This window comes from Ceratotherium simum, chromosome 35 (assembly GCF_057802395.1).
Source record: "Ceratotherium simum simum isolate JZ-2026a chromosome 35, ASM5780239v1, whole genome shotgun sequence".
Lineage (NCBI taxonomy): Eukaryota > Metazoa > Chordata > Mammalia > Perissodactyla > Rhinocerotidae > Ceratotherium > Ceratotherium simum.
This window is the reverse complement of record NC_141934.1, coordinates 26,384,467-26,511,659: the sequence shown is the minus strand read 5'-3', so window position 1 is coordinate 26,511,659 and position 127,193 is coordinate 26,384,467. Positions and strand designations below refer to the sequence as shown.

The following is a 127,193-nucleotide window of genomic DNA, read 5'->3' as shown; positions in this document are numbered from 1 at the left end:
TTTCCCCTCAATTAAAAACAAAAATAGGGGCGGGCTCAGTGGCGGAGCGGTTAGGTTCATGCTTTCCGCCTCTGCGGCCCTGGGGGTGGGCCTGCGCACCGCTCATCAAGCCATGCTGAGGTGGCATCCCACATAGAAGAACTAGAATGATCTACAACTAGGATATACAACTATGTACTGGGGCTTTGGGAGAAAATAGAAAAAGAGGAAGATTGGCAACAGATGTTAGCTCAGGGCCCGTCTTCCTCAAAATAAATAAATAAATGAGCCAGTCACCAAAAGACAAACACCGTATGATTCCACTTATATGAGGTATCTAAAGAAGTGAAATTCATTGAAACAGAAAGTAGAATGGTGAGTGCCAGGGGCTGAGGGGCAGGAGGAAGCGGGGAGATGTTATTTATCAGGGACAGAGTTTCACTTTTACAAGATGCAAAAGTTCCAAGGGTGTGTGGCACAACAGCGTGAACGTACTCGACACTGCTGAACTGTGCACTTAAAAAGGGCTAAGATGGTGCATTTTATGTGATATGCATTTTACCACAATTAAAAATGTTTAAAAAGTATTTTCAAAAACATATCATATTCGTCACAATATTAAGGTTTGTCACAGCTGATGCTAGGTGCACGGTGTTCATTACGCTATTCTCCATCCCTTCACGAATGTGTAAAATACTCCACAATCAGGAAAAGATTCTGAAAGTAATTCCTTAGGCTACATGGGCAAAAAACTATGATCTAGAACTTTTTTAGCTTTTATGCAAATCTTTAGACTTTAACAGCAGCAGTAAGGCTTTAATTATCTTTTTATTTATTTATTTATTTATTTTTCCCCCAAAGCCCCAGTAGATAGTTGTATGTCACAGCTGCACACCCTTCTAGCTGCTGTATGTGGGACGCGGCCTCAGCATGGCCAGAGAAGCGGTGCGTCCGTGCGCCCAGGATCTGAACCCGGGCTGCCAGCAGCGGAGCACACGCACTTAACTGCTAAGCCACGGGGCCGGCCCTAATTATCTTTTTAAAATTAAAAGCGTATCTAATGCATATACACGATTAAAAAAATTCAACAGTATAGGTCAGCCCAGGTGGCCTAGTGGTTAAGTTTGGTGCGCTCCACTTTGTGGCCCGGGTTTGGTTCCTGGCACGGACCTACACCCCTCGTCAGTAGCCATGCTGTGGTGGCAGCTCACACACGAAAAGAGGAGGATTGGCAACAGACGTTGGCTCAGGACCGATCTTCCTCAGCAAAAAATAAAATAAAATAAAATAAAAATTCAACAGTATTGTTTTGGTTACGTATGGCTGCTTAAGAAACAATTCCAAACTTAACGGTGGCAAACAACCAGGATCTATCATGATTATCTCGCACGGTTCTGGGGGTGACGGCTCAGCAAGGCAGTTAGTCCTTGGATCTCATGAGCTTGGGGTCAGAAATGGCTGGGGAATCAAGAAGGCTTCCTCACTCACACGTCCAGCAGTTGGAGCTGGTTTTTGGCTGGAACCTCAGTGGAGGTTGTTGCCGGAAAACTACCCAGGGCGTCTTCACGTGGTCTAGGCTTCCTCCCTGCCTGGTGGCTGGCTCCAAGAGCAAGCAGCCTGGAGAGCCAGGCGAACAGCGCACCCTTCCATCACGTTCTGTGCAGTAGAAGCAAGTACAGCTAGAAGGTGCAGCTCCAAGGGCGCGTTACTAAGAAGGAACCCAGTGTCCTCCACCCTCTCTCTCCCTCTCGCCTTGGGCTGGCATGTGGACAGGGTGCTGGGGAGCCACCTCTGACCCTGGGAGGTGAGGGGGCACCACGACAGCTGCCCACCTTCAGGGGGAAGAGAATCAACTTCCCCCTTTAGTTTGGGTTTTTGCTTGTTTTTTTTTTTTCTTATGTGGAACAAAAAAAATAGCATAAAATTTACCATCTTAACCATTTTAAGTGTACAGTTCAGTAGTGTCAAGTATAGGCACATTGTTGTACAACAGACCTCCAGAATGTTCGCATCTTGCAAAACGAAAACTCATTAAACAACTCCCCTCCCCCCGGCCCCCAGCCCCTGGCACCCACCAGTCTACTCTCCGCCTCTGTGAGTTGACTCCTCTAGGGCCCTCTATAAGTGGCATCCTACAGTATTTGTGCTTTTGTGACTGGCTTATTTTACTTCACATAATGTCCTCCAGGTTCATCATGTTGTAGCATGAGACAGAATTTCTTCCTAACTTTTAAGGCTGAATAATCTTCCACTGTACGTATACACCACGTTTTGTTTTCCCATTCTTCCGTCAATGGACATATGAGTTGCTTCCACCTCTTGGCCATTACGAATAATGCTGCTATGAACATGGGTGTGCAAATATCTCTTTGAGATCCTGCTTTGAATTCTTTCGGGTATATACTCCGAAGTGGGATTGCTGGAATATATGGTAGCACTGTATTTTTTTTTTGGTGAGGAAGATCAGCCCTGAGCTAACATCTGTTGCCAATCCTCCTCTTTTTGCTGAGGAAGACCGGCCCTGGGCTAACATCCACGCCCATCTTCCTCTACTTTATATGGGACGCCGCCACAGCATGGCTTGATTAGTGGTGTGTAGGTCTGCGCCCGGGCTCTGAACCTGCAAATGCTGGGCTGCTGAAGTGGACTGCATGAACTTAACTACTACGCCACTGGGCCGGCCCCTGGTGGTAATATTTTTAATTTTTTGTGGAGCTGCCGTCCTGTCTTCCCTAATGGCTGCACCACTTTACATTCCCACCAACGGTGCACAAGGGTTCCAATTTCTCCACATCCCTGCCAACACTGTTGTTTTCTGTTTTTCGGATAATAGCCATCCCAATGGGTTTGAGGTGATATCTCACTGTGATTTTGATTTGCATTTTTCTGATGGTTAGTGATGCTGAGAATCTTTTCACATGCTTGTTGGCCATCTGTACCTCACCTGTGGAGAAGTTTCTAATCAAGTCCTTCCTCCATTGTTTAATCGGGTTATTTGATGTTTTTTGTTGTGGGGTTGTAGGAGCTTTTTATATATTCTGGCTGTTAACCCCTTATCAGGTATATGATTTGCAAAGCTTTTCTCCCATTCTGTGGGCTGCCTTTGCACTCGTAGGTTGTGTCCTTTGATGCACAATAGGCTCCACCTTTTTATGGAGAAATGTCAAAGAATTCTGATATGTTTTCAAAGCCACCACAAGTATAATAAGGATTTTCGGCAAAAGTGAAGTCTCGCCCTGCTCTGCTGGCTCTCCCCAGAGATGACTTCCATTACCAGTGTCTTGTGTTTCCTGAGGTTTCCTGAGGTTTCCTTTGGGGCTTTGTGCTGTAAAGTTTCCATACAAATTGTGCAGAGTGTGTATTTACGCAACGTGGCCTGCAAAGCGGGCATGTGACAGGTCTCTCGGGGCCTCATAATCCCCGTTTGTAACATAAGGGAGTTGGGGCAGGACCCTGCTTTCTAACTCTATCTGGAGCTGGGGAGGTACTTCCCACACCCTGCGGGGCCTCCTTCCACACGGTTGACGGAGGTTCGGTTTTGACTGGAAAGGTAATTTCTTAAAGGAGAAAGCGTTTGCTCTGCGCGGTGTCTGAGTTGCTGTTCTGCAGGAATATGCGAGTTTGTGTTTTGACTCACTAAAATAAGAACTGAGTTCCTCTCGTCAGCTCTGTGTTTGGTGGAACTCTGATTTCAGTTCTTCATTTCTCAGAAATCCCAAAGAACGTGAAATGTGACAACAGGGAGAAAACAGAACTGCGGTCCCGTGCTCATTCCGCTTCAGTCTGAAATTCCTGTGCACAGGCTCTCAGCCGTCGGTGGAGCGAGGCTGCAGGTGGGAGAGTGCGGGGAGGTTTTTAATTGTTCCCCCCGATTACCGTTTGTCCCCTTTTCCTTTTAGTGTTGGAGCCCCCAGAGTTTCAGCGGGCATATGGCCACCCAGCTAGAGACGATGCTGCCCAGCCTCTAATAAAGCCAGTGTGACCTCGAGGTTATGTTCTGGACTATAAGATACAGATGGAGGTGAGGGGTCCGCTTCTAGGCCACGTTGTTGAAAAGGAAGCTGGCTGTCTACTCTCTTTGTCCTGCTTCCTTTGAGCTGGAATGTGGACAGGGTGCTGCTGAGCCAGCTCCGAGCCTGGGCGGTGGCGGAGCATGGAGACAGCAGGCGGCTGGTCCCTGGGTGACTGCGTGCAGCAGGCTTTCCTACCTGTCTTGCACCACCAGCCACCTCTGGACTGGTAAGTCCAGAGAAATAAAGTTTTTTGTTTTTTGTTTTTTTTTGGTGAGGAAGATCAGCCCTGAGCTAACATCTGTGCCCATCTTCTTCTATTTTGTGTATGGGACGCCACCACAGCATGGCCTGATGAGTGGTGCATAGGTCCGTGCCCGGGATCCAAACCTACGAACCCCAGGCCACTGAAGCAGAGTGTGCCAACTTAACCACTATGCCACCAGGCCTGCCCCAAAATAAATTTTTTTTTAAAGATTTTATTTATTTTTTATTTTTTCCCTCCAAAGCCCCAGCAGATCGCTGCATGCCATAGCTGCACATCCCTCTAGCCGCTGCACGTGGGACGCCGCCCCAGCATGGCCAGAGAAGCGGCGCGTCCGCACATGCCCGGGATCCAAACCCGGGCCGCCAGCAGCGGAGCGCACGCACTCAACCGCCACGCCACGGGGCCGGCCCCAAAATAAATTTTTTAAGACCCTATTTTCCCTTAAAATTGAAGAGAAATAAATTTCTAATTTGTTAGAGCCACTGTATTTTTGGGTCTCTTCGTGATAGAAGCTTAACTTACACCCTAAGGTAGGGGGCTTTCTCCTTTCTGTACAACTTTAGCTTTTATGTTTTTGAACAATGATTTTTACTGAAACGGGGGTTCTGTGAGAACAGGAATTGTGCCTCCTGTTCTCCATTACCTTCCAGCGCCTGCCAGGCACTAGTAGTTGAATGAAAGTGGTTCTCAGACTTCAGCGTGCATCGTGATGAGCTGGGTCGCGGATCAGCAATGCAGAGTTCTTGGGGTCTCAACCCAAACCTACTGAAGCAGTCTTTGGACCTGGCTGTAAATATGCAACTTGACTTTTAATGGAAGAAAAGATCCAACTTACAATAAGCAACCATAATGATAAAATATTTAGCAGCAAATGTCCCAAGAAATGTGGAGGATATAAATGTAAAAAGTATTTAAATTCTACTATGAAATGGAAAAGGAAGCTTGGAGGAGTGGCAAGAAGGTCTTTGTTCTTAGAGAGGAAGAATCCGTTTAGGAAAGATGTCAGAATTCCCTAAATTTAGCCAGCAATCAGTGCAATCTCAGTTAACATGCCAACAGGAAATTTGGGGGAATTTGAGAAAATGATGGCTGAAGTACATCCAGAAAAATCTATGCATGAGAAGTTCAAGGAAAATTCTGGAAGTGAAGAATAATGAGAAAAGACTAGCTTTACCAAATATTATATTGAATTACAAAGGTGGAGTATTAGATACAGTTGGTCCTAGAGAAGGAATGGGCAGATTGAGCAATGTCACAGGAGAGAAAAATCCAGAAAGAGACCCAAGTATACAGAAAAACTGGTGGGTGACAGATGGTCACTCCATTCAGGGGGGAAAGTACTGGAAATACTCTGGGTTGGAATAACGGGATCCCTTTCTTATTCCATAGCTGAAAACAAATTAATTCCAAATAGAGCAGAGATTTAAAAATAAAAACACCTAGAAAACACTAGAAGAGAATGTAGATTAAAAAAAATTTTTGGTCTGGAAGCCTTTTCTGAATATAACATCATACTAAGAAGTTGAAGAAAAAGTAAATCTGACCAGGAGAAAACAAAAGTTCATCTTTTGCAAAATATCAAAAGTGAAACCAAATTGGAAAATATATTGGCAGCTCTTATGTCAGGCAAAGAATTGATGTCCTTCATATACAAAGAGTGTTAAGAAACCAGCCCATTGAAGAGATGGTCCCAAGAGGTCAAAGGCAAGTTCACAGAAGAAAAAATGCAAATGGCCAATAAATAAATGAAAACATGTTCAGCCTCATTGATAATGGCGGTAAGTAATTATTCACCTATCCAGTTTACAAAAATTAAGAGTTTGATAACACCCAACTGCTGTGGATGCAGCAAAAGGTCCTTGCATATACTGTTGTTGGGAGTATAAGTGGAGATGCTCTCTTTGGAGAGTGGCTTGGAAAAGCCTTTCAAAATGAAAAAGGGACATACTTTGGGTCCAGCAGACCCACAGCAGGGGGTTTAAGCCAATAGAAATGCAGTTGGTGTTGGTGGTTGCCCACCCAGCGTCTTTCTCCCCCTTCCTCCTCCCGAGCAGAACCCTCTCTCCTCTTCAGTACAGGTGTCATGGATGCTGATGGGGCCCACACAGTAGGATGGTGGAGGGGCCCTCCAACAAGGCCCTAAAACAAGACCTTCTGGTGACTTCTAAACAGAGACCGAAGGATGAGCAGAAATTAGTCAAAAGGAGGCAGAAGCAAAAGGTGGTTGGAGAGTCTTTCCAGGCAGGTGGAATAGCATGTGCAAAGGCCCTTTGCTGGAAGGAGTAGCAGCAATGGTGTGTGTGTGTGTGTGTGTCAGGGTTATATCAGGTTGAGTGATCTTGGTGGCAAGTAAGTAAAAACACAATCAAAAGCGACTCTAACGGAGCCGGCCCTGTGGTGTAGTGGTTAAGTGCACGTGCTCTGCTGCTGGCAGCCCAGGTTTGGATCCCGGGCGCGCACCGACGCACCGCTTGTCAGGCCATGCTATGGCGGCGTCCCATATAAAGTGGAGGAAGACGGGCACGGATGTTAGCCCAGGGCCAGTCTTCCTCAGCAAAAAAGAGGAGGATTGGCATGGATGTTAGCTCAGGGCTGATCTTCCTCACACACAAAAAAACAAAAGTGACTCTAACGATGGAGACCTTTGTTATCCTGCATAACAAGAAACTAGAAATAAGGCTGCTCCAGCGCTGGTTAATCGAGCATCTGAACATCACTACAAGGATCCAGGTTCTGGTTTTTTCCGTTGGCCCTCAGAGGCACAGAATTGAATTAACCAAAATCCTTGGTTCACACCGTAATCTCATCATTTGGTCCATGCACAGCCCGCTTCTATTTATTTCTTTAAGATTTAATTAGATTCCATCTATTTGAGATGTCCAGAATAAGCAAATCCATAGAGACAGAAAGTAACTTGTTAGTTGCCAGGGGCTGGGGGTGGGGAGTGACTGCTAAAGGGGATGGGGTTTCTTTATGGGGTGATGAGAACGTTCTGGAATTAGATGGTGGTAATGGTTGTACAACATCATGAAAGTACTAAAAACCAGTCAATTGTATACCTTAAAAGCCTGAATTTTATGATGTGTGACTTATAGCTCAATAAAATTGTTTTTTTAAAGAGTTAATTGGTTATTTTTATTTATTCATTCATTTATTTATTTACTTTTAATTTTTATTTATTTGTTTTTTTTTGGGAGGAAGACCAGCTCTGAGCTAACATCTATTGCCAGTCCTCCTCCTTTTTTTCCCCAAAGCCCCAGTAGATAGTTGTATGTCATAGCCGCACATCCTTCTAGTTGCTGTATGTGGGACGCGGCCTCAGCATGGCCGGAGAAGCGGTGCGTCGGTGCGCGCCCGGGATCCGAACCCCAGGCCACCAGTAGCGGAGCGTGCGCACCCAACCGCTAAGCCACGGGGCCGGCCCCTTAATTGGTTATTTTTAAATAACCCATTATACTAAACAAAAACTGAATCTTTGACAATGACTTATATCAGACCATATATGGTCCCCCCATCCATCTTATTTTTCCTCACCTGAGCCCACTATCCTCCTAAATCTGTGTCCAGATTGCTTTTAGAAAAATATACATAATTTGATTGCATCTCTATATTTTTATGGTGCTCTCTCCCAAAGAAGTAATTCAAAATAACCCCACGGCCCAGCAGTAAAGGCAGGTCTAATGCCTTCTGATGACATTCTCGTGCTGACTCCTTGGTTGTGGATTTTTTTTTTTTTTGGTGAGGAAGATTAGCCCTGAGCTAACATCTGTTGCCAATCCTCCTGTTTTTGCTGAGGAAGATTGGCCCTGGGCTAACATCCACGCCCATCTTCCTCTACTTTATATGGGACGCCACCACAGCATGGCTTGACAAGCAGTACATAAGTTCATGCCCGGGACCCGACCCTGTGAACCCCGGGCTGCCGAAGTGGAGTGCGCGAACTTAACCACTAAACCACCGGCCCGGCCCCTGGATGCGTTTTTAAGACATTAGATACCAAAGCCTTTCCAGAATTCGTAAGAGTGGAACCCATGGCTGGAGACAGGTGAGGGAGGGGACTGACTTTTCGTCAAATATGCCTCTGTTTCTCTTGAATATTGTAGAGCCCAGGCTCTGAGATCTGAAGGCACCGGTTCAAATCCGGGCTCAGTCACTGCCTGGCTGTGTGACCTTGGGCGAGTCACTTCCCTGCTCTGTGCCTCAGTTTCCTCATCTGAAAAGTCAAGATGATACCAGTTCTGACTTCAGAGGGTCATGTGGGGAGTCAGTGAGCTAGGATGTAAAGCCTTTAGAGCAGTGCCCGGCAGGGTCAGGGCTCAATAAACATGAGCTGTGCTTATGAGAGATATCTGCTCGGCTGAACCGTGTCCTCCAGAAGGCTGTGTGGGCCCCCACCCCCAGCACCTCGGCGCGTGACCCCATCTGGAAACAGGGTCGTGGCAGGTTAGTGAAGATGGGGTCACGCTGGGGCAGGCTGGGCCCCTGATCCAATGGGACCGGTGTCCTTACAAGAGACAGGCCACCTTCCGCAGCGCCTGCAGTCAGGGGTCTGGGTGCAGCGCCGCTGGGTGCCCTGCTCAGGGCCTGTGATGACACGGGGAAGACGGCCCTGGGACTGGAGACGTGTCTACAAGCCGTGAACCGCCGAGGACGGCTGGCCCCCGCGGGAGCTGGAGGAGGCAGGAGGGACCCCGGAGAGCCTGCAGGGAGCGCGGCCCTGCCCACCCGCGTGTCAGACCGTCAGCCTCCAGAGCTGTCAGAGGGACGTTTCTGCTGTTTCCAGTTGCCCGGTTTGTGGTACTTCGTTCCGGCCGCCCCAGGAAACTCCTACAATATCTTTCAGAATCATTCGATAAATTAAACAAAAGCGCTTCTCCAGAGGGTCTCTTCCTCCTTTCCTTCCTGCGTCCGGGGGCGAGGTGGGGGTGTCTGTGCCGAGACCAGAGGCTGCGGGAGGTTTTAAGCTGGGGAGGCCGGTTTCCCGGGGGAAAGCTCCGTCTGCCCGCAGGTGGAGGGTGGAGGAGACGGTGTAGGCCCGGTAGGGGCCTGCCATCCAGGCAAGGTGACAGCGCCTCTGTGGTTCCCGAAGTGTGGTCCCCAGACCAGCAGCAGCAGCGTGCCGGGGAACTTGCTAGAAACGTAAAATGAGGAGCCCACCCAGACCTACTGGATTGGGCACTGGGCGGGGGACAGGGGGACGCAGCACTGTGATTTCACAAACCCCCCAGGCGATACTGACGAGCCCTCACGTGTGAGAACCCAGGGTCCAATCCAAGGTGGCGGAAATGGTGCATTCGTTTCCTGGGGCGGCCGTAACCAAACACCACAAACTGGGGGGCTTAGAACTACAGAGATGCATTTCTCACAGCTCGGGAGGCCAGAAGGTGGACATCAAGGCGTCGGGAGGGCCAGGCCTCCTCCGCAGGCTCTAGCGGAGGGTCCTTCCTGCCTCCCCCAGCTCCTGGGCCTCCAGTGCCCGGCTCGGAGCTGCAGCTCTCCCGTCTCGGCCTCTGTCTCCACAGGGCCCCTTCCCTCTGTGTCCCTTTGTCCTCTCCTCTTCTAGGACACCAGGCCTATCGGACCAGTGTCCACCCCAATCCCGGATGACCTCGTCTTCACCGATCACATCTGCAGAGACTCTAATTCCAAGCACGCTCAGACTCGCGGGTCTCGGGGCTCAGGACTTGGACGTGTCTTTAGAGGGGACACCGTTCTACCCACGGCAGATGCAGCGACATGAAGGATTCGAGAAAGATCCACACAAGAGAAATCTTAGCGATGAGATGGGGGAGGAGGGTGCGGAAGCAGAATGGAGAGAACAATCCCTCAAGAGCCTGCTATTACCTAAATAACAGGGCTGGGAGTGACGCCGGTGTCCTGTTCCCCTCGGAATGAGCGCCTCAGAGTCGCGTTTCAGGAGCCGGATTCGAATGTCTCGGGAGCAGTAAACAGGGCTGGCGGGAGAGGAGAGCGAAGAGAAGGCGCTGTCTCCCCACGGAGCCCGCAGGCCGCCGCATCGACCCCAGTTCAGGTGACACTTTAGAGCCCAAATCAAGTTCAAGGTCCAGGGGCCAGGGGACCTCTGAAGGGGCTCCAGACGTCAGCCGTCTCAAGGGAGTGGCGGGGCCGGTCGGCCTGGGGCCTCTCTCACTGAGCAGGGGCTAGCGGCCCGTCAGCGTGGGAGTCCTCCCTCCCACCCCAGGCCTGGCTCAGAGCACTTATTCTGGAAGATTCTTCTCCTCCGTCCTCCCATCCCCCACCTGAGCTGGCACCAGAATCCCCTGGAGGGCTTGTGGAAACAGATCACTGGGCCTCACCGGAGTGTGTGCTTGGCAGGGCTGGGATGAGGATGAGAATTTGCATTTCTATCACTTTCCCAGGCGGCTGGCTAAGGAGATGAACTGCTCTCAGCTCTGGCGCACGTGATGATCTCACCGGGAGTTGAAAACGGCACCAACGCCATGCCGGCCCCCTGACCCCAGACTCTCCGAGGATTGGGCCCAAGTGCTGCCATGCGTTACAGCCCCCCTGATTCTAATGGTCTGCCAGGTCTCAGGTCAACAGCCCAATTCCTCCTTGTCCATCAGATGTCACTTCAGAAAGCCTTCCCCGGCTGCCCCCAATGCGGTCAGGTCCCTCATTCGTTCCTTCATTCATTCACACCACAAACCATCATCCCCCTTGCATGCATTGGGCCCTGCTCTGAGGACAGGCAAGGTCTTTGCCCTCATGATGCTTTCATACCAGTGGAGGAGACAGACACACAGTCAGGCTGGACAGCGTCAGGATGCCATGAAAATAAAACAGGACCACGTGATAAGGAGCGTTACTTTAGATGGGCTGGCCAGGAGAGGCCTCTCTGAGGAGGTGACATTGAAGCCAGATGGCGAGGGAGCTGCCGTGGAGACCTATGAAGAGTGTTCAAAGCTGTGAACACAGCACGTGCCAAGGTCCTGCGGCGGGCACAGCTGAACACCTTGGAAGATCCACAGAGGCTCAGGGGGCTGCATCTCAGGGAGTGGGCGGGGGAGGGAGGGGAGGTGGCCCAGGGCCAGGGCTGCAGGGCCTTGGGGACCCCGGGGAGGGGTCTGGGCTTTCTGTCTGTGCAACGGGAAGCCAGCGCAGGGTTGAAGCAGGAAGTAACATGATCCAGTTTGCTTTGAAAAGGTCCACTCTGTGATCTCTGTAACACACTCTTGCTGAAGCCGGTTCTCTTCCCTGAGAGCAGTCTTCTCAGGTGTCAGTACAGCCTCACTGGTGGGAAGGAATATCTCCGTCCCTGCTGGCCCGGGGCCTGTACGAGGCCGTGGCTAACGCACCCCGTGCCCCCTTGCCCATAGGAAAGGCCCAGTAAACAGAGTTTAACAAACGACCCTGTGAGCGAGGGCCCCATCCCCGCCCAAACGGGAGTTTCGGCTGCTGGCGGCTGCGTCCCGAATGGTGTTGCCATCCATTGCTTGACAAAGAATATTTCTGGAACTTGCTTCTTCCTGGGTTCCAGCCACCCCTGGCATCAGCGTCAGCCTGGTGCCCAGAAACAATCTCCATCTCGGGGAAGAAACCGGAAACTTGACTTTTCTGCAGTTGAGGGAATTTTTAAAAGGGCAAAGACCTCTTCCATCCCAAAGGGTTCTTCGTACCAATGCTGGCCGTGAGCACGCTCCTGCCTGGCTGCACGGCGGCCGTCCTCTGGCTCTGATGCTGTGGACTGTGTGCCCAGGCCTCCGGGCCCAGGCAGAGGGGGTGGGTGTGGGAGAGGAGAGGGCGTGACAGGAGCCCAAGTTGTCCGGGCAGGACAGAGGATGTTGCTCTGGCAGGAGAAATAGCAAAACAGATGGGACTTGCCACAAAGGGATCTGTTTCCTTGGGCTGAAACACAAAAACTTGGCTTCCCTTTAAAAAGCCAGTGTGCGTCACGCCCCCACACAGTGAGAGGTTAAGTGGTTCTCTTGAGTTAGGAAGAGAAGCCTGGAAACTCAGCCCAGATTTCAACAAAGCAGAGCTCACACACTTTGGGCCTGGAAACAAAAGCCCCAAGGAAGAGACAGAGAGAGAGAGAGAGAGAGAGAGAGAAATTGGACTGTGGGCCTTTGTATACTTTTAGATACTTCCCTGAAAGTTGCTGACATAGTCATGCCACCCTCCCATTCCACATTTCAGCTCCCAGTTCACTCCCACCTCCCACCTCAGGGCCTTTGCACTTGCTGTGCCTTCTGCCTGGAATCCTTTCCCTGGGTCTTCACATGGTTGACTCTTCTTCAATCAGTTCTCTGCTCAAATGTCACCTTCCCAGAGAAGCCGCCCCCTCGCTCACTCTTGATCACACCACTCTATTTTCTTTCTTTCTCGGCATTTAACATTATCTGAAATTGTTCTGTTTGCTTATTCCTGGACTTGCATTTGTGTCTGTCTCCACCCACTGGAATGCACCTCTACACAGAAGGGACCTCTCTCATGATGCCGGGTGCCCAGAGCTGTCCTGACACACAGAAGCACTCAGTAAACATTCACTGAGTGAATAAGTCAGTGAAGCTTTGATTGTGGCTGCTGGCTACTTGCCAGAGGGCTTCATCTCTGTATCCATTGAGATGCTTTTGGCTGAAAGTGCTAGAAAGCACCAACCTGTGAGGTTGAACAATGAAGATATTTATTATTTCCACATGGGGGGACGTCCTGAGACGGGCGGCTTCAGGGTTCTCAGCTTCAGCAGCTAAGGATGGACATCACTGGGGACCCGGGGTCTTTCCATCTCCCTGCTCCAGCACTTTCTGCCCTGCACGATGGCTGCCATCCACGCAGACATCTCATCCAGTGGGATAACACCCAGCAGAAGTGCAGGGAGCATCTCCTCCTGGCCTCCCCTTTTATCAGTCAGACACTTCCCAGAAGTCCCCCAGCACACCACCCCCATGTCGCATTGGCCAGAATTTGGTCACATGTCCATCTCTAAGCCAATCACAGTGTAGGGACTAGTGTTACCAAGACTGGCTCCTGCCTGCTGGGGGCAGAGGGTCCCCTTTTCTGAGCATGTACGGCTGCTTGGAGGAAGGTCGACACTCTGGCGTCAGAAAGGAAGGGGGTGGAGAGAATAAATTTTGGGAAGGCGCTAACGGTCTCTATCATCGCACAAGTCTAATGATTAATTTCAGCCTCATGAAAACCCTGTCAGCAGTGTACCTAATATTGGACCCCGAGTGGATCATTTTTTGACACCCCCCTTTAAACAATAATTATTTTCGGTAAGAATCATTATTTTCTGGACTCCTCCTTTAGTTTTAAAATGAACAAAAAGAGGAGTACATTTCTGTTTTAGAGATATTTATTAAACTATTTCCTGTGTGTGCCTGAGTTTGTGTGTGTGGGGGGTCTGGAGCTCCCTGAACTAAACTCCGTGTAGAATACAGCGTTATCAAAGGGTAAGGAATACAAATGGGCTCATTCGAAGCTTACGTACATATTGTTGACACTCAACAGTAACCACAGCAATTGTCTAGTACAGGGATTGGCAAGCTGTTTCTGTAAATGGCCCGATAATAAATATTTTAGGCTTTTTGGCCCATAGGGTCTCTATTACAACTACTCAACTCTGCCGATGAAGTAGCCAAGCACCCATAGAGGAAAGCTAATGAATGGGCGTGGCCGTGTTCCAATAAAACTTTATTTACAAAAACAGGCTGGGGGCCAGATTTGGCCTGTGGGGTGTAGTTTGCCAACTCTTGGTTTAGAACTTAGACCCGTAGAGGATTTTTTCCGGGGGACTATTTTGTCACTGACATATTTTGGTGCCTGGGGATAATAAAAAGCAGACTGACTTTGAGTGGGTTTTAAATTGTCTACAGACAATGCCTTGGGGGGCACTGCAACCAATGTCTGGCCCTTGGTACACCTCTGATTCCTGTTTGACAGAGGGGGCGCCTGGGCTCAGAGGGGATGCCTGGAGCCCAGAAGGGAGACCTGGGGCTCAAAGGGGTGCCTGGGACCATGAGGGGCACCTGGGGCTCAGAAGAGATGAGCAACTTGTCCAGAATCCAGGCGGGTTGCCCCGTGCCCTTTCCTGTGGCCTGGAAACCAGAAAGCCCCCGTGGCTGGCTGGCGTGTCTCCCCTCCCTGCCTCCCTGTCAGGAGGGGCCTCTCTTGGGGACAGATCCACTATCGGGGTCTGTGTTGCTCTGGGAAGCCAGCTGGCTCCTCCCTCACACTTGGCAGGACTTTCCCTTCTGGTCAAGGACGGGGAGGGGAGGGAAGAAGGCCCTGGGGTGGGCTTGGTGACATTTTGGAGGCCCACAGCCTCCATCGAGGCCTTTATCAGCCCCTCACTTCCCTTTTCCCAAGGCTGCAGAGAACTCTCCAGAGGGCCTGCTGGGACCCGGACCTGCTTTTCTCCCTAGGCCCTCCCCGCCACTTATCTGCTGCCTCCCCAGTTCTTGTTCAAAGACCAGCTCGTAAGTCTGCTTCCTCATAGTTCAGTTTCCCTCAAGTCTCCTGAGAGGTTTCTCGAAGCTCTGGCCACAATACCTGCACTTTGGGGGGGACTCCTCTTCTATCCTCTGTCTGCTTCCGGCTTTTCTTGTTGTATGGATGTCTTTCTTTTTTTAAAACCATTTTTAAGTGTACGGTTCGATGGCATTAAGTGCATTCACACTGTTGTACAACCATCACCACCATCCATCCCCAGATCTTTATCATCTTCCCAAACTGAGACTCTGTCCCACCAAAGAGTAACTCCCCACCCCTCCCCCAGCCCTTGGCCCCCCACCATTCTACTTCCCTTCTCTGTGAATGTGACTCTTCTGGGCACCTCATACAATTGGATTCATACAGTATTTGTCCTTTTGTGACTGGCTTATTTCACTTAAAATTATGTCCTTAAGCGCCACCCGTGTTGTAGCCTGTGTCAGAATTTCCTTCGTTTCTAAGGCGGAATCATATTCCACTGTCTGGATGGCCCACATTTTGCTTATCCGTTCATCCGTGGAGGGACACTTGGGCTGTTTCCACCTTTTGGCTGTCGTGAATAATGCCGCTGTGACCAGGTGTGTACAAATATCTGTTTGAGTCCCTGCTTTCAACTCTTTTGGGTATGTACCCAGAGGTGGGATCTCTGGATCATATGGTAGTTCTGTGTTTAATTTTCTGAGGCATTCTGCCCACTGTTTTCCATTGCGGCTGCACTATTTTATGTTCCCGTCAGCAGTGCACAAGGATTCTATTTTTTCCACATCCTCACCAATACTTGTTATTTTCTGTTTTTCTACCAGCAGCCATCCTGATGGGTGTGAAGTGGTACCTCATTGTGGTTTTGACTTCTACTTCCCTAACAGCTAGTGATGTTGGGGCTCGGCCTTACACAGCCGTCCCGTACCTCATACCCCCACTGGGAAGGGCCCCACAGTGGGTGGGGTGTCTGTTCTTACAGCATGGAGGAAGTGGCTGCTCTCTCTGGGCAGCAGTTTTCCCATCTGTGCAATGGGAACAGGGATGGCAGCACACGCCTCCCAGTGACGTGAGGATTCGGTGAGCTGACACCTCTAAGCCCTCAGGATGGTGCCTGGCACATAGTAAGTGCTCCAAAAATAGTAGCTATTTTTTTAAAAATTATTATTACTGTGGTTACAGTCCAGAATGGAAGAAATGGGACAGATGTGCCCAGGATAAGGGCTCTAGGGGGTAGAAGGGCGTGGTTAGAGTTGGTCTCCTGACTCGTCTGCAGATCCTGAGAGCCCCCATCTGCTCGAGGAGTTTGGGGGCTCATGAGCCCTCCAGGCCCCGCCCTTGCTTACTTTTCAGCCTCACATCTCACGTTCTCATCTCTCCCTGTCACCAGTTTGTTTGTTTTCTTTAACAAGCACTGTTCTAAGGGCTCCACAGGTAGGAACTCACTTCATGCACACCATGACCCTCCGAGACAGATATTACTAGGTCCATTTCACAGATGGGGAATCGGGGTCCAGAGAAGTATCACGCCCACGGGAGAGCGGAGACTTGAACCTGGTCGTCTGGGGCCAGACCTGCTGTTTTGATGACTACCCATTCTGACCTCCGGGCTTTTGCCCCCCTGTTCCCCCTGCACGGGACACTGCCACAAGGTCTCCCTTCCTCTTCTCTGATTAATTCCTTTTTCACCGAGGAATCACTTCCTGTACCAGGGTCTGCACAGGAAGCGGCCAGCTCACTCAAAATAGGAGACTTTGTGGGGGCTTTAACAGAGGGGCTCTTTACAAAGGTGCAGGGAAAACAAAAGGGGACGGGGGTGAGGGGAGGGTGAGGCTGGAGGGGAGGGAAGGACGATGGGAACCTGGGAGGAGGGGGACTGCCATGCCAGGGAAGGGCCCCGGCCGGCTGAGTGTTGCAGTTGTCTGAGCTGCGTGACGAATGGCTCCAAAGTGTAGTGACTTAAAACTACACTTTGGGTATTTCTCTCGATATTGTGGGATGAGTAGGCAGTTCTGGGGTGCTGGATGCCTGGCAGGTCCCGAGTGGCCTCCCTCAGGTGCTGGTGCCAGCCGGGAGCTCAGCTGGGCTGTTGGCTGTGGACTTGGTTCTCCTTCTCATGGCTTCTCCACACAGCCATGGGGCTTCCTCCCAACGTGGCAGCCGAGTTCAAGAAGGAGTGTTCCAGGAGGCAGAGACAGAAGCTACTGAGCTCTTAAGACCCACTCTTGGAGGCTACGCGGTGTCACTTCTGCCACCTTCTAGTGGCTGAAAGGTCACAGTGTCAGTCCAGATTCTGGGGAAGGGGGAATCGATTCTTTTTTTTTTTTTGTGAGGAAGATCAGCCCTGAGCTAACATCGGTGCTAATCCTCCTCTTTTTGCCGAGGAAGACCGGCTCTGAGCTAACAACTATAGCCAATCTTCCTCCTTTTCCTTCCCTCAAAGCCGCAGTAGATAGTTGTACGTCATAGTTGCACATCCTTCTAGTTGCTGTATGTGGGATGCGACCTCAGCATGGCCAGAGAAGAGGTGCGTCAGTGCACGGCCAGGATCCAAACCCAGGCGGGAGCAGCGGAGCATGCGCACTTAACCAATAAGCCATGGGCCGGCCTGAAATGGATTCTTAATAAGAGGAGCAGCAAAGGAAAATTAGCAGGCGTCTTTAGCCTCCCGCGCTAAGAGCACAGCGCAGGGGAAGCTGGGGGCTATCTCATTTTCTCTCACTCTCCTTCCTCAGATCTCCTGCCTCCCGTTGAACAGGGCCAGCTGGAGACCAGAGGAGAAGGGACCTGCTGACCTGGTCCCTGAGGGTCACCTTCTCAGGGAAGACGTTAAGGTGAAGAAGCAGGAGGTGATTCTGGAGGGAGAGGACGCTATCCTGGTATAGGACCTCCCACTCTCAAGCACTTCCAGAACTCTCTATTTTTCCTTTCTCGTGCAATCTGTAATTATAGACCTCTGTGATAATTGTCCGTCTCTCCTTCAAGATCGTGAGCTCCAAGGCGGCTGAGACCACGGCTGCTTTGCCCTCATTGGATCCCCAGGCCCAGCACTGTGCCTGGCACAGGGTAGGTGCCCCATAAATACTTGCTGAATGAGTGAGTCCTTCCTGACACGACCTTCCCTGGATGTCTTCCCCCCTTTACCCCCCACTCCCCATCCGTCTGCTGGGGCTGTGGCTTCTGTGTCCCAAATGTACCTCAAATTAGTCCAGCTCTCCCTGGCCCCCCAGCTCAGGTCACCACAACCCAGGCCGCTCAGGACAACTGCATCTCGTCATAGCGAAGCCTCGCTTTACTCTTGACGCCCAAGCAGCCGCTGGGGAGATGCATTTTTATTCTAAAAAGGAAAGGAGATTGTCTTAGTCCGTTCGGGCCGCTATAACAGAATACCACAGATACTGGGGGCTTACAAACAACAGACATTTATTTCTCACAGCTCTGGAGGCTGGAAGTCCGAGATCAAGACGCCAGCAGATTCCGTGTCTGGTGAGAGCGCCCGTCCTGGTCCATAGGTGGTTCCTGCGTCCTCGCATGGTGGAGGGGCGGGGGAGCTCTCTGGGGTCTCTTCATAAGGGCACTAATCCCGTCATGAGGCTCCACCTCACGACCTAATCACCTCCCAGAGGCCCCACCTCCTACACCATCACACTGGGGGTTAGGATTTCACATCTGAATTTTGGGGGACACAGACATTCAGCCTACAGCAGAAACAGACACAAAAGTAGAGAAAATCATACCATGAGCCCTCATACATCCGCTTTTCAGATTCAACAATTATGCTTCATTCCTCTTTTCTCTTTCTTTCTTAGTGAATCATTTTGAAGCCAGTCTCAGTCATGGGGGGCTTTCTCCCCTACATCTTGCAGAATGCACCTCTAAAAAGTCTGGACATCGTCTCGTATCACCACAAGACCATTATCTCCCCTTCAAAATTAGCAATCATTGGAAAATATTTTGTTTTAATTTATTTTATTTTATTTTTTGCTGGGAAAGATTAGCTCTGAGCTAACATCTGTTGCCAATTTTCCTTTTTTTCTCCTCTCCCCAAAGCCCCAGTACATGGCTGCATACTCTAGTTGTAGGTCCTTCTAGTTCTTGTATGTGAGCCGCCAGCACAGCATGGCTACTGACAGACCAGTGGTGTGGTTCTGTGCCCGGGAACAGAACCCGGGCCGCTGAAGCAGAGCTTGCCGAACTTTAACCACTAGGCCATCAGGGCTGGCTCCGGAAGATATTTTAAAACCTCAATCAGATCAAGTTGCTCTTCTGCTGCAAGACCTCCACGGTTAAATTAGAATTCTTTAACATGGCTTAAGGAAAAGGGGGCAGTATAATTTATTGTACAAACTTTGAGAGTAGACAGGGGTGCTATCAGTAATAATGTTGGGACAAGAGGTATAAACTGGGGTGGTCCTGCTATCTAAGGGGCCCTCATGGCCCATCTCTGCTTATCTGTTCCTTGAACAAACCAGACACCTCCCTGCCACAGGGCCTTTGCACTCACTGAGTATTTTGCCAGAAATGCCCCACCTGGCTCTCACCCTTCAGGGCTCACCCTCCACCCCCTTGTTTCTCTGTGGCATTACCTCGTTTGTTTCTCCCATTAGCACTTAGCATCACCTAAAATCCTTATTTATTTGCTTATGTGTTTTTTGGTTTGTTTTGTATTTAAATCTCTCTCCCCCACTAAAAAGCAAGGCCAGAACAGAGGGAACCTGCCTGTCTTGTTCGTCATTCTGTCCCCAGCCCCTAGCACACAGTAGGCCTGGCACAGAGTGGGTGCTCGGCAGATAGTTGCTACACGAATGAATGAATGAATGAATGTGTACACCCCTTCTCTGGGCAGGTAGGGCAGGGCCAGGTGACCCCAGAGGAGCCTTCTGGGTCCTAGGACAGGAACCGTCCTCATGTCTCTGGCGGCTGTGGGCTGTGGGAGCGGATGGAAGCTGTTCTCATGACTCCGCAGAAACGGAGCAGAGTTCATTGCTCCCGGCTGCTGGCTGGGTGCCTCCCGCACGCTCGCACCTTTGTCCTGGAAAGTGGTTCTGTGTTGGAGGCTTTGCTCTCGCAGAGAGGCGACATCTCAAGTCCTGAGAGCCGGGGGCAAAGGTGACGATCAGCTGCCAGCTCTAGAGGAGGAAGATGGCTGGAGATGCACAAGGCGGTGGGTGATTTTGCAGGAAGCTGGGGTTTGTGGGGGCTCGGCTGAGTCTCCTAGGGCACGTTTGGGGGTCCGGAGACCTCCATTAATATTCACAGTACCGTCGGGGGCATTGTCGCCTACAGAAGAAAAACAGCTCCTAAGAAGTCATTTGCATCAACATAAGAAACTAGCATCTTAATTAAAATCTATCCAGGCACACTCCTGCCTCAGGAACTCTGCGTCGGCTGTTCCCTCTGCCTCGAACTCTCCCCAGATATCTGCATGGCTCATTCCTGCACTTCCTTTAGGTCTTTGCTCAAAAGTCATCTTCTCAGAGAGGCCTTCCCCAACCACTCCATTTAAATCACAGCCCTGTCCCCACAGGTGGCACTTACCCTGTTCTCTTATTTTTCCCCTAAAGCAGGCATCGTCCTCTAACACGGCGCCGTCCAACGGAAATGCAATGGGAGACACACACGCAAATAAGATTTTTTTTTTAATAGCCGCATTTTAAAAAGTAAAAAGAAACAGGCGTAATTAATTTCAATAGTATATTTCATTTAACCCAACATATCCGAATGTTGTCATTTCAACGTGTAATCAATATAAAAATATTCAGATATTGCGTGTTCTTTCTTTCACGCTAAGCCTCTGAAACCCGGCGTGTGTATGACACAGAACCTCTCAGCTGGGACGAGCACCGTTTCGAGGGCCCAGCAGCCACTCGTGGCCAGTGGCTACCGTATTGGACAGCACAGCCCTGAGCTGCTGTGAAATTTACCAGTGACTGCGTCCAGCGCTGATTCGTCCCGCTCCTCTGCTGGACGTAAGATCCACAGGGCCAGGGAGCTTCGTCCCGTTCACGGCGGAGTCCCCAGCACCTAACAGGGGGCGCGGCACACAGTAGGTACTCAGCCCACATTGGCAGAAGGAACAAAACGAGGGACCGTGAGCTCTGCTTCCGGCCTCACCCGAGCCGTGGTCCAGGTGGCCGATGTGGCCAGACTGGATTGTTTCCTCTTCCTCCTCGGCTTTCCCTCTGTTCCCGCGCTTTCTCTCACCGTCGCTGCCCTCCACTCCGCTCACTTCCCCTTTCCCCTCTCCCCTCTTGCCCCTTTTCCTCAGCAGAGAGTCGTGATTCACGTCCAGGCTCTGGAGCTGAGTGATGGTGAAGTCCCTGCTCTGCCGCTAACCAGCGATGGCTCTTTTTAGTCAAGTCATTTAGCTTCCATGCAATACACCACGCGCCTTGCCCCTGGGGGTCATAATAATTCTCCCCGGGCTGGCGTGGGGCAGACAGTGTGTGGCTGCCTGCACGGAGTGGTGATCCCGTCTAACGTTGGCACCTTGCTAAGTGTGTAACCAGGATTAACTCATTTAGTGCTCATGACCACCCCGGGAGGGGGGCACGTTGGGGTCATCTCTCTGCATAGATAAGGACGCCGGGGCACAGAGAGGTTAAGCAACTTGCCCAAGGCCACCCAGCTATGTCGCCTGGCTGGAGAGGCAGGTTCTTAGCCACTGGGCTCTGGTAGCTATCGTTCAACCACACATATGGGTTAAGCACCTACTGTGTGCTGGGCACTGTCCTAGGAGTTGGGGACACAGCAATGGACCACAGAGACAGACTCCTGCTTTTGTGGAGCTTCCTTCATTCTGGAGGGGGAGAGAGCCAATAAAATAAACAAATACATGTATGATGTGGTGTGTTGGACGGTGATAAGCGCTCTGGAGAAAAATAATCGGGGAAGGGAGATAGCGATATTGTGGGTGTGGCTGTAATTTAAAAAAGGGATAGGAAGGAAGTCCTTGCTGAGAAGATGACATTTGAGAAGGACCTGAAGGAAGGGAGGGTGAGCCGCATGGGAGTTGAGAGAAGAGAGGTCCAATAGAGGGACCAGTAAGTGCAAAGGCCCTGAGGCAGAAGCAAGGCTTGAGGAACACCCAGGAGGTGGAGCCAGGAGGGAGAGGGGAGCTCGAGGTCAGGGAGATGGTGGTGACCTCATGGGCTGTGGTGAGGACTTTGGCTTTTACTCTGAGTGAGGTGGGAGCCGTAGGAAAATTTTGTTTCTTCTTACACCAGCTTTATTGACATATAATTCATGCAGCATACAATTCACTCATTTAAAGTGCACAATGCGAGGGATTTTAGTATATCCACAGAGTTGTGCAACCACCACAATAATCAATTTTAGGACATTTTCATCACCCCAAAAAGAAGCCTGGCACCCCTCAGCAGTCACTCCCCATTCTGCCTCCTCCGCAAACACGCATCTGCTCTCTGCCTCCGTGGATTCGCCTGTTCTGGACACTTCACATCAATGGAATCCTACAACACGTGGTCCTTTGTGACCGGGTTCTTTCACTCAGGGTAATTTTCAAGGTTCCTCCATGCTGTAGCAGGCGACAGTACGTCATTCCTTTTCATGGCGAATACTCCTCCACTGTGTGGTATCCCTTACGTTATTTACCTGCTCGTCAGCGGGGGGACATCTGGGCTGTCTCCACCTTTGGCTGTTGTGACTGGTGCTGTAATGAACACGGGTGTGCAAGTGTGTGTGTGCACAGTTTTCACTTCTCTAGGAGCGTGTACCCAGGAGCGGACCGGCTGTTTCCAGAGCGGCTGCACCGCGTCACAGCCCCACAGCAGCGAGCGAGGGCAGCAATTTCCCCATGCCCCTGCCGACACTCGGGGGCTGTCTGTGACCGTGGGCGGGTTAGAGCTGGGGAGGAACGTCACGTGACCGGGTTTTTACAGGATCCCTCCGACCTCCACGTGGGTCATATCTCACCATCTTTCATCTTTCTCTTCCTCTGCCTCCTTGTCATTCCTCATCCTGGCAAGGCCTCTCTCCAAATCATGACGAAGTCTTTTCTCCCACTTCTCAGGTCGCCCCCCCCCCCCCACCATCGGAAGTGACTCCTCTCAGCGAGGTCACAGCTGGTCACATGTGTCAAACATCCTTTCATCTCCGCCCGTCTCTCTTGTCAAGTGATGGCACTGTGTGACACGAGGTCCCTCCCGCCGTGGCCTTGGGGCTCTCTCGGGTAAGCACCACGTACATTCAGACCTTGAAGACTTGGTAATAAACACTAGTTAGATTGGATGAGATGATCAAGGCGAGTTGGTCCTTGCCAAGGGAGGCCAGGTTTCAAGGATGGGGAGGGGTGTCAGGGCCGGGGCAGACCCCAGATTTTAGTTAATTGGTTAATTCCCAAGAACTACAAAAGGGATTATAAATAAAACAATCCCCACACTGATGGCTGTTGAAAGCTTTAAGGAATTCAATGAAATATATTAATTAATTAATCAAAGAGTTACTTGATGATTAATGCATGAATGAATTAGCTAATTCATGTACTAGGTGCTAGGTATTGTTCCAGGGGCTGGGGATACATCCATTAGCAAAAACAGAGTAGTTTCTCTCTCTTGGGAGGAGACGAAGAAGTAAACACATCAATGAATAACACAATTTCAGGAAAAATAGGGTGGTGTCAGGGAGAGTGACTGGTGGATGGGGACTCCTATTTTGGACAGATTGAACAGTGAAAGCTTCTCTGACGAGTAGGTTTGGAGCTGATACCTAGGGGAGGAGAAGGAATCAGGCCTGGAAGGATCTGGGGGAAGAAAATTCGAGGCAGAGGGAACAGCACGTGCAAAGGCCCAGTGGCATGGAAAAGCTGGGGCTCTTCAAGGAATAGAGAGAGGCTGAGAGTAGAGCAAACAGAGGGAGAGATTGGGGGATGGGGGCAGAAAGGTGGGCAGGAGCCAGCTCATGTACAGCGTTGGGACAACACTACCACCACCAACCAGCTTGTGCTCACACATGCTGGGCACTGCCCTAAGCACTGTCACACTTTCCCGGCTCATTTAATCCTCACAATGGCCCTTGGAGAAAGGGTCTTACCCCCATTGTTTTTTTTTTTTTTTTTTTTTTTAAATTTTATTTATTTATGTTTCCCCCAAAGCCCCAGTAGATAGTTGTATGTCATAGTTGCACATCCTTCTAGTTGCTGTATGTGGGACGCGGCCTCAACATGGCGGGAGAAGCGGTGCGTCGGTGCACGCCCGGGATCCGAACCCGGGCTGCCAGCAGCGGAGCACGCGCACTTAACCTCTAAGCCACGGGGCTGGCCCTTACCCCCATTGTTTTTAAAAAATTATTTATTTATTTATTTTTGTGAGGAGATCAGCCCTAAGCTAACATCCGATGCCAATCCTCCTCTTTTTTTGCTGAGGAAGACTGGCCCTGAGCTAACATCCGTGCCCATCTTCCTCCACTCTATATGTGATGCTGCCACAGTATGGCTTGCCAAGCAGTGCGTCGGTGCGCGGCCGGGATCTGAACCTGTGAACCCCGGGCTGCGGAAGCAGAGCACGCGCACTTAACCACTTGCACCACCTGGCCGGCCCCTCTTATCCCCTTGACAGAGGAGGAAACTGAGGCACAGAGAGGGCTAAGCTATTTGCCCCAGGACTCTGGGGTGGGAAACCCCAGAGTATGAATTTCTTGGACACTGTTCCCATCTGACACCACAGCTGTGCCCTAGCCACCCCGATCTAGGTCAGGGGTTGGGCCCCTGCTCTGGGGCCCTGGACAAGGCTGGGTCTCCCGAGGGGAAGACAGTGCCAGTCCAGGCTTTCTGGCCAGTACACAGGTGGTGTTCAGTAAATGCTGACTCCAGCCAGGCCGTGCTGCTTAAGGACCAGCCTGGGAGAGGGCTGCTGCCTTCCAGGGTTGAGCGACAGTTTCCGAAGGTGCAGCCCTCAGGGGCTGGCCTCCATACCCAGGCGTTGGGGACACTGCCCTCCCATCCTGTGTAACCCTGGGAGAGACCCTTTGCATGCTCCCTAACCCCACCCAGAGAATGAGGGAACTGGCCTACACTGGGGGTCCAGAATTCCGTGTGTGGGGGCGCTGCAGGCTCCGGGAACCAGGCCAGGTGGGGCTGTGGAGGGTTGCAGGGGAGTACATGTCCACCTCTCTTATTTCCTTGAAGCACTTGTGGTCTGCAGCTATCCATCCTTCATTGGCTCACTTGCTCGCCATCTGTCTCCCTCTTCATTAGAAAGCAGAAACTTAGTTCTGGTGACTTAACCTCTGTGTGTCTGTTTCCTTGTCTGCAAAATGGGGCGACTGTGCGCGAGGCCCTCAGGCGGGGCCCAGCATCTAGAAGGCTCCTCATCGGTCCATTCTACTGTTTCCTGTGAGCAAGCATTCCCCCTGAGACAGTGTTCTCGCTGCCGCGCACAGGGCAGGGGGCCAGAGGCGCAGCTTCCTGATTCTGGCTGGGGCGACGGTCAGAACGCAGCCAACAAACGAATGTGTGCCATGCCAGGTGGTGCGCGTGATAAGGTGAGGGGCGCACAGGGAGGGCTGGCGCTCTCGTATTTCAGGCAGGGTGGCGGGGAAGGCCCATCTTATAAGGTGGCGGAGCAGGCCTGCAGGAAGGAGCCAGGCAGACACCGGGGGAACAGAATTCCAAGCCCAGGGTGTACAATAGGCGGGTTTCGGGGAGAACGAGGCTGGAATGGAGAGTGTGTGTGTGTGGTTGGGGGGGTGGGGGGAACGAGGTCGCGGCGGGGGGGGCGCGGGCTCCGGCGCTCCTGAGAGTTGGGGAGCTCCCACTGAACGTGAACGAAGATGGTGGTGACACAGGAAGGGGGGCGGAGCGGCAGGGGCGCAGAAGCGGGAAAGGAGGAGGGGTGAGCAGGCAAAGCCGGTGCGGGTGAGGAGGGGGAGCCGGGGAAGGAGAAGGGGCCAGGCCCAGCCGGCGCGCTGGGACGTGCAGGCGCGCGGGCCGCGAGGCTCCCTCCCGCCGAAACGGAAGCGCGCGCGGGCCCGCGACAGCTCCGGGGGCGTGTCCCGGCGGCCTGGCCCCGCCCCTCCGACCGTCCGACCAGCGCCCCGCCCCCGAGCCCGCCCCCATACCGGCCCAGGCCCCGCCCCTCCCGCTCAGGGCCCGCCCCCTCAGGCCCCGCCCCCGTCCGCTGGCGAGCGCCCGAATCCCGGTGCCCAGGGCGTCCCGGGGGCGGGTCCGCCGCGCGGGCGATGGCGCATAAGAACCCTGGCCGCCTCCCGGGCCGCTTCTCCGTGCACTGCGGTCCGGGGCTCGCCGTGCCGCTGCGGCCCGCGTCTCCGGAGTCGCCGTCTCTGTCGCCGCCGTCCCGGTCCCCGTTCCCCCCGGGCGCGGAGCCTCGCGAGCGCCGGGCGGGCGCCAGGGCGCGCAGACATGGCCAGCCGCACCAGAGCGCGCCGGGCGGCCGCGGCGCTGGGCTGCACCGGGCTGCTGTGCGCCGTGCTGGGCGCCGTGATGCTGGTGATGGTGCCCTCGATCATGAAGCAGCAGGTGCTCAAGGTGGGTGACGGCGCCGGCCGGGGGCGCGCGCGGCCGGGGCTGGAGGGCTCTGGGCGCCGAGGAGGGCCGGCGCGCAGCTGGTGGGCCGGCGACTCGGAGCCGGGATCGCGCCCTGGGCCGGGCCCCTGAGCGCTGGGGAGACCAGAGCGCTTCGGGAGGGGCAGCTGCCCACCTCCGCAGGACCTCGCCGACCAGGCTGAGGTTGGGCGCGAAGGGGGTACCTAGAGGTTTTGCTGGAGGCGCAGGCCGGGGTTGAGGAGGCCTGAAAGAGAGACCAGCCGGGAGCCTGACCTCACCCTAGGGGAATTGGGGCCCAGGACGGGCCCGGAGTGTGGCCACTTTGTGGTGCTGCCCTGGGGAGCCCTGTTGCCTCTTTTCTACAGCAGCCTGCTGCAGTGTCTGCTAAAATTAGGGCTGCACTTTACCTGTTTTTGTGAGCCCAGGACAGGAACCTTCCATTCTGTGCGTCTGTGAGACTCACACGGGCGCCCAGGCCGTAGCAGGTGCTCAGGAGAGCACACTCCGCTGTCCGGAATCTCCCCAGAGAAACCCCTTCCAGAGGCAGAACGCCTGCTGCGTCCTCCCCACACCGCCTTCCCGAGGCCGGCTGGACACATAAGCTGCTTTTCTCCCCAGATTGAGGCAGAGGCAGGCAGGAGCCCAGGGTTGCAAAAGCAGGGTCCACTGAGAGCCCCCAGCCCTAGGGCCTTCCTCTGATGCTCACCTTACACACCACTGCCCTTTAAACCTGGGAGACAGATTAAGGCGGTCAGCTAGCCTTCAGACCAGCAGACTCTGCCCTGGGTATGTGGGCGGCTCGTTTGAATGAGCCTGGAGTTACAGAAGGATGGAGATTGCAGAGTATCAAACTCCAGCTAAGAGCGTGTCAGAGCTTTAAAGTCACTGAATCACCACCTGCAGTGCCGGGAGGGGAAACTGAGGCTCACCTTTGCCCAAGATCCAGCCAGATACGGAGCTGGGATAAAGACGTGGATGTTGTCACTTGCTAGTTGACTTCTCTTTCCCTAGCTCACTTCTTTACGCTGAGTTTCTTAAGAATGCCACTTGCCCACATTTCATGTCTGTGCCCCATGTCCAGCACAGGGTGCTTGGGAAATGAATGAATGAATGAGTGGAGGAATGAAGGCTCCATCTGCTTAGACCCGGCTGCCACTTCAGGGTCCCTGGTGAGCAGTTGTCTGAGTCCTCGTGGCTGTGCCGTGCCTCTTTTTGTTTTGGTTCTCAAATGTTGTCCTGTTAAGTCCTGTAATCTGATTGCAAGGAGATCCTGGCCGACGGTGACACTGAACACTGGGTTCCTCTTCGTGGTTTTTGTTTTTTGCCTCTGGGGATGGCAGGAAAAACTTGTCTGGGGAACCTTTGGCAGAACGGCTCCTTTCTCTCCCAGGGCAGCCAAGGGGTGCATCTCTGTTGCATTTTTCCAAGCAGCTGCTAGAGCTTATCTCGGGGGAAGCTTTCTGTCAGCTGACTGTGGTCTCGGTACCGTGTGCACCCTGGAGAGACTGTCACTCCGGGGGTGTCAGCTCGGTGAGCCACCCTGACCCTGTGCAAAGGGCCTCTTGCTTTGGGGGTGTAGGAGTGGGTGGGATTTATAGCCGATGAAGAATCTTGTCAGCCCAGTCGTTCTTGGATTTATTCCAGGGTGTTTTGTTTCTCAGGCTTTTTGATCAGGTTAAGGATGTCAGTTCTGTGTATGTGTGTGTGTGTGTGTGTGCGCGTGTGTGCGTGCATGCACCCCCTAATGTCCCCCCCCCCTCTGGGCTTCCACAGAGAAAAACGCCCTCGTCCTCAGTTGTCCCGGAGCTAAGATTTCCGGGCTTAAAGCTGAGTGAGAGCCACCCAGCATCCTACGAGAATATCCCAAAGGCGATTGGTTTGGGGCCGAGTGGCGTGAAGGCAAGCCCGGCCCGGGACGGTCGCTTCTTGGACAGCCCCTGCTGGGCCGGGCCAAGCGCCTTCCCCGGGAAGAAGGCCGCCTGTGTTCAGGGGACCGAGTGGGTGGGACTCCAGGAGAGGGAGCGACGGCCGGCTCGTGTTTTCTTTGGCTGCATGGGTCCATGCGCAGCTTGAGTGGGAGGACTTGTGCTTCGGTTTCTATTTTTTTAAATACTTTTTGGTTAATTAAAAAGGTCCATATATAAAAGACGTGAATTCTTGCTTGTAAAAAATATTCAAGTGGAAGAAAAACCAGAAAGTTGCCCCCGTTTTGTTCCCGTCCTCAGACAGCACCACCACTCTCGGTGTGTATCTTTCTAGACCTTTACCAACAGGTACACCTCAAGCACATATTTATACATGTTAATATATATCGTTTACATAAGTTGAATTGTACTACGTATAAACAACCTGCAGTTTGCTTTTCAGTTCACTGATATCGCTTGAAGAGTTTTTCACATCAGAACATATAAATCTATCACATTTTTTTCACTACTTCATGCACTTACTTCTTTACCTGTTTCCCTATCGACTGGTAATTTTCTCTGTCAGACGCAGCCGTACATACCTCTCTGTGTACGTGTATGAACACTTCCAGAGGGTAGATTTCCGGAAGAGAAGCCTCTGGAGCGGCAGGTGTGCCCGGTTTGGATTTTTGTAGTTGTGGCCACATTGCCCTCCTGAGAAGGTCTAGCATTTGTCCTTCTGCCGCCAGAGTAGGGAAATCCCCACTTCCCCCTGCTCTGCCATCGTTGGAGGTTACCGATTTATTGTTGTAATTTGGGGCATTAAGCTGATGGGTTTGATTTAATTTTCAGGTTGCTGATGAAGTTGAGTGGGGATGTAAGGCATTTTGAAACCCGTGCCAGTTTCCGGAGCCCGGGTCGCAGACCTGGCTGTGCTGTGTGGCAGCAGGGACCTCGGGCTGCTGACTTCACCTCGGAGCCAGGGCTGCTTCCTTCAGCTCTGTGACGGGGTCAGATCTCGTGTGCCTCCCGGAGAGGTTATTAAGTGGCAAAGGCGATCATATGCACGCGTGTGGACATGCTCTGCATGCTCTGCATTCAAGTTTCTCGCTTGAATCCTACCGCTGCCTTGTGAAAGAGGCCCAGGCGGGGGTGTTTTTCCTTCCTGCGGAGAAGGAGACTGAGGCACAGCCGGGGTCAGCCATGTGCCGGCGTTTACACAGCTTGTGAGTGGTGGGCAGGAATCCTGATCACCGAATCTGGGGCTGCCCTTCAGTGGGGACATGGGAAACGAAGTGGGAGCCCTTCAGCCAATGGATTTGTAGGCAAAAATTAGAAAGAAGGAACTGGATATATATGTTTTAGCATGAATAGGTCACAGAAACACATTACTAATTGGAAAAAGCTCTGGTGCTATTTATGTTTTTAAAAAAACTCCACCAAACGGTATTTTGTATTTTCAATAGGTTACCATTCGTGCATGTAAGAGCACAGAAAAACGTGTGAAAGGGTGTGCACCAGACTGACAAAAGCCGTTACCCTCGGGGGGTGGGGGGAAGGGAGGGCACTGGGGGTGTGGCCGAGGGAAATAGGCTTTGTCTGTCAGGCTCTTACTTTTTTTTTTTACAAAGAGAATGTATTCATGTATTATGTATTTAATTAAAAATTAATAGTGAATCCATAGCTTTCCCCAAAGAATGGCCAAATGAATTAGACACCCAAACACGGGAGCACTCAGCGAGGGAGCCCTGCGGATTGAGGTCGCTGGGAGAGGCCTTGGGGAAGAGGTGAGACTCATTTCCTCTCCTTTCCCCCATGGGTAGGATTGGACGAGAGGTGTTCGCTCAGGAGCGTAATCGTGAATTACCGTGTGCCAGGCAGGGTTGGAGCATCTTTATAAATGTCATCTCGTTTAGTCCTGAGAATTCTGTGACAGGTCTCACTGTCGTCATCGACAGTTAGGGAAACAGAGCTTGAGAGTAATTTGCCCCAAGTGACCTTCCTGGGGGGGGGGGTGTGTGTGTGTGAGAGAGAGATGTCCGGGAGGACGGGGACTGGTTTATCCACTGCCTGGACCTGAGCCTGGCACGCATGGCCGTCTGTGTTTGAATGGATAACGAAGGCACGGTCCAGGTCCCTGGGGTACGTTTCCAAGTTGCAGTGTGTCTCTGGTCCCCAGGGAAGCCCCGGGGGAGAAGATCCCCTCACTGCAGCTGGGTCACAGGAGAAGGGGCTCGTCTGCGGGGCCACCATGTGGGAAGATGGGCCTCGTGGCCCTTTCCACATCCAGGAGGACGCCGAGTCCCCTCTGCTGTCTTTAAGTGGGTTTTCTCGTTGGATCAGCCTTGAGTGCATTATCCACTAGTTTTGCCAGCTGCTGAAGGCTTCCCCTACCTGTGTCCCGATCTCAATCAGTGACACCTCCATGTGTTCCCCCAGGTGTAGAGGTGAAAACCTTGGGTCATCCTTGACTGCACACTTTTTTCTGATACCTCTGTATCTGGTGTCTCAGCAAATCGTGTCGGCTTTGCCTTCAGAACATATCTGGATTCCCACTCCTTCTCAGTGTCTCCACTACAGCCTCCTTATCCTCTGCTTGGACTGGTGCAGTAGTCTCATGCCTGGTCTCCATAGACAGCCAGAGAGATCCTTTGAAAACACTTGGCAGATCATGTGCCCTCTCTACTCACACCTCTTCGAGTTTCCCTGTCTCACTCTGAGTGAATACCAAGGTCCTTTCAGTGGCCTGAAGGCCCCCCACGATCTGGCCCTCTTCCCTCTCTCATTCCCCTCCCCTTGGCCCCCCTGCTCACCTGCCACATTCATCTCTTTGATGTCCTTGAGCCCACCAAGGCTGTTCCCACCTCAGAGTATCTGGCTTGCTTTCCCCCGTGCTCAGAAGGCTCATCCCCCAGATATCTGCACAGCTTGCCCCTCACACCCCTAAAAACTGCCCCCAGGATGTTATAGGTTTATGTGTGTGTTCTCTTTCTCTCTCACGAGTGTGGAGGTCTGCTGGGGCAGGGGCTGTGCTGTCACTGCAGTGTCCCCGGGGGCCAGAGCAGTGCCTGGGCTCATGGTAGGACGGCGGAATGCAGAGATGGGAGGCGCTCTGAGGTTGTTTCCTTAGCCTCTCTGCACCCCCACACCCAGCCTCTGACTCTGGTTGATCCCCTCGTCCCTCAGCGAGAGCCACCAGGAACGAGAGCCTTCGGAAGGTCGTGCCCTGCCCCTGAATTGCTCTGTGCCTTTTGCAAGTCTCCTTGGCCCACCTGTTACAAGGTGGGCTTGATGATGGATGCAGTTAATGCCAGACGCCGTTCTGAGGGTTTTGCATGTATTAACTCATTTCGTTTAGTGTCTAAATGGCTACCGTTGCCTCTTTTATTGAGGGAAATGGAAGCAGAGTCGTCAAGTCACTTGCCCCAGGTCACACAGGCAGAACCAGGGTTTCACTGAGCCTGTAGCCCCATAGGCCCCGCGCTCCCCGCTCTCCCCCGTCCTCCCCGCTCTCCCCCGTCCTCCCCGCTCTCCCCCGCGCTCCCCCGTCCTCCCCGCTCTCCCCCGTCCTCCCCGCTCTCCCCCGTCCTCCCCGCTCTCCCCTGCTCCCGCTCTCCCCGCGCTCCCCGTCCTCCCGCTCTCCCCGTCCTCCCGCTCTCCCCCGTGCTCCCCGCTCCCCCCCGTCCTCCCTGCTTTCCGAATTTCCGAGCAGCTCAACTGGGCGTTTGGAGGCAGGGCCCTCCTGTATTCTCTGCTTGGGTCGCCCTTCCCGTGTCCTTCTCCTGCACGGCCAGTGGGCTGCAGGGTCCACTCCGGGCCTTTCTCCGCCTGATCGCCTCCCTCAGAGCTGCTGGTACAGAGAGCCTCCCGACATCTCCCTTCCGGGCAGTCTGAGAGGCCCTGGCGTGTTCTGGAATCGCAGGTGCCGAGGGAGGCTGCGGAGGGCGGCCTCTCCCTCGCCCGTGGTCCCAGCGACCCTCGGGCCGCTCCTGCGCGTCCTGTAGGGTTTGCTTGGCCGGCTCTGTGCCTCTGCCAGCCGTCCGTCCCCTCACCACCCCTCCCGCCCCGTTCGGGGCTCCAGAAGCCCCCGGGTCAAATCTCGGAGGGCGTCTCGGTGTCAGGGACTGACCGCTCCTGCGCCCGCACAGCTGGGTGCTCCGCAGGCCCCGCATCTGGCCCGGTGGGCAAAGCCGTGGCATTGCCCGTGGCGGCGGGTGGGGGCGCTCCCTTCTCAGCGGGCAGTGGGCATGGCAGTGTGGCCAGTCTGTTTTGTTTGTCGTCGTCTTTCCTGCCGTGGAGCTTCCTGTTCCTCCCGTGCACGAGAGGGCGACTTCACCGCCCTCCACTGCCGTAGCTGGAAACAGGCTATTTTTAGTTTCCCTGAGTCTGGTCTATTTTTGTTTCCCTCTTTGCTTGCAGTGGATTTGCTTCTCTTTGCTTTACAAGTATGTGTATGTGTGTGCACACGAGTGTTGATGTGTGGACACGTGTGCCAACTGTGTAGGCATGACTGGTGACACGTGAGCCGGTGTGGGCACGTGCACGTGCATGTGTATACGTGACCACATGCCAAAGCATGCACACACACGTTGACATGTGTCAGCACGTGCTGGTGCAGAACACACGTCTCCGTGTTGGTGTATATGTGGACACGTGTGGACACGTGCACGTGTTGACATGTGCCCACACGTGGAGACATGACACACGAGTCCATGTGTGTTGTGGTGTGTGTGTACACACCGGGGCACACATACACGTGTCAGTGTGCACCCACATGTGTTGGCATGCACACACACAGGTGTGACTCAGCACACACGTGTTGACACGTGCTTGCACGTTCACATGCGTGGACACGTGCACACATGTTGATGTGTCGTGTGTGTTGGGGTGTGTGCACACCTGTGGCCGTGTGTCCCACCCTGGTCTGGCCTTCCTGCGGCTGGCCCCAGGGGAGTGTTCAGTGCACCTGGCTCTTCACACCCCATGAACTGGTCCCCGTCCCTTCCTGGAATGACGCATACTTGCTGTGCCTCTGCTGAGCCGCTCGATGTGATTAACTAGAACTTGGTTAAGCTCAGCTACCCGGAACCATCTCATTTGGCTGTCAGCTCCCAGCAGAGCAGACAGAGGTGGGTCGGTGTTGAGGACTCTTCATTGACGAGTCTCCCTTGGGCATGTCTGGGTCCTGGTGGAGACCTGGCACGGGCATGTCTGCTCCGTTGATGTCTGTGGGTCCTGATAATGGTCATTCGGTCATTAGTACCCAGAAGGGTGATCCCATGTGCTTGGTCAGCATAAGAGAGGCCCCAGGGGTCATAAGCCATCCCCCAAGGCTCGGGGCGCTGGGATATTTTGAACGGTTTCAGCCACAAGGCTGACGCCGACAGACTTTTCTGGTTCATCATCTTAGAACTAGAGGATTCGGTTAAGGAGTGTTCTGCCCCCAGCCTTCTGTGCCATGAAGATCCAGCAGCTTCCGCCCCATAAACACATTTATTGTGCCGAGAATTCAACTATAGAGCTTGGCCAAAAATAAAAAAACAAAACAAAAGGAGAAGTCCTTTCCTGTACTCCCCGCCCCCCCCGCCCCTTGTTCAGGCCGACCTTGGCCCCCGACCTTGGCCCCCACTGGCCTGTGGCCGCCGGCCGGAGCTGAAATGCAAAGAGAAACAAAAACAACACAGAAAAGTGCATTTTTGGCTTTAGGGCCTTACAGGACCCAGGAGCTGGTGATTTACAGGTTGTCCGGGGTGATGTGATCCTGATTTGAAGCCGCCCAGTCTGCTCAGAACCTCCCGGAACCCAGAGCCCTGGGACCTCGTGGCCCAAGGCACGCCACCTTCACTTCCTTGCTTCCTTCTCCCGCCCTCCACCCCCGTTTCTTCCTGGTCACCGGTGGCCTCGTGCGGGGAAGGGGGAAGGAACAGGAGCGGCCTGACCCCTGTTCGCTTCCTAACATTCTGGGTGAAGTTCCTTCCACCTTTTCTGGAAGCTTCTAGAAGGACTTTTGAGACACTTTAAATGTCCATTCTCTTGGTTTCCCTCCTGCCTCGCTGGCTGGCTGCTCTTGGTCTCACTTGCCTCCTTCTCTCCCTGACCTCTCGCCACTGGCGTGTCCCAGAGCTTGGAATCTTCCTCGCTCCCGCATTCCCTGGGTGAGCCATCCAGTCTCACTCATTAAACACCGTCTTTGTCCTGGCCACTCCCACCTTGGTCTCCTGGGCCCAGATGTTTCCCCTAAATTCCAGCCTCGAGCATCCAGGGCCAACTCCGTATCTCCAGTTGGGTCAACGCCCAACTCCTCATCGCTCCCCTGCAAGCGCATTCCTCCGGCCATATTCCCACCGAGGTGTGGCTCCTCCGTCCTCCAGCTGCCCAGGCCAGGAGCCTTGGCGTCAGCCTTGACTCTCCTCTCTGTCACTTCATCCATTGAAACGTCGGGAAGTTTTATGGCTTCACCTTCAAAGTATATCCAGAATCCAGCCACTTGTCTCCAGCCACTTGTCTCCACACCTCAGGCACCTCCCTGGTCCAGGGCGCCATCACTCTCCCCTGGGTTCCGGCGTCCACCTTTGCTCCCTGGCCAGGCTCTCTCAGCACAGCAGCCAAGGAGATCCTATTAACACTGCGGTCAGATCTCCCTCTTCCTCTCTTCACACCCCGCAGTGGGCCCGCCCCACGCCCGCCGAGTCCTCACGTTGGCCCTCGAGGCCTGCGCCGTCGCCCCTGACCCTCTCTGTCCTCCCTTCACCTCCACTTGCACACTGGCCTTCTGCCCACTCCTCAGACATCTGGCACCTTCTGCTTCAGCTCCTCCCTCTGCCCACAACTCTTCCTCCTGACATGTTTGTGACTCGCTCCCCCGCCTCCTGTGGACCTCACTTGCTCTCGGATGTCCCTTTGTCATATTTCAGGCTCCCTCCTCCTTCCCCCGTGCTCCGAACCCCCCTGACCCTGCCGCTTTTCTGTAGCCCGTCACCCGCTGAGACACCAGGTAATTTACCTGTGCACCATGTTTACTGTTTATTGTCCGTTTCTCCCCGTGAGAATGTGGGGCCCACGACGGCAGAGACCTCGGTTTTTGTTCATTGCTGGGTCTCAAGCACGTGGAGCCGTGCCTAGCACATAGTCGCAGGTTCTCAAATATTTATTGAATGGATGTTTAGAAGACAAGGCTGGTTTCCCAGGGAGGTTTGTGACTAGTGGCAGGTTGTGGTCCTGTGCAGGGATGTAGGGCCTGCTTCCCTCCTCTGCGCGGCCCCCACTCCAGGCTGAGGGTGCAGGGGCTTCCTCACAGGGCTGTCTGCTCCTGTCTGTTCAAGCCACTCTGCTGTGCATTTTCCCTGCTTCAGCCAGAATGTTCTTTAAAAAATGCAAACTGGATTGTTTGACAGCCCTGAATAAAGCCTTCTTGCATGTAGTATAAAACCCGTTTGCCCCCAGGGCCTGTAAGTCCCTTCTTCATGGGCCCCTATCTGCCTCAACCCTCAGCACTCTCACCCTGCTCCAGCCTCACAGCCTTTCTTTTCCTCCAACACACCGTGTTCTTTCCTGCCTCAGGGCCTTTGCACGTGCTGTTCCTTCTTTTGGAATGCTTTCCCCCTGGCTCTTATGCTTGGTTCTCCTTTTATGTTTCAGCTCAAATGTGACCTCTTGAAGAAGACGCCTGACCACCAACCCCCCCAATGAACGCCACCCCCACTGTCACCCCATCTGTGTTATAACTACTCCATGTTATTCCCTTCCAAGCCCTCACCATTCCCTGAAATTATATTGTTCACTGGCTTGAGGTTCCATGAGGCAGGGACCTTGTCTGACTTGTTGATGACTGTATTCCATGGTTGGGGACCCTGGTCGGGGCAGAGACCTGGCTGGGGTGGGGCCTTGGCTGAGGCAGGGAGAGAATCCCGGTGGAGATCCTCAAAGCCGTGGACTTTGGAGCCAGACTCTCAGGTGCTGGTACTGGCTCTTCCACTCTGTCTGTGCGCCTAGCACAAGGAGCCCCCGGGAGCCTGGTCTCCAGGATGGGTTCGTGGATTCAGGGTCTGCATCTGAACCAGCCCCGTCTGGATGCCGGTGACTTCTCTGACTCCAGTGACCGGGGGCTTCCCCGGGCTGAGTGTTGGTGTCTCTGACGGACCCCTTCTCCGTCCAGGAGGAAGGGACACAGGTTTACAAAGATGTCATCAGGGCCGTCTGTGGGCGGTGGGTAAAGAAACAGCACCTGTCCTGGCTGAGGGGCCCAGGGAGGCCTGGAGGCTGTTCTGGGCCACGTCCGTCTGCCCCCGGGGAGAGCAGGGGTCCTCACGCTGGATCGCGGCCCCCGCGGGCGGCCTGGATTGGGGCGGGGTGCTGTTCCCCTGCAAGCGCGTTGCAGCCTAAGTCCAGCGGGACCTTTATGCTTCCCTCTCTTGTCCTCGCCCGCAGAAACGGGGGGGCTGGAGTGGGGGCCCCGGGTCCGCTCTGCTGGTGGGTTTCCTCGGTCTGGCATCTCGGGCCCGCAAGCCCCTCCGCCTGCGCTCAGTGACCACAGGTGGGCTGGCTCAGCGTGGCCCGAGGGCGCAGGGGGAGCGCGGGGGGCTCTTGCGGCCCCGCTCTTCCTCCGCGGGTCCCGGAACGGAGCGTCTGGCGGGCTGCAGCCCGGAGGTGAAGATGCATGTTTTGTGTGCGCGCTGCCGTGTCACTCGCCCGCCGCTTTGTTAACCTGGGGCTCGGACAACAAACGGCCACCTGCACCACGTGGCGGAGAAACTGGCCGCTGCGCACTCCGCGGCCGCAGCCAAAGGGAGCCTCGTGGGGGGCCTTGGAGGGTAATTAGAGAATTTTCCCATTGGCTGCGAAAAGCCTGGTGTGAACGCCCCCTCGGCTCTGATTGGCTGGGCCTGTGTCACGTGCTCATCCCGGAGCCAATCACTGTGGCTCAGGAAATGGACTACTCTGATTGGTCAGGCTTGGATCACATGCTCATCCCTGGAGCTGGGGCGGGGGTCTTTTTTCCCCCAAGCCACCGGGTGGGAGGTGGGATGGGGTGGTTCCCTCAAGGAAAAGGGATGAGCTGTTAGAGGAGGAGGAAAGGGTGACAGGCAGCAAAGATGGTCAGTGGGCCCTTTGCCCCGAAATAGCTTCCCCACTTGGTCTCATTGCCTCTCACTGACTCTTTTTTTTTAAATTTCTTTTATTTATTTATTTATTTTTCCCCCCAAAGCCCCAGTAGATAGTTGTATGTCATAGCTGCACATCCTTCTAGTTGCTGTACGTGGGACGCGGCCTCAGCATGGCTGGAGAAGCGGTGTGTCGGTGCGCGTCCGGGATCCGAACCCGGGCCGCCAGCAGCGGCGCACGAGCACTTAACCGCTAAGCCCCGGGCCGGCCTGCCTCTCACTGACTCTTGATGTCACAGCATTAGAGATTACTTTGTTTGGCTCTATTCAGGACCTTTCCAGGAGGTGGTAGCTTATCAGCTAATTGTGCTATCAGGGAAAGTTTATAAACTCTCCGATCGTTAGATCTGGAACTTGGGTTTTACTCAGTTCCATCATTTGTTTTTCATTTGGGGAAACCAAGACCCAGAGGAAGCAGGGATTCGAGTAGGCCGCAGGGCAGATGAGCGGGAGCGCCGGCGGCCGGGTGTCTCGGCGAGCGGGGGGAGTGCGATGCTGGGTGCAGCCGGGAGGGTGGGCGCAGCGGGGCCTGGAGGAGGCCGAGCAGTGGCCGGAGGAAGATGTTAATTAGCGTCCTTCAGGCAGAAGGTCCCTGGGGTCCCGCGTCTGCACCCCTCCCTGCCCACGTCCCGGTGGCAGGATTGGGAGGAGGTGTTTGTTATAAACTGGGCGAGATGCCGGGGCTGGGTGTGCAAAAGTTCAGGCTTTGTCTGCCCGGGGTGGGAGGCTCCCGGTGTGTGCGGGGTGGGGGGAAGGGACGGGACGGGGGGGATGGGGAGACGGGGGGATGGGAGGATGGGGGGGATGGGCCTGAGACTGGGGCCTGTGTCAGAATCTGCCCCTTCAGATGCGCAGGGGTTGATCTGGAAGCGTCGCAGGTGGCGGGTGTATTCTGCTGCGGAACCCAGCACACCTGTCAGCAACAGTCCCTGGGCAAGTGGTCGCCAGCCTGCTGGCCCTTTTGCGCCGGGAGGTGGGGTACACCCTTTACCTAGGACAGTGCGGAGGTGTGTGGGGGAGGGCCCACCCGGACAGTCCGCCCGGGGCCTCTGGGGGCATCTTCTGTGTGCTGGGAGAGGGCCCCGGTGCCCTCATGAGCACCGTCCACCTGGGTGAGAGGCGGGGGGCAGAGTGGCACATGGGGAGCTGGAAGGTGGTGTTGAAGGAGGTGTCTCTGGCATGTCACCGTCAAGGTCAGGCATGAGTTCTCAAATCCCCAGGCTTCTCTCCAGCCCTTGGCCAGGGTTTCGGCATCCAGGAGCTTAGGTGGACCCAAGAGCGTGGACTTTGGAGCCAGACAGTCTGGGTTCAAATCCTGGCTCTGCCACTTCCCGGCTGTGTGCCTTCGGGTAAGTGACTTAACCTCTCTGTTTTTGTTTCCTCCTCTGTAAAATGGAGTTAATAGAGGTATCTCCTGTATAGGGCTCTAGTGGAGGGAGAGCAGTTGGCACATACAAAGCCCTGGGAATAACAGCTTGGCAGGTGTCCCATTAGTGTCTGCTGTTGTCATCATCTTGACCTTATAGACACATAGGCATAGGAGGATTCGTCTGTCATCGTGTCACCCAGAGGGGACCACACGGAGCCCACTTCCTGCACCTTGCTTCTCTCGCTCCCTTGTCTCTTCTCTCAATCTTCCTGGTCACCTGGGCACCTCCAGCTGGTTGTCTAGATGACCAAATATTCCACGGTCCCAGCCGTTTCCACGAGGGAGCCTTCAAACTCGTGAAACAATCCGGAGAGCAGAGGATGTGCTCTTTCCCCCCCTGAGGTTTTAGTTTTAAAAATTCTGTTTTGGAGAAATCGCAAGAACGGTGCGTCTCACCCCGGGACCCTGCAGTGCGTGTCTTAGGGACAAGGAGGTTCTTCTCCGTAACCACAGGCCGTGGTCACACTCAGGAAAGCTCGTAATGACTCACTTCTCTGGTCCACCACTCCGTGTCCCTTCAGATTCCCTTACTGTCCCCCCGGCATCCTTTAAGCAGTTTTTGGGTTTTGTTTTTAAGTCCAGGATCTCGTCCGGTGTCTGGTTGCCTCGTCTCCTTCTCCGCCTTTCATGGAGACAAGCGCCCAGCTCTGTTCTTTTTACTGGGTCTTTCGCGACGTTGGCATTTACGAGGGGACCGGGCCAGGTTTTGGCAGAATGCCCCTCGATGTGGATTTGTTTCCTCGTGAGCGCCCGTTTTCTTCCGACAGATCTCTGCACACAGGTCTCCTTGTGTGAGTGAGATGGGAGTGGAGCGCTCCTGGCTGAGCAGTGGGCGTCTGGACTCGCCCCAGCTTGGCAGCCCCACCCCACAGCGGGCCGGGCCCCCGGCTTCCTGATTTCCTAGCTCTGATTCCTGGCCCTCACGCCCAGGTGTGCAGATCCTTCCAGTGGCCCTCGGCCCCCTGCATCCTCCCCTCCCGTCTGGGGATTAGTCCCAGCGCCACGGGGCTCGTGATGATCTGCAGGCTGGGTCGGATGCCCGTCTCATCCCCTGGTCTGGAAAGGTGCCGGGGCCCCGGGTGCCAGGGCCTGCGCGTTGGAGATGGAAGCCTGAGCACAGATGGGAGCCTCTCCTGTTTTGCCTCGCGCCGCCCACCCGCTGAGCCCTGCAGGAATTCTTGTGCCTGTCACCTGGCCCCATCTGGCCTCTTGACTGGCAGGTGGAGGTCACGCTGGCCTTACTGGGCTGAGAGCCGACTGCAGTCACAATCCCTTGGCAGCTTCGAAAGCCTCTCTGAGTTCTCGGGACTTCCTTCCCCCGCCTGTTCCCAGGCTCCCCAGATTCCCCCCTCCGCAGCCTCCCGCGTCGCGCTTTCAACTCCGAGTCTTTGATTTCTTTTTATGGTGAAATAGTGCACACTTCTAGGAAAGTGCCTGAGACTCGTGCAGTTAAATAAATAACTAAAATGAACCCGAGATGAAATGCGATCGCCCCCAGATGAGAAAGCAGAACCTCGTCCGCCCTCCGGAACCCCCTGCAGAGGAAACAATGCTCTGCTTTTTATAGTGTCACCCCATCTAGGTCCCTAAACACTGGGTTTAATTTGGGCTGATTTTGAACTTTACTTGAGTGAATCATATTGCAGTGATCTGACTGTCTGTCTCCCCTCAAAATCCGTATGTTGAAGGCCTGGTGTCCAAGTGATGGGCTAGGAGGCGGGGCCTTTGGGAGGTGATTCGTCAGGAGGGCAGGACCCTTATGATGGGATTGGTGCCCTATATAAGAGACCCCAGAGAGCTCCCTCCCCCTTCCGCCATGTGTGAAGTCTGCACCCGGGGAGAGGGCCGTCACCCACTGTGCTGACACCCTGATCTCAGACTTCCAGCTTCTCAACCGTGAGAAATAGATGCCTGCTGTTTACAGTCCCCCCAGCCTGTGGTATTTGTTATAGGAGCCCAGCCCGGACGGACAAAGACATATATTCTATATTTTTTGTCTTGCTGTTCTTGCTTCCCTGTATGTTTGTGAGATCCGTCCATGTCGTTGCAATAAGCCGCACCTCATCTTCATGGCTGTGTAATGTTCCACAAGGCTATCGAAGTTTATCCGTCCTGCTCCTGGTGGCTGCGAGGATCTCTGGGTTGTGGACACTCTCAGCCCTGCCCCCAGCGTTGCACACACCTGAGTCCGCTGGTCCGTAAGTGGGGCTGCTGGTCCCGGCGTCTGCGTCTGCAGCTTCGCCCGCAAGTGCCAGACTGCTTTCCAAAGCGGTTACACCAGTTTTGACTCCATCATTTGTTTTTTATTTAATAATTTATGGAGGTGAAATTCATATAACATAAAATTAACCTTTTTAAAATGATCAGTTCTATAAACCAATGTTACTGCAATAAAAAAAATAAATAAGAGTAAAGTCAGAAAAAAAAAAAAATGATCAGTTCAGTGGCATTTAGTCCATTCGCAGTGTTGTGCCACAGTCACCTCTGTCTACTTCTAGAACATTTCCACCATTCCAAAAGGAAACTCCCTACCCCTTAGCAGTCTCTCCCTGTCCTCCCTTCCAGCTCCCCCAGTCCTTGGCAACCAGTAAAAAGGCTTTCTCTCTCTGTGGATTTGCCTATTCTGGAAGTTTCATATAAATGGAATCATTCGAGATGTGACCTATTGTGTCTGTCTTCTCTCACTCAGCATCTTGTTTTCGAGGTTCCTCCAGGTTGTAGCAGGTGTCAGTCCTTCATTCCTTTTCATGGCTGTATAATATTCCTGTGTGCGGATCTACACCTTTGTGTGTTCACCATCCGTTGAGGGACACTCGGTCTGTTTGCGTCTCTTGGCTGCTGTGACTAGAGCTGCCGTGTGCGTCCGTGTGCATGGGCCTCTTTGAGCATCTGCTTTCCGTTCTCTCCTTTGACTTCCTCTTCTTCCCCTCATCTCTCTCGTGCCCCACCCCTCCTTGCCCAAGCCCCCCTCCCCTGGGTGGGCACGGCTTTCAGTAGGACGTGCGTGTCCCTTTGTGCCACATGGAGTGCTGTGGTCTGCACACAGAACCCTGGGCTAGGGCACAGTTCTGGACCCAGGCGGGCGTGGGGTCAAGTCCTGGCTCTGCCTCCTGCCCACTGTGTGACCTAGGGCCGGTTCTTCAGGTCTCTGGGCTCTGTGGGCTCCTGTGAGATGGGATACACCACACTTCCACAGGTTGAGGTGAGGATCCAGTGGGCTGGTGGGCGGTAAGTGCGTCGACCTGGGCATGGCCGGGCAGGCCCCTGTGCGTTGGCTGCCCCAGCCTGGGAGAGGGCTGACCCCCGCGCATGGCACGTGACTCCTGCTCTGCGCCCTGTGTGTCTCTCCTCCCAGTCTCTGGAATCCGTCCACGTTGCTGTCTGCGGACCTGGCTCATGGCTTCCGAGTTAACATTCCTCACGTTTTATTTATTCTCTCTGTGACGGGCACCCGGGTCCATCCACTCCTGTCTCCACACACAGCAAACATCCCGGAACCCTCCACCTTACAATTCTCGAGAATGCCCTGGGCTGGCAGTGGGCTTGCTGGGTCGTGGGCACCGGGGGGCCAGTTTCCCTCCGTGTCCCGGCCCCGAGGCCTGTGGCTCCTCCCTCCCGCGTCTGCTCCGCTGCCCGATCCCAGCTGGCTTCCAGAGCGTCTGTGCTTACGAGGGGCGCCGTCTGGGGGTTGTGTGAATTTGCGTCTCTGAGTTGTGAGTCCGAGCCTTCTTCCTTTTGTGAGTTAGTGGAGGGAGGAGTCCACGGCTCAGAGAGTTTGAGGGCTTGGGGGGGATCACACCGCAAACGGGCCTCGGGCTTGGTTTTGTCAGAAGCCTTTGGCCCCTGATGGCCGAGGTCGTCTTCAGGGAGTGGACGGAGGCCGTGAGGTTCCTCTCTTCAGCTGCAAGGGCTCGGAGCCAGAGGCCAGTGCTTGTCAAGGACGGGGGAGAACGTGCCTGCTGCTCAAAACCAGCCTAAGCAGCCCCTCCTGCGACGGTGAGCCTGTGGCTGCCTTGGTGTGTCACTGTGTGTGCACACTGACTTCCTGGGGCCATTGTCCTCACATGGCCGTCCCCTCTGTGTCCTTCTGTGTCCCCTCCTCTTCTTGTAAGGGCACCTGTCATTGGATTTAGGGCCCGCGCTAATCCAGGATGACCTCGTCTCGAGATCCTTCGCTTGGTGACATCTGTGAAGACACTATTGCCAAGTAAGGTCACATTCCGAGGTTCCATCTGGACATGAATTCTGGGGACACTGTTCAACCCACTGTAACGTGTGTGCCCGGCCCTCAGACCTGCAGAACAGCAGGTTCAAGTGCGGGCGCTCGTTCTTGGGTCGTCTGGGACCTTGGTTTCCTGCTGGCGGTGCTGCCTCTCCTGCAGGTGGGCCGCCTGTGTCAGCTCTCACTAGCTGGAGGTCAGGCGGCGCGCCGCTGGTGGTCTCGGCACTCGTGATGGCTGGCCTGGATGTGCTCCCCGGGGCCAGCTCGTGCCCGGACAGCCCCTGCTGCCGTCAAAAATAAGACAAGGAAAGTAAAATACGGGTAGGATTAAAAGAAAATGGAAAGCATACAAAAAAAGCCAACGTGCAAAGCCACTGCTCCCTTGCCCCACGGCGGGTCCTGGCTCTGAAGGTGACTTGGGTTAACGGTTCCTTCCTGAAAAACAACGTCTGTGTCCTCAGGCCCCGGGACGCCCCCTCCAGGCTCACAGCCCATGGCTCCGAGGGTCTTTCTCCGCCTTGGGTTTGGCTCCTCGGGGGGCGTCTTGGAGTCTTTGTTCTGGCACAAAACTCACCCCCGTGGGCGGCTGGAGGGGCTCCCGAGGGCGTTGCAGGCAGAACACGGAGGAGGACAGAGCTGAGCAGCGAAGAACAGCGTGTGAGGGAGGGAGGCCTCGTTCCCCGGCCCTGACACAGGAAGCCCGCAGGGTGGGATCCGTTGTAGAAGAACTTTCCTGCTGGAAATACCTGTGCGTCTTCTGGAGCTTTCTCGGGACGCGTGCTCCTTCCCTGGGGTGGCCATAACAAAGGATCGCAGGCTCCGTGGTTTCAACAACAGAAATGTCTTCTCCCGCGGCCCTGGGGACAGAGGTCGGGCATCCAGGTGTGGGCAGGGCCGAGCTTCCTCCGCAGGCTCGGGTGGGGGGGGGTGCCCTGCCTTGTCTCTTCCGGCTGCGGGGGCTCCCGGCGTCCCTGGGCTGTGGCCGCATCCCTCCCATCTCTGCCTCGTCTCCACCTGGCCTCTCCTCTGAGTCTTCTCTCTCTTATAAGGACACTGTCATTGGATTTAGGCCCCCCCCACGCATAATCCAGGATGATCCTGTTTTAAGTTCCTTAATTACATCTGCAAAGACCCTTTTTCCAAAGAAGTTCGCATTCACAGGTTCCAGGTGGACATATCTTTTGAGGGGCCACCCTTCAACCCCTGCAGGAAGGACGATGTTAACAACAATAGCCCGTGTTGACTGTGCGCTGTGTGCCAGGTGCCAAGCTGCGTGGTCCAGGCGTTAGCTCGTTGGATCCGGTTGTGCTTGTTTTCCAGGTGGAGGCACGGAGGCTCAGTGAGGCTGAGCCAGCTGCCTGAGGTCACACAGCTGTTGGTAGATTCGGAGTCTGGACCAGGCCTGTGCTGCCCACTCTTGTCCTGAGGTTGCAGCCCAGCCACTCACAGACCCAGACCTGGCTGGAGAGGTGTTTTGTGTGGCCCTCGCTGCTATTAAAAAAAAAATTAAATCGGTAGCCAGCATTTAAAGATGGGCAGATTTACATCCCATCTAGGTTCCTGGGCACTCGTGACAGTTTGGAAGCCCCCATCGGCCGGGAGCTGCCCGTTAGGTGAGGTCTGTTCTTCAGCAGGCCTCGTTCCCACCGGGGCGATGCTCTCCAGCTGCGCAGCCGTTGGCAAGTGGGTTGGCTTCTCCAGGCCTCAGTTTCCTCATCTGTAAAATGGGGATAATAACAGCCCTGGCCTCGCAGCTGTGGCTGTGAGGGGAAAACAGTTGGTAGACGGGAGGTGAGTGGGCGCTGGCTGCGGCTGTGGGCCGCGAGGGGGCTGCGCCAGGCTGGCGTGGGTGCTGTCGATACCCAGTCTGTTTTCGGAATAAGTTCAGTTAGTCCATGGAGGCCGTCTGGGGTGCGGGTGGTGGAAAGGCTCTCGGAGGAGATGTGGGCCGTCGGGAGCCCCTCGGGGTTCTGATGTGGCTTAAGGCCCACCATAAGCTTCCTGCCTCGGTTTCTTCATCTGGGATAGCGTCTGTTCTTTCTACCTGGCCGAATGAGGGAATAACGAGAATAAAAATATCATTTATTACTATAATTATTGACTTAATCTAGGTGGTAGTGTAGGGTGGGGATTAAGAAAATGGCCCAAATTCGAGCCATACTTGGGCAGTGACCTAACCTCCCCGAGCCTCAGTTTCCCCATCTGGAAGGCGGGATGATGTTACGTCCACTTCCTAGAGCTGTGGTGAGGATTCAGCGAGCCCCGAGGTTTGAGCCGTGGGGATGGTGATGGCGGGGGAGGCGAGGAAGGCTGGGGGGGACCTGGAACAGCACGGCCGCAAACCCAGGGGGGCCCGGGAGGTGGGGGCAGAGGCGGCTGGGGCCGGGGCGGGGAGGCTGTCGTTGGAGGGGCGGCCCAGCCCTCGCTGTCCTCTCCTGCGAGTGGCAAGGACTGACTGGCCGTGACCTGTGGCTGCGAGCTCAGATAAGAAGCTGTCAGCAGCCACGGCCACCTGTGTCCTTGGGGGAGGGAGAAAGGCCGGGGGCTGGGACGGATCCAGTGGAGATCTGAGATAGCCTTCAACCCTGGGGGTGTGGGGAGGGGGTCCTTGAACCCTGTCGGTGGTTTTGGATGTGATAACAGGCAGCCTTGCATTCTCTGGAGTTTCTCTGGAGCTCTCACAGCTGTGGTCTGCTTGACCCGCAGCGGGCAGGGCCGGGAAGCTCAGGGGTCCGTGTCACGTGGACTGGAGCTCGCACCAGCAGAGAGCCCCCGGCTCCGGGCCGGGAGTGACACCTTGCGTTCTCCCCCCGCTTTCTCCGTAGACGCTCCCAAGGGGTCGGGATACTTACAGTCCTCACGGGTGAAGGGGACAAACCCCGGTGGAGCATCAGCTCGGGTCAGCCCTGTTGACGACACAGCTGAGGGGTGCATGGGGAGGGGGCCGGGTGCCATGCGAAGGAGGGACCCTCGGGTGATGGGGAAGGTCGCTCGTTCCTTCAGCACGGGTTCCTGAGCGCCTGCTCTGTGTGGGGCGCTGTGCCAGGTGGGGAGCGCCCATCGTGGGCAAACCAGACCAGGTCCTCCTGTGGGCTGTGACGTTCCAGCGGGAGGGACAGCCCGTGGACCAGCACGCTCCAGGGTCTCTGAGGACTTGCTTACGTGCAGTAGGCGCTCTGACGGGAACAAGGCAGGCGGGCTGACATCAGTGACTGGTGGGGAGGGTCTCTTTGGGTGGTTGGTCGGGAGGGCCTCTCTGAGGGGGAGTCAGGCATAGGAACGGCATGCCAGGCAGAGGGCACAGCAGGTGCAAAGGCCTGGAGATGGGAAGTGGGTGACTGCCTTGGAGGAGAGGAAACAGGCCGTGGGGTGGCAGAAGTGACAGGGAGGGGCGGTGAGAGGAGAGAGGCGAGCTGGGGGCCTTGTCGGATGCGGTGAGGAGTTTAGATTTGGTTTTCAATGCCTTGGGACGCCATTGGAGGGTTCTAAGCGGGGAGAAGCATGATCTGATCCATGTCTTACAGAGCCCTCCCCCTGCTGGGGGGAGAGAGGAGTGTTGGGGGGTCGGGGGGGAGGCGAGGAGACCAGCGAGGAGGCAGAGAGGATGGTGGCTCGGGCCAGGGTGGAGGCAGTGACATTGGAAGGAGGGAAGAGATTGGAGATTTCTTTTGCAGGGATAGTCAAGAAGACGTGCCGAGGGACTGGCCTTGGCGTGTGAGGGAAGGCGGGGAGTAAGGGTCACACAGACTTCTGTGTGAGGGACTTGGTGGATGGGGGATCTGTTTTCCAAGGTGGGAAGATTAGGGAGGGCCGTCACGAGCGGGTGCAGAGTGTGGCCTCAGTCTGTCCTTAAATTCTTGGTAGAACAACTCAACACAAAAACGAAATAACCCGATTAAAAAATGGGCCAAGGACTTAATAGAGGTGCCTCCAAAGGAGACATACAGACGACCAACAGGCACGTGAAACGACGCTCAACGTCTCTAGTCATCAGGGAAACGCAAATGAAAACCACAGTGAGATGGCACCTCACGCCCATCAGGATGGCCGCTGTCGGAAAAGTAACAAATGCCGGTGAGGGCGTGGAGAAACTGGGATCTTGTCACTGTTGGTGGGGACATAAAATGGTGCAGCTGCTGTGGGAGACAGTCTGGCAGTTCCTCAAAGAATTAAACAGAATCACCGTATGACCCAGCGACGCCCCTTCTGGGTACCTGTCCAAAAGAGCAGCAGGCAGGGCCTTGAGGAGAGGTTTGTGCAGCAACGTCCCTGGCAGCGCCATTCACAAAAGCCGCACCCGGCCCTGGGTGTGGAAGCAACCCAAGTGTCCATCCGCGGATGAATGGAGAAACCAAATGCGGTCTCTCCAGATACTGGAATATGATTCATCCTGAAACAGGAAGACAATTCTGACACAGGCTGCAACGTGGATGAACCTTGAGGCCGTTATGCTGAGTGAAATAAGCCAGTCACAAACGGACAAACACCGTATGAGTCCACTCATTTAAGGTCCCTCTCGGGGGACTTACATTCATAGAGACAGAAAGTAGAATGGTGGCGGCCGGGGGCTGGGGAGGGGGGTGGGGAGTTAGTGCTTAATGGGGAGAGAGTTTCTGTTTTGCAAGATGAAAACGTTCTGGAGACGGATGGTGGTGAGGGTTGCGCCACGATGTGAATGTACGTAATGCCACTGAACTGTACGCTCACCAGTGGTAAAGATGGTGAATTTTAGGTTATGTATATTACACCACAATTAAACAAAATCGCGGTGGGGTTTAATTTGCGGAGGAGCGGGTGCCGGCCTCGCAGTGGCGGTGGCGGGTTTGTGGATGGCGGGTGCGGTGGCCCAGCGCGCTGGCCGTGGTGAGATGACACCACGCCCAGCTTCTTGCAGACCAGGCTGGAGGAGGCGGCTCCCCCCGCGCCGCGCGTCTCCGCGCCTGGCGGGCTCCAGGGGTGATCCTGACCCGGGCCGGGGGCCGTCCTCAGAGCCGCGGCCGGGTCGCTACCCCCTGCCCGCTCTGCCCCTGGGGAGGAGCAGGCCCCCGCGTCTCCGCGTGGTGGATCAGGGGCCAGGGGAGGCTGGGGTGTGTAAAGGGCCGGGTGGTAGATGGTTTGGCTCTGCAGGCTGCGCAGGTCCCGTCGGAGCCGCTCACGCCCGCCGAGAGCACGAGCCGCCACGGGCGTGTGGCCGTGCGAGGCCAGGCTGTGCCTGGCAGCCCGATTGTGGACCTGAGCCGTGGCTCTCACTAATTCTCACGTGTCGTGAAACGGTGTTCTTTTGGCTTTTTCCAAACATTTTAAAATGTAAAACCATCCTTAGCTTCTGGGGGGAGGAGAGGCAGGCGTCAGGCCGGGTGTGGCCCATGGGCTGGCGTGTGCCGGACCCTTTCTTGCCTGAGAGCAACCAGCTTTGTTACTGGAGTGAAACTAAGGTGTTGGAAGGAGGAGTTAGCCTCTGCCTGGCTTCTGTGGGGAAAGTGGGGCTAGACTCAGCCCTGGGGGAGACCATGTCCACGCCTGTGGCCGCCTTTACTGGGGCAGGAGAATGCAGTGGTGAGAGCCCAGACCTTGGGGAAGACCGGAGTTCCTGACCCTCTGCTGGGTTTGTGCCCATGGGCAGTAAGTGGTTTAATCTCACTGTGACGCAGTTTCCTCATCTATAAAACACAGTGAATAATGGTACCTAACTCACAGACAATTGTCAGGTTTAAATGAAAGAAAACATTGCTTCAGATGGGATGTTTTGGGCTGCAAGCAACAGAAAACCTGCTTCCGAGTGGCTGGTATAATAAAGGTGTTTATTGTCGTGTTTCCTAAGAGACTGGAGATGACAGTTGTTTCCAGATTTGTGCAGCAGTTCAATGACTTCAGGGCACTGGGTCAGTGTCTATGTGACTCTCTTAGCCTTGCCCTCATGGTCTCATGATGGCTGCCCCAGCACCAGACGTCATGCTGTCACACACATCATTCAAAGCCAGAAGGAAGGTGCAATGGGAGAGCTCTGTTCAGGTCCTCCTCTTATTGGAAGAGGAATTTTTCCCCAGAAGTCCCCAACAGACTTCCCTTTCCTTTTCATTGGTTAGAACAGAGTCAGGGGCCTGGACTTGAGTCTGGCCCCATCTTCCCTGAGATGTAGGGCTTTCTACCCAATACTAGAAGCAAGTCGGGGTTCTCTTAGCGGAGGGAGGGGATAGAGCTGGCCTTTCGGGGGGTAGCAGCACTGTCTGCCACCGGGCCTGGCACCCAGCCACTGCTGGCCGTCCTCGTCAACATCAGCCTCCTACGTGTTGGGCACCCGGAACTTCACAACCGAACATACCCAAGTTAGCAGCACCCGGATCAGCACCCCGGAACCTCCTTGCGTTCCCCTCCAGGGGCCGTCCCCCCTTGAGGGTGCCTGCTCCCCCGACCTCTCCCAGCGGAGCGGAATCGCACAGCACATCCTCCTAGGGTCGGGCTCCTCTCGCTCGACGATAGGTTTGAGATCTGCCCGCACTGCACGTGGCTGCGCCTTCTCACGCCGTGTGAGTGCCACGGCACGTGGACTGGGCGTATTCGGGTTGTTTCCGGGTCGGGGCTGTCGGGAGTGAAGCTGCCAGGAACGTTTGTGCGCAGGGCTCGGAGTGCATGTATGTTTTCATTTCTCCTGGCTGACACCAGGGACTGACTGCTGGGTGTAGGGCTCTGCGGTAGTAGGTCCTGCCCAAGAACATCCCCAAATGCTTGTACCAATTGGCTCTCCTGCCGATGGTGCGTGAGTGTCTGTGCTCGCCAACACACGTCAGTAAATACGTGTGATGCCCTGAGCTCTTTCTGTTGTGTGTCTGAGTCATTTGTGGGTAACACGTCCTCGTCCCCACTTCCTGCTCAGCTCCTGTTTAATTGACTGCCCCCCATAGCACTAAGCACCAGCTTGGAGCATATTAGATGCTCAGGTGGGGTTGGTATGAATGAATGAATGAATGAATGCATGTATGCATGCATGCTGTGCTCTCATCCTGTGTTACTGTAGGACAGGGATCGCAAACCCAGATACCTGTAAGGGCCATGCAGGCAACACACATGAGTGAAGCAGTCTGGTGTGAGGCGATAGGGAGTGGTGGGGCCTGTGGCAACCTGGAGAGCAAACCCTCTCTAAGGAGCAGCTGTGGCTCAGGCATGTGGGGGTGCAGGCCCCCACATCTCCCAGTTTTTCAAAAGAAGCCAGAAATCTGGAATTTTATCTGCTGTTTTTAAGATATTGTCAACAAATTCAAATATATTGAAATACCACGTGATCCGCTGGCAAATCTGGCTCACGGGCTGACAGTTTGTGGAATTGGCTTCGGGAAGACACAAGACCCATCTGTGTTTCTCTGTGTGTGTGGAGGGGTTTAAGAAATTTTAAGTGATTTAAAAAAACTTGTTATGAAAATTTTCAAACATTCGTAAAGGTAGAGAGAGCAGTATGCCTGCCGTGTGCCCCTCCCCTGCTCTAACAGACGTGGTCGTGTGCCCCCCAGGCTCATCCGTACCCCCGTCCGTTTCCCCTTCCCTCGTTATCCCGAAGCACACGTCTGACGTGGTTCATCTGTGTCTGTGACACAGTGATTCTGACTGTGGTACAGCAGAGTCCCCTGGAGGCTTGTTCAGACGCACGTGGCCGGGCCCCAGCCCCGTTTCTGAGTCGGCAGTGCTGACACGGGGCCTGAGAACCTGCATTTCCGTCAAGGTCCAGGTGACGCAGATGCTGCTGGCCCGGGGACCACACCTGGAGGGCCACTGCTCTGGCAGGTACCTGGCAAACAGCAGTGACACAAAGCACCAGACCCCCTGTCCCCCGACACTGTGCCAGACTGTTACCCCACCGGAGCGGATTCCCGGGTGTGTGGTGAGGCTTTGAAACGAGGAGCCTGCTAACCTCCGCCCCCAGGGCCTCTGCCTGGGCCCTCTGTCCCTTGTGGTCGGGCCCCTTTTGGGGGCTGAGGAAGTGTGGCTCAGTGGTTTGGTCCCTACCCAGCCAGGAAGTTGCCCGGGCCCCCTAGGACCCGCAGGGCGCCCTGACCTAGGGCCGTTGCCCTCCCCATCTGCCCCGTGCGGCCCTGTTGGCTTTCTGAGGCCTGCTGTGGCGCGACTCCCCCTGATTCTGCTGTCGCCCCAGGATGGGGGAGGCTGGCCCTCCGGGACCCCTCAGCCCCCTGGCGTTCCCGGCTGAGGATGCAGCTGGCCGAGGTCTTTCTGGGGCTGCCTCTGTTCGTGTGCCGGCCCCTGTGTGACTGTCAAGCCAGGCTGTGCTTTGTTCTCAGAAGTCGGGGGAGGCGGTGGCAGGTGCGCAGCCGGAAGGGGCCTGCTCCGTGATCCCAGTTTCGAGAACAAAGGCCCCCGCAGTGCCACTTGAAAGAAACCCCCGGAGTGTGTCCTGCCCCCGCCCCCCGTGTTTCTTTCAAGGCGGCTCAGGCTGCAAATACAGTGGGGGTTCAAAAGAGGTGAGGGTGGGCCGAGCGTCCTGGGCGTGGGGCTTCACTGTGGGAGGACCGTGGGCCTCCCGGGGGGGGACCTGGGCCGCCTCGTCCGGCCGGGGCCCTGCCTGCTGGCTGCAGAGCGGCGCGCTCAGGAGAGGAGGGGGCGCACGGGGGCAGAGGTCACCCTGCCCCGCCGCTGGGGCGTTCTGGCCGTGGAGGGGGCTATGTGGCAGGAAGCCCCAAATCTCTGAGTGGGTGTGGGAGGCGGGACAGGGGGCCCCCCAAAGACGTCCATGTCCTAACCCCGGGACCTGTGGATGTGTTACCTCACACGACAAGAGAGATTTTGCAGATGTGGTTAAATTAAGGATCTTGAGATGGGGACATTGTCCTGGGTTATCTGGGACCCTGACATCTCAAGGGTCCTTATAAGAGGAAGGCGGGGGGTCAGAGAGGATGTGATGATGAGAGCAGGGGTTGGAGTGACGAGGGGCCAGGAGCCAGGAGCAGGCGGCTTCTGGAAGCTGGAAAAGGCGGGAAATGGGTTCTCCCCGAGGGCCTCCGGAAGGAACCAGACCTGCCCATACCTCGATTTTAGCTCCATTTTGGACTTCTGACCCCCCCAAACTGTAAGATACTAAATTTGTGATATTTTAAGCCACTAAGTTTTTGATAATTCGTTACAGTGTCGATAGGAAACAAGCACAATGAGTTTTCTTCCATTAAAGCCAGGGAAGTAAAGTTATAATAGATTCTGGTTTTGGTTTAAGTAAAATATTTCAACTTAATATTGTACATTGTAATATACCCACTTTTAAAAATTGTCAGTATTTTTTCAATGACTTTAATGTTCTGGAAAAAATATGAGGGCGCATGTTTTCCTTTTGCCTCAGGCTCTAGTGTGACTAGACACGGATTTCATCCTCTCAGTCGCCCTACGGGATAGGTCCTATTTGTTTTAAATAACTTTCTATTTTAGAACAGTTTTAGATTTACAGACAAATTGGGAAGCTATTACAGAGAGTTCTCCTGTACCCCACACCTGGCTTCCCCTGTTGTTAACACATTTAATTAGTGTGGGCTGTTGGTTCCAGTGAATGAAACAATGTTAATCTGTTAGTATTAACCAAATTCCACACATTGTTCAGACTTCCTTCTTCCTTTTTTTTTTTTTTTTTGTGAGGAAGACTGGCTCTGAGCTAACATCCATGCCCATCTTCCTCCACTTTGTATGTGGGATGCTGCCACAGCGTGGCTTGATGAGCGTTGTGTAGGTCCGCGCCAGGATCCGAACCTGCAAACCCCAGGCTGCCACAGTAGAGTGTGCGAACTGCACCACTGGGCCGGCCCCCTGGGTTTGCTTAGTTTTGACTCGACATGCTTTGTCTGTCCCGGGCCCCTGTCCAGGACCCCACATCACATGTACTCGTCACGCCTCCTGAGGCTCCTCTGGCTGTGACGGTTTCTCAGACTTGCCTTGGTTTGGGGACCTGATGTTCTGAGGAGCCCTGATGAGGGATTCTGTAGGATGCCCCTCGATTGGGGTGGTCTGACGGTTTTCTCATGATTAGGGTTCTGGGCTTGGGAGGAAGAACGCAGAGGCCAAGGGCCGCTCTCGTCACGTTATGTCAACATGCCATCACTGTTGAGGTCGGCCCTGTTTCTGATCCCTCTTTATGGATGAGGAAATCAAGGCACAGAAGTTGTGTCAGGCCCCTGCTAGTAGGAGGAGAAGGGCCGGAAGTCAGGGGGCGGGGAGTCAGGGCCATAGGGTCGAGATCCCTCTGCTTGTAGGGGCCCCAGCCTTGTCCTCGCTGGTCTCCCAGGGGGGAGGTGGAGAGCTTTAGAAATCAGAAAAAAAAATTAAAGCAAAAAAATTTTACTATGGAGGTGGGTGCTTTAATTTTTTTTCTTTTTAAAAACTGAAATTTCACACCCACTCAGGAAAGTGCCCGACCTTAGGTGTAGAGGTCTGTGACTTTCTGCGTGGGCGTGCACGCCGGCCCTGATCGCCTGGATCGTGTGCAGAAGGCTCTCCTGCCCCCACAGATCGGTGCCCCCCTGCGGTCCCACCTCTGTCACCGGAGATTAGCTCTGCCCGTTCCCTGGACCGCCCCATAAATGACTCCCCAGCGGGCTCCCCTGCCTGTCGAGCTGCTTTGCTCAGCACTGTGCTCGTCAGGTCCGTCCCTGTCATCGTGGGTGTCCGTCGTCCGTTCCCTTTCTTGGCTGGTGGCGTCCCACTGTAGGAACGTGCCACCGTGTGTCATCCACTTGCTTGCTCGTGGACCTTTGTGTTGTTTCCAGTTTGGGGCTATGACGGGTGAAGCTGCTGTGAGCAGTCGTGGGCCATCTTTGTGTGATGTATGTTTTCATTTCTCTGGGATAAACACGAGGAGTGGGATTGGAGGGTAGAAGTATGTTCAGCTTTAGCAGATAACGCCAAAATGTTTCCATCGTGATTGCACCAAATTACACTCCCCTCCAGCAGTGTGTGCGCGCGAGCGTTCTGGTTGCTCCGCCTCCTTGCCAACGTTTGTTATTGTCAGTCTTTTTCATGTCAACCATTCTGGTATATGGTGTAGGAGCTCATTTTGGGTTTAATGGACATTTCTCTGATGACCAGGCTGCCCAGCACTGGTGGGGTGGCTCCATGAAGTCACCGGGATCTAGTCTCCTATCTTTCTGCTCCACCATCCTTTGTGTGTGGCTTCCATTTTCAAGGCTGCCTCGTGATCCAAAGTGGCTGCTCTAGCTCCATCCATCATGACTGCAGTCCAGGCAGCAGGGAGGGGGGCTTGTCAACAAAGACATGGGAATTTCTGATGTTCATAGCGGCAGGAAGATAAACAGGGTGATGGATAGAATGTGGTGGGGGAAGGGCCACGTTAGAGAGGATGCTCTTTTTGTCCGTCTTGTTCACTGTTCTCGTCCCCAGACCTAGAACAGAGCTGACGTGAAGCGGGAACTCAGTAAGTATCGTTGAGGGAATGAAGGATGTTCGGGGCAGGTCGCACAGAGAAGGTGACCTTAGACTTGAGCGGTGAGGCGTGGGGGGCAGGGTGGCCGTGGAGGAAGGAGCAGTGCAGAGGCCCTGTGACCGAAACTTGCCTGGTGGCCTCAGGAACAGCGAGGCCAGGGCAGCTGGAGCGTGGTGTTAGCAGGGGTCGTGGACTCCCTGGCCCTGGAGACCTGGGGACCCGGCGAGAGATGCTCTTCTGGCCTCAGTGCGCTGAGGTCCTCTGCTCTGGCTGCTGGTGGCTGAGGGGGTGGGGTAACGGCCGGGGGAGTCGTGGGGACCCCCTCTCAGCCTCTGCCTGCTCCTCTGCTCCGGGCTTATCTCAGGCACGGCTGGAGGCCTGGCTGGCTGGCCTGCGTTCCCGGGAAGGACAGCCACGTGAGGCCTGGGCCCCTCCCCTGCCTCCTGCCGACCCCTCTGTGAGGCACGGGGCTGGCCTGGGGTCCCCCCCGGGTCTCTCTGTGAGGCACGGGGCTGGCCTGGGGTCCCCCTCAGTTCTCACTGTGAGGCACGGGGCTGGCCCCGGTCCTCCGGGCCACAGGATGCCGCTCCGCCGTTCCCTGGGCAGTGTCTGGGGCTCTTTGCCTCCCTGCCTGGAAAGGAGATCGGGGCTGGCAGAGGAGGCTGTTGAGACCACCGTCGGAGGGGAGGGTGGCCTGAGCCTTGGCGTCCATTTACCTCGGTCCTGAGGCTGCAGCTCACTAAGCCAGACAGTTTTATTAAAATTGTAAATTTTAATTTTTACTTAATTGAAACATAGGCTAATAGCTAAAGATGAATGTATATGGAATGTTCATTTTTGCCATCGCACGTCCGCTGAGCTCCTGCCCCAGCCCAAGCTGGGCCAGACGGGCCAGGCTCTCTGTGTGGTTATAATTTTATTTATTTATTTATTAATTTTTCCCCCCAAAGCCCCAGTAGATAGTTGTATGTCATAGCTGCACATCCTTCTAGTTGCTGTATGTGGGACGCGGCCTCAACATGGTCGGAGAAGTGGTGCGTTGGTGCGCGCCTGGGATCTGAACCCGGGCCGCCAGCAGCGGAGCGCACGCACTTAACCGCTAAGCCACGGGGTCGGCCCTCTCTGTGTGGTTAAAGAAAACTCACTCTTAAGGATGAGCTATTTAAAACATACACCAAGGAGAAAGCAGATGATCACTCTTTGGACGTTTCCGTGTTGATTATGTTTGTTCCAGAGCTCACGGTGCTCATTCACGCAGGAAGTGTTTGCTGAGCGCCTGCTGGGCACCAAGCCTTGAGAATACATCAACAAACAAAGCAGATAAGGATCCTGTCCTTGTGGGTTTGTGATCCAGCAGGGGAGACAGGTGAAGAACAATAGACATAATAAATTGATTGTAATATATGCTGGAAGGCGACAAGGACTATGGAAAAAACAGAGCAGGTTAAGGGAGCTCAGGAATTTGGGAGTGGATAGGGTGGGTCTTCCTGAGAAGGGGGCACAGGAGCAAAGGTTAGAAGGGGTGAGAGATTTGACCATGTGGCTACCTTGGGAAGAACACTGAAGGCAGAAAGAACAGCCTGTGCAAAGGCCCTGGGGCAGGAGTGTGCCTGCATACGCAAAGGCCAGCATGGCTGGGCTGAGTGAGTGTCAGGGAAAATGACAGGACATGGGGCCTGGAGAGGCCACGGGCCAGACCAGGTGGAGGGACTTGCAGTCCAATGTGGAGATGGCAGCTTTTGTGTTAATTTTATTTTCAAGAAGTAAAATGTTAGACATTATTTTGTGTGTTTGGAAAGTTCAGGTGAAGAGGCCAGCATGGACTGCATCTTTCTGCAGCTTACCTTTTTCCACTCAAGATTCTGTTTTCAGACGTATCCATGTAGGTCTGGTCCGTTCACACCTGCCTGCTGTGGTGTGTGCGAAGCCCCGTGTATCTTTGGCTGAGGACCTGCTGGACTGCCTGTTCTTCTTCGAGATTCAGCAGTTCTTTTGCAGCCCTCTTGCACGCACGGGGAGTATCCCTAGGGCAGAGTTTTCAGACTGGGAGGTGTGATCCGATAGTGGTTGTGAAATGATGGGGGTGAGGGGAGACCAGCGTTTGAAAGCAGAGCGGAGTAGGATAGGGCATCAGAGCAGGAAATAGGCTAGTTGGAGCGTAGGTAACAGCGTGCCGCCAAGATGAGTATTCTTTCCTGAAGCTTCTGTTCCCTGCGCTCCAGGTGTGCAGGTGGTGGTCCTCCTGGAGTCGGCAGCATCGAAAGCCAGTGCGCTGCGCCCTGTGCCGAGCAGGGGCCCGCGGAGTCGTCGGCCGAGCTCCCGTTCTCCACCCATTAGGGAGCGCCTACCGCTCTCGGGGGGGGGGGGTTGTGTGCGTGCGTGTGCGCGCGTGTGTGCACGCTTATCCGAGCCGCAAACGGGCGTCTCCGTTTCCCCGCGCCTTTGCCCACACTTGGCTTTCTCTGGTGACTTAACTTGTGTCCATCCTTTGGGCAATATCTCGCTTTAATTTGCAGTTAAGCTTTTTTTAAAAATTGTGGTAAGATTTGCCTCACATACAACTCACCATTTAAACCGTTTCAAAGTGTGCAGTTCAGTGGCCTTTAGTCCATTCACCATGTTGTGCAGACACCACCACTGTCTAGTTCCAGATCATCTTCATCACCCCAGAAGGAAACCCAGGACCTGCTAAGCAGTCACTCCCCATCTCCCCTGCTGCCACCAGTCTGCTCTCTGTCTGTGGATTTGCCTGTTCTGGACACTTCACTTGAGTGAGTCCTACAACGTGTGGCCTTCTGTGTCGGCATCTCTCAGCATCGTGTTGTCAAGGTGCGTCCATGTTGTAGGAGGTGTCGGTGCTTCGTTCCTTTTATGGCCGAGTCATGTTCCGCTGTGTGGATCCCCCACGTCTTATTTATCCATCGCCTTTGATGGACATGTGGGTTGGCTGTCGTGAATAGTGTGCTGTGTACATTCTGGGACACGTTTTTGTTGGAACCCCTGTTTTCAGTTCCTTTAGGCAGATCCTGGGAGTGGAATTGCTGGGTCAAACGGTGATTCTATGTTTCAGAATTGCCAGACTGTTTCCCACAGCGGCTGCACCATTTTCCATTCCCACCAGCAGCGTATGAGGGTTCCAGCGTCTCCCCATCGTCGCCAGCACTTATTTTCCTTTTTTTTTTTTTTTGCTGAGGAAGATTGGCCCTGAGCTAACATCTGTGCCCATCTTCCTCTATTTTGTATGTGAGCTGCCACCACAGCATGGCCGCTGACGAGTGGTGTAGGTCCGCACCTGGGAACCGAACCCAGACCGCTGAAGCGGAGCATGCCGAGCTTAACTGCTAGGCCAGGGGGCCGGCCCCTCTCATTTTGCATTTTTGGTTGTAGCCGTCCTCAGGTGTGGCGCGGTATCTCGCTGTGATTCTGAGCTGCGCTACCGACATGGAGCGTGTCTTCGTGATCTCGTTGGCCATCTGTACAGGTCCTGTGGGGAAATGTCTGTTCAAGTCCTTGGCCCATTTGCAGTTCATCTTTGGTTTTTAAAACTTTCCATTTTAGTTCCAAAAATGTTTTGCTGAAGTGTAGTGTACACATACAAAGGCGCACTTCTCGTAAGGGGAGAGCACTGTGAATTTTCACAGAGTGAACACAGCCCCGAGCAACTGCAGCCCCCCAAGAAACCTCCTTGTGCCCCTCCCCCCACCGAGGGGGATCCCGACTCTGCCCTCTGTCTCTGCATGTCTCACCTGTTCTAGAACTTCACGTAAATACACCCTACGGTCTGTGTTCTTTTGTGTTTGCCTCCTTTCGCTCAATGTGATTACATCATATTTTAAAGGTGGTAATAATACCTATTCTTTGCTTTTTTTTAACCCAAAATATTCTAGAGGTTGTTCCGTAAATAGAGCATGTCCTGGGTGTTTTATTGGTTTTTTTAGTCCCTTTATTGACAATACAGTGCACTCATTTTAAGTGTGCAATTTCATGAGTTCTTAGCAGCTTTATTCAGAATAGAAGCATCCGTGTCCATCGACAGGTGGATGGATGAACTAACCGGGCGCATTTATTCAGTGGAGCACGGTCATCAGCAAGAAAGGGACATGTTTCAGAAACATCCAGTTGAGCCAAAGAAGCCAGACAGAAAATGGAGCGTGCCGTAAAGGAGCCCAAGTAGCACTCTGAGGGCGCTGGGAATGTTCTGGACCATGGGTTTATTTACGTACAATGACTAACACAATAACACGCATCGCTGTTTCAAACTGTTTTATTGAGATATAATTCACGTACATAGTTCTTTCCCCCCAGTTTTTAAAATTGTGGTCAAATACACATAACATAACATTTACCACTTGAACCATTTGTAAGTGTACAGTTCAGGGACATTAAGTACATTCACACTGTTGTGCAGCCATCACCACCATCCATCTCCAGAGCTCTTCTCATCTTCCCAAACTGAGACTCTGTCCCCATTAAACACCAACTCCCCATCCCCCTCGCTGCCCCTGGCCCCACCACTCCACTCTCCGTCTCTGTGAAGGTGACTCCTTTAGGGACCTCATATGAGTGGACTCCTACAGTGCTTGTCCTTTTGTGTCTGGCTTATTTCACGCAGCGTAATGTCCTCGGGTTCATCCATGTCGTAGCAGGTGCCAGAATTCCCTTGATTTAAGGCTGAATCACACTCCGTGGAGTGGACAGACCGCATCGTGTCCGTCCAGTCCTCCATCGCGGGACACCGTGGCTGTGGTGCGTGGTGCTGTAATGAGCGCGTAGGCGTCCCTGTTTAACAGACGTGATGAGAATGTTCCATCTCTTGACTTTGGTTGTCATACAGGCGAGGTGTATACATTTGATAAAACTCAACAAACTACACTTGAAAAGGGCGAATGTTATGTATGAACCTTGAAAGCATGACGCTAGGACCGGCCCTGTGGCTTAGCGGTTAAGTGCGCGCGCTCCGCTGCTGGCGGCCCGGGTTTGGATCCCGGGTGCGCACCGATGCACCGCTTCTCCGGCCATGCTGAGGCCACGTCCCACATACAGCAACTAGAAGGATGTGCAGCTATGACATACAACTATCTACTGGGGCTTTGGGGGAAAAAAAATAAATAAATAAAAATTAAAAAAAAAAAGAAAACATTACGCTAATGTGTGGCCTTTTGTATCCGCTTGTTTTTAAGAAATGAGTATTATGGACACATTTGGAGACTCGTACTGTATCATTCTGCTTATCCCAAAAGAGGCAAATCCATAGAGACAGGAAGGAGATCAGTGGTTGCCGGGGGCTGGGGGAGGGGAGTGACGGAGGGGTACGAGGTTTTGTTTTGGGTGATGAGAATGTTCTGGAACTAGATAGTGGTGACGGCTGCACAACTCTGTGAATGTACTAGAAACCATTGAACTGTACACTTAAATGGGTGAATTGTGTGGTATATGAATCAGATCTCAATTAAACTGTCAAAAATGTTAGCGTAATGTTTTCAAGGTTCATTCATAACATTCATCCTTCGTAAGTGTCCCGCTGATGAGTTTTAACAGATGTTTACACCTCAGCTGTTTGGCAACCAAAATCAAGTTATGGGACATTTTAATCCCCCAAGGCGTTTCCTGATGCTTCTCTGCAGGCAGTGCCCCCTCCGCCCCCAGCCCCTCCACCCCTGGCTGGTTTCTGTCCCTGTAGCTTCCGTTTTCCCCAGGGTCGCGTAGACGAAATCACGGCGTGTGGAGGCTTTTGTATCTGGCTTCTTACGCTTAACAAGTGCTGTTGAGGGTTGCCGTGCTCTGGCGTCATCAGGAGTCGGCTCCTTCCTGTCACTGAGCAGTTTTCCAGTGTCTGATACACGCGGCTCATTTGTCAGTCGGTGGACATGGGGGTTGTTTGAAGAGCGTATTTGTTATCGATGGGCGTTTAGGTCAGTCACGGTCCTAGAGGCTTCCTAGCCTTTGCACAGGCGTGTCCTCTGCCGGGAGCGCCCTCCCGTCTTCCTTTCCCGGGAAGCCCAACTCATTTGTTCAGTACCCAGCCACACGTCGCCTCTTCTGGGCAGCCTTCCTGACCGTCCAGGAACGGGCTCGGAGGGCCTGGTTGAGTAAGAGGGAGTGAGGTCCAACGAGGGATTGCCTTGGTCCTCTCTCTCACTCTCTGTGTTCCGGCTGTGATCCTTGACCCCATGGGAGGGGGTGGGGATGGAATCAGCAAAAGGCCGAGCTTGGCCAGGGCCGCTGTCTAATCAGCTGCCTGGTCCAGATGGCTCTGGTCTGGCGTGACCGAAAGGGTGCTGTCCCGCTGATTATACGCAGTGCAAAGTCCGTCCCCACCTGAGCTCGGTCCCTTCATGCCAGGTGACTGCACGGCTGACCTTCTGGGTGCCCTGGCCCTGCCAGGCTCTGTTCTAAGCACTTTCCCTCTGCAAACTCGTCTAAACCTCACCAGCCCTGTGAGGTGGGCGCTGTCATCACGCCTGTTTCACGGATGAGGAAACCAAGGTGCAGAGGGGCCCAGTGACTTGACACCATACCAGGCAGAGGGCAGAGCTGGGTCACTGGAGATGCCCTGTGAGCAAGTCCCCGATGCAGGGGTGTCACCCCAGGGCCCCGAAGCCCCTTCTGTCAGAGAGAGACAGACATGTGGCTTTATCTGGTGACGCATCGGTTTGGCCCTGATTCATCCCCACACCAGGGTGAGCAGGCCAGTGGATGAGGAAAGCACAAGGGGCTTCTGGGATTCTGGAGGCTTCTCTGGGCCCAGCTGCCTTTGCCAGGAAACAGGGCTGGGGGAGGGACGCAGGAACCGGAAACCGGTTTTTTTGATCACTTTATTGAGGTATGATTGACATAAAAAAGCTGTACATATTTGATGTCTGCAACTTGATGAGTTTGGAGATAAGTGCACACCCCTGGAACCATCACCATCGTCTATGCACAGACATATCCATTGCCTCCAAGCGTTTCCTTCCATCCTCTTTATGATTGCTGTTACTATTATTTGTTTTGCTGTGCAAGATGAATAAGTCCTGGAGATCTCCTGTGCCCCATAGTGCCCGTACTTAACAACTCTGTGCTGTGTACCTAAACGTTTGCTAAGAGGGTAGATCTGACGTGTGTGTTTATTACACACACACAAAGAAGGAAACTGGGATCGATGGTGCATTTTCTCCTGGCGGCGTGTGCCAGCGGAAGCCAGGATCGTGGGGACCCCTGGTTAGAGCCCCATGAGTATCTTTCCTGTGGGTGAGGGGATGGCGGAGGGGGCGTGGCGGGACGGCCCCCTCTGTCGCTGCTTCCCGTGGGCCTCTCTTGGTTAAAATCTGAGGATTTCCATCCTGGATGACCCCCCCTCCCACAGCAGCCTCCAGGCTGAGGTGTGAGTTCCACTCGCAGAGCCTGTGCCGAAGGGGTCCGGGGGATCACCTCTGGTGTCAGACCTGCTGCGGGGCCTGGGGAGAGCCACCCAACCTTGGTGGGCCTCAGTTTCCCCATCTGTAACACAGGAGGTCACCCCCTCCGGAGCTGACGGTGGTGAAGTGCTCCAGCAGGCCTGGCAGAGGGGCGGCCTGCGGGCCGGCTGTGGCCTGGGATGTGCCATTTGACTCCTGGGTGTGTCTGATTTTGAAAAACAAGTTGATATAGAAACAATCGAGAGATTCCGTAGAAAGATCTGGATTTCTGGCAGCCCATGAAACATGGGAGGATCTGGAGCAACTGAGCCCTGGGGACCCCAGAGGGGACCCCAGAGAGGACCCCGCAGAGGAGTAGCGGTGGCTGCCTTCGGTTGGGGGTGACCGCGTCGGATCACCACGCCCCCCACCCCGGTGCTCCCCGAATTGCCCGGATGCGTGGGACGTGTCAGGATGGAGTGGGGGCCGGGCCCTCCCCCGCGGCTGTACTTGGGGACACGGCTTCCGTTCCTCGCCCGCTTCCCCGGCCGGCCCCAGGGCCGTGGCCGCGCTGCCCCTGCCTTCCAGAGTGGGGCTGAGGCTGGACACTGACTTCCCTCCCTGCCCGGGCCTGGGGAGCGGAGCACTCGGGCCGGCCCCCACCGGGTCTTGTGGCCCCTTTCCTCACGCGGAGGGGTCAGCGGCAATCTGTCCCCTGCCCCTCTCCCCCAGCCCCACTGAAGGGGAGCCTCTCGACACAGGTCAGGCGGCGGGCGGGGGGCAGCCCCTGGAGGCTGCTCGCTCACTCGTGTCTTTGTTACAAGCGGCAGAGGAAACAAAAAACTAAGGCTAAGAGCGGCTGCCTCGAAGGGCCAAGGGCCGTGGTGCTGGTCAGGAGGTGATAATTCAGGAAAGATCTAGAACAGCCTGGCACGCAGCCACACCTGGGAGGTGCTTGCTTTTGTTGCTGTGCTCGTATCCTGTTTATTCGTCGCTTTATTTGCACGTGTTGGATGCTGAGGTTGTGCAAATGGTCCTCGTGGCCCCGCAGCTGGCAGGAGGATGTGCTCATGGATAAACATTGTTACACCTGAAGCCAGGTCTCAGATTTTATATTAAATCTCCCGGTTTTCATTCTTGGCAGTGAGTCCTACTTTTCCTCTTGTAAATGCGTGTAGGCCAAAGGAGACACGGCTGAGGCCACAGAGTCGCTGGCCCCTTCTACAGACGGGAGGACTGGGGTTCAGAGGTGACCAACTCGCCCGGGTGGCCCTGGGGTTGGCTGCCTCTGTGTCCACCCCTTCCCGGGGTCTCCGGCCGGGGGCGTGGGGCCGGCTGCCGCCCTCTGCCTCCTCCAGGCCTCTGCCTGCTGGTCATGGCTGTCTGGACAGCGGGGTGGCTGTCCGTGTCCCAGAAGGCCACGGTCAGGGGAAGGTGGATGGTGACACAAGTGCCCGGCCGCCTAGCTCTGCGTCATCGGCGCCTATCTGATGGGCTGGCCACTCAGCCGGGCCGGCTCTGAGGGGACGTGAGCCTTGAGGGGGCCGCTGGTGTGGCCAGGCCAGGTAGGGGATTGGGTGGCACTGGGGGGACCTCCTGTGGCTCCGGGGCAGGGAACTGCAGAGCTGAGGAGCGAAGCCAGGATTAGAGGCCACCGTATCTGACAGACAGCTGCCCGCTGGGCTTCGGGCCTGTTTCCTTCGGCCCTTTAAGAAAATCAGGTTTTTGCCAAGCTTCGTACATCAGATCTCATATAAATTTGTGTATTTCTGGCTTTTCTTGGAAAACTGCTCATCCTCATCTCCTTCTGGTCTCTCCCTCACAGCTCTGCTCCTTGCTGTCCCTCAACTCTCTGTCTCGGCACCTCCCTGCCTCAGGGCCTTTGCACTGGCTGTTGCTTCCACGTGGACTTGCCCCCCACCAAATCCGTGTGGTCCCTCACTGCTCACTGCCTGTGGTTTCTGGCTTGGTTTGTTTTTTGCTAACCTCTCAGCTACCTGACAACGCTGTGTAAAACTGCAGCCCTCGTCCCCATCCCTGCTCTGTTGCCACCGTGCTCTGCCACACAGCAGGCATTTTGCACTGGTTGTGGCATGCCTGCGTTTCTCCTGCTGGGATAAGAGCCCCACAGAGCTGTGCGTTTGGGTCTGACTTGTTCACTCTCCCACCCCCAGCTCTTAGCAGAGGGCCTGGCGTGTAGTTGGTCCTCAGTAACTGTTTGCTGAGTGAGTGAATGATCGTTTGGCCACACGGAGCCCCCCTTCCTGCAGGGTGCCCCGTGCTGTGGCTGAGTGGCAGCCACCTCCTGGTCCCCCCATCAGGCTACTGTTGTTAAAACACATTGAAAAACAACGATGTGAATAGATGACCTGTTAACCTTCGTTATGTAAACCGCCGCCCCAGGAGCCCCCTCCCTGATGTGCCTGTGGGGTCCAGCCACGCAGGCTGGCTCTGGGCAGCTATTCTGGAGCCATGAGGTGGGACAGGTGGGCATGGGGGCCCTGGTCGCCCTCCTCACAGGTGTGTTTGTCTCGTCCCCTGCAGAATGTGCGCATTGACCCCAGTAGCATGTCCTTCAACATGTGGAAGGAGATCCCCGTCCCCTTCTACCTGTCCGTCTACTTCTTCAACGTCCTCAACCCCGACGAGATCCTCCAGGGCAAGAAGCCGCAGGTGCAGGAGCGCGGGCCCTACGTGTACAGGTGAGGATGGAGGGCTGGACCATGACTCCCGGGTGGGCGGCCCTGGCAGGGTCAACGTCTCAGAGAGGATCGGGATGGGGCCGCCGTGCTGAGCCCCAGAGATTGTTCCAGAAGCAGGCCAGGCACAGAGGGGTAAGTGATGTCGCTGGAGAAGTTCTTTATGGAGCGGTGAGCAGCGGTGACGTGAATCCGGGGGACGGTGTGTGCGTGTGAGGGAGACACACACACAGACACACACACACGCGCCCAGGGCTGGTCTCTAGGCAGGCAGGGCCTGCTCCCCAAACCTGAGCCCCTGCGGGCTCTGACAGCTCTGCCCTGGACATTCATTCAGCACATGCATTGAGCACCTACTGTGTACCAGCACTGTTCTGGGCATTGGGGAGGCAGCAGGGGACGAGACCGACAAAGGGGCCTGCCTCACAGAGCTGACATTGTGGAGGAGGGGGATACAGGTAATTCATAAGGAAACAGATGTCTCGTATGCTGGCAGGGAGTGAGTGTTAAGTGCCATAAAGAAAAGTCCAGCAGGGTAAGGGGATGCTCTGCGTGTGTGTGCGTCTGCGCGCGTGTGTGTCTTTGGTAGGTGGTCCGGCAAGGCCTCCTGGCCTTGTATGCAAGGGAGTGAGCCGTGGAGAAAGGTGTCCCTGGCAGAGGGAACAGCAGATGCAAAGGCCCTGAGGTGGACAGAGCGTGGTGCGTGTGAGGAGCAGCAGGGAGGCTGGTGTGGTTGGGTGGCATGAGCTGCGGGGATTGGCCAGGAATGAGGTCAGAGATGGGCGGCCCCATCGTGCAGGGCCTGGGGCAGAGGGCAGGGCTCTGGAGGGCAGAGCAGGCGAGGGGCTGACAGAATGCAGTGGTGATGGAAGGGCTTGGGGGTGCGGAGGTGGGAAGGAGCCGGAGGTGGAAGAGTGGGGAGCTCGTGTGAGACGGGCCTGGCGGGCCACGCAAGAGGTGGTCTTTGGCCTGGGAGCCCCGGGAGGGAGCTGCCTTGGTGCAAGTTGCTGCCCGAGGGCTCAGGTCGTGCCTTTGTCTGCTGGCCTCGCCTTGTGCTGGCTGTGGCTTCCCCCCTCTGAGCCCCGATTTGCCCGTCTGCAGGCTGGGGACAGTGTCGGCACAATAGCTGCTTCACGGGGTTATGAGGACACTTGCACGAGATAAGGATAGGCTCCAAGTCATTAAGTCGGCGCCCCGGGACGTGGGGCGCGCGTGCTGGGTGGAGGCGCCTTTTGATCCCTCTGTGTCTCATGGAGGCTTTACAGCAGCTCCCCGCCCCCCTTATCACTGCCATTTAGAGGCCGAGGGGTCAGGGCCCGGGGAGGCGAAGTGACGTGCCCCGTCACACGGCGTGGGCACCCCAGGCCCTGCCGCTGCCCTGCGTGAGCCTGCGGACCTTTAACCACGGCCGCTGGCGCCCGGCCCCTCTGAGGGGACACTGGCCCCGCCCTGGCTTTCCTGGGGGTGGGGGCAGAGAATGTTCCAGCTGTGTGAGGTGCACAGCTGGGTTCTGGGCGGCCTCGGATGGGACTCGGCAGATGTGCCCGAGCTGAGTCAGAGTCAGCTGCACGGATTCACTCATTCACTCACTCATTTATTCACTCATTCACTCACTCATTTATTCACTCATTCGCTCATTTATTCATTCTCTCACTCATTCACTCACTCATTTATTCATTGATTCACTCACTCATTACTCACTCACTCATTCCCTCACTCATTCCCTCACTCATTCCCTCACTCATTCCCTCACTCATTCGGTCATTCCCTCACTCATTCCCTCATTCATTCATTCACTCATTCCCTCATTCACTCAGTCATTCCCTCACTCATTCATTCACTCATTTATTCACTCATTCACTCATTTATTCATTCTCTCATTCACTCACTCATTTATTCATTCATTCACTCACTCACTCATTACTCACTCATTCACTCATTCATTCAGTCATTCCCTCACTCATTCACCCATTCACTCACTCACTCATTCATTCACTCACCCACTCATTTATTCATTCACTCACTCATTTATTCACTCACTCACTCATTTACTCATTTATTCAGTCTTCCCTCACTCCTTCATTCGCTCATTCACTCAGCAAATGTTCACGGAGCACCGACTGGGTGTCTACAGCTGTCGTAGGCACAGGGGACCCAGACGTGGACAAACAGAGAGAGAGTGCTGGGTGCTTGCAGTCGACTTGGGGGAGTCGGAGGGAGATGAACACGTAGAGTCACGTTAGCACCCAAGGGGGCCCCCCGGGGTGTGGAGGGCGTTGCTGCTTTGGCTTTGAGGGGAGCAGGGTGGGCCTCTCCGCCAAGGTGACGGGTGAGCAGACCTGAAGGGGGCGGCTCGGCGGGGTGGGTGTTGGGGTCTGGGGACCCCCGGGGTGGCTGATGAGCCTTGCGGAGGCCTGGGCGCTGGGCGGACTCGGGGGGGGGGGGCGGGTGGCCGCGCGTGGCACTGTGGGGGGAGGTGGCAGGCGGCTGGGCCCGCTGACCCCGCCCCCGCCCGCAGGGAGTTCCGGCACAAGAGCAACATCAGCTTCAACGACAACGACACGGTGTCCTTCCTCGAGTACCGCAGGTACCAGTTCCAGCCCGACAAGTCCTGCGGCCTGGAGAGCGACTACATCGTCATCCCCAACATCCTGGTCATGGTGAGGCCCCCGCTCCGAGGGCGCCGTCTCTCTCGCCGCCCCGCCGGGGGTCCCTGGACGGCGGCTGTGGCTCGCGGGCCGGGCCCTCAGCCCCGTGAGCTGCCCGGGCGCGTCCCCCTGTGTCTGCTTTGGGGGTCCTGGCCCCGTCTTTTCAGTCTGCAGGTCTGAAACCTCCACGAGGAGGTGCTCGTGGGGCTGAGTGGCACCCCAGGCCGCGTCGTCGTCTTGGCCCTGGGGGAGGGCAGCAGGGCCTCCGATCTGTGCGGGCGAGAGTCGCGGCCACAGTTGCAGTTACTGACTGTCATGTGTGTCGGGTCCCAGGACCACCCCAGGGTCGGTGACTGGCCAGGAGGGCTCCCGGGACTCGGCACATGGTGCTCATGGCTGTGACTTATCACAGCGGAAGGTACAGGGCACGGTCAGCGAGGGGACGGCGCAGGGGTGGGGACCAGGCTCAGGCTTCCAGAACTCTCTCCCAGGGGGGTCACACAGGACACGCTGAATCCCGCAGCCACAGGTTGTGACAGCACGTGTGAAGTGTCGTCCGCCAGGGCGCCCAGGAGAGACCCAGCGCCTGGGCTGTCTGTTGGGGTCACGTTGGCCCCCTCTGCCTGGCCCGTCCCCACACCCCAGAGCCCCGGAGGAGGCAGGTGGTCACCGTGAACCGCGCTGTCTGTACAGATGGTCCAGGTGCACAGAGTCCCGCTCATCAGGAAATGGAGGGGACCCTCTGAAATCCAAGTTTCCAGACGCCAGCCGAGGGCCAGCCTTGGCCAGACCGCCCCTAGAGGGTAGCCTCCAGCCCGCCTGTTAACTGCCTCCTGCTGCCACCAAGCGAGCGTTAGGACTGAGTGTCCTGGGGGCTTTACACGTTTACCTTGTTTACTTTCAACGAGCCTATGGGGTAGGTTCTGTTATTTTCTCTATTTCTAGAGGAGGAAAACCGAAGAACAGAGAGGTTAAGTGACTTATCCAGGGTCACCCAGCTAGTAAGGAGCAGATTAGGGCTTTGAACCTACAGAGTTTGGGTCAGGCATCCAGCCTCTGTTGCACTCAGCCCTCCACTCGATCCTTCGTCTACCCAGTCGAGGGTCATCGGACATTTGCTCTGGATCAGGGTGAACTCCCCTAGTGAGTCTGCTGGATGGACGGGGTGGAAGAAGCTCAAATCAGTGTAGCCTAGAGGGCTGACCCGGTGGCGCAGTGGTTAACAGTGTGCAGTCCACTCCGGTGGCCCAGGGTTCGCAGGTTCAGATCCCGGGCACGCACCAACACACCGCTTGTCAAGCCATGCTGTGGCGGCACCCCATATAAAGTAGAGGAAGATGGGCACAGATGTTAGCCCAGGGCCAGTCTTCCTCACACACACACACACACAAAATGTAGCCCGAAGCCTTGTGGCCTACTCCCTCAGAGTGAGATACACACATTTTGGCGGTGAAGTCGCTTTCCCCCACCAATCAGGTTGGCCAAGACTGCGTGATAAAGCCCAGGGCTTATGGGCGTTTCTGGAAACACCCTCACAACTGTCGTTAGGAACGGAGCTGGTATGAGCTTTGGAAGACAGTGACCTTCAATGCAATTTGCATATGCCTTTGACCTCAGAGATTTCTTTTGTAGGAATTTGTCCTCTCGAGAGAATAACACACGTGGGCAAAGATGTTTGTACTCAGGCATATTCATTTCAGCAATGTCGTCAAAGCGAAAGTCTAGAAGCAACCGAAATGTTTATCACGTGGACTTATGTTGTGTAATCTACCACAGCCAGGCCGTGGAATAGTATGCAGCCAGCAAAAGGAGGCAGGGCTGCCTGTGGGGAGCAGAATAGTATAGTCAGTGAAAGGAGGCAGGGCTGCGGGGAGCAGAATAGTATGCAGTCAGCAAAAGGAGACAGGGCTGCCTGCGGGGAGCAGAATAGTATAGTCAGTGAAAGGAGGCAGGGCTGCAGGGAGTGGCACGGAGCCGTCCCTAAGGTCCATCTAAGTGGAGGAGAAGTAAGATGCAGGACACGTACGTTGATGGGGCTACTACTTACTGTTTATAAAGGAGAAATGCTTTGCAGGCACACACCCACTCACACGCCTGTGCTTTTGTGTGCCTAGACCAGGGAGGGCACACTTTTCCTGGAGAGGGCCAGATAGTGAGTATTTCAGGCTTTGGGGGCTGCACGGTGTCTGTGCAGCTCCTCAGCTCTGCCGGTGCAGCGCAGGAGCGGCCACAGACAATGACGTGTACGAGAGGACGTGGCTCTGTTCCACGAAACTTTATTTCATGGACGCTGAGGTGTGACTTGCATATAATTTTCATGTTTTTTGGAATATCCTTCTTTTGTTTTTATTCCACCCGTTTGAAAATGTAGAGAACATTCTTGGCTCCACACTGTACACACGCGGGTGGCGGGCTGTGCTGGCCCCCATCATGGTTCGCTGACCCCCGCTGTAGATCCTCTCTGGAGGAACCCCCGAGAGCCCGCGGCAGTGGGCGCCTCAGGGGAGGAGGAGGGGAAGAGGAAGGTTGGGGACTGGAGAGGGACGTTTATTTTATTTCATGTCCTTTGTGAGTTTTTCAAACCATGTTTGGATTACCTTTAAAAAATTATTATAACGCTAAGGAGACCCTGGTGTGTTCCCTGGATCCAGACCCCTACAGCCTGTGTTTTAGGACGTGCTGGCTGTGCTCACTTTTCTACGGGTTGAGATTGGTTTTTGGATGAGGCGCCTTTACAAAATAAACCAGGTGCCGAGACAGTATCTCCAGAGGAAGGCAGAACTTAGAAAATATATTCACCCAGATTTTGGGTAGAACAGATGTTCGAGGTTCTTGCTGTTTGGGAAGGAGACAATAAGGAAGTGGATAGAGTCTTCGTTAAGACTCTTTTGGTTACAGTGTGACAGTGAAAGTTGCTCCAGACTGGCTTAAGCAAAAAGGGAATTTATGGGCTCATGTTCTTGGAAGGATAAGGATTGTTCTGGTTTCAGGTATGGCTCGATCCAGGGTTCGAACAGGGTTGCCTGGGTCTCTGTTGGTTCCACGCTCTGGCAGACCTGCCCCCAGGGTGGCTATAGCCTTGCACACCCCCAGGTCAAGGCCAGCAGGGGGACCCCCGTCTCCACCCTGCAGCCCCAGCAGATTGTCTCCTTGGCTCTGACTAGGTCACGTCCACTTTCCCAGACCAATCACTGTAGGCAGAAGGAGGAAGCTTTCTGATTGGCTGGGCCTGAGCCATGAGCCCTGCTCTGGGGCTGGGGGTGGAGTTAACTTAGCCTGAATCCAGGAGCACGTGTGGTCCTGCCACTGAAGGGTCAGGGCTGGTTCTGGACACTCCAGCCGCCCCACAAGCCCCTGCAGGGCCCTCCTAGGCCCCCGCCTTTCCCGGCGTGGCCTCTGCCTTGAGACCCGGCTTGGAGTCTGCGGGCGGGAGGAAGGAGCGGCCGTGTCCGGCCTCTGACCCGTGCCGCCCCGCCCCGCAGAGCGCGGCAGTGATGATGGAAGACAGGCCTCTGAGCCTGAAGCTGATGATGACCTTGGCCTTCACCACCCTCGGCGAGCGCGCCTTCATGAACCGCACCGTCGGCGAGATCATGTGGGGCTACGACGACCCCCTCATGGACCTCATCAATACCTACCTGCCAAACTTGTTTCCCTTCAAGGGCAAGTTCGGGCTATTTGCCGAGGTAAGTGTGCCCAGCGAGAAGTTCAGGGCTTGTCTCGTCCCCCGTTGACACAGCCTGGAAACTGGATACCAGCTTGCCTTTGGAGCTGGCTAGGGGTCCGGGGCTGTGGGTTGTAAACAGCAGAAAATGTAACTCAAACTGGCATGAGCAAAATACAGAATTTGTTGGCTCATAAAACTGAAAACTCTGGGGATGGGTTCAGGTACAGCTTGATCCAGGCTCAAATGATGTGATTGGGGCTGAGTTAGACAATTGGAGGCTGTGGTAGAAGAAGGAGGAATGGCTGCTGGGGAGGCAGATCACAGATGTTGACTGTAGCATTGCGCTGAGCTGCCTGCTTTTTCTTCATCTTGACCCCTGGTAACCTGGTAGGGTCAGTGATTGGGCTCCTGGGCCATGATCTGATGTAGAGTCTGATCCCTGACCTCTGACCCCTGACCTTGGCTCCCTTGACCACAGGTTTTAACAAGCCCTCTGGGTTGCTTCAGCCTCAACCTCCTCTTTGGGCTCTGCTGATCTGGTGTAGAGTGTTAGGGATGTGGGGATCATGATTCTGTATCTGGCACATGATACGTTTTTGACCAGGATGACAGGTTCTGGGTGTGGGGGTCAGTTGGAAGTTTGGGGTAAGTGACATGATTCTGTAAAAGCATCCTGTAAACTTGTAAACAAATGAAAGTTATTACAAATTCAGTAGCCTACCTATAGTCTATGTTTGACCTTGTGTAATGTGAAAACCCCAAAATAATAGTCCAGCCATGACTGTTCAGTGTTGATATGGTGGCTTCATACTCTTTAGGGATCTAGAATCCTACTACTATGCTCTGCTATCCTTGGGGCATGGTTTCCATACTCCAGATTACTGCGTGCCCAAGATGGCTGCTAGGGCACCAGATATCACATCCACATTCCAGGCAGCACAGCAGGAAGGAAAAAGTGGTGGGGGACGGAGGGGCAGGCAGACAAGTTGAGGACAAAACAGCATGTCCCATCTATCTCCCTCTTCAGGGGGGAGAAAACCAATTTCCACTTACTTTCCATTGGCCAGAACTTAGTCACGTGGCCACACCTAGCTGCAAGGGAAGCTGGGAAATGTAGCCGTTTAGCTGTGTGTGTTGATGCTCTGAGTAAGGTTTGGGTTTTGTTATGAAGGCGAAAGGGGAGAATGGGCTTTGGGTAGTAACTAGCAGTCTCTGATACACTGCATATTATAATTATTAGTTGTCCTTTCAGGTGAGCATTTATTAATGATAATAACAATAATAATAAAAATAAAGACCAGCATTTCGAGCCGACTGTGTCCTGGGCACCGTGCTCAGCAGTTTTTACACATTAGCTCTTTTCACGCTCCCGACGCCCCTTTGTAGTGGCTCCTGTTATTCTCTCCCCGTGAGGGCTGGGGTGTGGGCCCGTGGAGCTCGGGATGGACGGGTGATGTGACGAGGACACCCAGCTCTCAGGAGGCCAGAGCACGGCTTTGAGCTGGGCCCTGCTCTGGAGCCTGTTGGCCTGATGGGTCAGTAATCGATGTAGCCGTGTGGCCAGGGAACAGCCCTTGCTGAGTCCTGACGGGGGCCGCCCCCTACAGTTTATGGCCTCTTGAGAGCTACAGCGATGCTTCTGGGTTTGACCAGTGGTCATTCATTCCTTCGTACACTTTGCATGTCTTTGCTCTGAAGCAGAAACCTGCTTCTAGGAGATACGCTGAGTGCCAGAGCCTGGGGCTTCCCATCCGGAAGATGCTCCATAAACCTTGGGTCCTGTATCTGTCAGGCCAGGCCGGGCTGTGCTGCGTAACAAGCATCCCCAGAATCTCAGTGGCTAAAACAACAGAGTTCATTTCTGCTTGTACTCCATGTCCAGTGTGGGGGACCAGGGGGCCCTCTGCTCTTTGTGGTCACTCGGGGTCCCAGCCGAGGGCGGCTGCCCTGGCCCCACACGTCCCCGGTCCCTGCGGCAGTGGTGGAAGGCCTGGTGAACTGTGCACACATCGGCTGTTAGAGCTTCCGCCCGGAAGGGTGACGCCACCTCTGCTGCTTTTGCACTGACTGCAGAGGTCGCGTGGCCACGCTTACGTGCATGTCTCGGGTGGTGCTTCCCGTCGCCTGGGAGGAGACCAGACTCTCCTTGAGTCGGGAGGGGAAGGTGGGAAGGTGATGACGCTGTCATCAGGGCGGCGTCCCTCCTGGAAAGCCCCCAAGTCCTCCTCCTGGTCGCCAGGCGCTGGGGGTGCAGCGTGAACAAGACCACGAGACCCCTGTCCGCCGGGCGGAGGGGGACACTTGTAACTAAGCAGGCGGGCTCGAGGGCCGGCCCTGGTCCTCTGCCCCCGGCCTGAGGCTTAAAGATGCTGTTGGTGCCGTTGTCGCAGCTCAACAACTCCGACTCCGGGCTCTTCACCGTGTTCACGGGGGTCAAGGACTTCAGCAGGATCCACCTGGTGGACAAGTGGAACGGACTCAGCAAGGTGAGGCGGGAGGCGCGGCCCCGCCGGGGGCCGGGCGGGATGAGGCCGCCTTCCTTCTCCCGAGACCCGCGGGGCCCCCGGGAGCGAGAGCGCTCGGAGTTGGGGTTCTGTCTGTGGTTAGGGCTCCACAGCTCTTGGTTCCAGATGGCTGGGTGGGGAATAGACGCTATTTATTTAGCTCCTACTGTATGCTAAGAACTGAGTTCGTTCTTTCCTTTGGTTCTTAATTTACAAAAAATGTTTTAAAAATATTACACTGATGATATAACGATTCATTGCATTAAAAGATATTACTGAGTGAAAAAAAATTACCCTAGAAATTACACAGGAAAACATTCACATTAAAAAAATAAAACAGAGACAGATGTAAAATGCACTGTATACCCCCACCCCGAGCCACAGAGGACACCCACAGTTATCAGCATTGGGTATGTGCTTCCCGTCTGTTTTTATCCATTTTCATGCCTGTTTGTACACACAGAAACACGGGAGTGTCTCTTTTTTTCCTTTGGACAGAATGAAATCATACCGTGTGCGTGGTTTTGCAACTGGCTTTGTTCACCTTAGCGGCCTTTTCTCAGTATGCATGAAAATGTGCAGTGTGTTGCTCACACCTCCCAGATGCTCGCCGCGGTGGTCCTGCGGAGCCCGAGTGCTGGGGACAGATCGCACCCCGGGCTGCCCGGAACGGCAGGGTTACCGTTTGCAGCCGGTAAAAACCATTCGTAGTGGCTGCTGTTAGGATTCTCTTTGGGTTGGTTCTTCAGTATGAAAATATACATGTGCACATAATTGAAAACGTTCCGCTGGTACAGGAGGGTAGGAAGTGAGGGTCTGTTTTCTTTCTGTCGGGGTCTCACTCCCCAGAGGCAACTCCTGTTTCGAGGTCTCGTGGTGGCCGCTGTTATGATTTTCAATATTTTCCTTACTGTGCCACCTCCTGACTTTGTCTGTTTTTAGGAAGCATCTGGTGGCTTCCTCTCTGAGAGGTGGGGTTGTCACTGCCCCACCTCCCACCTCCTCTGTTCCCTGCGCTCCTTGGAGATGTGGGTGACAGGCCCATTTTACAGGTGAAGCCACCGAGTCGCCGGCGGAGTTGCACATTCAAAGACCCGTAGTTGGGGAGCTGCCCTCTGTCTACACAGCCTGCTCTCCTCCTCCTGTCCACGGATAGTCCTGGGAATTGACGTCTACCCCCGGGCACACGGCCTGCGCAGTCGCAGCTCCGTCGGGGGTGAGCCGGAGAGCCTTTCCAGAGAGGCCTTGCTGTCCTGAGTGGCCGTGTCTGCGTCTTCCCTGCAGGTCGACTTCTGGCACTCGGATCAGTGCAACATGATTAACGGAACTTCGGGGCAGATGTGGGCGCCCTTCATGACGCCCGAGTCCTCGCTGGAGTTCTACAGCCCCGACGCCTGCCGGTAACTGCTCGGACGCGGGGCAGCTGGGCCTCCTGGGCCGCGGGATCGGCTTCGTGGATGCCCGCAGCCTCTTCAGGTGGCTTTTGGGTGCACCGGGAGAGCGTCTTGGCTCTGTGTCTCCACGGCCCACGGCGCCATCTTGAATTCTCTTAGGCTGCACCACGAGGAGCCGAAGTCCACGGCTCGCGCCTTTGCAGGGCCCAGGGAGGCTGCTGGCAGTTGTCGGGGCGTGGCGGTGGCCGTGGCCGTGGCGCGGGCAGGAAATGATCAGGGTCGCAGGGGGCGGGCAGATAAGGCACACCTGGCTTCCCTGTGGTGTCCGTCTGGCTGCCCCGGTGTCCATTTGGACGCGGACACATCTGGATGCTGCTCCTATGGCCCCTTCAGTCTCCAGAGTGGTGGCCTCGGGGTCTGCGTGGGGCTGTCCAGGGGCCCCGGCAGAGGGGTGAGGACGGACAGGACCCTAGAGCCCTTCTCTGGGCGCCCGTGGACACCTGACCACCTCAAGTGGGCGTTTTCTAAAAACAAGGACACTTTCTTACGTAACCAAATTGCCGTCATCAAAAGGAGGAAATTGAGCATTGAAATAGTGCTAGAAACGTCTAGGCCGGTTCTGTCCAATAAAAATGTAGTGCAGGTCCCACCCACAGTTTTAGATTTTCTGGTGGCCACGTTACAGTAACGAGAAACAGGTGGGAATCATTTTAAGGGTGGGTTTCATTTGACCCAGTACGTCCAAAATATAGTCATTTCAGCGTGGATGTGACGTAAAGTATCACTGAAGACACGTTTTACAATTTTCTGTATCAAGTCGTGGGAACCTGGAACGTACCTTCCACCGACAGCGAATCCCAGCTTGGCCCCGTTTCAAGGGCTCTCGAGCCGCGTGTGATGAGCGGCTCCGTGGACAGCAGGGTGTCACGGCTCTGATCCACAGGCCACCGTCAAATTAGAGGGCCTTTGAGACACACGGCGGGGTGAACGGAGAGAGGGTGAATGGGGTGTGGGGCGTGTCTGCTGCCCGAGGAGGGGACAGCCAAACCACGACCTGAGTGCGGAACTGAAGTCTGAGTTGTGAGGGTGAGGGAGCACATTCCAGGCCGGGGGGGCAGCAGATACAAAGGCCCGGGGGCAGGAGGGAGCACGGTTGAGGAACAGCACGGAGGCCCGTGGGTGCATAAAAAAGTAGGTGGGGCTAGACCCCACAGATGCTTGTGGGCCGTGGTGAGGATGTTGGGTCTTGTTATAGGTGACACTGGAAAGGATTGCAGTCTTAAGTGGGGACGTGATATATCTGATCTTGTTCTAAAGCCCCGTCTGCGTGTGGAGGGTAGACTGGCGTGTGGGGGGCAGTGCAGGGGAGAGAAGAGGCTCCACGTGGGCTGTTTTCAGCAGGACCAGGTCCCGGGTGTCACTGTCCACCCCATCTGTCCCCACAGGTCCATGAAGCTGATCTACAAGGAGTCGGGGGAGTTCGAGGGCATCCCCACCTATCGCTTTGTGGCCCCTGACACCTTATTTGCCAACGGCTCCGTCTACCCGCCCAACGAGGGCTTCTGCCCGTGCCGGGAGTCCGGAATCCTGAACGTCAGCACGTGCAGGTTCAGTACGTGTCACCCTTGGGACCGGGACGGGGACGGGAGGGTGCGATGGACGTGCCCAGGGGCTTATCTGCCCCCGTCTGCTTAACCTCTGGCCTCTGTACTCTTGATAATCCCATTAGGCCGCGATAGTGAGGACAGCAGGAAGATAATTTGAGAAAAACATATGCTGTGCGCGAGTTGCTGTCGTAATGAATTCCTCCTCACTTAGTGGCTCAGAACAACACACATGCATCGTCTTGACTGGTTCTGTAGTTCGAAAGTCCCACACAGGTCTCCGCAGCTGCCAGCAGGCTGCGTGCCTCTCTGGAGGCTTGAGAGGAGAATCCGTTTCTCTGCCTTTTCCGGCTTCCAGAGGCCACTAGGATTCCTTGGCTTGTGGCCCCCTTCCTCCATGCTCAGCGCCAGCATCATCGCGTCTCTGATCCGTCCCCCTCCTGTGCTCCCAGCTCTTGCTCAGACTGTCTTCCGCGTCCCTCTGCTAGCGTTAAGGACCCTGGAGACGATATGGGGCCCACCCGGGTAATCTGGGCCACGCTCCTTGTTTTAAGGTGATTAGCAGCCTTAATTGCCCTTTGCCGTGTAACCTGACGTGGTGGCAGGTTCTGGATTAGGACGCTGACGTCCTTGGGGAGGGCGTTACTCTGCCCCCCCCACCCCCGCGATATGTAGCCTGAGGGTGAGGCCTCGTGGGGGGCCCTTCCCCCACCCTGGGAGGAGAGCAGCTGGCAGTGGTCCCGCCGTGCTGTGCCGTAGAATCTTGTTCCGCGGTGGCGGTTCCAGGGCTGGGTGTGATCACTGGTGCTGGCACGGCGTCCTCTGGCACCGCCAGCTTTTCAGTTGTGTGCCAGCTCCCGAGATGCGCCCCCCTCAGCTGCTCAATTTGAACACTTGGCTGTCAGCGCGATTGCCTTCTCCTCACCCTCAGCCGGCTCCTCGGGAAGCCCCGTCGGCTCTGCCCCCAGATTAAGTCCTTCCTCCCCGTGACCGGCCGCCTCGTGGTCCAGGCCCCGTCACCTCGTACCGGCCGTCCAGGCCCCTCCGGCTGGCGTTGTTCCCGCCCTGCGTACGAGCTGTTCCCCAGACTGTCCCGTGTGGTCACCCCTGGCCTCGTGTGGCTGTTTAAACTGAAACTGGTTTGACTGAAATCAAATGGAAAAGGCAGCTCCTTCAGCACACTGGCCACGTTTAAACGCGCACCACCCGCCGTGCTTAGTGACGACCGTATGGGACGGGCGGCGCAGAAGGGGAGCATTTTCGTCATCGTAGAAAGTTCTGTTGGATGCTGTTCCAGAGAGCAGCCCAGGGGCCCTTTCAGAAGCGCAGACTGCCACCCAGCTCTCTGCTTCGAGGTCTGTATAGCGAGGCCCTGACTGGGGCCTCAGTGCTCACCGGGGTCTGGCCTCTGCCGGCCTATCCAGCATCATTTCTTCCTGTACTGCCTCCACTAACTATTCTTCAGCACTGCTGCCTTTTCCCTGCTTCTAGAATATATCAAGTTTAGTCCTACCTCAGGGCCTTTGCATCAGCTGTTCCTCCTGTTGGAGGGCTCTTTCCCCAGATACCATCTGCATCTTGGTGGGTCTTTCCCTCACCTCCTTTCCGCTTATTCAAATGCCACCCCCTCCAGGAGGTCTGCTCTGATTTCCTGTTCTAAAGTCCCGGTCCCCCCTCCCAGCTGCTCTCTGTTTCACCTTTGATTGCCTTCTTGGTGCTCATCGTCCTCTGAAATCACTGACTGTGTGTTTTTGTTTACTTGTTTGTCTGTCTCCTCCTCTAGACTGTAAACGCCATAGGCAGGGCTCTGTCCTCAGCTTCTAGAATGTGCCTGGTATGTAGTGGGGACTCACACAGTGTCTGAACATATGGATGTGTGGGCGTATCCTGCACTTAGGAAATTGAGGCTGAAGGCTGGGACGTGACCAGGACACGAAGCCACTCCTCGTCTGACTGGGTCTTGGCTTTTGGGGGCCTGTTTGGCTGAAGCCACATTTCTAGCTGGAGATGGGGGTTCGGGGAGGGGAGTCTGCGCAGGGTGAGAGGAAGGTCTGTCAGCAGGTCTCCCCAAGTTCAGGCAGGACGGGGGGCTCCGTGGTCAACGGGTTAGGAGCTGGGGTCTGGACACGCCCGCTCTGCCATGGCCTCATCCGGCCTGCCCGGCCTTGTCCTCTGTTTAATCCTGTCCTCGCTGGCATCTATGGGGATTTCTGCTTGTAGGGGGTGACGGTGCAGAGACCTGTAGGCCGTGTGCTGCAGTTGCTGTGGCGAGTGGCAGGTGCTCCAGCAACCCGATAGGCCCCACAGGGCTCTTCTTGGTTTGTGTAACGGGAAATTCCAGAGCACGTCCTGTATCAGGCGTGGCTCCAGAGCCCAGCGGGTGTCTGAAGCTGCCTTTCACCATGTGCCAGCTCGGTTTTCCTCCTTCGCTGCCAGGCAGGCTCTCCCCTCGACGCTTCAGGCTCACCTCCTCCCGCTCTGCATCCTGCAGAAGGGGGCACCTGGGTCCTCTTCACTCTAGCAGAAGTCTCAGGGTTCGCTCTGATTAGTCTGCCTTGGGTCACATGGCCAGCTCTGAACCAATCACTGTGGCCCAGGGTGGGCTGTGCTGATTGGCCAGGCTGTGTCACATGCTCAGCGCCTGGCTCCACATTGCCAGTGGCTGAGAGTAGGAGAGGGGCTTCATCGTGTTGTGGGTTCCAGAAGAAAGAGGGGGTACCGGGCAGGCAGAAACTACATGTCCATCCACTACAGAGGGCTGGGGATGGGGTTTGCACTGCCTCATCTTAGCATGTCTGCCAAAGAACTTCAAAAGTGTGAGGGAATTTAAAAATATTTATGTAAATAAAGTTTTTCTTTTATGTTGAAATAAACATATATACAGAGAGGTGCCCGAATAACCTGTGCAGTTTGGAATTCCACAAAGTGAACACACCCATGAAACCAGCACCCTGATCAAGAAACAGAACAGGAATGGCCCCAGATGCCTCATGGGCCCCTCCCTGTCATTGGCCTGACTTCTAGCACCCCAGCTTTCCTTGTCTTTGGTCTTTATGTGAACAGAATCATAAAGCAGAGACTCCTTTGTTCTTTTTTTCTGGCTTCTTTCGCCCACTGTTACATTGGTGAGGTCCATTCCTGTTGTTGTGGGTGTTGTGGGCACCTTCTTCCTTGCTGTATAGTATTCCGTCATGCGGACACACTTCAGTTTCCTTACGCCTTCTACCGTTCATGGGTATCCGGGTTTCTGTTCATTGACCATTACCCTAGTGTTGCCAGGAACATTCTCCTACATGTCTTTTGGTGTGCCTGTGTCTACCTTTCTGTGAAATTTTATCTGAAGATGAGAAATACCCACACATTTCTTTCTAGGCCTTGAAAATTGCTTGGACCCAGTGACCTCTCTCTCCTCAAACCTCTGTGCTGTGTAAGGCCCTCAGACTTGCTCAGTAGAGCCCCTTAATTGTAATACGTGGTGATCTTGGGCAATTACTTCTGATTAGATGTGCCATAAAACTATAAATTAATTACCACTTATTACCTGGGTGGGTCTCTCTCAGTCTGTTTGGAAATAAAATAGGAAGAAACGCATGCACATGCGCATGCTATTAAAAAGCCAGACGGGGGGCCAGCCCGGTGGTGTAGTGGTTAGGTTCATGCACACTCTGCTTTGGCGGCACAGGGTTCGCAGGTTCGGATCCTGGGCACAGACCTATGCACCGCTCATCAAGCCACGCTGTGGTGGTGTCCCATATATTAAAAAAATAGAGGAAGATGGGCATAGATGTTAGCTCAGGGCCAATCTTCTTCACCAAAAAAACAAACCAAAAAAAAAATCCAGACAGGCTTAACATCCAAAGCAGGGGTGGGTGATGGCACATTGGTCCAGCCCACTTCAGTCTCCCCCGGCCTTGGAGGCCTGACGGGGCTTGTCTGAGATTCTACACCTTCAAGGGCCTGCCTCGGTGACTGCCTCCCTTACTGAGGGCCTCAGAGTTCTGCCGCCTGTAAATATGGGCCCTTGTGTAGACCCTGTTGGTCTCCTTTCACGGGGGAGATGGGTGGATGGCAAACAGGGTTTTCCAGATTGTGGGACATTATCCCTGGGGGTCTCAAGATGAAACCTTCAAAGGTCGAAGGAGGCAGCTTTACATAACCTTGACTTACGCAGTGAGAGAGGGCTTCTGGTTTCCATTCTCTTCCCGTCCTTCCGGAACCTCCAGGAGAAGGTCTCTGTCAGTGCTGAGAGGGATTACACGCCCTTCTGACACTCACGTGTCTCTCTCTCTAACAGAGGAAGAGCAGGACGGGGGTCGAAGCCTGGTGCAGGTATTTAGTTAGAATGTACGACATTCATCGGTTTCCATTGTGTTTATTTATATTTACTTTCTAATTGTGGCAAGTGTTTGCCAGTTATGACTCAGATATAAAGCTCCCCTTTAAAATAGAGCTATTTAAGTAAAGCCAGGGCAGTTGGTTCAGAGAAGCATGTTGTATCCAGATACGGCCAATGGAGGAAGGACCAGGATGGATGAATGAATGTTGAGAAGCATTAAGGCCGTGAATGGAAAAGGCCTGGGAAAAATGAAGTCAGGCCTCAGTAAAATCCCAGCTTTTGTTTCAGACCAATGCTTGGATTTGCTAAGCAAGCGGAAAGAGTCCAGACATTTGAGGTTGCCAGATGCACATGAACGTGAATGCTGGTCACCAGGCTAGCTGTGGACGGGCTGGAAGTTTTAGGGAAGGAGACTTGTGAGTTTTGTTTGTTTTTTCTTTCTCTTTTTTGTGTTAAGGTGAAGTTCACATAACATAATTGTTTTTTTTTTTTGGTGAGGAAGATTGGCCCTGAGCTAACATCCGTGCCCATCTTGCTCTACTTTATATGGGACGCCGCCACAGCATGGCTTGAGAAACGGTGCATAGGTCCACGCCCAGGATCCAAACCCGTGAACCCCAGGCCACTGAAGTGGAACGCGTGAGCTTAACCACTACGCCACCAGGCCGGCCCCTAAAATTAACCGTTTTTAAGTGTATAATTCAGTGGCATTCAGTGCATTCAAAACGTTGTGCAGCTATCACCACTATCTAGTTCCAGAACATTCTCATCATCCCACAAGGAGGCCCGGTGCCCATTAGCAGTCGCTCCCATCTCCCCTCCCCCAGGCCCTGGCCACCACCGTCTTCGTTCTGTCTCTGTGATTTGCCTGTTGTGGATCCTCATGGGTTGTGAGAGAGGCTCATTCCTGCCCTCGTGAACTCGTTGTCCGTCAGGCCCGCTGTCCGTTGTCCTGAGCACGAGAGGATGCGCTGGCGTTGGCCTTGCTTGGCTGGTTGATGGAGGGGTTCAGCCTCGTCTGTCTAGGTGTGAATTTCTCCTTCAGAGGGGCCCGGGTCAGTCCCTGTTCACCTGAGGTGGCGTCCACCCGCAGACCGGCTGCCAGGACACAAGGAGCAGAGCAGGTGTGTCTTCTCCCTCCGTGGACGCAGGGAGACCTGGCCGCAGGTGTGCACACCTGAGCCTCTCTGATCATTGGTGTGTCGCCTGCAGAGGACAGTCTGGGCTGGTTGGCTTGGCGATGAAGATCCCGACCCCCCCGCCCCCAAAGTTCAGTCTGGCCTTGACTTGCCCTTCTGTCCTCACCTCCCGTGCCTCCCCTCCACGCACCATATGCACCGTGCATTTTCCCACCTCCCTGCGTTCGTTTCTGCCGGTCCTTCCGCCTGGAATGCCGTTCCCTAGATTTCTCTGCCTCGCATCTTTTAGCCTTCTTCTTTTCCTTTGTTTGATCTCTGCCGCCAGAATCAGCACCTCCTCCTTTCCCGTTCCTGTGGCACAGAGCTTGCCCCCTGCTGGGTTCCAGCGCCCAGTGCCTCTTGGGCACTTGGTAGACATTTACAGCCTGGATGAAGGGACTGTCTCTGTCTAGTTATTGTTGTTTGCATCTTGTCATTGTCACGGGGGTGCTCTGCAGCAGTGGCTGTGTTTCATCGTCTGTGCGTCCCCATGCCTGGCTCGGGGCCTGGCACGAGGCAGGCTCTCAATGTGCCAACTCAATATCCCTGTCTGACGCTCCCCTCTCTGCCTTCTAGGTGCGCCCTTGTTTCTCTCCCATCCTCACTTCTACAACGCCGACCCGGTCCTGGTAGAGGCGGTGCTTGGCCTCCAGCCTAACCAAGAGGAGCATTCCTTGTTCCTGGACATTCACCCGGTGAGCCCTTGCCTGTCGACCTGCAGGTGGGCGGGGGGTGGGCTGGGGGGGTGTGTTCTGGTTGGTGCACACTTGGCCCTCTCCTCTCCCCCCAGGCACTGAGCTCTTCCAGGGAGGGGGTGATGGGAAGCCTGGCTTTCTTTGGCATTGATATCTTCTAGAATATCAAGCCATCAAAGATCCCTACTTTGCCCTGACTCCATAGTTCAAGAACTTTATTATCTCTTTATAAGGGAATTGTCTATAAATGGACCATAAGACAGTAAATTAATTAGGAGTTATCAGCCTGCAAATTAGCCAGAGGCAGCCTCCTGGCTGTGCCAAGACACCATAAAGATCTTTAGGTACTGAGGAGAGCCTGGGACATCATGCAGATAAGGCAGGTTTTGGGGAATTTGTCCTGTGTGAAGTTCTGTCTGCGAGCAGGGACCGGTGTGTCACTGACGGTGGTCCCGTAAGATTAGTGCCATAGAGCTAGGTGTGTTGGAGGCTGTACCATCTAGGTGTGTGTGAGTCCACTCGATGATGTTCATGCGACGATGAAATCATCTGATGACGCATTTCTCAGAACCTGTGCCGTCGTTAGGTGACGCGTGACTGTATCTCAGTAAATGTGGGCTTGATAAATGATCGGGAAGTGAGTAAGGGAGAAAGCTGAATTCACACACAGGCCTTCCGATGCCCACTACATGACGTCCTGTATTAATATATAGTTAATATTGCCAATTGGATAGTAATTAATTAATAATAATATATTACACGTTCTATATTAAATTCATTCTTGATTAAGTTAGAAATGTTAAGGCCTTTCCCTGTTGTCTTAAAATTTTAACCAGTTTTTGAAAGGTTTCTATTACAAAGTTAATAAGGGGCTGTGCACCTTCTCTCTTTTAGTTCATTTGTGTCCCTGCCTCTTTCTCCCTGCCGGCTTCTGGGGAATTCCAGGGAGAACACGTTCTCTTCCCTGTTCTCAGGGGTGACTCTCATGTTAGCGTGTGGATCCCCCCGCCCCCCACTGAGAAACAGGCGGTGAGGTTGGGGGCCGGGGAGACGCGCACGGCTGTCCTGCAGCGGCCCCTCAGCTGGCTTCTCCTGTGTCTCTTGTTCCGGGTCAGCCCGAGGCAGAGGGGGACAGAAGCGGCCCTTCCTTTCGTGGTTGTCGATTGGGGCACCTCGGGGAGGATGGCCGTGGGTCTGTTTGCTGCCGGTCAGGCCTTAGCCCTGGAGACAGAATGTCCGTTGGAAGCTGCTGCTGTGGTGGCCACTTTTCTGCCCCTGAAACGGGGGGCAGGTGTGGTGACAGAGGGGCTCCGGGGGCCGAGTTTCTGTTCTCCGAGGTGCAGGGCACAGGCGGGCCTCTGCCCCCTAAGAGGTGGCCCAACCGCAGCTGGAGGAACAGGCCAAGGACGGAAGGAGACAAATTTCCTGGGGGAGGAGGTGGCCCGAGTGGAGCCCCAGAGGTAGAGTCTGTTCTAGGGGGCAGAAGAGGGTGCAGATTGCGTTGGGGTCCCCACGGCCACCCCCGGGGTCCGTGCATCGCTAGGACGACTCGCACACGGTGGTGCTCACGGCTGTGACTTATCACAGCGAAAGGACACGACGCACAAGCAGCGAGGGGGAGGGCGCGTGGATGGAGACCAGGCTCGGGCTTCCAGAGCCCTCCCAGGGGAGCCACACAGGACACACTCAATCCCCCAGCTCCCGTGAAGTGTCGTCCACCAGGGACGCCCAGCAGAGACCCAGCGCCCAGCCTGTCTATTGGGGTCACGTGGGCACCTCTGCCTGGCCTGGCCCCAGACCCCAGACTCCCCGAGGGAAGTAGGTCGTCAGCGTGAACCGCGTTGTCTGTACAGATGGTCCAGGTGCAGAGAGCCCCTCACCAGTCAAGGGGTGGGGGACCCTCCTGCAGGCCAGGCTCCCGCCCGTCAGCGGGCCTCTCTAAGGAGGGCGGCCCGGACCAGACGCGTGAGCTCTCCTCCGCACACGGCGATCTCAGTCCCCTCTGCTGGGTCCTCGAGTTCACACTCTCCCCGCCCAGGGGCGCGGCCTTTGACCTGTTCCCCTGCGCCCCCCGGGCCTGAAGGGCCTGTGAGTGTGGGCTCCACTGGGCGATAACACCCCTTCCCAGTGGGGCACAGGATGGTAACCCCAGCGAGGTGGCCCCGAGAGTGGCTGGCCCGCGTCCCTTAGTTGCCCTGCGGACACTGTGAGACAGGTAGAATTGTCTCCGTTTCACGGAGGAGGAAACGCATTTCGGCTAAGGAGCAGCCCTCGAGGTCCCCTGACCTCAAACCCGGTTCCTTTCCACGAAAACTTCCTGACTTCATTCAGAACCCCCGTCCTGATTTTGGTCCTGTATGTGTGTCGCTTCTCCTGTTATTTATTATTTTAAAAAACAGTCTCATTAAAACAACAAACAAGCAGATTTCTGCACGAAAGAAGCTTCTATCACTACCTCAAATCGGAAATTACAAAATTCCCCCCAAAAAGAAGGCAATCATAAAGATAAATACGAGGAGAAAACATGGTTCGTCTCTGTGTGAAATGCCGTTGCTGCCCGTGTGTGTGCCGGCCGAGGCCAGCTCCGTTGAGGCGGATTCGGGGAGTGTGGGTTGGCGAGATTGAAGACCAGGCCCGCTCCCCGAGCGAGCCTGCCTTTGAGCCCATCAGGAAAAGTGTGGAGGGACCGAGAACAGAGAGACTGTCCCAACATGCAGATCTGTTTTATGGAATTTGGAGGCACGAGGGAGGGGCGATGACTAACAATGTCTTTCTGCACTTGGGGAAGCGTTGTCGCAAGAGGACGGACAGAAAAGGATGAGGTTTTTCCGTCTGGAGAGGCCTGCTCTCTGGAGGGGACCCCGGGGGGCGAGGACGGCGGGTGTTTACCCGGAGGCCGGGAGAGTGGGACCAGGTAGGGTGTCTGAGGGTGTGGCCGGGCCTCACTGTGCTTGTCGCCGCAGGTCACGGGGATCCCCATGAACTGCTCGGTGAAGCTGCAACTCAGCCTGTACATGAAGGCCATCAGCGGCATCGGGTGAGTGGGGTCCGGGGGGGGCCGCCCCACTCCTGTAGAGATTGAGACTCCAGCGGCCCCCTCGGGAACCCGCACGGTGAGGGGGGAGGGAGGTGTCCTGCTGGACGGGGGGTCTAGTCCCTGCCCATCGTCCCCCCGAGGGGAGTCTTAGCTCTGGGACGAGGCCCCACCCACATCCTGACACCCCTGCCCCAGAATCCCCTGTTTCTCTCTTAACATGTGTCCCCCCGATGAGCCAGAATCTTCCATCCAAGCTGTTTCCCACTCAACAGAGTAGCAAAAATTAAATCCTGGCAAAACCAAGTGTTGGAAAATGGAAACTTAGCAAACAGCTTCTTACGTGCGATGCTTTGCTTTACGGGAGGAATTTTTTAAGCACTGATTTTGTTCGTTTGATTTTTTGAATAACGGCTTTATCAAGATTTAATTCACATTCTATAAAACTCACCCTTTTAAAATGTACACTTCAGTGATCTGTAGTGTATTCACAGTGTCGTGCGGCCATCGCCACAATCAGAGCATTTCTGTCAACCCCAAAAGGAGACCCTGTACCTGGTAGCAGTCATTCCCCGTTTCCCTCAGCCCCAGGTGTCTCCTAATCTACTCTGTGTCTCTGTGGATTTGCCTGTTCTGGACATTTCATGGAGATGGACTCCTACAACATGTGGCCTTTTGTGTTGGCGTCTTTCACTCAGCATAATGCTTTCAGGGTTCATCCACCTTGTAGCATGGATTAATACTTCGTTCCTTTTTATGGCTGAATAATGTTCCATTGTGTTGGTAGACCATGTCTTGTTTATCTTTTCATCAGTTGATGGACATTTGGGTTGTTTCCACTTTTTGGCCGTTATGAAGAATGCTGCTATGAACATTCCTGTGCAAATTAAATCCTGGCAAAACCAAGTGTTTGAAAATGGAAACTTAGCAAACAGCTTCTTATGTGCGATGCTTCGCTTTATGGGAGGAATTTTTTAAGCGCTGATTTTTAAAGAATTTTTAAGGAATTTTTAAGAATTTTTTAAGGAATTTTTAAGCACTGTTAAGTTTCCGCGTGCAGACTCTCATTCTCTTGCATATGTTCCTAGGAGTGGAATTGCTGGGTCACATGGGAACTCTGTGTTTAACTGTTTAAGGAACCACCAGCCTGTTTCCCACAGCAGCTGGTTCCCACCAGCAGTGGAGGAGGGTTCCAGCCTCTGCAAGTCCTCGGACTCCTCTTACAACATTGTGCTTTGATGGGGCTGGTGAGGGAGTGCACGGATTGCTCCTTATGTCGGGGCCTGTGTTTCTTAGCATATTTGAAGTAGTTTCATTAAAAAAGAAATTCCCCTGGAAGGATTCCCGGGATGCGGGAATGTGAGCATCTATTCAGCTTCACAAACGCCTCTCGGCTGGAGAGAGTAACAGTCTAGAGCGCAGGGCATCACCAGGCGCTCATCTCCTCCCTCGTACCCAAGCTTTCAACTGCACGTTTCGAGGCTGCTCAGAGGGGTGGTGCTTGAAGGATTTGTGGGGGGTGACGCGGCGCCACGCGTGCACTAAGCTTCCGCTGCCGGGCTCGAACTCTGGGGCCCACGTCCCTTGGCATCTGGTCGGCTAACTCGGCTGCACCAGGACGGCAGGTGACATAGATAGAGCAGCGGGGGCAGGCTGGGTGGGGAGGGGGCTGAGAGCCAGCCCCTACCCAGCGGCAGGGGAACGTGGACCCAGTGTGGCCACATCCTACGCGTTTTCAAATGCATTTTTCAAAATCTGGATTTTAGCAGAAGCTCTCTCAGTTTTCACCTGTTGGGAGTAAATTCAAATACTGGACAAAAGCTGCTCGAGCCAGCAGGGTGCCTGGGAGGCTGCATTCTGCCTGTTGGTGGCCTCAGGCCACTACCGAGACCTCTCTGGGCCCTGTTCTGAACGGGGGCTGCACAGCTGGCTGGTCTCCAGGGAGCTGGTCCAGCGTCAGCACTCGGCTCCATCCCCCAGGGCGAGGACCCGTGTGGGAAAGGCCCAGAGACGCAGGCCTCCCCCGCAGCAGAGCTGTTTAGACTTGTGGGAGGAACTTTTGTGCTGTTTGCTCATGAGATACAGGCAGCAGAGCTGCGTGCTATTTGTGTTTAATTTACATCAGTTCTTACAAACTCAGATAAAAAGGGCCAAAGAGAATGGGACCTTCTGTTGCATTTCCAGAGTGTCCCCGGGTCTCTCTCTTCTGCGGGGGACGCCGTGTAAATTCTCTTCACTGCACAACCCTCTGCTTAATGGGTGGCCCGGGAGATTTTTGAGACTTGTGATGGAGGATTTTAGCCTTTTGTGCCGACTCTGGTACCCGCCCCCCGAGTGAGTTCCATCTCCCCCCTGTGAGGCTGTGCCTTCTTTAGGCAGACCACGAATGGTGATGCTACAGAATATTTGTTTGTCCATTTGGTGGCTGCTATTTAACCCCAAAACGACAATAATACACACCAGGCACTTTTTATGCTCGGTATTCTAAGCACTTACTCCTCTTCTTGCATTCAGCCCTCGCTGGAGCCCTGTGAGGGGTTCTGTCAGGAGGCACAGAGAGGGTGCGGAGCATGCTCGAGGTCACATAGCTAGCTAGTAAGTGGCTGTGTCGGGGGGCCCCAAGACCTCTCTCAGATTTGCTGATTCTCTGAACAGGCTCACAGGACCGGCATGGAGCCGTACTCATGGCTGTGATTTATTACAGTGAAAGGATTCAAAACAAAGTCAGCAAAGGGAATGGCACATGGGGTGAAGTCTGGGGGAACCAGGCTCAGGCTTCCAGAACCTTCCCCCAGGGGAGTCACACAGGATATGCTCCAGGAAGGAGTTGTGAAAACACGTGTGAAGTGTCGTCTACCAGGGAAGCCCAGTAGAGACTCAGCGCCCAGTGTGTTTATCGGGGTCACGTGGGCCCCCTCTGCCTCGCACACACCCAAGTTCCAGACTCCCCGAAGGAGAGCAGGTGGTCAGCATGAACCGTGTTGTTGGTTAGCTGGGTGCATCCCCATCCTGAATAAAATCGGGGCTCTGTTTCTAAGGGGAATGAGTGGCTGTCAGCTCGCCGGCAGCCCCCGCCCCATAGGAGATGTGAGTTTTTAATTAGAAGAGACGTTGCCCGATTGTCAGGCTGCTCCCTGCAGGAAACGCCCACTCCTCGAGCCCACAGCAACCCAGTCATTGCAGAATCCAGTCCCTCCTGCCCCTGTAGTCTGCGACCCCACGTCCAGAGCCGTCGGACCCGACACGCCCTGACAGAACCTCTCGCTTATTTCCAGACAAACCGGGAAGATCGCGCCGGTGGTCATGCCGCTGCTGTGGTTTGGAGAGGTAAGGCCGCCTCGCTCTGCCTGCGCCAGGGCGGGGGCGGGGGCGTGGTGTCCGGGGCCCAGCGAGGGGCCAGCGTGGGCATTTGACGAGGGAGGCCGTTGGGGGAGGGGGGAGGGCAGGACTGTGACGTAGAACAGTCCGCTAGAAGCTTCACACTCTGCAAGCCTGGATGTCAGTTACCCCACTGAGTTGAAGGGCCCACCGGAGACGGGGAAGATGGAACTTGCACGAAACTGTAAAACCCTGGCCCAGGGTGTAAAGCAGTTCTGTTAGTGTGCTGACCGCTTCTCCTGGGACGAAGGGAAGCTGGTTGTCAGGGTGTCAGCTCTTCACTTGAACTTTCTTTTCTCCCAGCTTTTCAGGGTTCCTTCTGGCCTAGCTCCTTTTAAATCAGGTGCGCTCACGACCAGGACAGCCTCCCAAGGGCGCAGTCTGACGTGGGCTGGTGGGAGCTCTGCCCCACGCCGTCGCTCAGGGACATCCAGGCTCCTTGCATCTCTTGGTCCTGCCCTCCCTGAGATCCTCAGAATCCATCTCTGTTTAGTGAATTGGGAAAGAGATGGGGAGAATCCCATGGGAGGTTTTTATGGGCCAGGCACGGAAGGTGTAGCATCGCTGTGCCCACGTCCCATTGGTCAGAATGTGATCACATGGGCCTGCCCAGCTGCAAGGGCGTCTGGGAAATGTAGTCTCGTTGTGTGGCCCTGGAGGAAATAGACGCATCCTGAGGCTCCATCACGTGCTTTGGCCAGAGGGCTTGGGATGGGGAAGGGGTGGGGGGGCAGAGGGATGTGGCGTGGGGTGGCATCTGCGCCCTGGGCCCCAGGCGTGTGGCCGCAGCCGTTTGTTTGTTCTCCCTCCCCAGAGCGGGGAGATGGAGGGTGCCACCCTCCGGTCCTTCTACAACCAGCTGGTGTTGATGCCCACGGTGCTGCACTACGCCCAGTATGTCCTCCTCGCCCTGGGCTGCATCCTGCTGCTCGTCCCCATCGTCCTCCAGATCCGGAGCCAAGTAGGTGGTGGCCGGAGCATGGCCCGGGCTGAGCAGTCCATTGCTTGACTGCTGGGGGAGCGGGGGCTCGGATCTGACCCCCAGCCTTCCCTTCCTGCCGCCCGCGGACGCCCTCCACCTGGAGCCCACCTGGGGCAGCGGGCCGTGTCTGCCTGGGGCCGGGGAGCTGTGCTGCGTCCCTGCATCGCTCACGTCCTGCGTTGCCACTTCTCTGCCTGTTCTGGGAGGCCTGGGGACCCTCCCTCGGAGGGGCTGCGGGTGCGTTTTGGGTAATGAGAACTGGTAATTGAATGGTTTTTTCATCAAGTCAGCATCTGCTGGGGGCCAGGCTCTGTCAGCGCGGGGCACGCAGCAGTGAGCGAGGCAGACGCAGACCCTGCTCGGGGGGAGCGAGGAGGGCTGGCGTTCTAGTTGGGAGCAGAAGAAAACCAAGTAAATTAACAGAAAAGATAATTTCCCTGTGGTAAAGATGATAGGAAACTTGAAGGGCTAGGGCAGTGCTGTCCAACAGAAGTACAACGTGGGCCACGCGTGTGATTTTAAGTTTTCTAATAGCCACGCTAAGTAAAAAATTAATTTTAATCGTGTATTTTATTTAACCTGAATGGATCCCAGATATGGCCGTTTCAACATGGAATCAGTATAAAAAATATAAATCCATTATTTTTTTCGTGTTGTCTTTGAAATCTGGTGTGTATGCTACGCTCACAGCAGGTCTTGATTCAGACTCACCCCATTTCAAAGGCTCTACAGCCACTTTGTGGCTACCGGACTGGACAGCACAGCATCCGAGGGGGTTGGGGACAAGGATAGAGAGAGGGTCAGGAAAGGCTTCTTTGAAGAGGCAGAATTTAAGCTTAGATGTGAATGCTAAGGAGGCACTTAGCACAGTCACGGGAAGAGTGCTCCGGGTGGAGGAATGGCCAGTGCAAAGGCCCTGAGGCAGGGATGGACGAGGCGTGTTGGGATCCCGCAGGGCCAGGGTGGCAGGAGTGAGCACGGGGGGAGAGGGGTAGGATGGAGTATCTGAGAGGCAGGGGCAGGTCATGCCCGGCTCTGTAACACAGGGTGAGCAGCTTGAAACTGACTCTGGGGGTGACAGGAAGCTGTTGGATGCTTTTAAGGAGAGAAGTGACTGGGTAACCTAATGTGTGGCGACCAGGTCTTCGGTGGGGAGAGGGGGAGACGGGACCAGTGAGGAGACCCAGGTGAGTGAGGCTGGTGGCTCAGACCAGGAGGGGAGCAGGTATTCAGGAAGGGAGCCTAGATGGAGAAGAGCTCTGAAGAGCCAGGCCTGGGACATCTGACCTCTAGAGGCAGGAAAAAGAGGGGCGACACCAAGCCCTCCTTGCTTTGGTGTCATTCATTCATTCATTCATGCATTCACTGACACGCCCTCACAACTTATTTTTTGCGAGGCACTGTGCAGTGTGGGGGATACAGAAATGACTAGAACATGAGGTCTGGAGAGCAGGGGGCAGGACAGACTGGAAGCAAGTGACTGCGGTCACGCGGTGACAAGGCCTGTGAGGGCGGGGCTCCAGGGGCAGTGGGGATGGGGGAGCAGCCACGTGGTGGGGAGGACCCCGCTCAGTGGTGGGGAATCTCGAAAGGCTGTTTATGAACCCAAAAGCCACCCTCTGGCCCCCACCTGGGTTGTCCCGGGGCCAGAGGCTGAGCCTTGGGGGGGCTCCCAGCTCCCCTACTGCCCTTCGGGCCGTCTGCCGTGCCTGCCTTCTGCTCTAGCTTTGGCAAACAACCCTCTCTCTCTCCCCTTCCTCACGGGCAGCTTGCTCGCTGCTTGCTTGCTGGGGGACGATAAACCTGCCCAGGTCCTTCACCCAATTCCCTCCCGAGTGCCCCATCCTTTGGGGAAAAGGTTTGCACTCCTGCGAGGGCGCCAGGGCCTGCCACCTCTCCTCGCGTCGTTGCCTCTGGCGTTTGAGCCCCTGAACTTGGGTGTAACCAGCCTGCGGGCTGCCCCGGTCCTGTCACTGCCCCAGCCAGAGCCAGGCTGAGCGGGGCTGTCACTCCAGTGAGCAGAAGGGAATTCCTGACAGTTTGGGGACTGCATTTTGCTGGAGGGCGGAAGGGACCAGAAGCTCCCCGCCCGTGGATACCCCCCCGGGGTGGAGCATCACCGGAGGTTCCACTGGGGAAGACACACTCGGCCGCATGTGGGGGCCAGGGACAGCTGGTGAGGGGTGGGGCAGAGGGGGAGGCCAAGACAGCCCTGCTTTTCTCTCTCCTGGCGGGGGGGTGGGGGGGGAGTGAGGACACGAAACCTGAGGGCGGCGCTCCTCTCCCCCCACATCTGTGCCGGCCCCAAACCCAGTGACACCACCATCGTGTCTGCTGATGGTGGTCAGGCTCCCTCCCCGCGGGGCTCCTCGGAGGCCAAATAATTGAAATTTATCCCATTATGTATTTTTTGGCTTAGCAGAGGTTAGGCCTTACATGTTTGTATGAATTTGTCCTGATTTAAAAAAAAGAAGTATTGCATGGGGGTGAACTCCATGTATTTTAATTTCTCTTCAGAGAAATTTTTCTTCTCCAGTCATTCTTTTTAGAAAAAATCAAGTCCTTTAAAAGAAAAATCTATTTCTGGTTGATTTAAAACGACACGCGGGGCCGGCCCGGTGGCGCAAGCGGTTAAGTGCTCGCGCTCCCCTGTGGCGGCCCAGGGTTTGCGGGTTCGGATCCCGGGCGCGCACCAACGCACCGCTTGGCAAACCATGCTGTGACGGCGTCCCATATAAAGTGGAGGAAGATGGGCACGGATGTTAACCCAGGGCCAGTCTTCCTCAACAAAAAGAGGAGGATTGGCAGATGTTAGCTCAGGGCCGATCTTCCTCACGAACAAAAATTATAAATAAATAAATAAATAAAACGACACGTGCTTCCCGGGCCAGCCCAGTGGGGGAGCAGGAGACTCTTGAGGTGCCAGCTGCTCAGCCTGCTGATCCCTGGCCCATCCGCCCTGCCCGCCACGGCCCCCCGCCCCCGATTCCTCTCCACCGCCTGTTTTCCGTGGACAAACCCTTCTCAGCTTGGCTTCTCCGTCCGGCCGAGCGTGTTTCCCAAAGGCCCTTGTACTTCTGTCTCTGGTGAAGGGCGACGTTACTCCCCAAATCTCAGCCAACGCCAGTCATCAACCGTGTTGGCTCCAAAATTCTCCTCTTTGCTTTCTGAAAATCGAAGAACCACATGAAACCTTTGGTGTTTGGCTGCAACGAAACTATAAATTAGCTTGGTTATCTTCTAGGAGAAATGCTATTTATTTTGGAGTGCTAGTAAAAAGGGCTCGAAGGATAAGGAGGCCGTCCAGGCCTATTCTGAAACCCTGATGACATCAGCCCCCAAGGGCGCTGTGCTCCATGAAGCAAGACTGTAGGTGGGTACCAGGTAACGCCCCACACCCCGCCTCCCTGTCTCCTCTGCCGTAGCAAGTAGAACTCTGGCGGCTTGAAACTTTGGATCTTACACATTTCTTCAGCCTAAACTTCCCCTGGAGTGTCCACAGACTGAAAACACATATTTGTACATTTTGCTTTTGGAGAAACAGCCCTTCTCATGCTCTGAGTGAATGGCTTTGATCCCAGGCGTCTTAGGAGATGGAGGGCGACTAGTGATCTGTGGGCTGGTATCTTATTTGCAAGGCTGTATTAGAAAGGCGGGGTCGAGGTTTAGTCCAGCTGCTTCTCGAACCTCTGGTGCAATAGCCTCCTCTGGGCAAGTCTGCTAAAAATGCAGATCCCTGGACATTCTGCTGGACCTCCTGGAGTAGAATCATGGATGGGGCCCCGGGAATCTGTATTCTAATGGGCCCTAAGGGGATTCTGGTGTAGATTGGTCTAAATAAATCTGGGATGACTGATCGAGAAAAAAGAATTTAGGCATTAATTGAGCACCAACTGTATATCCAGGACTCTGCGTGGGGGTAAGGTTGCCAGATTGAGCAAAAACAAACGAAAAAACCAAGAAACAACAACAAAAGGATGCCCAGTTAAATTTGAATTTCAGATAAATAATGAACGATTTTTAGCCTAAATGTGTCCCGTGCAATTATGGGGACATGCTTATACTGAAAACCTATTGTTGTTTACCTGAAATTCAAATTTAACTGCACGTCCTGGTTTTATCTGGCATCGCACCTGCGGGAGTAGGCTAGTGCCTTTGGGGGTCCGTGTTCTCCTCCGTCATGTTCCCGCAGGTTTGAGGTCCTAGGAGAGCCGAGTCCCGCCGGCTGGGGACGAGACAGGCAGCGCTCCAGGCCTCGGGATTTGGGGTTGGGCCGGGCTGAGTCGCTCTGTGGTTATGCCTCTGATAGTAGCTGTTATTTTGGTTTCTGAAAAATGTGCCGCCCTCACGAGCTTCTGGGGCTGGGCCCGCTTGGGTTTCAATAGCTTTCTCAGGAGCCACAGAGCGAGGAGGCAATGACCCTGCCTTCTGGGGCCAGGCCGCTGCCTCCAGTTCGCTTTGATCGCGGGCTGGAGGGGGAAATAAAAGAGAAAATGCAAAGTGGTGGGCGCCGTGTGTTTGCACTGGCAGGTGCTGCAGTCCTGTGGGGGTGGGGGTGGGAAGGAGGAGGGACAGCTGTGTCCCCAGCCGGGCTCCGGGGGCTCCTCCTGCCCATCTGGAAATAGGAGGGCAGGGCCCGGCCACATCAGGGCTGAGCGTTAAGGGGTGTCCCCCTGAGGACGTGGTGGCCGGGCTTGAGGGCAGGGTGTCCTAGCTGGAATTCCTTTCCTTCCTGTCTCAGGACTCCCTCTGGGCCGCCTCATTGTGTGCAGTCCGGCCCATGGGCACCCCTGCCCCTTCCAGCCACCACTCCCTTCTGCAGAAACTTGCTTGCTGTTCTCGGGGTGCACGGGGGTCCCCAGGCACAGAGAAGGGGGTCAGTCACTAGCACAGATAGAGCTGGGGGTGGAGAGGTCGGAGCCCCACGGCTGCACCTCCCTGGACACAGCCGGGATTCCTGCGCCCCTCCAAGTAAAACAAGACAAACTGGGGTCTCCTCTCTATTTTGCCAACCAAATCCACTTTTCAAGTTATTAGGGAAGCTTTTGACTTAAAGAGATTCTACTGCTCTGCCTTCTGGAAGGCAGCTCAGTCTCCACCCCGGATGACACCCCTCCCCCCAGTCATGTGTGCCTGCGGAGTGTCCTGCAGTGTCCTGGAGTGTCCTGTAGGCTTTGGTTGGGGGGCAGGCACCCGGAAAGTGGCCAGAGGTCCTGGAGACCTGGAATCCCTTCAGGGCAGCCTCCAGCCCGTGCTGAGTTTCAGCCTGGGTCCCTGGGGAGGCCCCACTCCTTGCCCTGCACCTGGGTGTGGGGGCGGCCTTGAGGGGCTGCCTGGCTTGGGAGGAGGCAGGAAATGGGGCCTCCACTAGCCCAGAGGGGTGTTTTTATGTGAATAAGAAAAAGACAGCCCTCTGTGCAGACACGGCTGGCTCTAGGGCAGAGGGCTTGGCAGAGTATGGCAACCCATTTGCACCCCCTTGGCTGGGTGCCCTTGTACAGTGAGCAGCTTGGACAACTGTGCAGGGCAGCCCTTCTGGGAAGTATCCCTGGGCCTTTCTTATCTTCTTATTAATCTGTCTCCCATTCCAAGTCCTCATTTCCTCAGTTAAACGAAAGTAGAAGGGACCACGAGGAGGAGGAGGAATCTGCTTCACGTTCTGGTTCCTTGAGGGTCTGTTACATGTGTCTTTCTTGGGAAAGCAGTTTCCGCTTTCTACGTTGGAGCGAGGCTTTCTCAAGTCGTGGCTCTCTGGGCCCACATTGCTGAGATCCTGGCCAGCCCTGGGTGTCCCATGCTGCCTGTATGTGGTGGTGGTGGTGGGGGGGCTGGTCTCACTCTGGCCTGGCCTCCCCTCCTGGCCCCTGGCTTCAGTGTTGCTCCACCCAGAAAGCCTTGTGTCCGTCCCAGAGGGAGAGGAGCCAGGAGTCCCCCTCCCCCTGTCCTGCCCCCCGGGGTTTGTGAGCAAGGTGCAAGTGGGGGGCGGGATGCTTGGAGGGGGCAGGGAGGCCCCTCCCCTCTTCAGGTGAAGGAAGGCTGAGGGGGATGAAGAGTTGCCCCCAATTCTATCATCACTGCTCTCTTTAAACGTTGTTTTGAGAAATTAAAAAATATATGAAACTAGGTAAGTGACCACATCTGAGTTCCCTCTCCCCAGACTCAGCAACATTGATTGTTAACATTTTTAATATTAATCTTCACTCTGTCCCACCTCTTCCGGCTGTGACCTTTGCCCCTCTCCAAGTCAGCCCCCTCCCCCGCTCCCCAGAGCGATGCTCGCAGGACGTTGGTTTGGGTTTTTCCCTCTGATTCTGTGTATATGTAGCCGTGAACAAGAGACAATTTACAGAGCGACCTCAGTGCTGTCACAGAGTATGTGTCTGCAGCTGGCTTCCCCCTCATTTTTCGGTTGGTGACAGCTGTCCAGGTCGAGTACCATCTTGTGACAATATTTAGAAATACGCTCTCCCATCGATGGACACTTAGGTGGTTTCCCGTTGCTCTGGGTTAACGGTATTGCACATCAGCCCTGGACCCCTTGCTCTGCCCTACTCAGTGTTTTAGGCAAGTCCCTTTGGGCCTCAGTTTCCCCATCTCTAAATGGGGGGGGCAGGGCAAGATGGTGTTCCGAGAGGTGGGGGGGCCGTTGTCACGCACCCAGGGTCTGTAGGTCACTCCAGCTTCTCTCACCTGAGCTCGATAGACGTGACGTGCTGCTGATGGGGACGCGAGGGGGGTTTCCGTGCTGGGGGAGGACGTGGGTGCTGGGCCCGGCGGGGCTGGTTGTGCGGGCGGGGCTCGGGGCCGGGGCTTGGCCGTCAGCTCCCCCTTTCTCCACAGGGTCCCGAAGACGCCATGTGCCAGCCCAGCCTGGCCGCTCAGCCAGACCCGTTCCCCGGCCCCTGCACCCCGCTGCTTCAGGACTCTCTCAGCGGACAGCCCATCAGCCCCCCAGTCTGAGCCCCCACTGCCACACGCACGTCCCCACAGTGCACCCCCCCGGCACGTGGACACACGCCTGCACAGGTGTGTGCCGGCACTCAGGGATGGAGCTGCTGCTGAGAGGACTCGGGGAGACGCTCGTCAACAAGGACTGTTCTGGAACCTTCTCTCCAAGTGACCCACAGGCAGCGCCACAGTGCTGTGGGCATCGGGTCCCCTCCCTTGGGTGGGCTCTTGACAACTCACGCCACCCCTCCCCGGTCGTCCTCTCCATCAGTCTCAAAACAGTGCAGCCCCTCCTGGTGGCCCCTACGGGGACCGGGCTTCACCGCGAGGGCCAGCCACTGTCCCGACGTCCCACCTGGAGCGCAGACTTCCTGTGCCGCAGCCGGGTGGGCGGGGCTGCGCTGCCCGTGTCCTGGTCCCCTCAGGACCCGATCTCCCTGAGGCCACCCGGGCGCCGGGTGTGGGTGTCTGGGCCCCTTCCTCCGGCTAAACTGACATCGCCATGCAGACCGAGCCGGCGGCCCCGGTGGGGGCGGTGGGGGCGGCGGGGACTCTGCCCAGAGCTGCCCCCCAAGGGCCCTCGGCTTCCCGGTGCAGGGCAGAGGTGGGGGGCCGGGGGCCGGCAGCCCCGGGGATCTGGGCGGTGGGGAGACCCGACCTCTCGGGGCTCGGGGTCTCTGGGGCAAGCCTCTGTCACTTTTCTACTGAAAGAGAAATGAATTTTATTGTCTTTTGAAAATAATTCACTATTGAACTAATAAACCTTTTACAAAAGCTAACGCTCGCGTCTGTGACAGCCTGTTTGCGGGGGGGTGGGGGCTTCCTGGGAAGATCTGGGCTCTTCTTTTCTTGGTCAGTAGCTCCCTTCTGGCGGCTGCCATGGTGTCTCTCAGGGACAGGGCTGCTGGCCTGCCTGCCTTTCTGTTCTCAGATTTCAACCTTGTGTCTATTTAATGTTGCATATAAATCCCGCGTGAATGCAGGTCTTGTCTAGAAAGAGCAGGATCCCAGGCCCTTGGGGCCGTGCCCCAGCCCCCACGTAAGTGCCTCTGTCCCTTTGGCGTGGAGCCCGCCAGGCCGTTTGTGCGTTTGTACACACATCGACGTGCCCGCAGGACACCCCTAGTGCCGTCCTGGGCTCTTGCTTTTTCTTGTTACAGAAACGGCAGAAAAGAGAAGTGGGTAAGAGAACGGCGCGGGTTGGAATCTAACCTCTGCCTCTTACTGGTTTTGTGACTTTGGGCAAGTCCCTTGACGGCCTTGTGCCTCCGTTTCTCCACCTCTGATATGGAGATAATAGCACCTACCTCTTAGAGTGGCATCATGACGATTCAGTGAATTAACACATGAAAGGCTCTTAGGACACAGTGGGCCCCTGGTGGGGGCTTATAGGTTTGCCATCCTTATTATCTATTATCGTTTATCATTCTTGACTTTTTCCACCCCTGTTGGACACTGTTCATCTGTTCCTGTCTTGGAACGTTGTTCCCTGTTCCTACGTGTTGAGCTCCCTTGTTCTTTTTAATGGCTGCGTAGTCGCCAAGGTACAGACGATGATGTAGCCCCCTCGATGGGGTCTGAGTTGTTTCCAGTTTTCCCGTGTGGCAAAACAGCGTCCTTTCCCTCCTTCCTTCAATACTGAGCCCCTGTGATCCGCAGGGCGCTGCCCCAGGAGCTGGGATGTGACAGTGACCGAGACACCCTCGGACGAGCTTCTCTCGGGTGGATACAGAGGGGGAGTTGCACGGTCACTGGGCATGCCCTTTCAGCCTTACTGGACATTGCCTGATGACCCCGCAGCAGTCAGGGGCGCCTCGATGCCGCAGGGGCTGGGGGCAGGAGACTGGCCTCGTTTCGGCGCTGGGTCCTCGAGGCGGTGGTGGGTGGACCCAGGACTCCCAGGACTTGGGCTCGAGCCTGCCCCTCCGCCTCTGCGCCCAGCACGCCCTCCCCCAGGAGTGTTGACATCGAAAAGCTTTTCTCTTCTGTTTAAATAGTTGCAAAGGATGAATTTCCTGACTATTGTCATCACTGATGTTTTAAAATAAAACCATGTCATCACCCTTTTAAATGGGCCCCATGAGATCTGGAGATGATGGCGAGATGGTACTCAACAGCATTTTAAAAGGATACACAAACAAGCTCTTGTAGTCAGAAATTTTAGCCTTCTCCCCCTCGAAACTTTCCTTCTTTCCCCCTAGAATTTTAGCTAAATGTTACATAATCCATGCCTTTAGGTCTTATTAATCATTCTGTTTACTTCTCTGCAGCATAAATAGCTATTTAAGCTGAAACGGGTATTTTAATTTTTTTGCGTGACCCTAAAGGTTAAATGTTTTTTCGGCCTGGATCACCGTTCCACCATAGGAACACAATTGATCAACAATATCAATAGGTTTCACATTATGTTACATATCAAACAAAGAAGTAAACTTTATTGGAATGCATCTCCTTTTTATATGTATTTTATATCTTTTTGAAGTTGACAGACTAGAATCGACGTGTGTGGCCAGTTCTAGGAATTGTAACACGTATAGATCCGAGTGACCACCAACAGCCGAGACCCAGGACGATTCCATCAGCGCCCACGGGTCCTCCACTTCCCTCTCTGGGAGACCCTCCAGGGAGACCTCACCTCTGGCAACTGGGTAGTTGTGCCTTTTCCGGAATGTCATAAAAATGGAATCATACTGTGTGTAGCCTTTTGAGACTGGCTTCTTTCACTGGGCGTCTAGTCTTGAGATTCATATACGTTGTCGCCTGTATCAATAGCTGGTTTCTTTTCATGGCTGAGAAGAAGTGCATTGCGTGCATTTACCACAGGTCCTTAACCAGTCACAAGTTGAAGGGCATTTAAAGTTGTTTCCAGTTTTGGGTGGTTATGAATACAAAGCTCTGCAAACATTCGTGGACATATATTTTCATTTCTTTTGGTAAAATAGCTAGGAGCGGGGCTGCTGGGTCAGATGGAGACTCTGTTGAACCTTCCGAGGCTCTGCCCGAGGGTTTTCACAGCGGCCGTGCTGCTCTGCCTCCCCACCAGTCAGGGGGCAGGGTCTCCCATGCTCTGCATATTGGCCGGCGCCCTAATGTTTTCACTTTTTAAGAATTTTAATCATTCATAGAGGCATCTCGTTGTGGTTTTTATTTGCTGGGAAATACATTTCATAATGAGATGAATAAGACTTCCTCTCCACCCCCAATTAATTCATGTATCCTTGAATGACTATTCCTTATTGCTAGAATGAGACACATTTTGTCATCAATTCTTATTTTTGTAGATGAGAGGAGCCTTATTTACATAAATACGTAGCTGGGAGTGGAAGGACTGTCCCCATAGCAGTGTCACTCAATTCTTAACTCCTGAGTAGACGGAAAAAATCAGATGGTAATCTGTCATCAGCAAGCATCTTCACTCATCTGTCAGCTGACTCCATCTGACCGTGCTTCCCATCTGGAGAAAGCAGCCAAGTGGAAACCACTTACTTGCAAAAGGATTACTCAATCTTCACATTAGTTCTCGAAACCAATATTTGGGGTGTCCTTCCGGTGGGGGCTGGAGGGCAGGGGGGGCGCTGCGCCTGCCTGCCGCTGAGTAGGGGGGGGCCTCGTGAAGGGGCCGGAGGAATGGCCCCTGCGGCCTGGACCTGCTCTCGGGAGACCCGCAGGGGGAAAGCTCACGGGGTCCAGGCCCAGAAGCCGGTTCCCCTAACCCCCCGTCTGCTCCTCGTGGGAAGGTGAGCGCAGCAGCGGTCCCCAACATTAGATAGATAACCTGAGAGGATCAGTGACCTCCACGTCTGAGCCTCATTACAGACGTTTCTAACATTTGCATTCAACTCTATCTGCTCACAAAAAACAAAACAGAACAAAACCCACAAAAAACTCCATAAAGCATTCTGCTGTGCGTGCACGTGTGTGTGTGTGTGTGTGTGTGTGTGGGTGGGTGGGTGTCCCCCAGGGGGACAGAGGGCAGAGGAGCTGAATGTGCCCTCCACATGTCTCTGAGCATCCTTGTGCGGTTTAAACTGGTTTGCGTTTTGCTACCACCTCGGTCCCTAACCCAGCCACTCCTTCATCCGGGGCTCGGCCAGGAAACTGCCCTCTCAAGGCTGGAAGGACGGGCTGCGGACACCTTAAGGGACACGGAGTCAGGCTTCAGCCTGAGGAGCTCTCAGGAGTGTCCCTGACTCTGAGGGGCCCACGCTCTCACTCTATACCCCAACCCCACCTACTGTGCGGCTCCGCCAACTTAATATTTTTCTTTAATTTGACTCAATTTTTTCACTTAAAGAATTTTCTTTTAAAAGAAAAGCAGTTGTATCTGAACTTGTGGGTCCAGTGGGCAAGTTCTGTTTTTCCAGGATCCATTAAAACAGATACATCACGGTTAAAGATGTTCATCCAGGTACCACTGGACCTGCCCCATTCAAGGACTCTGCCCTGTCCCTTATTGTGTGCTGACTGCCCCATCTTCCCACTCTGCTTGTGGAATAAGTGTTACCCCTGTGTGGACCGTTGCCCTCCTTTCTGTCTCGCTCAGTCCTGGCCATCATCAAAGGCTCAATTCCAGCCATGACCCCTCCTCCAGGCAGCCTCCCTGATTGCTTCTGCTCACTCAGCTTTTCCTTGTCTTGGAATTTCTGGGGCACTGTCTGTACCCTAGATCTTTTAGAATGTTCTAGAATACTAGAAATCCTAACTCCAGTTGCTGTAGTCCCAAACCCCAAAGGCCTGTGATGTAACCCCTAGTACCTGAAATTGTGCCAGAAACTGGAAGATGCTTAACCAAGACGGCGACTCACTTTCCTCGGCATTCCTTTGCCCACTCAGATGGTCATTCTTTCCACAAATGTTTATGCACTGTTCTTCCTCATTTGAGAAAAAATGAGAATAATCTAATACCTGCCCGGCAGGCTCAGCGTGGAGCTCAAAAGAGCAGGTGGCTCCGCGGGAGGGGTGCGGGGTGGGGACCCTGCGTTCAGGCCCCCTGATCTGGAGCTGTCTGATGTCACTGGGGTCTCTCCCCCGGAGGCTCTGCCAGCCCGGGCCCCGGGTCTCCCCACTCCCCGCGTGTCCTGTGTGGTCCACTCCCCATGCGGTGGCCTGGGAGGGCTTTCTGAAAGTAAACGACCGCAAGGTCCCTCCCTTGCTGACATCTGTGCGCGGCTCGCCCCACTGACACCAAGCCCCCCTCTCGGGGCTGCTGGGAAAATCCCTCCCTCCCTCCGCCCGGGCGCCGGGCTTCTCGGCAATTCCCGGCGCGGCCACTGGGGGGCGAGCTGTGCACACAGGCCGCTCAGAGGCCGCGTTTTACGCGGCGCTGCGGGTGACGCTCAGGGTGGTCCTTAAATTGGGGGTGTTACTTGGGGTCACAGCCTGGCTTCAGGAACTTGTAACCCCAAGCAATCGCATTTTATGCGTGTGTCTGGGCATTGTTTTTCTAGGAAGCCTTTCCTTAATATTCAGATTTCCAAAGGGGCTTGACTCTTTTCAAGGTCTCATGGGCAAGAGGGACACCCCTCAAATAAAGACCAGGGTCACGTGACGTTTGCCTTTCCTTAGCGTGCAGGGAGGGGGCTCTGGCTCCGAGGCGGCGCCAGCTGCCAATCCCTGCTCTGCTCCCGTCGCTGGGCGGCCTCGGGGAAACCTGCAACCTCTCTGCGCCTTGGGATTCCCATCCATGAAGTGGGATGAAGAGTGCTGCTCCCTGAATCTTCCAGAACCCCCGTGAGGGTGGGATAGAAATGGATGTGTGAGCATTCTCTCTGGGGTCGAGGACTGCTACGAGAGATCTCAGATGCTGGGCCTCCAGCAAGCATTTATTAGATACCTACTGTGTGCAGAGCACTTGCTGGGCACTGAGCTCTGAGAGGGCTGTGTTCACGCATCATGCGTTCATTCCTTCAACAGATGTTTTCTGGGTGCCCACCCTGTGCCCCACAGTCACGTATATATTGGGAATTATCTTCCACTGGGTCCCCCAGTTGGAGATGCTGAGACAGATTCCTGGCCACGGGGTGTCCCAGGAGGGCACATGGGGCTCTGGCAGCCTGAGGACAGTTCTCCAAGGAAGGCCAGCAGGTTCTGGGTACCCCGAAGCCGGGGCGCATAAACAGTCAAAAGGCGTCTGTTTGGATCTGTTAGAGCACCAGCCTCATTCACCTCAGAAAACCATGATGGACGAAGCAGGCGGGGTCCCTGCCCTCTCAGGCTTACACTCCAGTGGCGGACAGTGGCGGACAGTGAGCAAGTCAATGAGTGAGTAGGGTAACTCCAGAGAGCGACAGGTGACAGGAAAGCAATGAAAGCAAAGTGACATGATGTGAGGAGGTGTGTGGGGTGCAACTTAGATGAGAAAGTGTTTCTAGAAGTGTCCTCTGAGAAGTGCCGCTTACGCTGACTCCTGAAGGACTTGAAGGAACCCGGAAAGGGGCACTTTAGGAACCGAGAGCTGCGTGTGCAAAGGCCCTGAGGCAGCAACATGCAGATGGCAATGAGTGGGCATGGCTGGAGTGTAGGTGGTGGTGGGGGGTTTGGAGGGAGCCAGTTGGAGTGTTAGGCAGGGCCCAAATGGGGCAGCGCCCTGCAGTTCGGACTTTAAGTACAATGGAAAGCACTGGAGGGTTTTAGGTTGGGGAGGGAAGGTGACCGCTGTTCCCGCTGTGTGGGGAGTCGCCGCAGGGGCAGGTGTGGATGCGCAGGGACCCGGCAGGAGGCACTCCACAGTTTATAAAACCTCTCTTGCCCCGCTCGTGCCCCCCGCTTTCAGAACATAAGATGGTTGGGGCAGGGGCATCAGAGGAAACTCAGGCACGTTCCGTTCCTCGCCTCTCCTTCCTTCCTGATGCCTAAGTGACCCCTCCAGGGGCGGTTGCATCCCCCCCCTTTCACTGTCCAGGCCCCGAGTCCCTGCCCTGCGCGGCCCGGTCTTCGGTCTTCGTGTCGAAGCGCTGGGTCCGGCTCCGCGCCCCTTAGACTCAGCCCCGGGGCAGGCGGCGTCTGCGGTCCCGCTGCGTCCCTGCGCCGGGTCCTAGAGGTGTTTGTAGAATGAATGAACGAACCACCGGGCGAGTCTCGGGGTCCGGGGTGTGACCGCGGGAGAGAAAGCTCGGGCCCGCCTGGTGCGGCTGCCCTGCCCCATCCCCTCCCCTGCCCTCCCCTTCCTCCCACTCCCCTCCCTCCCCTCCCCCTCCTCCCCTCCCCTCCCCGTCCCCTCCCGTCCCCTCCCCTCCCGTCCCCTCCTCCTCTCCCCAGTCCCTCCCCTCCCCTCCCCCTCCTCCCTCCCACTCCCCTACCCCCTCCTCCCTCCCCTCCCTCCCCAGTCCCTCCGGTCCCCTCCCTCCTCTCTCCAGTCCCTCCCTCACCCTCCCCTCCCCTCCCCTCCCTCCTCCCCTGCCCCTACTCCTCCTCCTCCCCTCCCCTCCCCCTCCCTCCCTCCCCTCCCCTCTCCTCCCTCCCCTCCCCTCCCTCCCTCCCCCTCCCACTCCCTCCCTCCCCACTCCCCCTCCCTCCCCTCCCCTCCCACTCCCTCCCTCCCCCACTCCCTCCCTCCCCTCCCCTCCCCTCCCCTCCCCAGTCCCTCCTCCCCCTCCCCTCCTCCCTCCCCTCCCTCCCCAATCCCTCCCTTGCCCGCTCCCCCAGTCCCTCCCTTCCCCTCTCTCTCTCCCTCCCCAATCCTTCCTTTCCCCTCCTCCCTTCCCCCACCCCTGCCCCCTCCTCCCCGGCCCCTTCCCTTCCCTCTCCGTCCCCCCACCACCCTCCCCTCCCTCCTCCCTCCCCTCCCCCTCCCCCATCCCGCGTTCAGGCCCTGGAGCCCCGCCCAGGGCCCGCAGAGGCCTCGGCCACCAGGGGGTGCTGCGTGTCCACGCTCCACGGGGGCCCCCGGGTCCAGGGTCCAGGGTCCTGGGTCCCAGGCTCACCGGGGCGTTTCTGCAGCGAGGGGGCTGAGGCTCTTCTGTATTTTGAGGCTCCGGATACATTAAAAGTAAAAGGTGAGAAGGTGACGGGCCAGGCTGCACCTGTGCTGCCCTGTGTGTTTACACTAAACAGGTGACTGCGGGTGAGGTCACCGGGTCTGCAGGGTGTTGATCACAGCGTCCGCGGCCGGCGGGTTGTGGTGCCGGAATGGTCACCACCTTTTCAGTCTGGGTCTGTTCAGCCTCCCCTGAGAGCCGCTTCCGAGTCTGACCGTGGAGTTTCGTGGATGCAGGGCCTGGCCACACAGCTGCCCTTGGTCCCCGGGATGGGATCAACCTGGTTAGAACTTCGGATGCCCAGCGGATATAAAATCTCTGATGCTGGCCACTCTTGGCCCCTCGGACAGAGCTGGGCCCCGGTGTACCGACCTCCTCTCCTGAAACAGGCCATCAGCTGTGTGCCATGCGCTGTTTTAATCCTAGACGTGAGCTCATTCATTTCCTCATAGCCCAGGAAAGTGCTGTTATCGTCACCATCCTCATGTTACAGATGAGGAAACTGAGGCACAGAGGTGCAGTAAACGTCCAGGGTCTATGGCTGGTCGGTGTCAGAGTCCACACAGGAACCTTGGCGGCCGGGTCCAAGGCCTGCGTGCCCGGCCTTTGCTCTGCACGTCTCCTCCTCGTCCAGTTACGGGACTCGTTACTGTTGCTGGCAACTGGAGACCCCTACTTTCTCTTATCTCTTCTGGAATGACCCTGGGGAAACCAGCTTCAAGGAACATCATTTCCAACCAAGGTGCAGACCGGTCCTGACTCTGGAGAATCTGAGAAGTTGGGGAGACCAAAGGAGATTGCAAGACATTTCCCCAAATGCAATCCCAGTTCCGTCTAGAAAGAGACTCCGCACCCCCGGCGTGTGCCCGGGACTCTGGAAAAGCTCCCGGCAGGGAGCATCCAGGCTCACTCCAGAGAGGCTGAGAGTGGGAGGGGAGGGGGGGAGTAAGAACAAACATTTCTAAAAATACTGCTTGGCTCTCCAGAACCCGCAGCGAGCTTGAGAGGGAGGCAGGCGAGACGGGGGAAACAGCCCAGGACTTCTGAGTAGGGGCCACTGCCGGGGGGTGTTTCTCTGACGTCCTTCTCCCAGGTCTCCGGAGAGGGTTCCAGGCCTGGCGTGTCTCCCCCGAGGGTGGAGGCCAGATGGCAGGAGCTTGGAGTCTGGAGTCGTGCGCGTTTCCAAATCTCAGGGCACATTTGCCGTGAAGCCTTAGCCGCAGCGAACTCGACAACATCCAGAAGTCCTGAGGGGGAAGGCGGGCCTTCACAGGGGGGCTGTTTGTTTTCCACTCTAAGGAACAGATGTTTGAGCAACATGGGCTACGATATGCATTTCTGCAGCCTGGATCTCAGTCACCTCCTCCGCGTCCATTACGAAAGGGGCTCTGCTTCCTGGAGACAGCGTCTCAGCAGATGCAAGGGAACAACGTGGTGTGGAAGGTATGCGCGCGGTGGCCAGGCCTGCGGTGGTTTTCCAGGACTGTGGAACATTCTTCTGGTCTCGGGCCTCTTCTGTCTGTTTCCGTGACCTGCCCCATCTGCTCTCCCCGGGCCGCAGGAATTTGTTCCATTTTTAGGGGATGGAGACTCCCCGATGAGACGCCAGCGTCTCTGGTCCTGCCTCTTGGCGTGCTCGGCCCTGTGGTCTCCAGCTGTGGCAGCAACAGCTGTTTGAGGGAAGGACGTGGATTCTCCATGATAGCAGCCTGGGCGATGGGGCAGGCGCTGGGTCTGGAAGCCGGAGCTGTTTGCTGAAGAGCCTGGACTCGGGGTGCCCCTCAGCAAGTGTCTGTGACCCCCGTTCTGTGCCCTCCTCTGTCCAGCAGGGAGTCTAACTCCTGCCTCGTTTATTTCCTGGGTCCTCGTGAGGGTTTGTAGAAGGACATTTTATGCACTTCAGGCTGAAAATAGTTTGAAGAAACTGTGAAACGTGTCACTTGGTAGTCTTGGAACAGGCGCTAGCCTCCAGGACGCGGCTTGTCTCACCAGGCCTACTGGAGCTGAGCTGTAATACCGCATGTCACCAGGAGGCGTCGCTGTCAGACACACCGTAGGCATTCTCAAGTGTCAATTGTTGTGTGGCTTTCCTTTACGTGTAAATCCAGCTTCTGCAAATGATGCGTGTGGACCAGCGGAGGCGAGTTCAAATGCAATGCAGAGAAGCCTGGAGGCCAGGGTGTGTGCACTGAGGGCTGGGTAGCTTGAGTGCAGCCGGGAGAGGTGTGCCCCACTCAAGCTTAGCCACAGGGCCGGTGAGTGTGGGCGGGGTGGCCATCCCTCTGCCTCCCCTGGAGCGACACTTTTAAAGGTACACGGTTGTTACCACTAAGACCGCGATGAAATATGTTCACGTGTAGATGGGAGGCTGTTAGACCTGCGGTTGAAGGGAGCGGCATGTGTGTGGGGTCCTGGGCTAATGATGCCCTCTCTCCGGACCCGGGCACAGGCGGCCCTTCTGTCCTCTGAGAGCCTGGCTTTGCCTCCACGCACGCTGACAGCTGCCTTATGGGACGCAAGTCTTCTTTTTAAAAAAATTTTCAAAAGATGGTTTTTAAAAATGTGAAATCTTCTGATTTTTAATCACTGGCAACAAATGCCAATGAAATAAAATGCTGTGGGGGCCAAACAAAACGGTCTTGGATGGGACTTGGTCTGTCCGTGTTCAGGCAGTACTTGTTAGCTGTGTGATTTAAGTGTAGATGTCTGCGCCCCTTCCTGGAGGCGTGTAGGTAGGTGTATTTCGCAGATCACACTTTGGGGTTTATAGATGGTAACGGCTGAGACATGAGTGTCTAGAGTCAGAAACGGGTGTGAACCCTAGATCTGCTCTTTACTAGCTGTGTGACCTGGGGCAAGTCACTTAACCTCTCTGAGCCACGACATTCTCATTTGTAAAAATGGGGATAATAAAAATGCCCATGTGTAGCCATCAGTGGTGTGTACACCAAATATTTCTAACTTTCTGGGCCCAGGGGAGATGGCACCTCCTGCCCCCTTGTGGGTGGGTGGGATTGTGTGATTCGTTCTGGCCGGAGAGCTCAGAGAGGAGAATGACTTGTATCATTTCCGCTGCAGGGCTGAGACCCTAAGAACTCTTCCCTCTGCCGGGGTGACAGGCAGTGTCTGCGGTGCTGGCTGCCCCGTCAGCCCGGGCCCCAGAATGTGGACCACACGGGGCACGGCCCCAGGGTGACCTCCGCAGCGCGAGCAGGAAATAAACCTCTGCTGCTTTAGGCTGCCGAGACCTGGGGTTGCTTGTCCTCGCAGCGTCCCCAGACCAGCCTGGCGGGACAGCCCAGCGCCTGTGTCGGGGGCGTCCGTGAAATGTGCACGAGGGGCCTAGCGCCGGTGTGGCGCGGAACGAGCGCCTGAGAAACGACCGCTTCCTCAGCCAGTCGACACACACTCATGGCGCACCCACGCCGCGCGGCCCGGTCCAGGCCCTGGGGACGGGGTAGAGAGCAAAGCAGACCACAGTCTCCTCCCTTAGCTGGGCGACAAGGGAGACGGAGCCCGTGCGCTCTGCTCTGGGCCCTCGGGGGATTGAAGGCCGGTCTGCAGACACTGTTGGGGGGACAGACAGGGACAGGGGAGCCCTCCCTTCCGAGGAGGCGGCAGGCGGGAGGATTGTGGCGATCCTGACACTCTCGGGCCAGGTCACCCACGGGGACGTCATAACTGAGCCCGGCCTTGGCCTTGGGAGGAGGCCAGTATTGGCTTTGCCTGGGGAGCAGGCGAGAGGAGGCTGCAACATGACACCTCGGCGAGAAGCCGGGCAGGAAGTCCCCGCACACCCCAGAAAACCTAAAGGGTAAAGCTGTCCGCTCAGGCTCCACCCCCTTCCAGGCATAAACCGGGAACTGTGGCAGAAACGGGGCACCGGGAATTGCTAAAAGGGCGCTCATGTTTTTCAAGTGTGTTTTTCCGTGGTTGGTGCTTGCCTTATCTTATGTCTTTCGTCCCTACACAAATTCTACAAGGAGGAATTCACCCCATATTACAGAGGAGGAAACCGAGGCTCAGAGAGGTTGAGTGAGCTGTCGAAAGCTGCACAGCGAGGTATTGAGACAGCTGGGATTTGAACCCAGGTCTTCTGCCCCCAAATCCTATGTGTGTCCCCTATGCTGACCCCTCGTGATATTCTTGGGAACAAGCGGAAAATACAGACGATACAGTCCTGGGCTCCCTTCCCTTCTGCTGGAGACTCCGGCCAAGGCAATTTTCTATTGTTTGTTCTGGTTTTGATTATTTTTGCCTCTTGGACTGAAGACCTACTGTGTGCTGGGCCCTGCGAAGCGCTCTCCCTGCGTGCCCTCATTCCTCGCTCACAACGACCCATAGGGGCCATCGCTGTCCTTATCCCCATTGTACAGATGAAGAGACCGAGGCTCAGAGAGGTGACCTGGCTTAGCTAGGTAGCCAGCTGGTATGGGGTGGCTTCATGGACCTGGGGACAAAGAGAGGGGTCAAAGGCAGGTAAAGGGTCTGTGAGCCTCAGGTTCACGTCCCCTGGGGGCCAATCGGCGGGGAGCTGTCATGGCCTGCGTTTGTGGCCGAGACCCCAGGGCAGGCAAGTTCTAGGGTAACTCTGGGTTGGTGTGGGGTCATGTCCTAGGGGAGAAGAATGGCCTTGGACCAGACGAGAGGGCGCAAGCTAGTGGCCTGTCAACATGTTGACTTTGGCTGACACAGTGTTTAAAAGGGAAAAAGAAAACAACGAAATTAGCAGCCAATATTTAAAAATCGGGATTTTGTGTAAAAATCTGCATTTCAGCTACTCTTGCAAAATCAGGAGATCTGGCCACACTGGGCCCTCGTGCCTGCCTGCCCACAGCTGTCCCTGGGTGGTTGCTGCCGTGAGAAGGCACATCTATTCTCTGGGTGCCGGGTCACCACGTGGGCCAGCCTCACTCCCTCAGTGCTGCAGGGCCCCGGTGGCCTTTGAGCTGGTGACCCTGTGCTGAGCCTGGACTCTTGGAACAGACTTCTCGTAGAAGCTGGCGGAGGCCTGTCCCAGACGCAGACACAGGAGCGCGTTCTGAGGAGCCCGTCAGCAGTGCATGGACCCCTCTGATGGTGCACAGCCCAGGGCCCCGCGTGTCTGCTCTGTCGCCATCTGAAGGCAGCCCCTCCAGTCCGAGCGTTTTCTCTTGAGAAGCAACGTTGAACGGTGGGGAGCAGACCAGACGGAGGAGGGAGGCGGAGGTGATGGTGACAATGATGGCTGTGCCCCTCCCCCGCAAAGACAGAGCCCCAGAACGTGGCACCTGAGCTGGCACAGGGGCTCAGGTGTGACTGAGTTAAGGGCCTTGAGACGGGGAGAAGATCCAGGGTTAGCCGGGTGACCCCAATGTCATCACAAAGGGGGAGGCAACAGAGGCAGCGTCAGAGGGGAGACGTGCGACGGAAGCAGAGGTCAGAGTGACACTTTGAAGAAGGAGGAAGGGGCCACGGGCCAAGGAATGCGGGCGGCCACAAGACGCTGGAAAGGATGAGGCCAGAGCCTCCCCACCAGCCTCCAGGAGGAACCCAGTCCTGCCAACACTGATCGTGACCTCTGACCTTCCGACCTGTAAGAGAATAAGTTTGTGTTGCTTTAAGCCACTGAATTTGTGGAATTTGTTACAGCAGCGAAGAGAATCCAGTACAGCGATGCCGATGCGGCACAGCTGAGCCCAGAGCTGCGTCCTGTGTCAAGGCCCGGCCTCGCCTGTGCCTCTCTCTGTGACGTCATTAGTCTCAATAACCCCATGAAGGTGGAGCCGTTACTAGCGTCGTCTCCACTCTACAGAAGAGAAAGTGAGGCACAGAGAGGGTGAGCCCCTTACCCCGGGTCACACAGCCAGCCAGCCCTCAGCGTGGACTTGAACCTGGGCCAGTGAGCTTCAGAGTCTGCCCTCCATTATAACCAAAGTCAGAAGCGCTGTACGGTCTTTGTGCCTGTGCTGAGCGACTCTTGTCGCAGGCCGTGCTGGTTACTCTCCTATGTAACCAGTCCCACCCGCTTCCATTGCCATCTCCCCCGGGTCCTGGAAAGCGACCCTGGGGACTCCCCCTCCTCGGGCTTCTGGCTGGTTCAGCTGATGGGAGGCGTCGGTGGAGGTGGGAGGAGAGAGGTGGGGTCTGCTGCCTCCAGAGCCCTTGCTGCTCCCGGGTTGGCGTGGCGGGTCCCCCACGCCTGCAGCTCCAGCCTCCTGGCCTGGCGCCCGTCCTGTCCTCTACCTGCGGCCCAGCTCCTGTCCAGCCCTCCGCCCGGCTCCCACGCTCCCCTGTCTCCAGGCGTAATGTTCCTTCCAGCACCCTCCCGCCCGTGGGCCTGGGTGGCAACAGCTCCCCCCACCCCTGCCTGGCGCTGCCCACGTCTCTGCCAATAATTCCCTCGATTAAAACCCTTGAGCCTCCGGTCCTGGATTCTCTTTCCTGCTTGATGTACATGGACCATCTCAGCTCGTTCCCGTGGCAGCAGCCTCATGGGGCAGGTTATGAGCCCCTCTTACAGATGAGGAAACAAGGCCCAGAGGGGTCGAGTTGCCCACCCAGGGTGACCAGCTGGCAAGTGAAAAGCCCAGGCTGCCCTCTCCCCCGACCCCTCCGTCTCCCTAACCTCTGCTGTGACTGGGCCCACCCTGGGACCCTCGGTTTCCTCATCTGTAAAATAAAGAGGAAACACAATAACCACCTCACAGGGCTGATGGGAAGATTTCTCTCCTTCTTGGCCATCGGTTGGCACAAACCTGCCGAGACAGGGTTGGTTTTGATATTTACGCCCCTCTCCCCGCCGTCTAGAAGCTTGGCTCGGGCTCCATCTTTAGTGGTTGCCCCTGAAGGTGTAAGCTGCGTACTTGTACATTTTCTTCGCAGAGCTGGCAGCCACGCCGTATTTCTAGACTCTTCTCAACCACGTCCAGGCTGCTGACTTCTCCAACTCCCTGCCCACCTTCCCTCTCGCAACCACATAGGCCGGGGGTCTCAGCCTCGGCTCCCCCACCTTTGTTCTGGATCATTCTTTGTGGGGGGCCCTCCTGGGTGCTATAGGATGCTCGCAGCATCCCTGGCCTCCACCCACTAGATGCCACTAGCACCCACCCCTCGGTCGTGACACCAAGAAGCCGTGTCCACATGGCGCCCAGTGTCCCTGGGGGTAGTCTCCCTGCTGAGAACGGCTGGGTTGGAGTTTGCGTTTTCACTGGTTTGTGTCTGGAGCAAACGGGGCTTTTCAAAGCGTGAATTCACTTGGCCCTTCCTGTCCCAAATGTTAACCTCAGGAGCCTGAGGTGGTTCTGAGAACCTCGAAAAGCTGTGTCCGTGTCCACAGTTCCAAGAAGCCGTCCGTGTTTCCTTCTGGAGCCATCCAAAGCCTGTCGCCCCGCCCCGGGGACCCCTCCTTGAACCCGGCTCCCTCTGAATGTGGGCGACTCTCTCTTCCGCTTTGAAGGCCCAGAGGAGCTGCAAAATGGGGTTTCCTCCTGCCGGCTCTTCCCTCGACCTTCCTGCCCCCGAACAGAACTAATTTCCTGATAAAAACAATCGCTGCCCGTCCCCTCTGTGCCGACAGTAGGCCGTTTTGCAGGACTGGAGTTGGCGGGCTGCTGATGGGTGGCGGGGGTGACGGGCCCTCTGAGTCTGGACGGTGGAGCCCAGCGGATGCCCTGAGATCCTCGCCTCCCCGCCGCCTCCCCGCCACCTCTGAGCTGTGTCATTGAAGGGGCAGGACACACCCAGGGCCCCCAGATACCCATTTGTCTCCCCTCATTAGCAAGCGCTGAGTGAACCCGTTCAGCACTTCCCCGCCAGGGCAGAACAGAGCTACTCCAAATGAGCCATTTCTGGGCCGTTCTTTTCAGCATTACTTGCATATTATAATTAAGAGATAATGTCAGTGGAATAGAACATTGTCACCGGGTAATGGTCTCCTGCTGCTTCCGAAATGTCAAGGCAAAGTCACAGCATTTATCAAAAATAAATGTTGGCGGGAAGACGCGACGTTTGTTTTCGCAGCAGGGACATGAATCCCGGGACAACGAAATGGCAATGTCTTTATTTCTCTTCTCCAGAGTGATGGATGTCGGCTGACTCCTGTCTGATGGGTGGGGGTCTCGCGGGGCGGGGGAGGCCAGCTGGGGCAGGGGCGCCGGCTGCCAGGCCAGGTGGCCGCGTTTGGAGGGGGTTGGCGGGAGGGTTCTGGCTGCCCTGTCGCTGCCCAGAATCAGCAAATTCACTGACGCGCTGGAGGAGGCCCCCGATTGGGCAGGGCGGCTTCTGCAGCCAGCGGGGGCCGCCGATGGGGTGCGGAAAGGGCGGACATCTGGCGGAGGTCCTCCTTTGCCACCGCGTGGGTCCCTGGGGAGCCGCTGTGATGACGGAGCGGGACCCCCGGATAACCTCAGTTTCCGCATCGCCACTCACAAGGGAGCCAGCCTGGAAAAGGGCAGCTGAGACAGCCGGGCACCGGTGACCCCTGGCGATCAGGGTCCATGCGCACGGCACTTGGGCCAGGGGACCACTGACTGTCCGGGCCGCCTTCCCGGCCGGCCAGGGTTAATAGCATGCTCAGCTGACACCTCTTCCGCCCCGCTGCCCCCGTGATGTTTCCCAAGTGCGCGTCTGATCATGCAGCGTACGGCTGAATCCCCCGGGCCCTGGATAAAGTCCCAGCTCAGAAATGGCTCTGGCCCACTTCCCCGGTGTCCTTGCTGTTCTTAAAGCAGCCAAGCTCTGCCCCCCACCAGCCAGGCACCCTCGTTCCCTCTGCCTGGGACCCCCTCCTCTGCCCCTGCCTACACACAGCCCCTACCTGGCTGCCTCTCACTTCTTCGGGCCTCCATTTCCCCTCCTCCTCCAGGAAGCCTTCCCTGGCCTCCCAGGCCTTGGATATGTGCCCGTCCCACGCCCATCCCTCCTCTCACGGCCCCTGACCTTGAGCCTTTCACAGCACTGAGTCACAGCGTCTTAGTCTGATCCCCTCTGCACTGTGGGCCCCGGGAGGGCCTTGCCAGCAATTCTGTCCCTGGATAGAGCAGGTGCTTAATAAGTACGTGTTGGAACAGTTGAATGAATGAATGAATGGAGGTCTTTTATGTGAGTTTCTATCAGTTGTCTCTGGGCAAAATAACGCAGCATAACAACTGGCCCCAATATCAGCGACCTCGAACAGTGAGCATTTATGTGGCTCATGAGTCTGCAGGTCAGCGACGGAGCTGGGCTTGGTGGGGGTTCTTCTGTCTTAGCCCGGCTCACGCACACGTCTGGGGGCGGCTGGTGGTGGCTGATCTGGGGTGGCCTCAGCTGGGCTTGCTGGGACAGCCCTGCTCTGCACTGCGTGTGTCTCCTCCAGCAGGCGGCCTGGGTGTCACCCACGGTGACGGCAGGGGGCAGGAGGGCAAGCAGAGACAGGCCAGCCTCGCAAGGCCCAGCGTGAGCTAGCACACCTGGGCTGTTTGGAGAAAGCCAGTCACGAGGCCCGTTCAGAGCCGAGGGGCGGGGAAAGACACTCTCCCTCCCTAGTGAGAGGAACTGCAGAGCCACACGGCAGAGGGCGTGGGTACACTCGGGTGTGGAGCTGGGACCACCACTGCAGTCCGCCGGCGCGTTCATCAATGCTTCCAGCAGCCCAGTGGGCATCTGAAAAGTGCTGCACAGTGTGGCAGTTCTTCTGATGGTGACGACGATGATGGGGGGTGTCTGGTGGGGTAAAATCACGGAACGTAACATTCACCCTCCTATCTATTTTGGGTACAGTTCAGTAGTGTTAAGTATATTCACCTTGTGAAACAGATCTCCAGAACATTTTCATCTTGCAAAACTGGCCTTCTGTCCCCATTAAAGGCTAACCCCCCGGCCCCCTCCTCCAGCCCCTGGCTCCCTCCATTCTGCTTTCTGTCTCTGAATCTGACTCCCCTGGCACTTCAAATGAGTGGAATCACACAGTGTGTGTCCTTTTGTGGCTGGGTGGAACGCAACCGCCGGTCCACACACTGGACAGAGCAGCGGTGGGCCGGGGGTCTGGGTCAGACGGCCTGGTTTGGGTCCCAGCTCTGCTGCTTCCTAATTGTTTTCTCGGTCGAGTGGCCCTCTCTGAGCCTGTCCCCTCCTCCGTGAAGGGGGTGATAGTGTCTGCTCGCAGAGTGTGAGGCTGAGCGAGTGCGGGGTTAGAACAGGCCGGCACCCTGCACGTGCTCAGCAGACGACACCCACGTGTTATTTCCTGCAAACTTCTCACCTGGTGATTGGGCCTGTGTCACCGCCCTCGCCGCCGGGGTGAAAGTGCGGTGGCTGGTGAGTGGCTGGGAGTGCTGTCTTCATCTCTGTGGGGATGCACCCAGAGTCTGTCTGCCCCGGGCAAACCCCAGGGACGGGGTGTGGTGACAGGGGCTGACCCCCCTGCTCGGGGCCTCGGGAGGGGTGGGGCTGGCGAGCACGCGGCCCCAGGCGGGTGGACGGGGCGGGAGGGTTTCCTGCGCAGATGTTCAGCTCCCTGATCGAGAGGCCTCGGCCTCGCCGTCTCCTCCCCCGCACAGGCTGCCGTTTCAGCCTCGGCAGGAAGAGAGATGAGCTTGCATAACAGAGGAGCTCGGGTCCTGTGGGTTGGGCCTGGGAGGGGCAGGTTGTGCTGACGGGGGCAGCGCAGGAGCAGATGGAGAGGCTTCCTGGCTGCCGGGCTGGGGGAGCCCGATCCACCCGGAGGACGGCCAGGCTGGGGGTCACGGACGTGGGGGGGGGCGGCTCCCCTGGGGAAGGGCACACAGGGAGGGGGCGGGGCCCTGTGACTTTGCTGTTTTCAAGAGACAGGAAGGAGGCTCCAGGGAAACCGCACTGCGGGGATGCGAGGCTGCAGGCAGGGACTCCGGGCCAAGCACGCGGCCACAGCGGCTGGCCCTCTCCCCCGGGGCCTTGGGGCCACTTTCTTGTCACCCCAGAGAGGTCTGTGTCCTCAGCACGCAGTTGGACCTGAACTCCCTGATCCAAGGGGATGGGTTTGAGCCGCCAGGGTGGGGCCTCCCGGGACCACTGGGCGGGCGGGAGAGACGACTGAGCACAGACTGGCCCACCCACAATCGGACCCCTGGCTCTGCTGTCTATCAGGGGGACAGAGATGGGATGGTCGCCCCCCACCCCCGGGAAATTCAAGGCCAGGGCGGGGTCAGCATCGTGACTTGGGAGGGCTTCTGTGACCCCCGACGTGGTGTTTGTGTGTCTGACCTGGTTTAGTCCTCAGGACAGCGTCGGGAGGGGGCCAGCTTCTCAGTCGTGTCGACAAGTGTTTGCTGAGCGCCTGTGTCCCCGGCCCCGTTCTGGGAGCTGGAGATCCGCAGAGACAGCAGATTGTGTTCTAGTGGAGGAGGCCGACACGGATCAAGGGAACAGAGACAGTGCCATCTGCTCAGGATGGGGCACAGCTGGCCCCACTCTTCTCCCCTCCCTGCGTCTGCGCCCTTTGCCGTGTGACGGGGGCCCTCTTCCCACCCGAGGGGCAGAGGGCCTCTCCCCACCCCTGGCTTTGGGTGTGGCTGTGTGACATGCTTTGGCCCAGTGGATGATGTGGAGTGCTGCTGTGCTGGCTCTGTCCCTGCTCTCATGAGACCTGTGCTTTTCTGCGCCTTTGCTGGTGTGAGAGAAACACACCCTGGACTGTCCCGCCGATCCGAGGAGGAGCAGAGCTGACCAGCCAAGCCTGGCCTGGATCAGCCAGGCGGCAGATCTGTAAATGATAACGCATGATTGTTTTAAGCCACTGAGTTTAGGGGCCATTTGTCACACAGCATATTGGTGGCAATAGCTGACTGATACACCAGCTATTGGTAAGTGCTATTATTAACCGCATTCTATAGACGAGGGAACTGAGGCCCAGTGAGGTGGAGAGGGCGTCTTAACATGACCGAGTCTGTGTGGCTGAGCCCAGACAAGAGCCCAGCCGTCTCAACTCCAGCCTGTTTGTTCCTGCATTCAGCACATTTGCTTTTTTTTTTTTTGCTGAGGAAGATTAGCCCTGAGCTAACATCTGTGCCCACCTTCCTCTATTTTTTTTTATATGTGGGGCACCAGCCACACATGGCTTGATAAGTGGTGCATATGTCTGTGCCTGGGATTCAAACCTGCAAACCCCGGGCCGCCGAAGCAGAACGCGCCAACTTAACCACTGCACCACCGGGCCGGCCCCCATTCAGCACGTTTTTATCGAGCACCGACTCTGCCTGTAACTGTGCCGGAGGCTAGAGACAGCACAATGAGACAGACACTCCTTCTGCCAGCAACCTCTGCTAAAAGAGAACTTCTCTTCTCTTAGAGTTTCAACAGAAGGCCGAGACTCGATCCCTTCCCCCTGGTGTGTGTACCCGCCTTGAACCCATCTGGGCCGTGACAGGACGAGGGGCTCCTAGTGGCCGGGCTAGGACGTGTGTCCATTCCCTGCTGCTGGGGGCAGGAATGACCCCACCTGAGCTGCGCGGGCGGAGCATGGAGGGGAGATGATTTTCCCAAAGAAAACGTGGGTGCTGAGCCTTAAGAAGGGGGAGTAGATGCTGGGCAGAGAAAAAAACGATGCCAGACCCAGACCTCTGGGGGCCTGATGAAGATCTCCCGGCAGCTCTGTGGTCCTCGGTGAAGCCCCCCAGGGTCCACGCTGCCCCAGGCCTCCCCTCCCTCTGCCGTGCCTCAGGGGAGCTCTGCCCGGCTCTCGGAAGAGCCGAGGTGATTTATTCCCGGATCTGTGCTGCCACTTGCTGCGAGGAGCTTTGCGGTGGAACAGTAAGTTACAGGGCCATTTATCTTGTTGGCGGCTTCTGATAAAACGAGCAGCCTGAGCAGACAGGGCCTTTAACGAACATGATCAGGGCTGTTCATTTAGAAACCAGGAGACCTTGAAATTGGCTTTAATTGAAGGGGTTAGCAGCGCGGGGTTTGGCTGGTTTTCTCAGAGCGGAGACACCCCACCTCCGGGAAGGTCGTAGTGACGGGCAGACTGGCTTCGCATCTTGGCTCTGCCTCTGCCTTTGGCTTTGGGTAAGCTCCGTGACCTCTTCCAGACTTTGTGTCCTCATCTGTGAGACGGAGCTGTATCTGTCAGCACCGGCTCAGTTATGTTGCAGTAACAAACAGGCCCCGAATCTCATGGCTTAAAACACCCCGAGTTCATGTCTCACATGCCACATGTCTCTTGTGGGTCGGCGGGGCGCTCGGCTCTGCACCTCCTCGCTCTGGGACCCCCACTGGTGGAGCATCCCATTCACTGTACGGAGCTTCACTGGGCATGGGGCAAATTGTGCTCTGGCTCTTAAGGCTTCTTCTCAGAAGGAACTTATATCACTTTCGCTCACATCTCATTGGTCCAGGCCAGCCACATCGCCGTGCTCACTTCTGGTGGGGGGGTGGGTAGAGAGGAAATACCCCACCACATGACTGTTAGCAGGAAAGCCAGAGGGTTGTTATTTATTAGAGACAGCCGTTCTGCTGAGCCATCCAGAAGCCAGAGTTTCTCTTCTCCCTGCTGGGGATGCTGATTATCTGACCCTTATTCATTCTGTGTTTCCCGGCCAGATTCGTCCCTCTCCCCCGCCATTGCCACGTCCGTCTGCTGTGACCATCCGTGCCTGCTACTGAGCATGAAAGCCGATCAGCCTGGCATTTGAAGAGCCCTACGCTGGCGCCTCTCGGGAGAGCCAAATCTGACCCAGAGCTGGCGGGCCCGGGTATTTCTTACCCCCACTGTGTCTCTAGAGTCTAGAACAGTGCCTGGCACACAGTAGGTGCTCAATAAGGCTTGTTGCAGTTGTGAAATGACGCGCCCAGCACCACACGCCCTGGAAGACGTCAGAGCAGGATTCTCGGTGCTCAGCGCCGCCGCCCCACCGTCTCGGCATTTACTGTACAGGCGTTTACCCGCCGTGTGCCGGGCCCCAGGAGCCGACTGCCCCGCACGCATTAGCCCCTTGATCCTTCAAACAAGCCCCAGGCTAGGCATCCCTGTGGCAGGACTCTCTTTCTAAAACATTTTATGTTTCCCCCAGTTTTATTGAGATATAATTGACTATAACATTGTATCAGTTTTAGGTGTACAACACGATGATTTGATACATGTATATATTGCAAAATGGTCCCACAATACAGTTAACATTCATCCGCTCAAGTAGTGACACATTCTTTTTTCTTGTGATAACGACTTTTAAGATTTACTCTCATGGTGACTTTCAAATGTACAGTGAGGTATTGTTAACTTCAGGCAGGATTCTTTATTGGGATGTTCATTTGTGTTTATTCACCCCGTCATTTTCCCTCTTCCAATTCCAAGACAGTATGTGTAGCTCTTTGTATTTTCTTGAGTTTTGTTTTTACCAAGTGGAGAGTAGAACCTTCTGGAAGATAGTCATCTATCTGCCTTGTATTAATCTGGGCTCTCTAGAGACTCAGACCAATAGGATATCATTATCAACATCTGTATCTCCATATCCTCTATATCTATCTGTCTACCTACACTCTATCTAACTGTCTATCCACAGACATTATAAGGAATTGGCTCACGTGGTTATGGAGGCTGAAAAGTCCCACAATTTGCCATATGCAAGCTGGAGACCCAGGAGAGCTGATGATGTAAGTTGCAATCCAGGTCCAAAGGTCTGAGAACAAGGAGAACCGATGATGTGAGCTCCTCCTTCCGGCCCTGCGTCCAACCTGCAGTCTGACTCGGAGTCCAAAGGCAGGGAAGACAGATGTCCCAGCTTGAAGACAGTCAGGCAGAGAGAGTGAATTCTCTCTTACTCACCTTTTTGTTCTGTTCAGGCCTTCAACTGATTGGATGAGGCCCACCCACACTGGGGAGAGCAATCTGTTTTAGTCATTCTACCAATTCAAATGTTAATCTTGTCTAGAAACATCCTTACAGGGACACCCAGAATAATGGTTAACCAAACATCTGGGCAGCCCATGGTCCAGTCAAGCTGACACATAAAATGAACCTTCACATGCCTTTTGTGAAAACCCTGTGTATTAATCAGGGTAGAGGCTCAGCTGCTGTGACCAAGAAACCCCCAAACGCATTGGTTAAAACAAGAGAGGAGTTTGCTTCTCTCCTGGAAGAGTGCCAAGGCAATGAGAGCCAGGGAAAGGCAGGAGCTGGGCTCTCGGTGTTTGGGGACCCTGGTCCTTCCGTCTCGTTGTTCCAACAGCCCCAGGCTAAGATCCTTCACGGCCTGAGTGAAGCGGAGTCCAAACCAGGTCCACGTCCAGCTCTCAGAAAGCAGGAGAGAGAGAAAGTGGCGGGCAAGAGCTTCCTGTCGAGCAGGGGTGTGCAAGTTGCACAAACGTTTCCGCGCATCCGATGGGAGCAGGGGAGCTGGGAGGGCGCGGCTCTGGCTCAGCGGCCCTGTCCCCGCCATAGTTCTCTTCCAGCGGGACGGGCGGCGTCCCCGCCTCGCTGAGGAGTGGGTGTTGGCTCTGGAGGGGGAGCGAGACAGGGAGGGAGACTTTCACGGGCTGGAGTTGCTGGAGGGAGGCCGGCCTGGTGACCTCATTCCGTGGCGGTGCCCCGGGAGGTGACAGGATGTGGAAGCTGCACCAGGAAGGGGACGCCCTGCGCAGAGAGGGCCCCGTGCAGACCAGCCCCTCCCCCGCCGCAAGGATGCTGCAGAGCTCCACCCCGGGGGCCGCACGGGCCGCAGCCACGCACCTCAGGGTCCTCGGGGAGCCCGTGGCCAGAGGGGCCTCTCGGACATTTGGTCTCTTACCCGACGGTGCGGAAGAGCCCCAATCCTGAGACGGAGGCCGAATTTTCTTGGAATCGGCTCTACGTCAACTGGAAAGAAGTAAAAATTGGTTCCCTCTTGCAGACCTGGGTTTTTGCCCGAAATGTACACCCAGTGTGTTAATGTCTCCGTTTCATCAAGTGAGGAGACGAGCTCAGAGCTGTCAGGTCACTCCCCTGGTCACACAGCAAGTCTGTGATCAAGTGGGATTTGGAAGGAGGCCTGCAGTGTGCAGACCCACGTGCATTGCTGCTCCGTCCTGTCCTGCTTGGTGTGCGAGCCCCGTCTGCAGTGTAGACGCAGGGCAGGAAGGAGGAGGGTGTGGAGGATTCTGGCTGTCCGAGGAGAGGGCTGTGATGTGGGATGTAGGTTTGCCGGCCTTTCTAGAAAGTTCAGCAGGCCGCACCCTGGGAAGCCTCTTGCAGGCTCTTACATATGTACGTCTCAGAAGCAGCAGGCTGTTTTCTCAAGCTGTCACCTGCTGTCACCTCCCCACGCCAGGCTGGGCTGGAAGCGGCTGGTGAATTATTCAAAACTGCTCCTACACGAGCCCCCTCCCTTGCTGTTCCTGCTTCCAGAAGCATCTCTGGGGCTTGAAGGGGAGTCAGAAGAGGCCGTGTGGATGAGAGCCAAGTCTGGTCTGCCGCTTCTGGGCCAGGCTGGGTAACTCACCTCTGAGCCTCGTGTCCTCGTCTCTAGAAGGGACTCAATAACACGGTTGCAGGGACCATTCACAGAGAAAACAGGTGGACGTTTAGCTCTGCCTGGCACAAGTAGCAACTGCTCCATATAATGGCAGCATTTTCTGGTCAAGCCGAACTTGCCCATTCCTGTGACTCAGCAGTTTTTCTCTTGGGTCTGTGCCAAAGGGGGACTCTTGCACGTGCCCCAGGCAATGAACGTGCAGAGCAGCCTGTTCACTAGAGCAAAACCTGGAACCGACCCACATGCGCATGGGTGGGAAAATGGATAAACACATCACAGGCGCTCACATATTCCCCAGTGGAATATTACACAGCAGTGAAAATTAGTAAACAGCAGCTCCAGGCCAGAGCTCAATGGCTCTTAGTCATAGTGGACAGCAGGGTTTCTCGACTTGGACACTATTGAAATTTTTTATCATAATTTTTTAATAGCAGCTTTATTGAGATGTAATTCACATAGGACACAATTCACGCACTTAAATCATATAATTCAATGGATTTTAGTCTATTCACAGAATTGTGTAACCATCACCACAATCGATTTTAGAACATTCTCCTCACCCTAGAAGGAAACGCTGTACCCATGAGCAGTCACTCCCTGCTCCCCTCCGCCAGGCCCTGGAACCACTAGTCTGCTCTGTCTCTATGGATGTGCCTGCTCTGGGCATCTCATATCGATGGAACCCTACAGTATGTGGCCTGTTGTGTCTGGCTTCTTTCACTTAGTGTAGTTTCGCGCTTCATCCACGTTGTGGCAGGTGTCAGTGCTTCATGCCTTTTCATGGCTGCATCATATTCCACTGATGGATAGACCACATTCTGTTTACTTATTCATCAGTCAACGGACATTTGGGTTGTATCCACACTTCTGGCTCCTATGAATAACGCTGCCATGAACGTGTGTGTGCACGTTTTTCTGTGGATGTGTTTTCATTTCCCCTGGGATGTGACACTCGGGGCAGGTGCTTCTCTGTGGCAGGGCCGTCCTGGGCATTGTAGGATGTTGAGCAGTGTCCCTGGACTCTACCCTCCAGATGCCAGGGGCACCTCACCCCCAACCCGTGGTGACAACCACAAATGTCTCCAGACGGCACCCAGCCTCCCTGGAAGCAAAGTCGCCCCTGGTTGAGCATCCCCGGGGCCGAGTGAAAAACCCAGTCACAGGAGACCGTGTACGACTGGTTAGGAAACTGGTTAGGGAGTTTGACAACAGCTGCACCCTGATGCCGTGTTACGTAGGGCTGTGGGTCCCCAGGTGTGGTCCCCAGAGAGGCAGCAGTGCCCGGGGATGTGTTAGAAATGCAGATTCTCGGGCTGCTCCCAACCCGCAGAGTCAGCCTCCCCGGGGGCGGGGCCGGGGTCTGCTTTCAGTCCTCGGGGTGATTCTGAGCTCACTCCAGCCTGGGCACCGAGGCTGTAGACGCACCCCCACACTCACACCGGAAGTCGTCATGCCAGGAAGCCAGGGAGTGACAGGCACAGACTCAGGACGGTGCGCCCGGGCCGGCTGAGGACGAAGCAGGTGTTTATTAAGTGGAGATTCGAATGGGGCTCACTTCCGGGAAGCGATGGGGACACGTGGGGACCTCGTGAGTCACACTCTCGTTCTTGCGTGGGGGGTTCACGAGGGTCCATTATGTTACCGGACAACAAATTGAAAAGCACGGAAGAAATAAAGAAACAGACGAACCTCTAACAGGACAACCGGCCGGGCCTGAGCGGCAGTGGGGCTGAGTCACGGGATCAGGATGAATCAGTTCTGCGCGCCTGAGGCCGTCAGAGAACCGGTGCTGGCGTTGCCGCCGTGCCCAGGTCCACGTGTTGGGTAAGAAGCCCCGGCCTCTGCCGCGCGGGGCTCACCCCCCTTTGTTCAGACGCCCCTTGGCTCCAGAAATGAGAGGGAGTTGCTGTGATTGACTGAGCAGCTGCTGTGCCAAGTCTACGTCAGCTGAAGCTCTCGCGGCCACGCTGGGGCCCACCGCGGCCCATTTGGTAGACGGGGACACTGAGTCTCAGAGATTAAGTGACTTGCCAAGGAGTTTAGTGGCTTGGGGATGGAGTTCGAGATGTCCTGATTTCTTCGTAAATGGCCCTAATCCTGTTCATTAAAGGCCTGGCTCACCTGGGCTGTTGTTTTTCTTGAAGTCCCTAAAAGGTGAGGTCACAGGCCCAGAGAGGTGAAGACATCGCCCGAGATGTAGCAGAGGCAGGATTCGAACCTGGCTCACCTCCTCCAGGAAGCCCTTCGTGACTGCTACGTACCCTCCACCCCTGCAGAACCCAGGGCCTTAGGACATGTCCCCAGGGCCTGTTTGTCTTCTAATCCAGCTCACGTGGCTGTCAGCTTCTCACAGGCGGAGCCCAGACCTTCCACTTCTCACGTCCCTTCTGTCCCCTCCCTGCTTCTCTCCCATCAGCACAGGGTGGGCACACAGGAGACACCCAGTAGGCCCTCTGGGTGTGAGCGGGCAGAGCAGGGGGACAGCCCTGGGGCTCTTGCAGAGAAACCCCTCTGAGCACGTGCCGTTTCTCCCCCACTTCAAAGGGTCTGGGGCAGAGACGCCCGACTTTGCAAACCGCACTGAAGCCTGGAGCGCCAGTTCCCTGAGCAGCAGGCGGAACGACAGCCAGCAGACCCCAGACGCCGTGCCCAGCCGCCTGCCTGGACGGACACATCCAAGACAATGCTCGGCCTGTCCTGGTGTTATTATCATCCCCATTTTACAAAAATCAGGAAACAGGCACAGAGAGGTTGAGTGACCGGCCCACAGTCACACAGCTACGGAGAGAAGGAGCCAGGATGCACGCACCTCCTTCGGTGGAGAGGCCCCGGCTAGGGCTGTCTTTGTGGCTCCCACAGGCGAGGACATGAACGGAGGCCGGGAGGCTGGGCTTCAGGTTTTCTCCTGGGTCAGCCAGCCTAGGCGGGCAGCTCTACTCCACCCGCCACCCCGGCCAAGGGGCCCAGGAATGTCGCAGCGGCTGTGGCTCAGCAGGGCTGGGCGGGGGCAGAGGAGGGAGCGGCGTCTTGGCAGCTGTGACAAATAGAAAACAGATTGTGTTTCCCTTTGCTTCCAGCCCCGGGGGTGGGATGCTCCGGATCCGTCGCCCCCTCACAATGGATGCTCTGTTGGGGGAGGAGGCAAGGTCAGGGGCGGGCGGGGCACAGTGTCCTTGGCACAGCCGGTGGCCGGGCCCTGGCTGACCCGGCTTCCTCCCGCCAGCCGCCACCCCCTCCCGGCCACACAGACCCAGCGTCTCTTCCTGAAGCTGCGCTTTGCTCTCCGAGTAACCTTGAGGCTCTCGCTGCCTAAGACCCCCCACGAGGACACGGATCCTCCTCTGGCACGCCAGACTCTGGAAAGGATTCTGTTATTCGTTCATTCATTCATTCATTCATTCACCCATCCCTCCCCCGCCCCCATCTCTCCATCCATCTCCTTAATGATCTCGAAATGTCTGAGCAGCTGGGCAGCCTGGCTTCCACAGAGAGTCATCCACCTATAGACCAGCTGTTTGTTAACACCTACTCTGTGCGGGCACAAAGGACACGTCCATTCACCAGCTCTCTGTGGGGCGCCTACTGTGTGCAAGGACTAGAGATACTGCCACTCGTTGACCGAGTATTGGTGCATCCACGGGATCCACGGTTTATCAAATATTTGGGGAGCGCCGACTCCGCGCTAGGTGCCGGGGCTGTGTTCATTCACTTCCCCAGTGTCAGGGGGGCACCTACTATGCGTTAGGTGCTAGGGCGGCTGCAGTGAGCCAGACAGATTCGGTCCCTGCCCTCCGGTGGGGGCAGACGCTCAGCAGCCATTCGATGGGGGGCATTTATTGCACGCCGACTGTGTGCAGGGCTCTGAGGCCCCTGGAGGCAGGACTGGAGCTGCTGATGGTCTGTGTGGGAAGCAGGGGCGTGAACCGGACTCAGTGAGCCTGGAATCCTGCCTCCATCGCGAACTATGTTTGACCAGGAGAGACTGAATTTCCCTCCAGGATCTCAGTTTCCTCAGCTGGGGAGTGGGTGGTGGGGAGACTCGGCAGAGGGGCTGAGGAACGTCTGCGGGCGTCTGCAGGGTCCAGTCGCTGCTTTTGACGGCTCAGCATCTGTTGCTCCTTCTGGTAGCGGCCCCCTCATCTTCTTGGGGGAAACGATTCTTTTCTCCTCTAAGCACGTGTGGTTCCGGGGGGGCTGACCCCTCCCACCCACTCCTGGAGGAGCATCAAACCCGGCCAATCAGACCACCCCGTCCCCTGACCACAGTCATTGGTTGGGGGGTGGGGGGGGGTCACATGATCCAGCAGGGTTCAGTGAGATTCAGCTCTGGAACCATCAAGGAGACAACTTCTTCCTGCTGGGGTTGGCAGCTAGATAGGATGTGGGCCCCTGGCACCATCCTGCCCGGTGAGGGGAGAGCCTCCCTGAGAGTGAAACCAACGCAGAAGAAATGGAGACAATGGGTCTTGATGGCGGCATCTGGAGCACCTGGATCCAGCTATGCCTGAAGCTTGTCCAACTCCTGGACTTTTCAGTAACATGGGCCAATAAATTCTCTTTGCTGTTTCAGTCCCTTTGAATGGGGATTTCATCACTTGGGACCAAGAGCCCTGACTCATAAATAGGCCTTTTCTTCCCCTTCATTTCATGAAACAGAAATCCCACTACGCCACCTGTGGAACAGGGGAAATTAATTCCCTCGCTTTCTAAAAAGCTGACGAGAAATGGGTGATGGGAGAGGCTGCAGGAGCACCGCCTCCTCTGGTGCTCGAGGACACCGTTCTCTCGTGGCCCAGTGCTCGCCTTGCCGGGCTGGAGCAGAAATCACTTCACCTTCGGGGCTCAGCTCTGGAAGGTTTCTGATGGACAGCGCTTGGCCGGTGGGCAGAAGTGGAAATTCTCGGTTGTCCAGTCTGTCCCTTCGCACTGCATTTCCCGCCGGCCCGGGCTGGGAAAGGTGTCGGTGGGTTCAAACTGGCGGCTCCAGGGACAGCCGACTTTTTCAGTGAAGGGCGAACAGTCAGCGTTTGAGGCTTTGTGGGCCATAGGGTCTTGGTCGCATATTCTTGTCTTTTGTTTGTTTTGTTTTTTACAACCTTTTAAAAGTTTAAAAAAACATCCTTGGTTCACAGGCTGCACAAAACCAGACCACGGCTGAGGTTGGCCGACTCCCAGATCAGGTTATGGTGATGGGGACCGAGCGGCCCCTTTCCTTCTCCTTCTCTTGGCTTTGTCTTTTCCCTCCCTTCATCCCTCTTTTCCTTCTTTTTTCTTTCTTTCTTTTTTGAGACAAAACCCTTATTCCCCCAAACCCAGCAAATATCCTGGAAATTCCAATATTTCGGCATGGAAGCTTGTGTTGACAAGTAGCCCCTGTTTCCTTTGCCTGCCGTTTCTCCCACGCCCCTTATCACAATCTGTACCTCTAGGTTTGTTTCTTCTGTTATTTCGGGGTATCTGCTTCCTCATTCTAGAATATCAGCTCCAGGAAGAGGGAAAGCCCTGGCAGGCCTGGGGTCTGGGGCTCCTGGCAATTTGGGACTGAGTCCAGTGACTGTGGGCCGGGCGAGAATGTGGTGAACTGGACAAAGTGCAGAGAGGCTGGACTCTCAGGCATGTGAGCAGAGCGGGGCGAGCGAGTGGCTGCGGGAGTCCTGTCTACACAGGCAAAGCCAGTCTGTGATCCTGAATCATGAGCTCAGAGAGGAGTGAGCTCCCCGTCCCTGGAGGTGAGTAAGTGGAAGCCGGCTGCCCGCCAGGGCCAGCTTGCAGATGTGACTCCTGCCCCCGAAGGCAGATCTCCCCCACCCGAGGACGCCCACAGCTCCCTGGGCTGCTGGAGGACCCCTGGCTGTAATTCACCAAGATCCAGATTTGGCTTCTTTAGGATGGGAGAGCTGCCAGGAGTCACCCCGGAGCTCACACTTGTCAAGCAGAATCACAGAGGCACGAGCGTTTGGAAGTTCTCTCTGAGCCCAG

The 127,193-nt window shown here is 55.4% G+C and overlaps 1 protein-coding gene across 2 annotated transcripts; it reads left to right on the top strand.

Moving 5' to 3' along the window:
• Window positions 1–25,888: 25,888 nt before the first annotated feature.
• On the top strand, window positions 25,889–97,575 carry SCARB1 (scavenger receptor class B member 1). 2 transcript variants are annotated; one of them, XM_087423452.1, is made up of 13 exons: window positions 25,889–26,194; window positions 64,274–64,431; window positions 66,947–67,088; window positions 70,559–70,762; window positions 73,134–73,229; window positions 74,532–74,647; window positions 76,087–76,253; window positions 82,336–82,454; window positions 85,418–85,491; window positions 88,764–88,815; window positions 89,681–89,827; window positions 93,093–93,221; window positions 96,689–96,802. In XM_087423452.1, exons 1-12 carry the CDS (start codon window positions 26,069–26,071, stop codon window positions 93,219–93,221), a joined length of 1,530 nt encoding a protein of 509 aa, XP_087279578.1. In that variant the 5' UTR covers window positions 25,889–26,068; the 3' UTR covers window positions 96,689–96,802. The 2 variants fall into 2 exon arrangements, with proteins under 2 accessions (XP_087279578.1, XP_087279579.1); XM_087423453.1 differs by lacking the exon at window positions 93,093–93,221 and having other exon boundaries at window positions 96,689–97,575.
• The last annotated feature ends 29,618 nt before the right edge of the window (window positions 97,576–127,193 follow it).

Excerpts from the sequence above, each read along its gene's own strand:
- SCARB1 (XM_087423452.1), top strand. The coding sequence starts at position 26,069 with ATGGCCAGCCGCACCAGAGCGCGCCGGGCGGCCGCGGCGCTGGGCTGC. Across the intron at positions 85,492-88,763 it reads AAGGCCATCAGCGGCATCGG|ACAAACCGGGAAGATCGCGC; the intron begins GTGAGTGGGGTC and ends GCTTATTTCCAG. Across the intron at positions 88,816-89,680 it reads CGCTGCTGTGGTTTGGAGAG|AGCGGGGAGATGGAGGGTGC; the intron begins GTAAGGCCGCCT and ends CTCCCTCCCCAG.